This window comes from Brienomyrus brachyistius, chromosome 8, assembly GCF_023856365.1.
Source record: "Brienomyrus brachyistius isolate T26 chromosome 8, BBRACH_0.4, whole genome shotgun sequence".
Classification (NCBI taxonomy): domain Eukaryota; kingdom Metazoa; phylum Chordata; class Actinopteri; order Osteoglossiformes; family Mormyridae; genus Brienomyrus; species Brienomyrus brachyistius.
The window spans coordinates 308,286-452,008 of NC_064540.1; the positions used below are offsets into that span (position 1 = coordinate 308,286).

Genomic DNA, 143,723 nt, shown 5'->3' on the forward strand with positions numbered 1-143,723 from the left:
ACCCCCCGGACTCTCTTCAATGGGCAAAGACCTCAGCCCCCCCAGTGCTCAACACAAAGATATGTCCTTGGCTACACAACACTCTTATAACGCTCTCATAGGCAGTGTGCCATACCGACAAAAATTCTGCATACGGTTCTTGATGATATCGTGAGGATCGGGTGTAGAGCCTCCGCGTTTCAAATTTAAACTTAAAAATGGAAACCTGAAACAGGAATTTTTTGATTGTTTTCTTTTTGTTGAAGGACATTTTGAAAAGCGGCACTTATTGCCGTATGATCAATGGTGCACTGTACATTTCCAAAGGTGAAATTAGGTTTCTGGCAGGAAGAACGGCCACACTCTAATCAATATTTGACTCACACTTACCTGTATTGCAACACACATCTTAAACTGACCCTCACCACTCAATCACAGTTGTTTATAACCAGTAATTTCTTAGTGCTTGTTGAATCTCTAATCTCGTTTTGACATGCAGATATGTGAACATTCAACTTCTGCCTTGTAAAGGTGTACGGTTAGCTTGCTATGCTTGCTGATCGAAGAACACAAAATGATGGGAATGTACGTTTGCCGTTTCATGCAGAGGGAGCGAATTGCTTAAGAAAATGTATATAAACGCAGACTGTATACCTGATTCTGTTCTTATACACTGGAAAGTTTTCTTTAGGATGATTTTAGAGAACAGATACAATGCCTTGCATGGAACACAGGAACTATTTACGTCAAGTATTTCTGCAAGGGAGACTACCGCGAGAAGAGGAAAAGGGTACAAAAATATATTTTACCTCAGTATTTTTACAGATTTGTATTTAGATAAGATACTGAAATCGAGGTTAACTGCTTTATTTCAGCTCTGTGAACCATTTAAAGTGCTTTGCGTTTTTTAAAACATTTCTGCTTTAAGATTAACGCAGTGGTACGACTAGCATAACTGGAAAAAAAAAACCGTGCAGGACGCCACCGATTGCGAGGATTCTATATGTACATCTGTAATTGACATATTGCAATAGTTTGCATTTGCTGTAAAAGCATGCTTTACATGTGCATAACGTGTGCAGCAAAATAAATACTTGCCTCATTTGCCAAAAGTAAATAGGGCCGTAGATTAAACATTTTTTACCGCCACATATTTTGCAAATACAAACAGTGCGAGTGTTTTATACACGTGCATGTATATGCACACTCACATTCTCACACACAAATATATATTATACATATATGCACATATACTGTATAGGTAGTTAAACATAGATTATATAGAACATAGCAGTCATACAGATAAGCTAGCATGGCATGATTCGAAGGCCTAATTATCTGCGTAGAAATGCGTTATTCACAAATGGTCGTCCATCACCCTTCTTTCGAGGTAACCTTAAAATTTCTATACTGTACATTATCGCTGTGTGTTTTTGAGGCGAGCGTTTCTTTGTAATTTCTGCTTTTTAAAGACCTTCAAAATGCAAATGAAGGAAGTCTTAAAAGGCAACGATGTTAATTTATATGATGAAGGCAGCATGCTCTGCTTCAGTAACCAGGGCCAATCGGGGTCCTACTGTTTTATTCTCAAACTTATGGACATTCTTGGCTACGGGGATCGGCGTGGATCTGAAGGCTGACATATAAGGGGAGGTCAGGTCTCCGGTTGAGTCACTCACAGCGCCTCATGTGGAGGTGCTAGAAGGGTGGGGATGATGTCTTGCGCCTCTAGTGGTTGGAAGTTCGGCTCTAGAACTGGGTTCACTTTTTGTTTTGTTTTTTTCTGTGTGTCTGTGATTCTCCTCTCTGGTTTCCTCCATCCAAAGTCACGTTGTTCAGTTTAGTCGGTAATTTGCAATCATGTGATCATGTGTGAGTGCCTGGGAATGAAATAGCACCTCAGCCAAGGTGTGTCCTGCCTTATGTCGTGTTCTTCTTCAGATGAGCTGCGGATCGCTGTAATTCTGACTTGATTTGTTGTCGCAGAACGTGAACAGACATAAAATGAAGAAGCCAATGACACTGAAAATGTGTCTAACTGGTATTTATAATACAGTAGATCGGTTTGCTTTAAAATAAGACAGCCATGTTTGTAAATATATTTAAGAAAAATATTAGTAAATATGAGTCCTATCTGCTTATATACCCTGGTATTTATTTATTTGCCTATTTTAATTTCTTGATTGCCAAAACCAGCTGTACTACATATGAAATCAGGGAAACAATGTCTTAGGTTTTGGACAATATCAGAAATGTCAATATCGCAAGTAAATAACAAGGTCTTTTGTTCTCTTCACTGCTTCCTTGGTTAAGTTTAGCATTTTAATTTTCTCCTAAACATGTATATGGATGGAAATATTAGTAGCCTAGTCTTGTAATCCACTGCGTTTCCAAGCGCTGAGTTGTTTGGCCGAATGTTACCACGAATGTAAAAGCTGGGCTGTCACTGCGCTTGACCTTTTTATCTTTCTTGAGAAATATCAGGCATTTCGCTCCTATATTTGAACCCGGAAGTCAACAGCAAGGGAGTGTGAAAGAATTCCACAGGGAAATCGAAGATCTGTGGTACCTGCTTCAAATCTGCTGACTCTATGCACTTCACCCTTCCTGCAGACCGTATTTCTGTTTATTTATGCCATTATTAATATTATCGTTTTGTTTTGCAACTCATACGCAGGACTTGATCTTTGCAGGAACTCTTCAATAGTCGATGTGTTTGGAATTTTTTAGCTCCCCTTTTATGTACAAAATGGTTGATAATATGTTTCATATTATCGTTCTTTGGTTTCTTTTCAAACAGATGCCTGCCAGCATGTTTAATATGTCTGAATGTTATGAATATAGCTTTTACCTACCATGTAGCACCATTGTGTAATACACCACTGGCCTCCATGGTCAATGGGAAATGTATAATAAACTTTATACAGCCTCATTTTAGACATTTTCGTATATCAGTGAACGCAGACTGTCTCTGGCCCTTCGTATTATTTATTGCTGAACAAGCATTAAACAGTTATAACATTTTGGTATGATGAAAATGTAGCGAATCATTTTTTGTTTATTACTGCTATGTAATTAAATGTTTTTTTTTTTATTTATTTTCTTATATTTTTAAAGTATCTATTTAAAAAAAAAAAGCTATTTAATTTTTTTCCTCGATATGCTCTATTCTTTAAAGGTTTTCGGTCAAAAGTGATGTTAGACTACATCTGATATGAGCCCGGTCTCCCATAAATCTGCTAGCACAAGTGTGTGAGCAAATGTGCTGTTTCTTAGAGTGATTTTCACAGCACTATAGCAAGCTGACAGACAGTGGAGCCACAAAACCTCATATCACCTTACTATGGTTCAGCTAGATCTCCTGCCAGGTCTCAAACACACACACACACACAGACTTGTATTCATATCTTTGTTGGGACCGACGACTCATTTCTATGGGCAAAACTGCAATCAATCCCAAGAATGACAGCCCTAACCTTAACCATAAGTAAATAAACCAAATAAAACTCTATTGGCATTTTTAGTTTTTTGATTGTGGGAATAAAATAGAATTTCCCATTGTGAGGACTGAACAAAGGGTCCCCATAACACCAAAATAACAGGTTTTTATCACATTGCAGGAGCAATTGGCCCTCCAGTGTAATGTACAGTATATCTGACCCACACACACACACACACAAATATCCTCTGTGCACCCAAACACTCATTTCTTCTCAGGATTCTTCTGCTGTTTTCTCCTTTCTGGTCTTTGTACACGTCAGATATCAGAGGACCTTTTGTCCTTGTGTGTGCCCCGAAGGAAGTAAACAAAATGCAATTACAGCTCAGGTAATGAGCAAAAAAGCCTTTTACTTTTTATAATCTGTTGCCTTATTTTCTTTCTTTTTAAATCCTATCGGCGAGCACCATTCCCCGAATCATACTGTTGGCTGAAAAGACAAAATCCAAATCATGACACACAGGAGGTCAGGAAGGAATCCAAAGTCTCCTCGCTTTCTATCGCCGATTTTCCTGCACCTAAGAACTGAATAGGGAACTTTAAATGCATCTCCAACCCTCAGCTGAAGTTTAAGTTTCTAGGCGGTATAAATTATTTCATTAATTTTTCAGCCCAAATGCAATACATGCAAAGTTCTGTTTTGGATGCAAAGCTCAAAGGATTTTTGCGTTTAAAAAATCACACACAAAAGCCAAAGTTCGAGATAGCAAAATAGCAGAACAAGTGAGAGCTTAAATTGTGATTTCTAACAAAAGCTTTGTGACTCTGAGCAACAGCTACAATAATCCATTGGCAATTTCCTTTCTTACGGTCAGCTGATTTACTGACTTAATTTCTATATGTAAAGACAGCTATCAGAAAATGTAACAAAAACCAAGTAAATTTTTAGTTAGACTTGGAGGACTAAGAAATCACAGAACACGACGTACAGGAGAGTCACAGACACAGGAAATTAAAGAAGGACGAAGTGAAATGACCGCAATTTTGTGGATTGTGATTTCTTTTCACCTGCCTTCAGGTAACTTCATACAAATATGTAGTATTTAAATATTAAAGTTATAAAAGATCATATAGATTAATTGTTAATGATCTTTTTATAATTTCAGGGATGATTTTAATGTCATGTATGAATGCAGTATAAAACAACATTTTAAAATATTTCATTCTGGAAAAATCATTATGATAGAATTTTTATTAATTTGTAGCTTAAGAGCTCTTACACCCTGATTTTGCAATCAAGCAGGTATAGAAAATGGATGGATGGACAGACAGATCAGTCTTAGTTGAGGTTGTTTGCCAGTGGTGCTCAGGCGATCCGAATCCACATCAGGAAACATCTTCATGCACCCATCCATCTTCCAGCTGCCTCTTCAGGGCAGGACTGTGGGGAGCCTGGAGCCCATCCCAGGTAGCCTGTTAATCAAGAGGCATCCACTGTGCAAATTTAGTAAACTGGCTGTGCTACACATTTGTATTTTGACAAACTCCCCCCCCCCCCCCCCCCCGAAAAAAAAATCACGAAATCTTCCCTTTGCAAGACATATTAAGTAATAAATTACCAGCAACCGTTATCTTCTGTAGTCAGCATTGATGGATGAATGGAAGAATCAATAATGTCATCCTCAACATCATCATCATTACTGTTCTTATCCAAAAATATGAATAATATAATTAATATTCCTGTGCAGAATCTAATTATGAAACCCGGTAACAATATATAACAGGAAATTTTGCTGTATAATTACCCAACAAAAATGATTATCTTGATATCCCGTATCATAACATCCATTTTCCTTTCTCAGTACCTGGTCATCGAGCACGAGGGCTCGCTGTGAGCAGAGCGCGGATTTATATGACATCATAGTTATAGGGTGAGAAGAATCAGATGATGACTACGAATGTTTGGATGAAACATGTAAGTTGAATTTACAATTAAAGCAACAGTAACGTTTGTTTTAGAAAATGGTGCTCTGGGTGGCATGATAGCGCAGTGTCTGGAAAGCGGCTTTGTGTCTCTGCCCCTCTCTTTATGAAGTTTGCATTTTCTTCCCATGTTGTCGTAGGATTTCCTCTGGCTTCTCTTGTCTATGTGCCATGTGCTGAGGTGGAGCTGCTCGATCATCCATAGGTACTGTATGTGTGTCCGGTCTCAGAAAGCCTGCAGAACTGGCTCACTCAACCTCACAAGTCCGCTCGTCATCTCATGGAAGGCAACCTGGCCAAGAAACACGTGCTGAACAAGTTTCCATCTACCTGGTGTTCTCCCCAATCTACGACCTGGGACGCAGGTTAAAGTGCGTTCCCTCAGCGTGCAGAGCAACCCGCCACACAGCAAAGCCCGCTGTCGCTCCCACAGCCTGCAGGGGGAGCCAAAGCAGAGCGCCTGCCAAAGCATATGTATGCGCCCCGCTGGCCAGCAATACCGCATCGCAAAGGGGACGCCCTGTGAAAAACCGGCCACGTACGAGCTTAAGCTACTAGCAGAGACTGCCCTGTCCTCTGCCAGGAACTACAAGGCATTTATCGCTAAACAGCCCCTCCCAGTGCCCCCATTCTCACTTGTATTGAAGCAAGTTGTTGGGGATGCGCAATACATTGCAGTTCATGACCGCACTGAAGACACTAACCTTTCTGTAGGTTTTTTTTTTTAACAGCTACTTCTTACTACTTTACTGGTGACCTGCTTCCTGCTTGCAGACTACAGGCAATATATTAACAGAGAAATCGAGAAATTCAAACCCTGATTTTTAGATCTACATGTATGCTGTCACACTTTAGTCTAAGATGCTTTTATTCGCTAGATTATTTTCATTATTAAATTTGTGCAGAATTGGCCTGAAACTCTACATACAATAGCAAGAGAAGTGAAAACAGTTTCTCACACACTCTGTCAAGGCTTTAGTTAAACTGAACAATGACGTGAGGGGAAAAAAAGAATGTTTTTTTTTTAATGTCCACTAAAAGATTAATATTTTTTATTTCACATGTTCGAAAGACACATTCGGAATAGTGGGAATGCAAACACACAGCAGGTCAAACAAGAACGGAAGTATGTGGCAATGGTCATAGACGGGATATTCCTGTGGATATTTCTAACAGTTTGCATTCAGGGAGCACTGGGGCTCTTTATCCCACCTTCGGATAAAGGGTATACCTATGCGTATGGGGACTACTCATTCACTTATGTGAGAAAAATGCTAACGCTAACTACGACAACCTTAACACAAACCAGCCCTAACCAGGTAAAACTTACAGGCTAATAGTATATCATTTCAAATACAAGAACCCATGGTCATCCCTTTCAATCAACATCTTAAACTGGATCTGAGAAAGTGCCTCTTTACACAATGTGTAGTTAGAGTATGGAATAGTCTTCCTGTTAGTGTAGTGCAACGAAAACCCTGGGTTCCTTTAAATCAGAGCTGGATAAGATTTTAACAACTCTGAGCTATTAGTTGAATTCTCCCCAAGTGAGCTTGATGGGCTGAATGGCCTCCTCTCATTTTCTTATGTTTTCTACAGACCTCCTTGGGAAATCATGTATTTTTAGTCATGTATTACTACCAATATAATGTCACACAGGGCGGCATGGTGGTGCAGTGGTTAGCACTGTTGCCTCACACCTCTGGGACCCGGGTTTGAGTCTCCACCTGGGTCACATGTGTGTGGAGTTTGCATGTTCTCCCCATGTCCTCGTGGGGTTTCCTCCAGTTCCCCCCCCCCCCCCCCCACTCCAAAGACATGCTGAGGCTAATTGGACTAAATTGCCCGTAGAAATGCATGTGTGAGTAAATGATGTGTGAGTGTGCCCTGCGATGGGCTGGCCCCCCATCCTGCGTAGTTCCCTGCCTTGTGCCCATTGCTTCCGGGATAGGCTCCGGACTCCCCCGTGACCCAGTAGGATAAGCGGTTTGGACAATGGATGGATGGATAATGTCACACTACTTTTAGTTGTTTTCCGCCTTGTCTTTCTGTCCTACACGTTCAATGTTCTCCACACTTTGTGACCTTTGACATGAATTGGCTGGTTGTTTTTCATATGGTGCAAGTAGACTAAGCAACGACAGAATTTTCTGGAAAAACACTGGGATATGTCCTTGGCTTCGGAAACTGTGAACACCTTATCTTTGTGGAGATCCTTCTCCAATAGTGCTCATATTCTCATTTAGTTTTGTTTCTACATTTCTATTGTTCTATTATACATTAAAATGAATCACTAAGTAACTCAACCATCTCCAAAGCCGTTTATTTTCAGCGAAGTCCATCAGTTGGTGTTTCGCTCTGGTTTCCCCAGTTTGGCTGACCGAAGGAAGTCCTCAATGATTTATCTCCAGTTGCCTGATCCACCAATTATGTGTGAATGCAGTGAGCCATCTTCTTTTATACCATAAGAACTAATGCCGTCAACTGTATGCGAAAAATAAGGCAGCACTGAAAAAATTATTTATGTGATTGCAGTCACTAATGTCTACATTTGGTCTACACATTTGAATTTGAATTCTTGGATTCTATGTGCATTTTGACTTCAGAGTAACTAACGTGTGATATCCAGCTGTGGGACCTTGTCAAAGATTATTGCTCCTTTGCCTGGGCTCCCTTTTAACTACAAACTGACATTTGTGATAATAAGTGACATTTGTCTGAGGTGTTTACAGAATCAGTTTGTGTGTAATGGTTGGATGATAACGTCAAAATTGTGCACTTGCGTTTATACGTATATGCCTATGTGTTATTAGTATAAGTGACACTACACAATTTTGTTTTTAATTTTGTGTACTTCCAGAGACAAGTCTGAATGTGAATCTCCATGCAGTTTCAAAATCGCGACTGACATAAACAGTAAAAATAGTGAAGCCAAGCTACTATAACTTCTTCTGTAACCTCCAGAAGTGACAATCACAGAAATGTTCGATAATCTAAACAAAGACCAAAAGCTGGATGTTTGATCGAAAGCCAGAAATCCTCAATTCTAAATAACATAGATTAAAAGTATCCAGTTTAGAATTTCTAGTTCATATATGTTTAAATGAACGTCGTAACTAAGCTTGAGATTTGTCCTCGACTTTAAACTAGTATTGGATTCACCGAAGATCATTAATACGATACTGCAAGAATATCCGGAACAGCTCGAATATTTCCAAGGCCGTGGCATCATACGTACCAATGATGATGACGATGCATAGTGGGAGTTGTAGTTCAATGTTACCCTCTTTATGTAGAAACAAAGGCCTCCAGAAACTGCAATAAACTTCAACTCCCACGATGCATTGTAGGCGGCTGCGTCGCTGTTTTCGATGGGTTTGTATGTTGTGAATTTTAACCTGAGCACTTGAGATAGTCGGATAAGCAGGCTGTGTACAGTATATTTATGTGTTTTTTCTCCTTTTATATTAATTTACTTTATTCGACGGGGTAGTATTTCCTAATCGTGCGGAATGCAATAGCCCTGCTAGCTTCGGTTGTACATGCTGTTTTTAAAGTTGCCTTTTCCAACTGGGAACTTAGCTACTTTCTAGATATAGATGACAGGTTTGTCAAATCTTTTTATGTAGATTTAAATACAGGATCTGTCAGTTTATTTTTGGCTGTTTAAACTTTCGTTCAATTTGGTTAAAAGTTGTCCAGTGCATTTATTTGTTTGCGTTATATTTTCTTTTAGGATGTACACCTTATTATCTGGTCTATACAAGTATGTGTTCCAGAAAGATGAATTCTGCATTTTGATTCTGGGTCTGGACAATGCAGGGAAAACGGTATGCTCAACTCAGTCCGATACCTAACTTAAGGCTTCGTTTTTCGGTTTTTGTAGTTGAATGAACCTCTTACTTGCTCCTTGGCCGAGTTTCTATTTGCATGAAATACATTTAATGTTATGTGGTTAAGCATGCTTCTCTGTTTATACATTCAAATGGTTTTCTGTTGTTGTTGTGCGGCAAAATTTGGATTTTTTTTATGACTCTCTTGCAGACTTTCCTGGAACAAACGAAAACTAAATTTAGTAAGAATTACAAAGGGATGAGCTTGTCCAAGATCACAACCACAGTGGGTTTAAACAGTAGGTACAAGTTAGATTTTTTTCATCGGTTTTTTTAAGGTCCTTGGCCTCTTTATTAGGTACATTTTGCTACTGTTGGGTAAGACCCACTTTTGCTTCCAGAATTGCTTCAAGAGTAGATGCCACTGACTAGAATGTTTCATTTTTTTGCACCATCTATAAACTCTTGGTGCTGTGGTGTGTGACTGTCTCAGGAGGGTGGCTGTTTCTGAGATGCTAGAACCACCACACCAGGCACCAACTTCCATGACACATTCAAAATCACTTAGAACACACTTCATGTTTAGTGAGTGAACCTCTTAGCCTTGTCTCCATGCTGTATGTATTCAGTTGCAGCCACATGATTCATGGTTTTGAGAAGCAGGCTGTCTGCATTGACAAACAGGTTTTCCCATATACAGTTACCACTGAATGAACATTTGCCATGTTAGCTTCTTTTGGTCTCTCCAGTTGGTACCATAGATGTTGGGAAGGCACGTCTGATGTTCTGGGATCTTGGAGGACAGGAGGAACTGCAGTCACTGTGGGATAAAGTATGTGCTTAACCTTTTACTTTGTCTTTTTCATTTCACTTACAAAACAGCAAATGATTGTTTTCCACTCATATTCAGTTTATTTATTGAAAGCTGCATGTTTACTGCATGAACGAAGGACTGTTCCATGTCCACAAGCTAAACTGTGTGTTCTTGCTTGAATGTTCTGTAACTCAGTATTACGCCGAGTCACATGGAGTGATTTACGTCATTGACTCAACGGACGAAGAACGGTTGTCTGAGTCAAAGAACGCCTTCGGTGAGACATCTTCCGAAATCGTTTGTAAAACATCTGCATGTATCATATTTCTGACTTCTGACTTCTCTCCTCCCCAGAGAAAATGATTAGCAGTGAGGTTTTGGAAGGTGTTCCAGTGCTTGTGCTTGCCAACAAGCAAGATGTAGAGGTATCTTCTAGCATTCTAACTTGGGATGATGGTAGCCTGTGTTTCCACAAAGACATTGCATTGTTTTATTTTATATATTTTAAATATTTAAGGTCTAATTATACCTACTGCAGTTGTGCCACATGTGTATGGAACCAAGCAATTTGAATACTGAGTAGGAAGAAAGATGTATTAATCATACAAAACAGGGAAACTGCTTGGACATCTCGTTTGCACAGTGTGGATATGATGTAATGTTAATACTGCCCTGATTCTCTGCAGAATTGTTTATCTGTCCCGGACATCAAAACAGCCTTCAGTGATTGTGCACCGAAGATTGGGAAGCGTGATTGTCTTGTACAGCCATGCACGGCCCTCACAGGGTGAGTAAAATTTTGTGTATGTTCACTTTATCTTGTGATTGAAAATATTTCATAATTTCTGTCTGACGCCACATTAGGGCTGCATCAAATGACTATTCTGATAGTCGAATAATCTATGAATTACTGAAGCGGATAATCGATTAGTTAGATGAATCGTCCAATTACCAAATTACTTATTTGGTATCAGCCATCAGCTTTTAAGTTTAGCTTGTGGTGGTTTCATGCATTTGCTAACAATCAAGACAAAGCTGAATACTTGATTTAAAAATGCACTCTTTTAATGAACGTTCCTGTTAATATAAAAGATACATCAAAAATCCAATATCCATTTGTCCTGTTAAAATTTAAAACCAAGGATAAGCAATGTAGCAGCAACTAAATATACCAAAACTACAAGAGTTTACCCTAAATCAAGTAAACCAAACATTCCATCTAAATTTGAATTTTAACTTTAAGGATAGAAATGTTCATTCTGTGTTTTGTGCATCCTGCTGTCTGTCTACACTCTGTTGCAACTAAATTTTACAATCACAGTTCTGTATTTAAAAGGAGGACAGTCAGCACGAGAAGCGCTTTAGGGAGAAATTACTGAAACGTGCACATATACACGCTCCATTAACAATTCAAGGGAATATGCATTTCAAAATATAAAATGTTACAGCTCAAAACATGAAGTAGAACGGCTTTTAATATTTACATTGTCTAACTAGGTAGCTAGCATACATGAGTTACCAAGATGAGTTGTTTTAATCCAGTGAGCCGATGTGCTGCCCAAATGCTCGAGCATATAGGATTTGCTTCCATGCCAGCTAAGGTCAACTTTGCAAATTGTGTAACTTTTTGTGAGGCTACCATCGCACTTTGGTTAGCTTCTCTTAAGGGAGCGATAATATCAAAACATTTCAAGATGGCGCGAGAAACACGCGATGACGTTGCCAACTAATCGACTGTTAAACTACTTGGCATCTAATTTGGTAATCGATTTATAGTCGACTATGTCGATTAATCGTTGCACCTCTGCACACCGTTATAATTCCATGTCTTTGCTTTTTCGGCTGCCTGCACTTATGAGCTGATTGGTCGTTGTCGGATTTTTGTTCAGTGTTTGAGGAAAGATTTAACTTGAATAATTGTACCTTATGTTTTTGGATTTAGAGAAGATTGTGGAATATTCGTATAGAAATTACTCATTGTTTTTATCATTTAGATATTTGTTTTTTTTTTGTTAAAATGTGAGAGCTAATTCCAAGGTGGTAGTGACTGGTAATTCATAATAATAAATATAAATTATTATTTTTATTATTATTATTAAGCTGCTGCTGATATTGTGCTTTTTAGGCAAGGTGTTAATGAAGGCATTGAGTGGATGGTAAAATGTGTCGTCAGAAACATCCACCGACCCCCACGGCAGAAGGACATCACATAATCCCGGTCGCCTCTCTGAAGGTCTCACAGCTGCTCTCTGACTCCCTGTCCTCGTTTACATGAGACAGTGCCACTCTGTGTTTGTCTGTGCTGCCTGTCTCAATTTTCCTCTCTTGTGAGTAGATGTCCGGCATCCTTTTAATTAAATTTGAGTTGGAAGAGAAATATCGCTGTAATAATCAATTCTGTTTATTGATTTATCAGTTCTAACCCTTTTTTTTGTTGGTATAGCATTCATCAAACCATGCATTAATGTATAGTGGTATAATTGTGTTCATAGCCTCTTATCCCACACTCCAGATTACTGTAACAACCAAGACTATCGGAGTATGTTAAACGTTTTGTGTGGGAATTAGCATGGCAATCAGACATGGAGATTTAATTTGCAGTTAATTGCCGCTCTTGTTTTCTGTGTGTTCTGAGATTTCATCCCTTAAAGTCACAAACATTTCCACCGATGCAATCTGATTATAAAATGCGTTTGAAATTTTGGAGGAATTGAGAGGAAAAAAAATGATGAAAATCCAATGTCTCCGCAGCTCATTCTCTCAAGTGATTTGGTTTCCTTTCCAAATCAGCTTAACTGGTCAGGTAATGTGCACAGTATCTGCAACTGATGGTGTTCAAAGGTGCTTCACTATTTGATAGGCATGTTTTGAAATAAAACACATAAAATAGTATAGTATGCTTGTTTTGTTTTTTTTTTCGGAGTAAATAAAAATTTGAATATACTTTTGTGAGAAATGATGAGAATATTTTTGCTATCTCTTATACCTGGTTAAATCTTTAGACATTTGTTGTAACCAAGTAATGATTAACATTATGAGCACTAATTTATCTCTAGTGATGAGCCCCGACTTGTTGTGTTTTACAGTCTTGCAAGTGTTACTGCGCAAGGAATGTAGCAATGAGAAAATGTATCCAGGTTCCATCATTTACTTGCATGTTGTCATCTAAATCAGTATTTTAGGCATTGATATCAGTAACATCACTGCTTCTGTGTCAAAATCAAAAGTGACCTTTACCAACCCCTCAGCTCTTGCGATCAAGAATTACAATGTTCGGCAGTTCAGGAAAACCAAATTTAAATTCGTACCAAAAGTCTCCGTAGATCTGTTTTAATAATAACTATTTTTTTAATGGTTGGTTTTCCTGCATGTGTATATAACAGTTACTCCTCATCCCATAATCTGTCTCCTTGTTTTCAGTCTTCAGTACAGGGTCCTGGTTTTTTTGGAAAGTAGCCCAAGAAGCCCAGGGCGTGACGGACTCTGCAAGGGCTGTCAGTCCATTAGCGCAGCACAGGAACACTTATGAAAGCAATTTATAGGTAACTTTGCTTTCTGAATGAAAACGTGTCTGTTCAGTCTTACACTCCCACCTGCTGAGAGCCCTTTACACAGAAGCTCTTCTGTAGGCTCATTCAGCACATTTCAAGGAGCTTGAATTCAGTTTCTGGCGCAGGGCTGATGAGATGGAGAATTTTGGATCAATAGTTTGTCATTACGGCGGGTAGCTCAGACCCCAGGCACAAAACTAAAAGCATCCGTTACCATATATCATCTATTCATTTGAGCCCAATTGCGTGGTAATACGATTAGATCAACCTTAATGCTGAATACTGTGATACTTCTGAAATCATTTATGGTCATATATTTTATTCAGGTTTATTCAGTCTCATCCTTGTTCACTTGATACCACACTGAGATTCCCAACCTTGTTCGAGATTAAAATATAAGTAAAGTGGAATGCAGAAAAACATAACATTCATCTTTTTTTTCTGAGAAGGATTAAAGTATGATGCCACTTGAGTGTATGAAAAGACGTACAAAGTATTGATAAGTCGTGTCGTCTGATTATTTTCCATTACCTGCGTTTTTAGCACTTTTTTTTTATGGTTGGTTTTCCTGCATGCGTATATAACAGTTACTCCTCATCCCATAATCCGTCTCCTTGTTTTCAGTCTTCAGTACAGGGTCCTTCAATGAACAGTATCCCCTGGTGGATGTGTTCGGAACTGCAGCTGTCGAGAAGTCTATATTTTTATTTAGTATAATTTCTACCCTCATTTTATTAGTTACTTAGTTGCAGAAGTACGTACAGATGTGAATGTTGGAAAACCTTCCATACAAATAATTTCTCAATTCCGGCCCCCACTTCCCCATGCATGTTTTCACTTTCATCCTGTGTGCAGATTCCCCCCCCCATAGTCTACAAATGTGCAGTTAGCTGAATTGGTGGATGTAAACGGCTGATAGTCTGTGATTATATGTGTGTATGTGCCCACGTGCCCTGGGAGGGACTGTTATCCCATCCAGGATGACCCCGGCTCCAGAGAGACTCATCGTAATCCTGCAGCAGATAAGTGTCTGTAGAAGATGGATAGACGTACTTCCATCTCAAACGGATGATGCGACCTATCCTATCGTCACCTTGACGATAACTGAAGAAAGGATGGTGGACATGACTTTTCATACCCATTCCGGCTCTTGTTACCCTTATAGCACAATTGCCACGGATTTTGAATTTAATAATCACTCTTGATGGGAATGTACAGTTATGTGCAAAATAATAGTAGTGTGTTTAAAACGACAGAGGAAAAGTTCCATGTTCCTAATAGCATTTATTTCCATATATACAAAGGCACTGGGAACCGTGCACATTCAATTACAAATGAAAACATAAACTATTTTAAATTTTTTTTATTGAAAATGATTTTCATTTTCAAATATTAAGTTGTTCAAGAAAATAGCAGTGTCTGCATTTTCATTTACAAGCTGGAATATTTGCAGTATAAACTGAAAATGAAATGAAGATTTAGTTTTTCCTTTAAGCACAACTAACATTTAGTTGTATAACCATTATTTCTGATCACTGCTTTGCATCTGTGTGGCATGGAGTCAACTAACATTTGACACCTGCAAACAGAAACTGCAGCCCAAGCTGACTGGACTACATTCCACAGATTCTTGGGTTTTGCATCAAAAACAGAATTTTTGAGGCCACTCCACAAATTCTCAATTGGATTGAGGTCCGGGGATTGGGCTGGCCACTTCATGACATCAATCTTTTTGGTCTGCAACCAAGATGTTGCCCGCTTGCTGGTGTGTTTGGGGTCATTGTCCTGCTGAAACACCCATTTTAAGGGCATGTCTTCCTCAGCATAAGGCAACATGACCTCTTCCAGTATTTTTAGGTACTGAAACTGTTCCATGGTGCCTGTTATGCGATAAACGGGCCCCACTCCAAACATCCCAAACCATTATGCTTGCACCTCCATGTGTTACGGTCTTCACAGTGTACTGTGGCTGGTATTCAGTGTTTGGGGGTCATCTCACACACTGTCTGCGGCCTTTAGACCCAATAAGAACAATCTTGCTCTCATCTCTCCATAGAATATTGCACCACTTCTCTTTAGGCCAGTCACTGTGTTCTTTGGCAAACTGTAACCTTTTAATTACATGTCTTTTTTTCAGCAGTGGTACTTTACGAGGGTTTCTTGCAAATAGTTTGCCTTCACATAGGCGTCTTCTGATTGTACTCACAGGTAAATGGAGACCCTCCTCGGAGCTGATCATTGGATGCTTCTTTGCCGTTCTTGTTATTCTATGATCTAGGCGGATGATAGTTTTCCTTTTTCTACCACGTGTTTCGGGTTTTCTTTCCCATTTCAAAGCATTTCAGATCTTTTTAGCTGAGCAGCCAATTATTTGCTGCACTTCTTTGCATGTCTTCCCCTCTCCCATCAACTTTTTGATCAAAGTTCTTTCTCCCCCAGTGCAATGTCTGGAAGGACCCATTTTACTCACTGAACAAGGGCTAAAACCAGCAGGTATAACATCTGCTGCCTACCACCCCAATGGTTATTTTTGCTACTGGCTACTTAATTTCTTCCTTAGCACAAACACAGATGTTATATGTTATTGATATAATATCACTTTGTCTCCAGTATTGAGACTAGGATGTTTTATGATGGAGGATTCTGCCTTTACAGCCATTCCTGTGTCTGCTGCAATGTGATTCAGGCCTCAAGCCGGAAGCAACAACTGGTCTGAAAAGAGGTTTGAATTGAACTGGAGATTAAACCTCTGGAGCTGGGTGTATCGCTCTCCCTTGCAGCACATGAAAGCCAACGAGGCAGCGCGTATCGCAGCCAAGATAGATATAAAAAATGTCAGGGTAGCTTTCTGAAAAGTTTGCCAAAAAAAAAAAAACCTTGACAGTTGTGTATCCAACATCGTTTAGCATCTGGTACCTCCATCACTGTTTTTCTAGGTCAGCATGCAGGCAACTTCTCCATCCCTCGTTGTATATGGATACACCAATGCAGGAGAAACCAATACAAACACTGGAAGAAACTTAGCCAGGTGTGAGACTCAAATCACCAGCCCTGGAGATATGAGGGAACAACCCTAACCTCTTAATTTGGTCATTTAAAAGACAGGAAGACGCACATTGGGGCTGAGCAGCCTGTCGCGGCTCTTGGCTGCTTTAATCTCTGCTTGCTTTTCCCAATGAATGAGGCTTTTACATCCACTGCAGTTATGGGTCCTTTAACTGAAAGCATCGCTCTTAGTGCCCTGAGTTATAATTATTTTAATGCAGTGTCTTTCCCGACATGGTTGCGCGAAAACACTCAATGAATCTGATAACTCTGTGGCTCTTGCTGACATGTCACAATATATGGCATTACGAGACATTCTGCAGAAGAGAGCACTATCTAAATCCTCGCTAAGATGGGCGTATTGCCCTGATGGCTATTTTCAGCCAGGTGTAGTTCCATAGGTGAACCCAAATCAGACATGTGGACTTCACAATAACTAAAGTCTCATGGCAAATGTATATAAAACAGCAGTCATCTTGCGCTAAGGAAAAGTTCACTATATGGACAAAAGTAATCGGACACACCTCTCAGTCACTCAATTCAGGTTTTTCATTCGAACCCATCGCCACTGCTGTAATAAAATAGAGCACTTAGCCATACAGTCGGGTTTACAAACGTTTGTGAAAGAATGGATCATAGCTCAGTGAATTCAGTGTGGTGCTGTCATAGGATGCTGCTACTGCAATTTCAGTTCGTAAAATTTCCTCCCTGTTAGATATTCCATGGTCAGCTGTAAGTGGTATTATTGTTAAGTTTAGCATTTAGGGACAACAGAAACTCAGACAAAGTGGCAGAGCATGTAAAGTAACACAGTTAGGGTTGCTGAGTGCTGAGGTGCGTGTTGCGTGAAAATCGCCAACTTCCTGTTGTGTCAAAAACTGCAAATTTCCGAACTTCATAGCAGGGGCTTCATGGAATGGGCGTCCATGGCTGAGCAGCTGCATGCAAGCTTCACATCACCAAGCGCAGTGCCAAACATTGGATGGAGGGGTGTAAAGCACTCTGGAGCACTGGAAACGTGTTCTGTGGAGTGACAAATAATGAAATCGTGCTTCTCTGTCTGTCAGTCTGATGGACGAGTCTGGGTTTGGCAGATGCCAGGAGAACGATACCTGCCTGACTGCACTGTGCCAGCTGTGACGTTTGGTGGAGGGGGGATAATGGTATGGGGCTGTTTATCAAGGGTTAGGTTTGGCCTCTTAGCTCCAGTGAAGGGAACTCTTAATGCTTCAGCATGCCAAGCATATCAAGACATTTTGGACAATTCAGTGCTTCCAACTTTATGGGATCAGTTTGGGGAAGGTCCTTTTCTGTTGCAGCATGACTGCACCTCAGTGCACAAAGCAGGACCCATGAAAACATGGTTGGGTGAGTTTGAGGTGGAAGAACTTGACCTCAACCCCATTGAACACCTTTGGGATGAAACAGAACAGAGATTGCGAGCCGGGCTTTCACATCTAACATCAGTGCCTGACCTCACAAATGCTCTTTTGGATGAATGGGCAAAAATTCCCTCAGACAAACTCCAAAATCTTCTGGAAAGCCTTCTTAGAAGAGTGGCAGCTGTTATAGCTGAAAGGGGGGACCAGCTCCATATCGATGCCTATTTAGAATGGGATGCCATAAACGTTTCTGTGGGTTCAATGGCCAGGTGCCCCAATACTTGTGTCCATATAGTGAACATATCTAACTCTCTTCTAATGTACAGAACCACCTAGTGCTTCACTCCAGAAAATTGCTTATGTTGCTTGAAATATGTGGCTACACAGAATTTGAGGATTCCCTCTTAGAAATATGAAGTCTTGTGTTTGCTTTCCCTCGACCTTTCCAAGCTTATTATTGAGTCATATGATTATTAGCTTATTTTAACTTTATTTAATGCATTTTTTTTATAGAACTTGGCCACATACAGAGGCACAAATGCTACTACTCATTCTGATTCCTTCATCAGCTTTGTCTTATTAGGTTAATATTGCCAATGTACAAGAACGTTTGATGGATACATTGCTTGCTAAAATGTTAATGAAATAATGAACTCTTTTGTTCAAGTGATTAGTTACTGGGCTCAAAGTATTGAGTGGTTAAGTATTGAGCCAAAATGAAATTTAGGGTAATTTGGCCTTTTCCAACCATCCATTACCTATGAAGTTAATGTAATTAACATGATTGATTCAACCCCCCCCCCCACACACACACACACACACAACAACAACATAATATAATTACTCTCTCCTGTTCCAAGTCCCAATTAATCAATAGAGACGGCCAGTGTTGATCAACCCATTAGGCGACACAGACACCTGCCTAGGGCGCCCTCTACTGAGGGGGCAGTGACTTAGCGGGCTGATTTCACTCTGCTTTTGTGAAGCTTTTGGCAATGACAACACTACCGTGCTCGCACTTGTCTTATAAGTAAAACCAGGGCAGGAAATGAAGACGAAAGGTTAATTAACTAAACCGCTGGCTAGTAAAAGAAATTGTGTCAGACTACCCAGGTAGCTACTGTAGTATCACAAATCCTTAAATTCTACCCTGGGGCAATTTTAGGGATTCAGGGGGCCCCCCAATTCAAAGTTAACAAACACATGACCTTTATTTTCACTTTGGTGATAAACAGAATACATAAATAAAGCAGATTTGTCGTTGCGATGTAGTATATAATCGGCCGCCCTCGGGGGCCCCCCTCCCAGCTGGAGGCCCCAGGCCATCGCCTGCCCTGCCAGTCCCTGTGCCTCTGATTCCACCTCTGACTGAGAAAAGTAAATAAATGGAATTCCTAATGTAACTGTTTGACAGTTATTAGATCAATTATTCCATTACAGAGGTTACATTTAAAAGATACAGCTCTTTTGAGCTCTAGTCACACCGTATATCCAGCTGAATTCCCAAAGTAATGAGTGAGCATCTGACAGACTACGATTCGGTGCCTAACAGTGGACACATTTCATCTGTGCGTTCTGATTTGCATATTATACTCTATACGTTATTAGTGAGAAATCAGAGCTTAACAGGAAGCCTGGGGACGATATTAGTGTTCCTAAAAATGAAAAACCATGCATTATTCATAACAGCAATTATTTCATGGAAACCCGAGAGACGCATCCTAGTACCATATCGATCGTGGCAGGAAATGTATCTCCAAAACACGGCCGAATCCTTTTAAATACTTGTTGCCGATTAGATGGCAATTAATTAGTGCTCCACAGTCGGACAAAGGCCAGCAGCCGCATTCGTGTTCCACATGAAAAAAAGGCAGATAATCGATAGCTCTTCGGTCGTGTAGCCGGAACAATAAAGCATTGAGCACATTTATAATTACAGAGGCGCAGACCAAAGAAATACATGAGAATGAAAATGTAATGTGCTTTTCGGAAGCTATGGGTGGAAAACATAAGGAAATTCAATGTGTCACAGGTGTTTGATTTTAACAATATTTATTTCCTGAAAAATATGTGATACGTAAGAAGGAATCAGAATTTCTTGTATCCTACAGACAAGACATACGGCTTCTATTTGATGTTTTATATAGGTTTACAAGTAAACAACTAGTGAAGGTATTTTATAAATCTATTTTTTTAATTACTTGGATATTTGGTTGTTTTTCAAATTTCAAATTTAGCACTGTAGTGCTTATAGATATACTATATAAAATATTTTTGAATTACATTTAATATACTTATATTTTAGATCCTGGAGTTAGGTTTGAAAACCATTGTATTATTAGCTGGGAAATGAAAGGAGACTATGAAAATGAAGTCGCGGTGATTTGATTTGATTGATCAAAAATGTGCATGCCAATTAAAGATCCATTAATTTGTGGAAGATTTTTTGACGCAAAAAAAAAATCAGAAAAGGGTGTGGCTTATTCTCAACGGCACTCCCCACCCCCACTGCCCCCCACCCTACCCACCTTTGCCTTGTTTTTATTTCAGAAGGTAATGGATCTGTTCCTGCATCGTACCCAAAGCCTTCCAAGCAGATCTGTGTTATTTAAGCAAACGAGAGATTAATATTCCATTAGAGAGGTAAGGGAAAGAGAGAGGGAGAGGCTGTGTGTCTGTGTGCGCGACTCCATGCCTTCCCCTCACCCTTCGCTGTGCTTTGCACATTACAGCCCCCTTCTGCTTAACGTGAGCCGGCTCCCCGCTGCTTGCTAGGCAACCAGCAGCACTAGCATTGCATTGCACCACTGAGGAGCGGGCACACAGACCCAGCTTGGCTTTTACACTTTCTCTCTCGTCCATCCGTCAGACACCCTGTTCCGCCCTGAGGCTGAAGCTACCATGGCTAACATTGTAGCAGGTAGGATGCATTAAGCTCTGTTTTCTGCCTGAAACACACCTATGAATGCTTTCAGTTATCTGCATAGCCATTTTCTACAAAGTGGGAGGGATAGAGTGGACAATTGAATCATTGTTTTTTTTTTATTTAATGTAATATTTTGGTTATTTTCGTGACTGCAGAGATTATGTGGGTGGTACTGAGCAGGGTCCATATATCTGTAATATTAATTATAATAGTGATGCTGATCTATTGACATGCAGCTACGGGTCAATTGAATTATAAGGAAATTGAAGGGGAAAAAAACCTTATTTCATTGGTTAAGATGGGAGTAGTTCACAAATCACATCCGTCCAGGAATCCTCATCCACAAAAGAGATATTTTTTATAAAAATATGTATCTGTCAAAGACTGTTTACACTGTGCTAGATTGGCAGCAGATTGTGATCGAAAGGTTAGAACAGTGCATGAGTTCATGGGACCATTAAGAAAAGGCACACGGACTTCTGCTGCAGAGCTTGCGATTTGAGGATTCGCTGCGCCGTTTTTAGATGCGAAGGTTTTCGTTTTGGTGAGCGGATGCTCTGGCAGCAATGCAGGGCGATAAGGCTTGTAATGTGACAAACCACATTTCAGAGCGATGCCATTGCTGTTGTGTTTTATGCGGCATTTCTGTTACAGGGAAGGGTTTTCCTTTTAATAAACTGTTGAGATCGGCAGGATAGGAACTAGAGGCCCTTTTCCCAGTGGGCTGGGCTGAATTCAGGGAGATGGGAAATGGTGATGAATTGGACCTTAATTCTGTTTACACGTGTGAGTGGACTCTGGGACAAAGGAAAAAAAGTCAAGTATTCCATACGGCCAAGTGCTTTTGCTCCAAATAAAGGGCACATAGATTTATGTCCTCAATTCTGGCAGAAAGGCTTCCTTAGCAAGCCACTGAGAAGCTAAAGACGGAAGTGGGGGGGGTGGCTGTCACCTTTCTCACGAGATGTCTGGAAGAATCCACATTTCAGCCAGGCTACAGTGTTTTATGTCACTCGGCAATACGGGTGGCGTAGAAGTCAAAAGGCATCTTTCAAATACGAGACATTTTCCGTGGAGCAGATTTCAATCACACGCTCTGTGAATTAAATATTCATGCAATCTGGTTGTATGTTATGTAAAAGTTTGGTTTGTTTTCATACATATGGCACATGCATTTTAGCCAGAGTGCTTAAATAAGCCCCCTGCAGCTTTACACTGCAAAACAGAGAAGACACTAAATGAATATGCTGTGATTTACTACTATTCCATCTGGGGTTTAATTCCAGTCTTGGGCCCTATGCTGCCTGGGATAGGCTCCAGACCCCCAAGATTCTGACTAGGATTAGTGGTTGAGAGATGGATGGATGGATGGATGGATGGATGGATGAGCTAAATAAAAATTAATTTAAATAAATACTCAGTCATGTATCTGTTGACAGACACAGAGCAGGGGTTTCGGCATATTACGTAACATCTGTTGTAATGAGCTGTGAATTCTTCACGGAAAAACAAGACTCTGTCCTGGTTCGGTCCTGGCAGAGCCTTCCTGAAATACTCTCAATGACATTCTTTCCTCGTGTTTTAGGATATTTCCACTTCCACTGTTTTGTCGCAATCCGAAGCCATGTGACCATTTATACACTGCAAGGGCTTTGGAAGCCATTTCTCCTGCATGTTTAGTTTTAGTAATTCAGAGATTATTAAAGTAACCTCTGAGTAAAGCTTTTTCATACACTGACAGAACATGATGTTATCTAAAGACTTATGGGTCAGACAATCCAGGAATGTAATATTTACAGTAGTTCTCATGCAGGTCCTTAGATAAACAGCAGTAAAGTCGTTTCTTGGGCTGTTATTAGCATGGTAGCTGAACTGATTCCCATGAAACACAGCTTTTCTTCTCCCAACAGGCATGATATAGGGTATATTTTAGTAGTTCTTAGAATAATATTTAATTATTAATCGTTATTAATAATTAGTTAGAGGCACTGGATTGGCAATGAAAAACTGTACTATTACAAGCTGATGTAATTGATAGGGAAGCATGAATCGGGGAAGGCATACAGCAGTGTGGTATTACCATGGTTTATACCAGACAGCACCGGAGCGTGATGGCGTGTCACCGCCACTGGGGGGCACCACCTGAAGCCCAGTGCCTCCCAAAACACACAAAATGCTGTTGATTTTACCCTCCAATTAAACATATAATTATGAAGAAAGTAGAAAAAAAAAAAAAAAAAAAAAAAAAAATATATATATATATATATATATATATATATATTTACAAGAATAAAAGAAAAATAGAGTGAGTAGTAATAAAGATCTGCAAATAATGAATGACGTAGATAATAAACATGCCTGCACATTTATTCATGCTTATATCACACCTTGACTCATGACTATCCTCCATTATTTGAATCCAGTCTGATTCTATTTTAAAACCATATTTATATATCCTGGGTTGTTCCCTGCTTTGTACCTGTAGCCTCTGGGACAGGTTCCAGACCCCCCCGAGACCCTGAATAGGAGAACCAGTTTCAGGAAATGGATGGATGGATGGATGTATACTGTATATGCCAAACAATTCATTGATTTACAATACAGCCACCATACCTCCTCACCTTACTGTAGAGTATCATATCTAGCAATAGCTCCTTACTACAAATTGCTTCTGTCTGTCAGGAACAATCACACAGGCCTAACCAGGCCAGTTCTCAGTGGCGGAGGAACAAGCCATAGACAGTGTGATTCGGGTGACTGTGGCGAGAGGTGACTTTGTGTTCCCATTAGACTGGAGTAAAACTCAGTCATTGATTTAGAAACTAAGAATGATGGCTTTGTCCCATTTCTAAATTTCTAGCTGGCAGAAAGCACAATATGTTCCTGTGCAGTAACGTGCAGGACATCTCATGACTTCTGTAACAGGCCATCCTCGTAACTGTCTTAGCAGTAAAAGATAAGTGCAGTAGGATTCTTCTGCAGGACTTGTGGTAAAAGCCTTGTCGTCAGGATGTGTCTTTCTGTAGTAAATCAGGTCAGCTTCAGATGTCAGGTAGTCCATCTCTGAAATACGCAGGCCAGATTCGTTCGTCTGTTATCGTCTGAACTAAAAAGATTCAATTCTGATTTAACACTGTGTTTCTAAAGAGAGAGTTTTAGTACGTTTTCACATACAGGTCTTGTCTGTGTTAAAATGACCTACAAGGATATTGTACAGGAATCCCGGTGTTAGCAGCAATTATTGTAAGTGGTGCTGGATGAAAATTCATCCATGGTATTATTGCATAGATACTACACAATATTCCAGTCATGGTGGGTGAAATCTGGGAAGTTTTAAGGTCTTGTTACACCAGTAAATGCAGAAGTTCAATGGATTTAATCAACCAATTTAATTTAATTGGGTGATTCAGTCCCTGACTGGAACAAAAAAAAACTCCTGGACCAGCCTTGAAATGTAATATTTTAATTATTTTATCAGTAAAAATGAATTAAAAGATCATCAGACCTAACTCTTAAACCATTCTATGATTAACCCTTCCATAGAAGGTCCAATGCGAGTTGACCAGTCGCGTTATATATTTTATATTGCGAAATTCATTATGATACATTATATAAATTCTATAAATAGTTTTCAAATTCACGCCACGGATTGGTAACAGAGAATAATGGATAATTCAACAGAAGCAACATAATAATAATGTCCACCTTTTATGGTTAATGTCCAGGTTATGTATGACTTAGTGCAGTACAATTATTAATTAGTAAAATATTTAAAGTTTTAAATGCTTTAAACTGTGTACTCTTAGGTAATAGCTTTAACTGACAGACCGACATGGTCTGTTGTTTTCTTTTCTGTGTGTCTTAATGCCAATGAGGCTCTTTTTGTGATTCTTAAGCAACGATCCCCTCTGTCAGAAGATGTTAAGTGGAGTCTGAAGTCAATCTATAGACCAGGGGTGGGGAACCTGATCCATGGAGAGCCGGTGTGGGTGGGGGTTTTTGGGATGGCCTCTCAGTCAGCCAATAACAGTGGATTCCAAGGACTGGAGTTGAAAATCGCTGCTTTATTATTGGCTGACTGAAAGGTCATCCCAAAAACCCGCACCGGCTCTCCATGGATCAGGTTCCCTACCCCTGCTATAGACGCTATATTTACATGATGGTTATGAACAGCATGATGAAGAACCATGAGCGAAATGGATGCTTCAGTATCTTCAAAATTGCTCTAAGCCAGGAGTGATTTCATGACTTTCATGGCAGGTCTCTTTAAATGTGGACCTTGATTCCAAATCCAGGCCTTGTTTTCCATTCTCCCGTGCAGTTAGTTTAATAATGACTGATTCTGATTGGCTGAAGGCTTCACACCTGGTTCCCAGGCAAAGGGGAGCTGGGAAATCAGCAGGACTCGGCCCTTGAGGACCGTGATTTGAACAGCCCTGGCTTATGCTTTTCCAAGCATGTATCATTCCTTATAACCTCTGCTTCTGGGGCTCCATGAAGATTACTTGCAACCAAGCAGCTTTAACGTGGTGTTTTTCATTAAAGAATGATTGCAATTATGATACCAACAAATATGAGTAAACCTCTGTCAATAATAAACCTTTTTCAAAATAAAAATGAACCCTTAACACAGGTTTTATACACGACAGTCATAATGTTTTGTGTCTCCTGATTTTATTGTGACATTTATCTTGCAGCCTACAAAGAGAAAATTCAGGAGATGTCCATGCTGTCTCTGATCTGCTCCTGCTTGTACTCCCAGCCACATCGTAACAGCATTTACCAATATGGAGGTCTGTACAAGTGCATGTGAATTACACCATTCTGAATTATCTCTGGTTGTCTGATATGCTCACACACACACCAAGTATACAGTAAAGCTGAAACAGGAAATACAGTAACTCCAACACATCCGCAGACTCGACATTCACGATTTCGATGATTCGTGATTGTGCCGTGAACGGGGATATTGCTGGAGCTGGATGAAAGATCACAGAACCTCAAACACGAATCATATAAATACATAAATATTAGTAATACATAATATTTGATAGTGCATACTATATATTTAATATTAAAGCCCTTGGCTCCATCCTTTCTCAGCATATTCTCTAGCCTCATGATGAGCTTGTCCTGGAAGAACCGTTATGGACGATGGATAGATGAATGCCGGTCCTGTTTAGATGTAACATGTAACTCATTGTCTCCATCAACAGACATGGAGGTGAAGCCCATTAACAAGTGTGCTTCTGGCCAGTACTTTGAGGTCATACTGAAAGCCCCAACCGACCTGTCCCCAGACTGCCCTCAGCCACTAGCCTCTCCTCCAAAGAAGGACGTCTCCCTCCATGAGCTGCAGAAGAGGCTGGAGGCCGCAGAGGAGAGGAGAAAGGTGGGGACGCTCACATTCTGCATATCGAGGCTATGGTGGCATCGTGTATTGTGAAGTAACGATATAATACTCTCATAAACATGTCCTCCCCCCACAGTCCAAAAACATGCTGAGGCTAATTTAAGTTGGGTCAATTGCTAAATTGCCCATAGCTGTGCATGTGTGAAAGAATAATGTGTGAGTGAATGGTGGGAGAGTGAATGGTGTGTGAGTGTGCCCTGCGATGGGCTGGCCCCCCATCCTGGGTTGTTCCCTGCCTCGTGCCCATTGCTTCCGGGATAGGCTCTGGACCCCCCACGACCCAGTAGGATAAGCGGTCTGGAAAATGGATGGATAAACATGTCCCAAGCAATAGTGTGTGAAAATGATCTATGGATAGAGACTTGTCTTCTCTTTCAAATTTAGCACATTCAAGTTCTGCTTTGTGAAGAGATGAGGGAATATTGAGGCCAGAGATGATGGCTCAAAAGATATTAGACGATGTACGTCGAGGTCGTGCAGCAGCAGCGTAATGCTCACTAAATGCACCCATTTAGCCCGATTGACACCCCACCTTTCCGCTGCAGCCGACGAGACACTCTTTCAGCTGATGGCTGCCTGTAATTGGCATGATCACCCAGCTGTCAGGCCAGAAACAATTGTAAGGTCTATAGTTGTATGTCTAGGAAAATTGTCGTTTCCATGGTGACAGGTATACACATATTTCTAATACATTTCTGTCCACAGTGGGTGTCCATCCTCCTGCCTTGTAATGTGTTGTATGGAAAATGAATGGATGGGTTTTGTCTGCGCTTTCTATATGTAGACCAAAGAATGCAAGTATAATAATACTGAGTAAATACTTTAAAAATAAAAAAATTATGTAAATTGTATCATAATGAATTGCATATGGGTACAAGTGTTACCTACTGTTGCCATAATTGCATTATAATCACACGTTGCACGCCCAGTGATTTGGAAACGAGAAAATGACACACAGGGAACCATCTGTTCCCGCATGACCTCTGCTGATGCTTGCACGTGTAACAGGCTGTGTTTCCAGTCATGCCGTTAGGATGTCAGTACCGGGTGCTGACGTTTCTGCGCCGCGTGTCCTGCGTCTCGCAGTCCCACGAGGTCCACGTGCTGAAGCAGTTGGCGGAGAGGCGCGAGCACGAGAGGGTGGTGCTCCACAAAGCCCTCGAGGACAACTACAACTTCAGCAAGATGGCCGAGGAGAAGCTGAGCTACAAGATGGAGGTTAATAAGGAGAACAGAGAGGCCCGCTTCAACGCCTTAAAGCAGAAACTCCGCGAAAAGGCAAGAAATGGCTCTTATCTTCAGTTATTTCAGTTGGGAAATGCTGTTAACATTTTTGACATTTTGGGGCTGTTGCGAATGTCATGGCAGTGCCTTTACTTTAACAAAGGCAATAAATGTCTCTGTAAATTAGCAGTCTGTGCCCATATCCAGCAGGTCGTGGGTTCAAATCCTTTGGCCAACAGCATAATTATATCACAAATGGACCCTTAACACCAACTGGTCCTTGGATGTTTCTTGGGCTAAAAATGTCTGCTTATTTGATTAAGATGGAAATGGAATAACAAGTCTATCGTTGGGCTTGTAAACATGTAATGTTAAAAACATGGTACTCTGTCTGTCAGGTGACACTTCTGCTACATATCGCTACCTCCCCGCTTGCTACTTAGATTAAAGTGGTAAACACAAGAGAAAAGGTCATAGTAACACTATTCGCATAATAGAAAAATTCACACTCATGGGAGTCATTGGTACCAAAGTTCATTCCCCATGATATTGCTTATTTATTAGGCTCCCTTAATTGCAGGGTGCAAACATCAGCACAGTATAGGTATTAAATAGAAGACCTTGAAATTTGTAGTGACTAATTAGCCAGCAATGAGATGTACATAAGATTAATGGTTAGGGTTAGTAACACTATATATAACACTGTCATTAAAATTCCATGCAAGATCATAAGCATCACACCAAAACATTTGCTTATCAATTAATGTGATTGCTTGCATTTCCTTTCGACATTAATTTAACACTGAATAACAAGACATTTATCATACGGAGGCATGACCCTTTTATGAAATGGGATCACAGTAGAATTGATTTGCTACCATATAAAGAAATTTTATAAACTGAGTGATAAATTGTGGTCATAATGCTCATTAACTGAATTTCATTTCTGTTGTGCTTTTACCTGAAGAGGTTACACAGGAGGGGGCGGTGGTGCAGTGGTTAGCACTGTTGCCTCACACCTCTGGGACCCGGGTTCGAGTCTCTGCCTGGGTCACATGTGTGTGGAGTTTGCATGTCCTCCCCATGTCGTCGTGGTGTTTCCTCCGGGTGCTGCGGTTTCCCCCCCACAGTCCAAAAGCATGCAGAGGCTAATTGGACTTGCTAAATTGCCCACAGGAGTGCATGTGTGAGTGACTGGTGTGTGAGTGTACCCTGTGATGGGCTGGCCCCCCATCCTGGGTTGTTCCCTGCCTCATGCCCATTGCTTCCAGGATAGGCTCCAGACCCCCCATGACCCAGTAGGATAAGCAGTTTGGAAAATGGATGGATGGGTTACACAGGAATTATGTGCTAAGTCATCCACAGTAACCTTGAAATTGTTCATATGGTGCTGAATAATCAGGTATTATTGTAATATCGATCATATGTTATTTATTTAAATGTGTACAGCAAGATGTTAAGAAAGGATGGTTCAGACAGCTACAAGTCCCAAGTCTTCCATTTGCATTATTTTCTCTCTCTTTCCAGGAAAAGCATGCAGCTGACGTTCGCCGAAACAAGGAGCTCCAGGCAGAACTGTCCGGCTGAGCATTCCCTCCAAACGGTTACCGAGAAAGAGTGTTCCGGCTGTCCCAAACTTAGGCAATTCTGCTGTCCGGATTCTTTTTTATTCAAAGCTCATCACCAAACTCCACATGTTAATTTCACAGTCAGGAAAAAGACAGTTCTCAAGAGGTTTGCGGTAATATATTTAATATACATTAATATATTAATATACTTATTTGATTTTAGTTTTTTTTTCATCGAATTGTTCAGTGTTTTTAAGCCAATAAGTGTCCATATACGCTCCTCCACATTACTTGGCTCAACATTCAACATAAATCAAATTCAGTCTCTGACTGTGAAATACACAGCGTCATTTTACAAGATAATAAAGAGTTCGTTGAGGGGTGTGTAGTCCGAGATAAAAAAGAACTGTAGAAATTATCCAGTACTTCATAAACCAATATAACGTATCACAGTACACGCCAAAGCTATTAAGCTTCATTTTATTTTTGCAAAACAAAAAAGAGTTATTAGTGATGTAATCGGAGCGCAAGTGCAACTACAGTTAACTCTAATCTAAGGCTTACGTGTCAGTTTTATCTGAATATATCTGAACTTCATTGCTGTCTATTATATCTAGGGCACATATTGAAGATGGTCGCTTGAATTCTTGACCTAAAGCTTCTTCATCTCCTTGCAATTGCTTTGTTCAGTGCCAAAATTACAGTTTAAAACCTGGTAATTAACACAGGTAATTGTTGCATATCATTTATGCTTTAGACGTGCAATCTGTGCAAATGTCACTTAGCACACAATACACCGTACTGCAGGGAAAAATGTATTTTTTTGACAAAAAATATTCTTTTGTTGGCTTTAGTGGGTACAGGTTTATAAGTCCCTGGTAACCTTTTTTGAAGGTAATAATATTCCAAAGTAATACACACTAGATTACAAATCTCCAAAGTATCCATAGAAATGAATGCTTCTAATGTTACGAAATCATACTCTTAATGCAGTGCGGTTCTTTCCTGTGGCACCAAACGTTTTTTTGGGTTGCCAGCTAACGATAAGTTATATACACAAAATATTAATTATTACCTGATCAATCAACTTCTTCAAAATCATTGCAATTTGACATTAATATAACGTGCTTTAACTAATGAATAATATTACTCTGCTAGGATGTTTTACTGTGTGATGTTATTCATAAGTTTTGGTGTTTAATAGGTAAATGCTATTCATGAAGACTCAGTTTGTATATATCCATCATGACAAGGTAGCATTCTCACTAACAATGGAAGCTGAATGGATCATTCACTAAAATACAAATATTCTTGTAGAGCACAAACCTATATTTTATGTTCAGTGACACCAAGAATGGAAACAACTGAGAGCTGAATTAAAGAGGTGACAGACCTTCTCAGATGTTTCTCAGCTACCATTTTGTATTCAAACACAAAGACATTATACATTTCCTACCATGCCAGTTCGTATGGTCTGGATGTGTTACCATTCACACATAGCTTATCATTCCCCTTTGCTAGATGCTAAACCTCTCTGCACTCAGTGTATTGGCCAATATACTGGATATTATTTTGTTATTCCAAGATCTTGAATAAATGAGGCTATAAACAGTACTGAAGAAAATCAACAAGCATTTAAAATTCCAAGCACCCCTCTACATTTTATGTCTGTATTGTCACGCCTAACTGAAAACCACAGCATGAATGTAGTGGCAAAATGAATTTGTGCTTTTGCCTTTTGGGGGCACCCACCAGACGGTTTATGCAGTGAACTTCCTCTAAGTACCGCACGTACTATGCTGACACACTGTTTTCAGGCCGCAGCTGCACGTGCCAAAATACATGTGTGTGTGTGCGGGGGGGGGGGGGGGGAAATAAAGACACACCTACCATTACTCACATCAGAGGTGGCCAGCAGAGAACTTGGTGGACCAGGTTTTATAAGAGATGAATCCATAAAACTCACCATCTCAATAATGACTCTGGCCAAAGCAATTTAAGACCAAAAGCTAAATGACCATTGAGTGAGACTGGGCACCTCTGACTTATATTTTAAGGTATTTCACCTGTCGCACAGTAATTGTTAAGATCAGTAGATTATCAGGGAATAAAGCACCACGTAATAACCTTGTTTCACTTCCTTATCTAGCTGCTATTGGTCTGGTATTTGTAATTCATTACTGGAATGATCATGAAGATACAGGGAAAACACCTAATTACCACATAATTGTCACGTTTCACTTCCTTACCTAACTGGCATTTATGTATTCTTGCTATATTAGCAAAATGTGATTATGAACTTGTAGGGAAAGCACCTAAATATAATTCAAACCTGACACACCTGAACGTGGGTTCACTGAGTTGACATTACTAATTTGACAGCAACAGGTAATCAGGAAGGTAGATGACAGCTAATTGTTATGGCTCTTCTGTTCTTTGCTTAATACGTGCATAACTTCCGAGGTAAAAACTGACATGCCCGGATCTATGCAAATGACATGGAATACACTGCTTTCTTTGCCACACCCTGGTAAGATGTGAAGGAATTTGGCTAAACGGTACTTTTAAAAGACTTCAAACATATTGCAGAGATTGTTAAAGACACAGCATCCAAAATATTGACAAATAAGTTCCTTAAACAACGTAGTTAAAAAGCATGGATTGAGCTACTCATGTGTAGCTATAATACAGAAGGCTGTAAAACAACGCAGAAGGTCGTTGGATCAAGTCCCATAGCTGATGGAGTGATGTCATAATTGGAACCTTGACAAGAGCTCCAGGGGTGCTGGCTGAATCTGCAATCTTGCAATCAGAAAAGCAGGAAAGAGATGTTCACAGGTTTCTGTGGTATTTTCTCTGTCACAACGTGTTCCAGTCCAGGAAGTTATTTTGATTTATTTATATCTTAAACATCCGGATATGTTGCATCAGATGCTTCTGCATGCAATGTTCCCAGATCAAGATATCTGTCGCAGCAGGTGGCATTGTTGCTTTGCTTACATGAAAATTGCATCATTCTGTTGAGGCAAAACCCCAGAGATTTTAAGTGTTGCTCGTATGCCTAAAGAGCCCAACTTCCTTTATCACACTATGTCAATAAGCAATTAACAAACGTGTAGCAATTCAAATGTTAGAAAACCTGAATAAACATTTAAACATGACATAAACCTTAAGTATTTTTTTTTATTGTGTTTGACAAATTATCTTATTCATTGCAATTAAATGATCCTTAATTTTGTGATTCGGACAAATATGAGCACATGTACATCAGAATGCTTCTCTTCTCATGCCTCATCTGACTCTCCATGAAACACACAGACACTTATGCAGATGAGAGCAAGATTGGGGGTCACCATGCAGAGTGAACCAGCTTGCAGCACCCCAGGAGCTAGGAGGGGGTAAGGGCCTTGCTCAGAGCTAACAGACACGCAACTATTCAGCTGAGGCTGGGCTCAAACCAACGACCTTCCGATCACAGGCACAGAAGCTCACTGATAGCCAACTGATCGTATATTTGCGTTTCTTTCATTCTGCTGCACAAAATTCCTAAACAAATTCTAAATCAAGTAAAGAATCTAGTGACCAATGCAATACAAAGTATGTAAACTAAGGCTAAGGTTTTGATGACAATGACTGAAAATGCACAAGGTTGAACTTTTTCTGTATGGTGTATATCAATTTCAACAGTACATTACATGCCTAATATAACACACAGGTAGCAAACATATATATATATATGTTCCTACCTCTTCCAGTTTTGTCTCCCTCCCCTTCCACTAAGCAGCCTTACTCTTCCTCTTTTAACAGGCTGTTTACCCTGTTTGTTTCATTGTCATTCTTCCATTGCCAAATTGTAACACTGTGTTTTGCTATGTCAATATATACTTGTCAACTGAAGGTTTATTTGACGCACCTGTGAGCTATTTTAATGAACTGCTAGATCTAGTGCTTTAAACATTCCCCTTTATTGGTGAAAGTCAAGATTCAGTTGAGAGCAATTCATCAATCCAGGACACATTAATAAAAACAATTTAGAAGAGATGTATAGAGAATATGCTTGATTTATGACAACTGGTTCAACCATTATACAAGTAATGACTTAAACAGTGAACTAATGCCTAGATGTTTTTTTTTTTTTTTGGGGGGGGGGGGGGGTAAGACTATTCAAGAGTATCAGTATAATACATTCTGACAAATGTGACATAAAACACTGATAACGTAGAACACGACAGATGAAAGGAAATAATCATATGATCAAATAAATGAGACTTTGGCTTTATGATGTGCACAACTGACACGATCACGTGGAGGTTGTAGTAGTAGTAATGGAAATATTATTCCCGATCTGCTTAATGTACCAAAGCGACTACGGGAAAAACTATAAGTTGCATTCATATAATACCCTTTTTGGAGATACAGAAGGTCCACATTGGAAAGCAAGTGTACTTAATAAATACTCTTTACCGTGAGAACGTTTCATAGCAAATTGCAAAAGAATGTGGAGCTGCAAATACTGCATAGTAGAGAACAGGCAACACGTAAGTAGCCAATTTCTTTGTAAACAATATATAAAACGGAGCTAATATTTCTTAACTTTAAAGCAGCAAAAAACCGACATAAAAACGTGCCATCTGTCGTTTATTTTATTATGAAAAAGTAGCAGTCTTGCATATACCTAATTTTCAGCAACATTCCTTGTAATGCACTGTAATTACCGGGATGTCAATCACACCGAAAACTAAACTTTACCTCTTATTTCAGACGTAAGCTCTTTGTTAGGGAACCACATAGCTATGTCTGTGCCGAAATGCACTTCTGTCACCAGTATATCTATCTTCAAAAAACTCAAATATCTCCAAATGCACGACCCTCTCCACACACAGGACTCCATCCTGCCACTGCCGGGGTAACGCGAGACACGTTAGCTCCGCCCTGCGCGCTCTCCTGTTTTTATAATGCGTCATCACTTCGGTTTATGGCCTGCGCACCGCCAACTTATTCACCCTCCCTCAGTCTTCCGTTTAAAGTTAGAAAGTCTCCCGATTCCATTCGCAGACAAAAGAAGGTAAGAGGGGAAAAGCCGGTTCTTCCGTGCGTTGGGAGCTTGACTGAGAAAAGAGGGAGGGGTGGGGGCTGGTTTCGGCGGCGGCCCAACGTGAGGACGCACGGCCCGAAGCCGCCGTACGGATGATGCGGCCCGCCGTGCCGTCGTCGCGCCGCCGCCGATTGCCGCGCGTCGACGTGGCAGCCCGCGCGCTAGCTGGCGTCAAACCGTGCGCATTGTGGGTGGCGACAAAAAGAACGACTCCGGTTGCCAATGCGGAACGTCGTTGCTGCCCCAGCCGGCATGAACGGCGTGCTAAACGTGCGCAGTGAACGTAGTATGGGCTGCTGGGGAGGGACGGAGGGAGGGGGGCGCGTACGTGCAGATACGTTCAAACGCTCACGAGACTCACTGAGCTGAATTAGCCAGCCCATTCTCGCGCCTGCACTTATGTACCAGGAAGTATTTCGTGCCAGTCGTGCGCGGCTGCCGCGCGTAGCCACATGTGGGTGCGGAAAGCAGCTGGTGCTTGTGGCGGTCGACAGTGTGGCGAGCCAAGCATTACGCAAACCTCCACCGAACATGCACACAAGCAGAGACAGCGAGACTTATGCTGCTATCACTCAGTGACATCAGTTTCTATGGAAGGAATGCCCTTTATTCTCAATACACGTGTGTCTGAATGTCCGTCTGCATGGCTGTACCTGTGTATCATAAAATCATTGGCTACTGTAAATGATGGCTGAAACGGAGAGAGCTCGAAACTAAGCTCACTTTCAGTCGTATATTTTCTTCTGTATTTCTGAAGATCGTGTATCAATGATACTGACTTTGTACTTTGATAATGAACTTTCTTGCTTTCCTCCTGCCTGTAAAATACATTCATCCTTTACAGTTTCCATGACACTGTCAGTATAGGCTATTGGTTACTGGCTCTGAGCTGATTCCTGGAGACAACAAAATATGTTTGTGGTTATATCATTTAATTACCATGGGATGAATTAAGTAAGCAGAGAAGAAACTTTGCTCTCCTGTTGTAGATATTAGTGAGTCACGCTGACGTGTAACATTTACCATTAAGGTGGCTTGTATCACAAATCCAGATCTGTTGGTTAGCTAGGTATCTTGTCAAATTTACTTTAGAATGGGCTAAATGAAAAGATTGTTTCTGATTCTTTTATAATAAAACCAGCAGGCATACAACATACAGATAAGCAGTGCATGAATTACAAAAAAAGGAAAACCCAGGTCAGTTTATCATTACTATAGTATTTGATATTCTGTTATGTTCTCCTGAAGTGTTGTTTTTTTAATTATGAAATATTTAAAGCACATATTGGATTCATTTTGATTGTTTCTTACAGTGGGTGTTGTAGGAAATATTTCAGTGAAAAGTATGAATTATAAGCATAATTATAGTCATTTAAGCCTTTGTTAACATTACTGTCACTGTTTATCATCATTACTGAAAATTCCTGAAGACGGCCTGTAGTCATTGCACCTAAAAAGTCAAAACGCAGCATATTTGTAACTGTAGCCTTTCAGTTTATCCATCTACCCATTTTCCACCTTCTTGTCCTGGTCAAATTTTTCACATATTAAATATGAGACATCTTCTCTTTCTGCCTCCCTCCTCCCACAATATCATGCTGCAGTGTTGGCAGTCAGGCCAACCACCCCTATGGCATCGTCAGAAGTCAGCATGCACGTAGAGGAAGTCGTCGTCGTGACAACACCAGACACAACCGTGGATGGAGCAGTTGTGGAGGAGGTGAAGACAATGCTTGTCACAACAGATATCTCCCACCCAGGGTTAGTATTCAAAACCATCTCATAGCCAAGATAAGCCTGAAAAATGGATGTTTGAAGATTTCAGAGCACTTTGCCGTCATTCATAACATGCAGACTTGTCGAGGCAGATGTTTTGGATCTTAGAGTTCAATGATATTTCTTAATAATTGTTCATTGTTCAAAAGTTCATTGTTAGCATTCAGAAATTCCTCTATCATGGTTGTATTGTTTGACGTGTGTGAAACATTTTACTTGCACAGTTTGCTTCAGTCTAAAGTCATAACAGCCTACCTGTTCTATGAGATGATGCTACCGTGACATTTTCTAATGCTTGTTTTTAGGCCTTTTTTTTCATAAACAATACAGTTTTACATATTGTACAAATGCAGACACTGTAGCCTCATTCTTATGGAAAGTTGGCTGAGAGCTGAGCCTCCTGAATCTGTAATGGTACTAGATGGCTTTCATATGTGCAAGTTGAAACTGGAAAGAAGAAAGGAGGGGGACTTGCTATCTGTGTCACGTGGTGTAATCCAAGATGCACTGCTTAAGTTTCAGGTATGTGGTTAAGGCATCGACATGGGGGTTTTCACACACTGGCGTTCCTGTTGTGTACGCGCGCCCCTCAGCCAGTGTCATGACTGCAGTGGAGAATACGCTCTATCATCCGCTGGTGAAGCAGCCAAACATCTTCATGAAAATCTCTGGGATTTTAATCATATCGCTGTAATGTCCACTCTGACTAACTTCTTCCAGTCTGTTAACTGCTCAGCAAGAGAGTGGACTTGGGTGACTCAGATATCAGGAATGCTTGCAGATCTGTTGTCTTGCCATCCCTGGGCAGATATGGCCAGAACATGGATCAGTGATTCACCATTACCTAGCAACCTCTTTTTCACAACAGAAACTGAGTGAGTGAGCAAAAGAAGGTGCGAATCTTCAGAAAAGGCTTAGAGGACGCGAACTAAGTTGGGTACATTTTGTGAGACGTATCCACAAGGACATCCATCCATCCATCCATCCATCCATCCATCCATTTTCCAGACCGCTTATCCTACTGGGTCACAGGAGGTACTGAGTCTATCCCGGAAGCAATAGGCACGAGGCAGGGAACAACCCAGGATGGGGGGCCAGCCCATCGCAGGGCACACTCACACACCATTCACTCTCACAGATGCACACCTACGGACAATTTAGTTACTCCAATTAGCCTCAGCATGTCTTTGGACTGTGGGGGGAAACCGGAGAACCTGGAGGAAACCCCACGACGACATGGGGAGAACATGCAAACTCCGCACACATGTGGCCCAGGCGGAGACTCGAACCCGGGACCCAGCAGTACTAACCACAGCACCGCCATGACACCCCATCCACAAGGACATTTGCAGTTATATCAGTTGTGCTGGTTCCCCAAGAAAACATGCCGGATAATGAAAAATCTGAAGGGCCTTTCAGATGAAAAAAGGACATATAGGTATTGAGCAAAGTGAGGAGATTCAGGATAGCTTAAAAAGAAGGTCAGCTAAGAGAGAAGTCAGCCCAGGGATAAGCAGGACCATAAGCTTCAGCAGAACATCCCATAGAAAATGTGGAATGGAATGAAGAAACGTACTGGCTTGCAGACCAGTGATCAGGTGGTGGAGGGGAACTCGGATAATGTTGCTGAGTTATTAAACAAATTAGACATCTATGTGCCCTTCCAGAACATACCCAGGTTCAGGCTTCACTCCCCCACTGCCTTATTCCCCTCCTGGTTCCTCACCCTTTCCTCACACCCCTTCCCCATCTCGCTCTCTCCTGCTATCATTCCTCCTCTCCACTATACAGACATCGGCTAAACCACCAAATAATGACTGCATATGGAAATTGTTGCACGTAGTCATGTAATTATGATCAGTCCGTGTGTAGATGCTAATGCAGATTTCCCACACCTTTTCTCTGTAGGTTGTCAGCATTGTGGTCAAGCTAACATTGCTTTTAATTTACTGCTCAGAGAGGAGGTGACGGAGGACAGCATGGAAGCTGAGACTGAAGCCGCTGCCTTTACCGCAACGCCCATTCTGGAGAAGGAAGCAGTAATAGGTAATGTTAGCCAGGGCTGGGTTCATGGTGCCCATGCCAGGCGATGATGTCACAAAAACATCCTACGCCAGGGGTCACCAACCTTTTTGAAACTGAGAGCTACTTCCCTGGTATTGAGCCATACGAAGGGCTGCCAGTTTGAAACACCCTCCTAAACTTCATATATGATAAACATATTTTAAACGTGTTTTTTTTTTTAGATATTGTCATTTTCAAATCTATATAAATGCAAATGTGATTAAAGAGGAGTTGCAGCAGGATAAAATTACATTTTAGACGCTGCTGACTGGTGAGTTGTGCTATTTTTAGAACAGGTCCGCGGGCGACTCGTGTGGTGCTTGGGGGCATCCTGGTGCCCGTGGGCACCATGTTGATGACCCCCGTCCTTCACTAAACTGATCATGAGGAACTATTTATGATCGAATGTCTCCCATGAGAATTCCGAGCCTCCCATGGTGTAAGTTTGTATGTTTTATCGCTGATAAGGGATGACATAGTGGCTCTGTGAGTTGACTCACACCTCCATGCTTGGGGGGGTTCGAATCCCACGTGTGTTCGTGGAGCTCGCATGTGCCTCTGTGTCATCCTGCTTTTCTCCGGTTGCTTCTGATTGCAGTTCAAAGACTTGCAGTTAGGCTGACTGACATCACTAAATTGCCCACAGTGTATGTTTATGTGTGTGTGGATAAGAGGTTATAAGATGGATGGATTGTCCCTGAAAGTGAAGAGTGGGAGGAGGAGACTGATTCAAGGACGTGTTTAATTAAATTGTAGTACAACCCACCCCTGCATATTCTGTTGGAGCCACTTGTGGGTGAAAGTTAGTTAGCATAGCTAGTGTAGACACCCTAATGTAATTCTGTTGCTGTAAGCTAGAGGTATCTGAGCTACAGTCTGCTCTCTTTACACTAGGGTGTCTTTGCTGGCTTTCATTAGAAGAATTTCTGTTAGCATCAGTACCAGGATGTGCAGCTCATGATATGTAACCCAATTTGTGCACTTGGATGAAACCCACCTTTGTTCCGCGATTCCTACTCAGCCTTGAACATAGTAAGATAAAGAGCACCAGTTACTCTCGCACCTTTCAGTATTTTCCTGAGTGAAGGCGATGTGACTGAGGGGTTAAGAAGCCTGTTTTCTGGATTTCTTTGTAAGGTGCAGTCACACGCCTCGTTACTTGTGGTGCAGGGTTGGTAGTTCTCTGTTTGGGATCCTTTATAACTGCTTATCCACTCCCGAATCAGACGATTACACGGATATTTATTAAATGTAGCACTTACAATTTGACTTTAATAGATGTAGAATGACTATATCAAGATATCTGTGATGTATTATATTAACTCCGTGGGATGCACTATAGATTAATAATGAAAAGAAAATATTAACGCTACTTACATAACAAGGATTGAATGTGAATGTGAAACTTCGTCTCCAAAAGTACTGTCCCCTCCTTATTCCTTTCATTGCATGAATGATTTAGGTATGTCCATTAACATATTGCTGACATACTTGAGTTCACATCTTTGAAATGTTACTATAGTAAATGTTTCTGCTGATTAATTTGAGTAAAACCTTTAAGCTTTAGCTGGTTCTAAATTACCCTTGTTTTCTGTGTTTCTTAAATATCTCCTGAATGACTAAACTCAGAAGAAAATGCTTTTGAAAAGGGGAAATATTATATCTATACTGCTTATCCATCCATTTTAAGAGCTGTGGTTAAAAAAAATCAGTAAATAAAAAAATCCTTGGCAGCTGTTTGGCATCAGCGTATTTGTCATACAAATATGTATGTATACATTATGTACAAAGAAACTAAATGTGCATTCCATAATTTTTTAAGAGCCACTAATGTCATGAGACCTATCGTGCGTATATAGGTGTGAATGCATATCAGTAGACATACCTTAATCATTCATACAATGACAGGAATGTAGGAGGGGACAGTCCTCTTGAAGACGAAGTCTCACATTCAAATTCATTCCTTGTTATGTAAGTAGTTTTAATATTTTCTTTTTCGACCCTGTTCTCTGTAAATCTGCGCAAACCACAATTATTGCTATATGTCCTGATTCTGAGTCCCCCCCCCCCATTCAATTCAGCTTTTATTGTTAATTTTTATAACGGCTGCCTTTTTGCTTCTCTGTCACCTGGCGGTTTGTTGGCCTCATTGCCGTAACCCTAGAATGGAGACGCACATCCTCAGTAGGACGCCCATTGGTCCTGGCGACCCTTCTTTGCATTGTTCAGTCAATCATCCTTAATTTCAGTTTGAGCTATTTGCCAGTCAAAACTCTAAACGCAGTGAATCGAAACTAAGCTGAACATAAACACTGCCAGAGGCTTCTTAGTGACAACAGAGACAGGGAAAGTCTTCGTTCTTTGTCTTTTCTGTCCTACTTCCTAAACTATTCTCTATGTAGATGGGGTCCAAAGTCATGATTTGATTCTGTATTAGGGTTTTGAGTGTACTTTGATACTGAATAGTTATTACAATTTTAAATTGTATTTTTGATGGACAATTGTTACAAGAAAAAGTGGTTAAGGCATACGCATCGTAGGAAATGTTATTAGCTTAATCCATCTCAGTATGGTTTTGGTGGTTTATTGTAGCAGTATGCTTAATAAATGGGGATTTATATTGTTTCTAAGTATTCTCTAACTTTAGGCTTTAGAGTATTTTTTGGTAAAAACAGCGCACTATGAGTTTCTTTGCGCCTGATTCTTGCGGAATGGCCTGGCTTATGCGCAGAGCAAAGTTAACATCGTACTTCTTTGGCATTTCTCAGCCATGAAGCTTTCCGAGGAAGCAGAGAATATGGAGCCTGAGATCATCTACCCCATTACATGTGGGGACAGTAAGGGTGTACTCATTTGGAAGAAGTTTGTTTGTCCCGGGATCAACATCAAATGTGTCCAAGTGAGTTTGACAGATGATCTGTAGAACAAAATGACACTTTTTATTACTCTGGTATGAGCATATGTGTGTGTGTTCATTTCTGCACGTTCACTCTTATCATTTCTTCAGTACAATGAACACCTCATTAGCCCAAAGGAGTTTGTCCATCTGTCTGGGAAGTCCACGCTGAAGGACTGGAAACGAGCGATCCGCCTGAACGGAATCATGTTAAGGTGTGTTTTTCTAAGCTCTGCCTTTCTGCACCTGTAACTTTCTTTTTATTACAGGCATGGAGATAGGTCGGCCTTATCTGAATATATTTTGACTTTTACTGCAGTCGCACAACAGTCAGATGCTGGGAGACCTTTGCTCTCCTGGTTTTTGTTGTTGTTTGAATTGTGGCATGTTGCTATTTTAAGACCTACCTACACTTTCATTTCCTGGGAGTGCGGCACATACTCTGGTATTTTCACGAAACAGAAAATGTACTGTTACTTGAGAACACTATTACTCCCCAGAAAAGCCGTCAATACGAATAAATGTTTGTTTGGTCAGCTTTCACGGCTGTCTCTAAGCACCCTTCCAGCCATCGCGTTGTGTGTTCAGCAGTTTGCTAGCACTTTTGGGGTTATTCTTTTTAAGGGTCAGTGATGAACCTTAAAAGCTGTACATTTTAAATTTGTTTTGCTCTCGTAGGAAAATAATGGATTCAGGGGAGCTGGACTTCTATCAGCACTCCAAGGTGTGCTCCAACACGTGTCGTAGCACCAAGATCGACCTGGTGGGGAACAGGGTGTCATTTAGCACTCAGCAGTCAACAGAATTTCTACCAGTCACCCCCTCATCAGCTGACGGTAATCCTTTATCTATAATCGTCATGGTTTCCTTTGCAATGTAGTTGGGGTCTGTGGATGTTGTTGTACAGAGAACCGTGCCCTGATTATTTTAACTATTTTATTATTAATTATTTACTCGAATTTTTATTGTAACCCTGTCAATCAGCCGCCTTCACCTTCAGGTGTGATGAATTCATGTGAAATACGTGAAAGAGTCTTTATAGCAAGCTGCCTTGGGCAAAGAGTGTTCCGATACTGGGTGAGACCGAGGAATCACAAACTGAAATGTACCTGGACGGGAAATAAAGGCCTTCCTGTGTACAAACGATGATGCCCCCTTCTGCATCTTCTGGCCAAAAACATTTTTTATTTGCCTATGTGTAGACAACATCATTGTTTAGCACAAGGATACACTTTGAGTAACTAAACTTTATGGCTTTGTCCCTATGGCCATTTTTGTGGCAGACTTGCTCATCCTGTTTCGTTTTGTCAATAAAGCAGTTTTTTTTATCATGTTATGCTATGCTGGAGGTTTTTGTTAGTGTTTATAGAAAGTAATTGCTTCATGTTAATCTGACTTTTCGATGTGCATATAGTTCACTTTCTCTGCTGAAAGGTACTTCAAAGACCAGTTCTTTATGTAGTGTGTAAACAGATCGCAGACAAACATCGTTTGCAGCCTGTGTTCTTTTATTGGCACGTTAGCTTCCTGTGCTCATTCCTGTGCTGTCGTCGTTTCCAGTGAATGGGTCACCAACAGCGTTCACAGTAGAAGCCTCCGAGGACAGCACAGAGTGGGTGACAACGATAGGAGGTGTGTCTCATGTCTCGTGTTGAGATTTCCCCATATACCAAGGTACTGATGCTGTATCTTGGGTATAGGTTTGTGTTGCCCGTGTTCACCTGGTTTTATGGGTTGTGCTTGTAGAGGATACCGTTGCTTTTTGGCAAGGACTGAAGGAGGCAGGTCTTTTGGAGGAGGTCATTGAGGAGTTTCAGAAAGAGGTGAAAGAAACCTTGAAGGGCCTACAAGACCGAATTCAGCAGCCCCCATTACAGGTCAATGGTCAGTGTCACCTGGTTCTCATTGCATGTGTTGAATGTCAAGTTGGGTGTTTCGTTGTGGAGAAGCCGCAGACCCTTTACCGAGATATAACGTTAAAAGATTTAAAGGTACATAAGGAGTACTTGCGCAGAAGTTTGAATTTGCCTCTACTTGTCTGAAATCACTTGCTGTTTTCCTCAGATGCAGTGCTGCTGAATAACATAGTGCAGAATTTTGGCATGCTGGACCTTGTGAAGAAGGTGCTGACGAGTCACAAAAGCCAAATGGATCGGTACCGGGAGCAGTACACACGCAGCTTAGTCGGTGAGCAGAAATGCAGGCCCGAGCTCGACACGCTTGCAGTGCTTGCCAGCTGTCTAAGGTTCTTCTTCCTCCCTGTCGCTGTTCCTCCGCAGCCCTAGAACAGCAGTGCGACGAGCACCGGAAACACGCAAAAGAACTGAAGAGCAAATCCCAGCATCTGAACAACGTGCTCATGACCCTCTCGCCGGCGCCCTCTCCTCCGACTCCCAAACGACCCCGGCTCACGCGGGCCGTCTCTGGCCCAACACCCGTCTCCACGCATCTCCCCAGCCAGCCTACGCAGATCACTTTGGCCTCAGGGCTCCCGCTGACTCAGCTGACCAACTTTCCCCTGGACAAGGTCATGACAGCCATTCAGGGCTCCACCATTGGCAACTCGCAACAAACGGCCACCTTTACGGCCACAGCCTCACCCCTTCTTGGGGGTTACACAGTCCTAGCCACGCCGGCTACCGCCCTTCCCAGCACGATGGAGATCCAACCTGATGCGTCAAACCTGACCGTTCTCAGTACGGCCGCCATCCAGGATGGAAGTACCATCGTCAAAGTGGTCAGCCCTTTCCAGCTGCTGACCCTGCCTGGTCTGGGCACCACGCTACAAAACGTGATGGGGGCTGGCAGCACTATTGTCGCCGTGCCAACCAGCAGCATCGAGACGGTCGTCACACAAGCCGAGGAGACGGCAATCATCGAAGTTAAGGACATGGATCCGGCCCTGGAAAAGCAGTAGCGAATGGGGCGGGCCGGGGTCTTTGGAAAAAGAAAACTGCTTTTCTGCATTGCTGCAAAAACCCCAACCATTTTCAGTATAAACACTAAGTTTTAGGGACTATTCATTGTAGAATGTGCGTGACACGTTCATGAATGGTGGTCACTTTACTCTAAAGAATGTGGTCATTTGCTCTTGAAACTTATTCGGCCAAAGTGAAGCTCTATCCTATATGATAATCTAATCTGTACAGTACCAATGTGTACAGTGCATCGCTGGCCTTTAAGTGACTGAAATTCATTTCTGTCTGTTAGATTCGGGTCAGTAACCAAGAGATGCATTAGTTTTCCATCATTTTTAGTGATGCGTGAGTGTAGTTGACGAATACAGGGTACTTTCCAGCATGGAGTAGCAGAGTGGTACATTATCTGCAGTCATACTTTGAAATATTTGACATCTTTATTTTGTAGTTTCCTCTGGTTATTGTTGATATACATTTATGGACAACTGTATAGAAAATGAATGAATGAATCATTCATGTATATTCGACACTATTTTGTTCGTTTGTCTTTATATACATGCTGTTACAAATAATCCAGAATAGTGATGTGTCTTCCCATAAGCCTGCTGGTCTTAAATCAGACCATTTCAGTAAAGATACTGGAGTAATTTTGTTTGTATGTAAATATGTGATATGATTGACATGTAAATAAAGTACATTTAATGTAAAATTGGTCGGTTAGGTTCACAGTAATTAAAATACTGTATATTGAAAGTGTAGTAATAAATTATTTACTTTTTTACCTTGCTTCTGTAGATTTTTTTTTATTCAACATATCAATACCTTTTTTTCTTCCTAGGGACAAATGTTTTGTATTCACTGGCTACATTCTTGGCTGTTTTTGTGAAATTTTTGAATTCACACCTTGGTAAAAAGCATTTCATATTAAAGATCGATGCACTGTATTTTAAAGTTGTTCATATGCTTTTGTTTTGAATTCATCTTAGTGTTCTAGGTTTTGTTTGTCTCGTTTTCGACATCCCGGTATGTTTCATTTACTTGAAAATGAAACCACATGTTGAGTCACGAGTGCTGATGCAGGAAGTGGAGTTTGCAGCGGGTGTGGTGTGTGTACATGGTATAAATACAGACAGTGTTTGACAGTTCTCTGCCCATCTGCTCATTTTGCTGTGCTTGAATTATGAAGCCTGTTCTTTTTGTTAACAAAGGTGTGTAATGAACTTTTTAAGCAAATCACAAATGACAATTTCGGAAGATAACTGAAGGTAAGGTGTTTTTCTTTTTTCTCTGTTAAGTTTGTCCTTCTATTTCAACAAATTTCATTGACGAAATAGTTCATCATAATTTAAACCTCTATAGCAACACATCAGCTACAGTGATTTGGTCATGGATGAGTGGGCAGTTCTGGCTACATTCTTAGCTTCTGTAACTTTGTCCCAAGGTTCTTGATGTAGCTGCATTCAGCACTTTATGTGTTGCTCGGCAACAGACGTCCTAAGCCAAACAAGTTGGCTTTCTGCCAACATTTTGGTGATACTGACTAGCTGGAAGCTAGAGTGTTGCGTCAGAGATTGTGCTGCTGTTCTCTGCTCAGTTGGGTGGTGCATTTTTGGTGTCAGCAAGAATATCATCCCATTAAATCTACTTTATAAAATGCTTGTAGTATGTGTGGTTGTCAGATTTTTTTGCCTGTCAAAGTGTTTGCTATTTCCTCAAATCATTTCCTCAAATTCCTCAAAAAGTAATGTACTGACTGCATTTTGCCATGATCGCAGTTAGACTGTGTGCATAGTTTTATAATTTCCTATTCAGTAGTTAACTATTTAAGGTGAACTTGAATACTGCAGTAAGTAAGGTTACCAGAGAAATGTTTTTGAAAATTATTAAAATGTTTTATTAAAAAAAAATGTTTCCCCCCCCCCCAGAAAATAGGCTTGGACTGATGAGATGAAAAAGCAGCTGATTTGGGGCCAATTCAGGACATAAATCGAGAAAATCTATGCTGCATATAATTACTCACAATGGCAAGACAAGGCCCAATCCAGGCTACTGTATCCAGAACAGTTAACCTTCATGTGGCGTGCTTCTGCTGCTGCAAAGCAGAAAATGAAATAACGTTTTCTGTAATCTGGCAAGACCACCCTCAGTGTGCTGGAAATATTCTCTTGGCCAGGTGGGAAGGATCCCATGAGAAACTGAGGCCTGTAAAATGTCCACCGGCATTTCCAAAGCCACAGAAGTATTTTCCTTGTTGGTATTTCGTGGAGGGGTGTGGCTGCACACTCCATGGAATACGCTGCACCTATGCAAGAAGTTCTGAGGAGGCCGCGGTGTGGAATTTTCTGAAGGAGCAACATCTCGACTACAGTCAGCTTATTGGCTTGGTTAAAAGAGTCCAGAACAAGTCACCTGGGCATCCTCCGAATCAGCCAGTGCAGCCTCTGGTCAGCTCTCCCCAGTTTCATTGTCAAGTATGTAAGAAGTGGTTCTCCTCAGGGGAGAGATTCATGGAACACTGCTCTACTCCTGAACATGAGAGGATGATCTTCACTGATGCAACCGTAGAATGGAAGCATCGCGACCCACCTGAAAATGTGAACCAACCCTACAAGATATGTGAAAGGTAGCGTAACATACAAAATGTAGCGAGTCGCTGTTGAATTTTTAGATCTGATTGGTCAGAAGGCTGTTCATTAATGTTCTTTAACTTCAGCCGCAGTGCCAGCCAGACAAATCACAGAGCTATTATAATTAGACAATCATGATCTAACAACTGACTTTTAGTCATAGCAATGAACAATTTTTAATGAATGATGGCGGCTTGGGTAATATCTCCGAAAAATGTTTGGTCATTGACCAAAGCAGTTCTACTAATAGATGTGTTTTCAGCTCGTAAACGTAAAATCGGCATCTTTATGTACACACATGTAAGCCAAATGTGCAGTAACTGTGGTATATAGCTGGTTAATGCACTGCAAGACATGAAACATTCACTTTTACATTTACTCCACTGCACATCACAGTTCTCAGCAATTAATACATGGCTTGGTGTGCATTATTCCTTAATTAACATAGTTTTCAAAGTATTTAGATGAAGAATTGGTTTTATACAGAGTAGCAGCAGAACTTGAACTGTTTCAGTGATGACAGTTAGACATGAATCTGCCTGAAACTTCTTTCCACAGACCTTCTACTTGTGTGTATGGGGATAATTGTACCTCGGCTCACTCTTTAGAGGAGCTGATGGAATGGCATATGCGGGACAAGAATGCACGAAAGAGGAAAATGAAAGCAGCTGAAGAGGGTTTGCTGTCCTACCAGGAGAGATTACTCCAGGAGTACAGGGAAAGCCTCAGTGAAGTTCTCATTGTAAGATCTCAACTCTTAATCCTGGCCATCCAGGGCACCTGTATTTCCCCCAAATCACTCAGAACTCATACTTTAACCTCAGATCTTCTTCTTTGCAGATGTCTGAGTCTGTGCCTGGTGTCACTGTGCACTGCGACAGGGATCTATCTGCCGCTGGTCACTTGAAGGACTTGCCTTTAAAGTGGACTTTCAAAATAATATCAGAGGTCAGTTATTCTTAACCAGTCCTGGTCAGGATTCAGAATGCATTAACAGAAAAATAAAAATAATTAAGAAAAAAAGTTTCATTTGATCATTTAACTCTCAAAAAATTTGTTTAATGGTTCACTTATATGAACTGTCGCCTCTGTACAATCAGACACTGCATAACTCCCATGGTTGACTGCCTAATGCTTCATGCATTACTTATTTCAGATGCCTCTGGCTCATGTTGCACTGATGAAAAAGGAATCTGGAGCTACATTTAGTTTCACATGCAACAGCCCTGAAGGCCCTTGTACTTATGCAACAGGAGGGAGGTTTTGGACATGGGACAAGTCCTTTGAAATTCCTGTGTACTTTACTTTGAGTTCAACCAGCACGTTCAGCCCAGGTGTGTATGACCAGTGGCTGGTGTTTGACTTTGATCAGAGGCCAGTGCTCTTACAGAAGCTTCAGGTGAGGGTGGGAGATCAGATGCTCCCTTTACCAGAGGAGATGCCCACGGGTGTGAGGCCCCTCCCCCAGGATTTGGAGAGATGGCACCGGGGAAACAGATTCATCATTCCCTGCATAGTAAAAACAGAGGAGGAAGAAGAGGAGCTCCTGAGGGAATACAAGCCTCCTCACATGAACTTGCAGTTCAACCCCAAAGCGGAAGACCGTAGTTCCTTAACCCGCCAGAACTACAGAGAGCGAATGCACAACTTCCTCTACAGAGAGGAGCTGGCACTAGAAGAGGTGGTGTCCAGGTACCAAAGCCTTCTGTAATCCTTTTATGGAATTAATCGGGTGGTTATTGTTATTGTTATTGTTATTGTGTGGTGGCTCAGTGGTTAGCAGTGCAGCATTGTACCCCCAATGCAAAACCAGGCTTTAATAAAGCTGGATTGGTGTCTCTGAACTCCCCATTGTGTGTGTGAGTGTGTGCCCTGTGATGCTCTGGGGCAGGCCTCTGGCTCACCACTACCTTATCCGGACAAGTGGTTATAGAAGATGAAAGGATATTCCTGTTAACTAGTCTCAGAGATGTAGCCACAGGACAGGCAAGACAGGAGATGGGCAGGGGCCCGAGCTGGGAGGGGGGCCCCCAAGGGTGGCTGATTACATGGTGCATTGCAAGGACAGATATGCTTATTTGTGTGTTCTCTTTTTCACAAAAGGACTTGTTTTTATAAAATTCTCTTTATTGATATTATTAAATTAGACTTCATGCTAGAAGAATGGTAATAAATTTTACCATGTCGGTGAGTAGAAGGACCCCATGGAGTATTTTTTAGCCTAGGCTCCCCCAGAGTCCAAAGAATCAACTCTGACTAGTCTTTAATTCTTGCTTAATTTTCTTTACAATAATGACATTTGTACATTTGAATTATATGCAATTTGAAGTTCACATTGATTCAAAGGTTTTCTGTTATCTAATTAAAATTCCAGACTCAGTCTGCAAAAAAACATCTCCTTGACTAAAGGGATCTCCGGGCCTGCATTTGGGATGAAATTTGCTCCAGATATGGAGCTTTTCGCTAAAGTGCCGGTTCATTTCTCACTGACGCCTGACACCCCGGAGGGCTACGTGCTAAGGAGATCGGTCTGTTCAGCCCTGGTGGCCCCCGCATCAGCAGCCAATCAGAACAATCAGGTCTACGAGGCGGACATCGTTCGAGATGCCAGCAGTGAGAACATGATGTGTCTGCAGCTCTCCAAAAGATGCTGCCATGACATGGGGCTCCAGAACAACATGACCTGTGACATGGAGGTTCAGTTTCAGATCAGTCGTCTTCCTCTCTGCGAGATGCACGAAGCTGTCGACCTCCTTCCAGAAGTTGAGATGGTTTTGCCAGACATGAGCCAGTGCTGTGTTCCAGTGCACGCAGTGGAGTACCCAAGGCTTAATGCAAAGCAGCAAGCAGCCATGTCCTTCATCCTTGGCGAATCGGATGGAAAAAGAAGCGTCGCACCTCTCCTCATATACGGACCCTTTGGAACAGGGAAAACTTACACTCTGGCCACAGTAGCGAAGGAGTTGGTACGTCAGCCTGGAACCAGAGTCCTAATTTGCACTCACACAAATAGGTAAGATTTCAGGCACTCGACAGTTTCATTATATTATATCAAATATATATAAAAAAATGTCAATTGTGGTGCAACATACATTATAAAACCAATACATTCATTACCTTTTGCAAAAATACATTGGTAACACTTTACTTGAAGGGGCACAAGTCTTATATAACTTATATAACTAAGTCTTAGTTATATACTAATCTCATGTTAATTGATAATGAATCATGATGCACGTTTTGTCTGTTACTATATTTACAATATCTGTTAATTCTGTAAACCTTTGTGAACATATAAAGGAACTACTGCAGGAACAAGTCATGAATAACATAAGTGAAATACTGATCTCGTGTTTGTTCATCATTAATGAATTGTGATGCATCTTAAGTAGCAACTATATTTGTTCATGATTTGTACTTCAGTAGTAACTGGGTTATTAGTATTTGTGCTCTATCAAGTAAAGTGTTACCAATATATTTATGCTGCTAAATGACGCATGGATTTTACAGGGATTTTCTGTTTCTAAGGAAATATCTTCCCTCTTTTCCAGTTCTGCAGATTTGTACGTGAAAGATCATTTCCACCTCTATGTTAATGCTGGAAATCCTCAGGCTCGACCTCTCAGGGTAAAAACCAACAAGAAAGGGGTGGGTACCAGTGCAACAGATGCCATTACGGTACAATACTGTCACCTTTCCACGGATGGTCAGTTTCAGTTTCCTGACAAGGCTACAGTAGACAAATTCAAAATAGTCATAACCACAGCTGCAATGGCCAGATTGTTCCATGGTCTGAAGCTGCCATTAGGTTACTTCAGTCACATCCTGATCGATGAAGCTTCTCAGATGTTGGAGTGTGAAGCTTTGATGCCCCTGAGCCTGGCGGGAAAAGGAACACGGGTGGTTCTGGCTGGAGACCACATGCAGATGGGTCCGAGGCTCTTCTCTCTGGAGGAAGGTCAACACCACAGTCATATTTTGCTGAATCGCCTCTTCCATCATTATAAAGCACTAAAAGAACACAATGTGGCTTTGAGCAGCCGAATCATCTTCAACGAAAACTACCGCTCCACTAAGGAAATAGTGGACTTTGTGTCCACTCACTTCTACGTTGGTAAGAGCGATGTCATCAAGGCCAGTGGGGCAGTGCCTCCGCACCCCTGGCACCATCCTTTGAGGTTCCAGCATGTTCACGGCCAGTGCCACTTGGACTCGACGACCATGTCCTGGCTTAATCCACAGGAGGCTGAGATTGTTGTGCAGGTTGTGAAACAACTGGTTGAGGAATGGCCACCACAGTGGGGAAATCGGGAAAGAAGAGCAATATGTGTTCTTTCTGAAGGATGTCAGGTAATTCAAGTGCTACTGTCCAAGGACATGCAATTACTGTAAAAAGTGAGTAACGCTGGGTGGGAGTCTCTGCCCTGGATGTTCCTCCTGTGTTGTCATGGCGTTTCCTCGGGTTTTTCTCACACAGCCCAAAAACACGTAAAGGTGACTTGGAGTAGGTGTGCGCATAGGTGTGAAATTGAACCAGACAGAATTGGAATTGTACTGTGTGGGCGCAAAACCATTGTTTTACAAAACATCTGATTTTTATTTTACAGATTACATTTATCCGGCAAGAACTGCGGAAGAGACAGTTAGGAGATGTAACAGTGGAACGTTTTGAAAATGTTCAAGGTATTCCACTAAAGCGCAACTTATAATATTACTGCTCTTTTGTAATGTTGTATTTTATGTAATTCAACAAAATATATGTTTACAACATAAAATTTGATATTTCTGCATATTCAACATGACAACTATTCAATATGTAGTACTGTATAAGTACATTATAATATGTGCATGTGCGTATGTGCATGTGTGTATGTATGCATACTTGTACATACATCATATATGTGTGTGTATATATATAACTTTTTTTTTTTAATAGGCAAACAGTTCCGGGTAGTAGTGATGACCACCGTTCACACACGAGACAGCCTGCTCTCATCTGACTCTGCTTACCTGGATTTCTTCAATGATGCCCGAGTGCTGAATACGGCCATGACCAGAGCTCAGTCTCAGGTCATTGTGGTCGGAGATGCTGTGGCCCTGTGCATGTTTGGGAGGTGCTCGAAGATCTGGAAAAGCTACATTGGCCAATGTATTGGGAAGGAAAGCATGCAGCCACCACATCTAACTGTAGATGATATCGAAAATGATGTGAAGGTAAATGTTAAATTCTTCAAAGAAACAGAAGAAGACACCAGGGACACCGACTCAATCACATCTGAGATAAGTGACACTGAAGACCCTATACTGAAGGAGCTCTTGGAAAGCAAAGATGTCAGGATCACTGTCACAGCGGATGGCATCCTGGACATTTGTCCAAGTCAGAAACTCGGAGAATCCAGTGAATCCCCAGAATGTGACCAACAACCAATTCTGAGTTCAGCAGCTCCAGAATCGATGTGCCATTTGCTGACGAACCCACATCGGTTCAAACGCTGTGTATTGATTATGGAGAGGTTTCATCTAAGCTATGCTAGACCTTTGGATGATCCCACTCTCTGTATTCAAATCAAAGGCAGGAAGAATATTGGCCACTCTTTTCACAGAGATCATGTTGTAGTAGAGCTACTAAATGATGACCGCTGCTTTCCAGAAGGGAGAGTGCTTGATGTTCTGCAGACAGAAGAGACATCGAGATTGCATGTCTGCACCATGGACAGATATGATCATCAGCTGATGGTTCCTATTAACAACGCTGTCTCAAAAATTTTCACTCCATTGTACAAGGACAAACCCAACTATGTTGCTGTGAGGACACCAGATAATGATTACAGAAAGCCAGTGGAGTTTGTGAAAATAAATGAAGTCCTAAGGAGAGAAAGCCTTTTTGTTGTCAAGGTCTTGAAGTGGCAAAGAACATTTAAATATCCCTTAGGTGTTGTGGTGAAGGTCCTTCCAAAGGTGACCTCATTAGAGGCTGGTCTGGAAGTATTAGATACTGAATACCAACTCAATAGAACTCTTTCTCTATCTGTTCAAGAAGAAATTAATTGCATGGATATAAATGAAGGGGGTGAGAACAGGAAGGATTTTCGTAAATACACAACCTTTACCATTGATCCAGAAGATTCACAAGACATGGATGATGCAATAAGTGTAAGAGATTTAGGCCAAAGATATGAAATAGGAGTTCATATTGCTGATGTTGCTAGTTTTGTTACCATGGGCAGTGCTACTGACAAATATGCTCAGAAACTTGGAGTTACTTTTTATTGTCCTGGAAAAGAACCTGAACACATGTTCCCAAAATGTCTCAGCACAAAGAATTTCAGTTTGCTGCCTAATTGTGAGCGACGTGCCATTTCTCTGATGACAGAGGTGGAGAAGAACACAGACCGGATTGTAAGCAGCCAGTTCCACCTCTCTGTGATATGCTCAGACAGAAAACTGTCTTATGAAGATGCTGAGACTATAATCCAGAGCAACTCTAACAAGAACCTGTCATGTGACACTTTGGAAGGCTGTGTTGCAAAAGCTTGCCACTTTTCAGAAGTACTCAGAAAGGAGAGGAAACTGGCTGACTGGTGCTATAAATCACCTGATGAAGAGATCCACATGGGGAACATATCTCACAGGATGGTTGAAGAGCTCATGGTCCTGTTTAACAGTTCTGTGGCTGACTGGCTACTCAGTATTGAAAAGACAAAGAGCTTAACTCCTCTGAGATGTCAGGACAAACCCAACCCAGTGGAAGTTTCTCATTTTAAAGAAAAGCAGAGGTCATTGATACCTATGTCCCTTCACCTTTCATACCATACAAATGAGAGTGGAAGAGCGGACAACAGCCAGAATACAGTTGACACTAAAATCATGTCTCATCACACACTCATAACTCAAGAAGATAAAGCATCCATGGAACCAACAACTGCTCAACATTCTCCCTTGCAGGCTTCCAGCAATTTCTGCATACTTAGTTCCTGGTTGGAAGACCTTGAATCTGCAGCTCACGAAGGGGATATTCATAGAGTAATTGATATAATTACAACAGACAACATTCATCCACAGTTGCTGCCTGTTGTAACTGAGTTCATTCATCTTCTAAGTAAGGCTCAAGTACTTCGCTCCAACTCATCAGCCCAATCCAGAGTGGGACACTATGACATGCAGCTTGACTCGTACACCTGGGCCTCATCGCCCATTCGCCGCTACGTAGATGTGATTGTACAGAGGCTCCTGCATGCAGCCGTTGAGGACACAAACATCAAATACACACCTACACAGATTGACTGGCTTTCTACAGACTTTTCTCAGAAACACGTGGAACAGCGGGATTATGAAAAGAAAGCGCAGCTTCTGAATACTGCATCACAGCTGAGCACGCAAAGTCTGAGAAAGATATGTTTTGTTGTTCAAGTGCCACAGAACAGCAAAATGTTTTATTTACGCTTTCCTTTGAACAATACTTCACTGCCAAAACAAATTACCATAATGTACAAGGACATACAGCTGATAGCTCAGCCGGAATTCGATGAAGAAAGTGAATGCATGGTCCTGAACTGGATGCGAAGGATTTATTCCTTCAATAACAATCAGTCACCTTTTTGTTCAGGACACCACACAGCCACTGAAACGACATCCATTCTTGCAGACACGTGGAAAGAGATTCTTTCATCAATAAAAGCAGAAGAATGGGAGAATGTGCTTCAACTGACCAAGGAAATCCGCTCAAGTATTGTTAAAGATGACAGCATGCAGCCTGAAAGGCTAACAAGTGATGATCACTACACTGATGTGTCCCTGAAACTGAAGGCTGGTAAGACAATGGAAGTACAACTTGGATCAGATACAGAAAGAGGGTTGCTGGTCCCTGTGGTACAACTGTTGGTTGTTCATCCTGGGTTTGAAATTTGCCTGGAACATGCAAAGAATGCAGTGCAATGCTTTTCCCAGTATGCACTGCAATCTACAAAGAAGCACTATAACACCTACATGGACTATCAGAAAATCTGGAAACCACTTTGTGAAATGGAGTCAGCATCCAGTGCTGTGGCAGAAAATGACAGCATTATCTTTGACGATATAGTCATTACTTTTAAAAAGGACAGTAAATGTAAGAATCTAGTTGGATTTTTTCGACTTTCCCTGGAGACCATCAAGCAGTGGTCCATTGAATGTGATCTGAAGCATTGCTTTTTGTGTATTCGACTGAGAAACCAAATACAAAACAAAAACAGACCAGAGAAGCTATCAGACCATGTAGATCCCATGTCCTACACATGGATCGCTCATGGAATAACCACTAAAATCACCGATGAGGATGAATCCAAGAGACTCTCCTATGTGCAAGTAAACTTCTGCGTCAATCACCTGCCTTTCAAAAATAACCCAGAAGGTATCTTCAGGAAGGATACCAGATTCACTCTGGAGTTAATTCCTAAGCTGTTGCCTGATGTGTAAGTTCTATGCTATATATTCATTAAAAATACTTATGCAGAACTGATGTGAATAATAAAACATGCCCATTTTACTGGTTCTTGGGCAGATAGTGACCAAGGGCAATGAGGACAGCTTTCAAATAGCTTAAAACCATCCAATGCAACTGTATGTCCAAACATTCAGTTAAATATTCTTAAACATTTTTTTTGTAATATACAATGAGGACGCCTAAAATGTGTAGTTTATCTTCAACTTTGAATGTTGATGATTGTTATTGAAAGTGTTTAATTTTCTCCATATTCAGGCGCAAAGAGGTAGCCATTTACCAACTTGCCCAGGCCAACCTGCTTGTGCAGAACATTGCAGTTGGCAGGGAGACATGCTTCCAAAGTGAGTGAATCATAAGGGAGTGATACAGTAAAGTGACCTGACGGACCAGTGGGCAGCACTGCAGCCTCACACCTCCAGTGTTGTGGATTTCATTAATTGATCGATTGATTGATTATGCATCCAACTTCCAAGCAGGTATCCAATAGAACAGTGTTTTATAACCTGATTCTCATACCAGAAGCTGGATGGGAGTAAAAACATGAACTGCCTGGGGCTCCTCAAGGCCCAGGTTTGGAAACACCACAGTAGAAGATCTTGGACGGCAGGCCATGTTATTGGCATCATAGGGCACGAAGCATGGGACACCCTGGATGGGATACCAGTCCATCACAGGGCACACACACTCACTCGCATACTATGAGTAGTTTATAGACACCAGTTTATGTAATGGGTTGTCTTCAGACTCTGGGAGGAAACCGACATAACGTGGAAAAACAGGAAACCCCACACTTACAGTGGGAGTATGACATGAATCGCTAACACTCAAGGTGTGAGGCAATAGTACACTCACTGGCCCACTGGCCCTATTATTTTTGTTGTCCATAAATTTATAAGCATGTTCTTATTTGTACAGGTGTAAGTAAAAGATGGAAATCACAAATGACAAAAAAAAGGCTAGAGGACTTTCCTGCACTTAATAACAGCCAGAATAAAGCCATACAAGAAGCTCTGGAAAACCAATTCACTCTCATCCAGGGCCCCCCAGGTAGTACACTCTATGACTGTTTCTGTTGTGTCCAATAAACAGTATAAATTAAGGAGTTTTATTTGCAAATCTACAGCTGAGATGTCTCAAAAGTTATTGTTCAAATAGATATGATATCACACCTTTGTTGGCCCATTACACACTCATCACCTTGGGTTGTGTGGTTTCTTTCAGGAACCGGAAAAACTGTGGTTGGAGTCTATCTTGTTTATTGGTTCTTCATGTCAAACGAAAAGAAAACAGAAGAGGAGTCAGCATACAGACTAGAAGACATGAAGAAATCCTGCATCTTATACTGTGGGCCTTCCAATAAATCAGTGGATGTTGTTGCTAGTAAGCTACACCCGGTCCCAGCGATTCACAGTCAGGATTTGTATGAAATGAAAAACATAAATAAATTATATGGTGTAATAACTGCAGGTAACTCTTTGAGAGGATATGAATAATGTAGGAGTACACGCTTAATTAATGTATTAATTAACCGGTAAGTGTTGTTGGTGGCACTGGCACCGTTCCATCTGGACTGGTGTGGTGCTGAGGTATCTCCCGCCACACGGCTGCATTCAGACTCTCATCAGGTCCACAATGCATCATGCTCCTTACCTCCAAGTACTGATCCTATGTTCATTCATCATTAATCAATCATGACAGTTCATGCATTTCACAGGGAAACCTGTTTTAGTTCATGATTTGTTCTTGAGTAGTAAATGAGTTAAGTAATTTTGTCCCCTCAACTTTAGTCTTGCCATTATTAACTAATTAGTTAACTATTAATTAATATAGTGGAATACATGAAGGGGGCGGCATGGTGGTGCAGTGGTTAGCACTGTTGCCTCACACCTCTGGGACCCGGGTTCGAGTCTCCGCCTGGGTTACATGTGTGTGGAGTTTGCATGTTCTCCCCATGTCGTCGTGGGGTTTCCTCCGGGTACTCCGGTTTCCCCCCACAGTCCAAAAACATGCTGAGACTAATTGGAGTTGCTAAAATTGCCCGTAGGTGTGCATGTGTGAGTGAATGGTGTGTGAGTGTGCCCTGCGATGGGCTGGCCCCCCATCCTGGGTTGTTCCCTGCCTCATGCCCATTGATTCCGGGATAGGCTCCGGACCCCCCACGACCCAGTAGGATAAGTAGTTTGGAAAATGGATGGATGGATGGAATACATGAATGTCACGATTGGTTAATGATATGCAAGCGCAGGATCAGTACGTAACTAACACCTAGTTACTGGTTAATTAGCGCATTAAGTACTACATCATTCAAGTAAAGTGTGACCATAACTGGAAATGCTGCTAGCTACATTCAAAATCGATTCCATTATCGCTCAAAAATATGACAAACCTTTAATTGGAATATTGCTCTTTTCTATTACAGAGCAGCTCCTGAAGATACAGCGTGTTCTGAGACCACTAAGAGTATACAGTGAGCAGATGGAAATGCTGGAGTTCCCTTACCCAGGAAGCAACCTCAAACTCTCACGCAAGGCTCAGAGGGAAGGAAGGCCCAGCAATGACCTCACGTATGTTCAACCTTTTCTCTTCATTCTTATTTTTAATGGAAGTGTAGCTTTTTACTTAGTTGCGCAACAGTTATCTAAAATACATTACACTGAGACTTTCTTCATTTGCGCGTTAATCACTTAACATTTACAAAAAATCCCCTCAATATTATTTGCTAACAAAATTAATTTACAGTATGTTCATCATCTGAGTACTGTACCTTTATTAGCAAGAAAATGTCATATCTTACATTCATCAAAGTAACCGCCTCTAGAAGTTATAACACCATAGAAAACTTCAGGCATTCTTTCTACAGGGGACATTTAATACTGCTCTGTTTTATGGGACGAAACAGTTAACCAGTACAAGTTAAAGGACTAGAATTTGACTATGCCATCACCACACAACCAGATAATAGGACGTCAGACATGCACTGTTACATACTCTTTCCACAAAGGAAACTTGTTTTTTCGATATATTTTCATTTATAGCTGTTCACTCAACTTTCCAATATTTAACACAAACAAACCACAATTTTGACAGGTTGTGTATGTGTATAAAGTAATTTATTGATATGTATCTGCATAAGAGGCTCAGTGAGCAGCACCAGACCAGGCTTGTGGCTCCAGTTCTCAGTCCCATTGCAGTTTACATGCGTCCCTGAGACTGTAGATGATGTTAAGATTAACAGTCTCTGCTCTGGAACCGAGTGAGATCTAAATTGCATGCAAATGATTGCTAGATCGATCACACTGCATCATAAGATACGGAGATCCGGAAACCCATTCTCAGCTCAAATCCGGGAGTTTGATGACAGGATTAAAAGGAAGGAGGAAATCACTGACGTCGAAGTCGAAAGGTAAATTGAAGGAGGCACCTCGGTACCCCCACAAGACAAGAAATACCATAAAAATTTAAAATCTGTTACAGAACCTAGATGAAAATGACCAAGACTGTACCTATTAACCAAAATTTCGATTGGTCAGATTTACACCTACACAGTTTTACAAATTGAGATAAGAAACACTCTCAAAAGGCACACAGTGTTAATTTATCTATTCGTAATTATTAGCGGATCCTCTCCTGTTGTACCATACATTATTTTTACTAACATTTTTTTCAGGTACAAAGAACTTCTGAACAAAGCTCGCCAATTTGAGCTGGAAAATCATGATGTCATTTTGTGTACCTGTACTGCTGCCTCAAACCCAAACTTCACCAAGAAATTGGCCGTGCATCAGATTATAATTGATGAGTGCGCTATGGCAACTGAGCCAGAGGCTCTCATACCGCTGACCGTCCATAAACCCAAACAGGTCTGTTCTTCAGAATATGTTAAAGTAGTACACACTCCCTATTGCATCCATCTTTTCTATCTGGTACCATCTCTTCTTCAGGTGTTGGGTTTATACCAATCTTTCTTTAGCGTATTCTCCCGTCATCTATTCTTAAGGTGTTGGGTTTATACCGATCTTTCTTTAGCATATTCTCTCGTCATCTATTCTAAAAGTGTTGGGTTCATACCGATCTTTCTTTAGCGTATTCTCCCGTCATCTCTTCTTAAGGTGTTGGGTTTATACCGATCTTTCCTTAGCGTATTCTCCCGTCATCTCTTCTTAAGGTGTTGGGTTTATATCGATCTTTCTTTAGCGTATTCTCCCGTCATCTCTTCTTAAAGTGTTGGGTTTATATCGATCTTTCTTTAGCGTATTCTCCCGTCATCTCTTCTTAAAGTGTTGGGTTTATACCGATCTTTCTTTAGCATATTCTCCCGTCATCTCTTCTTTGGCACTTCCTTCTGCTGTTTTTGTGATTGTTATATTTCATTTATATATTTTATTTTCTCAGAGTACCAACCATAACTCTCAGAATGTTCTCCTTTTCTCACAGTTATGGCCCTTTCCGGATTTTAAATTGAAGCGCCAAACGGAAAATATTCATTTCTGTTAATGCATGTAATATTTTCATGATTTCAGATTGTTTTGCTTGGGGACCACAAGCAATTACGGCCCATTTTGCAGAATGATCTTACGAAGAAGTTAGGAATGGAGAAGTCTTTGTTTGAACGTTATGTGGACAATGCCCTCATGCTGGATACACAGTACAGAATGGTAAGCTGGTACTCATCCATCCATCAAGATGCTCAATGTCGTGTTTACTGTATCTGTAAATTTCACAATGTGAAGTCGAGTCTCATTTCAAATCCAGCTGAACAGTCTAGAATGGTCGGATACTCCATGACCTGTGATACATCAATAAATGTTTTAAATTATCCGTAGTATAGATGGACAATGTTACAATATTCTAACAAATTAATTGAAATGAATTGTTCGAAAGCTGTCTAGCTAGGGTCTGAGATGACCTTCAAGATATAGCATCTTCTGTACTTTTTTGTTTTGTTTTTTTGTTAGCAAAGAAGCATTTGTGAATTCCCCTCAAATGAGTTCTACAATGGTCAACTGGTGACTGGAATTGACCGTAAACCCAGCATGCTGATGATTAAATCTCGACCCACCGCTATCCTATTTGGACACGTTGAAGGGAAGGAGGAGAGACTAATTGTCTCCACAGAGCAAGGGAATGAAAACTCAAAGGCAAATTCCGAGGAGGCCGATCATTCGGTAAGCAAATGTTCACTGTACATACAGCACTGTACAGATATCTTAGGCAGTCAAAGAAAATGTTTCCAGCTTCTTATCTGGGTAGTAATTATATATTTGCTCTGAAAAAAAAATAGGAAATCACAAATTAACATGCACAGATTCATAGTAACACAACGTATTTATTAGCCAAACAAGGGGGCAGTGGTCAAAACTACAGGCATGTATTGGATGGTTACTGCGAATTCTGGGGTGACGATAGGAGAGCTTATGAAATGGCTAAGCTGACACATTTTGACAAATAATATCTAATAATATATATTATAAAAACATAAAGGTCATTTAGACATCTTAAGCTTTGCCTACCTGAGACTTTTGCACAGTACTGTACATATGCATGAATACCCATGTATGGATATGCATCGTGCTTGCAGTTTTCATTTTTTATTAACTTTTGTTTTCCTGTGTCTTTAAGGTTCGTATAGCTTCACTTCTAATAAAGCATTCTGGGATACAACCCGAGAACATTGCCATTCTGACACCATACAATGCCCAGGTGGCAAAAATTAATGAAGCCCTGTGCAGGAGAAACATTACAAATGTCACTGTAACCACCATTGTGAAAAGCCAAGGTATTATTATTATTATTATTATTAATATTATTGTTATTATCACAATACACCATATCCTTGGTTAGCACTGTAGCCTGTGGAGGAAAAATCAGATCTCAGTTGTGCAGCTAGACCTTCCTTCTTGTAGAGTTTATTCTCTTTGCGTAAAGGGAGTCACACCTATGATTTTTCTCAGAGTGGCTCGACTCCACTGCAAATTGGTTGAAAGTAATATTGATTACACTGATTACAGGTAATGTACATTTTAGTGACACATGTCTTCCGCACATTTCATGACATCCATACAGTTTGATTGGTCAAAACTGGGGGGGGGGGGAGGCACAGCTCTGTCACCTCACACCTCTGGGGGCTTTAGGTCTGTGTCCTGGCTCCTTGTGTGTGGAGTCTGTGTGTGGAGCTCCTGTCTCCCTGTGTTGTCATGGGGGTCCTCTCTGGTATCCCTGTACAGTGTGTGGAGCTCTCCCTGTGTTATCATGGGGTTTCTCTCTGGTATCCCTGTACAGTGTGTGGAGCTCTCCCTGTGTTGTCATGGGGTTTCTCTGGTATCCCTGTACAGTTTGCGGAGCTCTCCCTGTGTTGTCATGGGGTTTCTCTCTGGTATCCCTGTACAGTGTGTGGAGCTCTCCCTGTGTTGTCATGGGGTTTCTCTCTGGTATCCCTGTACAGTTTGCGGAGCTCTCCCTGTGTTGTCATGGGGTTTCTCTCTGGTATCCCTGTACAGTGTGTGGAGCTCTCCCTGTGTTGTCATGGGGTTTCTCTCTGGTATCCCTGTACAGTGTGTGGAGCTCTCCCTGTGTTGTCATGGGGTTTCTCTCTGGTATCCCTGTACAGTGTGTGGAGCTCTCCCTGTGTTGTCATGGGGTTTCTCTCTGGTATCTCTGTACAGTGTGTGGAGCTCTCCCTGTGTTGTCATGGGGTTCCCTCTGGGTTCTCTGGTATCCCTGTACAGTTCAAAAATACACTGAAGCTAATTGGAGTTAGCAAATCGCCTGTAGGTGTGCATGTGTGAGTGAATGGTGTGTACATGTGCCCTGCGGTGGCCTTGTGGCCATAAGTTGCAGACCCTTTGTAACCCTGAATAGGACAAATGGTTACAGAAATTGGATGGATGGTTAAAAATGATTTCGCTTTCATGCCAGGGAATAGTTCCTCTTATCAACTAAATCACTTACTTTAGCTAAGATGCTATTGGCTCCCTAACTATATTGGTACCTTCCCAAGGTCAACATGCACCCCAGATCACCTTTTGACGTTTAACTTCTCATTGCAGTGCTTCCCAATTTCTCAAATTTGCCAAATCTTTTGTTGAACTTTCTGTCTCCTCACCCGGAATGTTTTCAAAAGACTGAACTTCTCCTTCTGTTGACCTTACTTTCTTTTCTTTTTTTCTACTCTGAGACTTGGTAAGATAATTAACAATCTCAGTGCTTTCATTCCTGCATTGTAATCCTTGCATAAGCACCTTCGTATGTTTTTACTGTAATCTGCTTTATCTCTTACTACCTGGCAAATCAATGAAATCAGCTTGCTGGTCAATAACATGGCTATATCATTTTCTTGGAATCAAATCAAACTTTTATTCCACAAGGCTCACACCTCCAGGGCTGTCAATTTTGATTCCTAATCCCGTGCTCTGCTAGTGGGGTTTGCTTTCCCCTTGATCATGTAACAATTTTCTACAGTCCAAAAACATGCTGAGTTATTGCCTCTGTGTCCTGTGATGGACTGACATTCTGTCAACTGTGTCATCTGTTTTCTGCCCTATCCTTTGTGGGAGGCTCTAGGCACAGCAAAATCCGGTACAGTTGCAGTGGCCATGGAAGATAGACATGTGGATGTAGTACACTGATGATGTCATAAGAGGCATCTGTTCAGAGTACAATATCACCCGGAAATGTAATGTAATTTGACCTCTGAATTAGCTATAGCTGTTGGTCAGTCCTTACGGGTTTTCTTCCTTGTCACAGGAAGTGAATGGCGCTACGTCATCATGTCTACCGTGTGCTCCTGTCCACAATCCGAGATTGAAACTGAACCCACCCGATCGTGGATAGTGCAAAAGCTGGGCTTCGTGATGGATCCCAACCAACTCAATGTCGGCATCACCAGAGCGCAGGAAGGACTCTGTATTTTAGGTAAAATAACATTGCTGAGCATCAGCAGGTGTCTTACTTGTCTTTTTGTTTTAATGATGATGTCAAACATATTTTCCATTTAAAAATCTTAAAATGATCCATGGGGGCGGCATGGTGGTGCAGTGGTTAGGGTGGGGGGCGGCATGGTGGTGCAGTGGTTAGGGTGGGGGGCGGCATGGTGGTGCAGTGGTTAGGGTGGGGGGCGGCATGGTGGTGCAGTGGTTAGGGTGGGGGGGCGGCATGGTGGTGCAGTGGTTAGGGTGGGGGGCGGCATGGTGGTGCAGTGGTTAGGGTGGGGGCGGCATGGTGGTGCAGTGGTTAGGGTGGGGGGCGGCATGGTGGTGCAGTGGTTAGCACTGTTGCCTCACACCTCTGGGACCCGGGTTTGAATCTCCGCCTGGGTCACATGTGTGTGGAGTTTGCATGTTCTCCCCATGTCATCGTGGGGTTTCCTCCGGGTACTCCGGTTTCCCCCCACAGTCCAAAAACATGCTGAGGCTAACTGGAGTTGCTAAATTGCCCGTAGGTGTGCATGTGTGAGTGAATGGTGTGTGAGTGTGCCCTGCGATGGGCTGGCCCCCCCATCCTGGGTTGTTCCCTGCCTCGTGTCCATTGCTTCCGGGATAGGCTCCGGACCCCCCGCGACCCAGTAGGAAAAAGCGGTTTGGAAAATGGATGGATGGATGTAAAAATGATCCATTTTCTTCATATTGATTCATACAAGAGACTCTTTCAAAGTCCATTTGAAGGAGTGAAAGAGATCCCAATGTAACAGTGGTCTTAGAGATTAAACTTGTATGTTAATACATTGTGACAAGTGCTTCATACATTCTTTGTAGGCAACAAGAACTTGCTACGGTGCAGCTCCCTTTGGAGGAGACTGCTGGATCATTACGACAGGCATCACTGTGTGGAGGACAACGCAAAGGACATTCATGTCCAAAGCAAAACTGTGAAAGCAAAGAAGAAATCCTACAAGTTCAGCCGTCAGATGAAGTAAAACATTCTTCAAAATCTCTGGAGTTTATCACCAAGATGAAACGCCTTTATTACCTTCAGAAGCTGCTCTTGGTTTTTAATGAATGGTTCTCAGACCCCCCCCCCCCCCCCCGTGGGGAGTCCCCCAGTCACCCATACGTGTTCTTTTCCACCATTAATCAATTAACGGAATAGAGAGCAGTTCATCAATTCCATTAGATGGTCTGGTAGTAGAATATAAAGTGTACCAAGACAATATGTACAATGGGACTCGTCAGAAGTTTTAAAAACCCCTCGTTTGGAATAAGGTCTGAGTAGTTGATGCGTAGGTGAACACTGGGTGTAAACAATGGAACACCAGTCCGTAGTTTGGAACATCTGTGTGTGTTTAATAGTCCTCTCATTAGGATAAGTTGTAAACAGGAGATGAGGGGGCCCTCAATAATGAACTGAAAGACAAGTAATTGTGAAGTATTTACTATATATATAAGTATAAACCAGTGTGGTGTGATTTGCTTGGTTAATCAGGGATTATATGAAAACCATCTTCGTTAATTTATACAGGGAATTTGGAGGTCTGATAAACATCATTATGTAATGACTGTGTATATTGTAATAACTGCACATAATGTAATAAAAATAGTGAGTGTATAATGTAATAAGATATTGCACGTAATGTAGTAAGTCATTACATTATTTGGAAGTTATTACATTATGAACTTAGTGTAAATGTTTTTGTTAAAAATGTAATATATTGACACATATTGTAATTACTAAATAAAATTGCTTGCTTTAAGGTCCAGTATGTGCAGTTGATAGGTAGCATCATTTCCATCCAGCCCAACCCTCGTATCATAGCCTGCATTAGCCACATTTCAATTCTCCTCATGTTTACGAGCATCAAGTCATCACTGATGTATAAACCATGTACAACTGTAGATTGTTTCCTTTGTGGATTTTAGGTGTTTGTGTACTGAAATGTAGTACCTTTTCCCAGAATCCACCTCAGAAATGGGAACAGGAATGTAGTTTTGAACCATTTTTGAAAAGCAATACTAACTCAATGGGCCTTATTTTCCACCGGCGCAAAGTATGACGCAAAGTAATTTTGTTCGTTCCGTACCTGCGTATTGCTCATTTTCACGCCATGTGCGCATGTCGTCAAAATAGCCTGGTAAGGAATCTAAACTGTGAGATAAAACATAACAGCCCTATTGTCTTTTATTTGAACATTTAAAAACACTTATACAGTTAAAATTATCCATTTTGGTCATACTGATTCATATAAGAGACTCTTTCAACAGTTGCACTTTAGCTTATATTCTGCGAACTGCAGACCCACACAAGCATAATTAAGTCCCCGTTCCCAGCCGCTGCGCTCATTCAGCAGCGTGCTTCCGTTTTCCCCGTCTTCTTACATCATTATACCGCTTCCAGCCCGTCGCAGATGATCTGGTGACACCAGAAAAGGAGTACGTACTCGCCACATCCTCATCCCACACCCACTTCACCTCAAAAGGCTTCCGTAGAAGTGCTGATGACATGCTCACGCCTTGTCACCTCGCACGTGAGCGATCTGGCTTACCCGGCAAATGCACCATTATAACAGCAATCTGCCGCTGCCTTTTAACGGCAATAGCGATGCACCGCTCCCTCTTAAAGGTGAGGTTACATGCCATTCTGATTGATTTATTGCTTTTTACGCCCAAAACATGCCTTTGAATAATTAAAAGACTTAGGACAACCTTTTTCGCCTTGCATTAGTGCAAAGTCTGTTTTTTTTTTGTGGTCAAAGTAACAAAATGGATTTGGACATGTACATAAATGTTATTTTTTTTGTGTTAGATCGTCAAAAGAAAGCCCAGTGACGAAGATAGAAACTTGCAATTAAACACCAGCATGAGGGACCACACTTCTGGAACTGTGTACTCTGGGCAGATGAGTCAAAGGTGGAGTCGTGCACAATTCCAGATGACATTTGGTGGAGAAAAAAAACAATTTGAGAAATACAATTTCCCAATTGTGAAGCTTGGTGCTGGAAGTGTTTTGCTACCATAATGGAGCCTATAACGAATTCAACATCATAGCAGAGAGTGCTTGAGGAGAATGAAAGGCAACCTCTCAGAAAGTTGAAGCTGCCGTTCTGCCTTGATGTGAGACAGATCTGATGTTTTTAGGGCTGTGTGGACACAGAAATCAGATCTTTTCAAGTAATATTTGAGCCACTTTCAGCTGTGGCTGAGACAACAGTTGGTGGAAGTGTCACACCCTTTTCCTTCCTTTAACGAGCCACGTCCCTTTCATATTAGTCTGACCTCATGCGCTTCTGTTATACACTCCAGCTGTTTCTTGCTTTGTTCCCCTGTTAGTCTTTGTAAAGAAGTGCTTCCTGATCCTGTGCTCCCTAGTCCTGTCATTAGCATTGTAACTTCTTAACGTCTCTCCATTTGTTTGCCTGTATCCTTCCCCAGTTTAACCCTCCTGTTCGAACCCCTCGCAGTTCTGATTGGTTTCTGGCTCAGTTCCTTTCTGTGTCCGCTTCTGATTTAAATAAAACCCCTGTCAATTTTGCCCCAGTGCCTGCTTCCGTGTTCCTCGTCCTGCCTGACATGACAGGAAGGATGGGGAAGTTGGCAATTTACTAGGTATTTGGGGAAATGAATCAGGCTGCACACAAAGCAACATAATTAGACAGTGTAATATTTTCTACTGCAATGCAAGATAATTACGAAAGCCCAACGTTTACCCTTCGCATATGTGATCATGTGTATTAGGACGAACATGCGGACGATTACGTCGCCCCCATACCATAGACTGTCCTCCTGTTACCGTAACATTCTGAGAAGCTGTGATTGTTCACCTCCACCTAGCAGACATATATATGAGGTGATTGAGGTATTTATTGATTCTGATGGTGTATGGACTAATAATCCCGAGATTCAAATACGTCGTCCATGATTCACCCATAATATTATTGTGCCAAGGTCGAACTGTAGAAATATGTTTTTCACTGATTACTTATATAACTGTTTTTTTTTTTTTTTTTTTTTTACCAATAATTGGTTTTGCGGAACGCTTATCTCATCCTGGGACACTTATCTTGGTTTTGGGGAAGAACAAAGAGGGTCACCCAGGCAGGGACGGATTATGGGTTGTGTGGGCCCCTGGGCTAAACGCCCTCCCTATAGGGTCAGGGGCCCTTGTAGGCAGAGGATCAAAGAATGTAGGCCCTCTAAAATAGACAAACGAAAATATATTGTTGATAAGCGTTGCAAATTGTTTTGGGCTAGGGGCCCCACGGGCCCCCTGCACCCCAAGGGCCCATGGGCAGCAGCCCCGCTGGCCCGGTCCGTAATCCATCCCTGCGCCCAGGGACACTTGCCTTGTTAAGAAGGGAAAGGGTTGCCCAAGGACACGGTCCTTGTTGCTCTGGAAATTAAAAGAGAAAATGTTACTTAGGTTTGCTCTGTAGCTGCAGGCTGGCCCACTCCACTTAGATGGGAATTGGAGAACTGAGAGCGCATTGCCTGAGGGGAGGGGTGAGCCTGGCCAGCCCATTCCCCGCCCACACGCACACAGTCGCTTTCTTAAATTAGTTTAAAGGAAGCGGGAAAACTCAGCACCGACCGGAGTTCAGCCGTGGGATAGAGCGCGCATCGCCCGGCACTTATCAGGACTCACGTGTTGGTCTCCGGCCAGGACCTGCTCCCCGGTCCGTGTGTGAAGGTGGGTGATGATATACGTCTGAGTGAGAATAACTTTGCTGCTGCTGAAGCATTTTAATCATTAAAGGGACTTACTTACGAAGGCTTATGACAATTCATGATTTTGCTTTATTATAGTCCATGATTTTGTAATCATTAAAGGGACTTACTTACGAAGGCTTATGACAATTCATGATTTTGCCTTATTATAGTCCATGATTTTGTAATCATTAAAGGGACTACTCACTATCACTTATTATATTTCATGATTTCGTCTCATTATATATTTCATAATTTGTATCGCTTTTGGTTAAATATTTCTGAATGGGCCAAAGCGTGCCTGTTTGTTCCTTCAAGAGCCCTATATCCCCCTATTGTATTAAAACATTGAGCAAATATTATAAAGCTATTAGTTAAAAGTAACACAACCCCCCCCCCCCCAAAAAAAATAAATAAATAACAGAAACCACTTTACTTGAATAACGAGAGGCTAGTTCGTTAGTTCTAGGAAGCCTTGTCTTTAAAGTATTAAAGTGATATTTTGTGGGATGAACTTAAAGAGGGCCGTACAAGAAACCCCTTCAACATCACATAGTTAAAGTAATACATGGAAAAATGGGCAACAGTTCGTCCAGGTCAATATATTAAGCTGATAGTTATAAGAAAGACATTGTATCTGCCAAAGGGGGCAATACCAGCCAGTAATGTAAGCTTTATTCTTACTTAGACTTTAGCCGTTTTTTTTTCTAAAATTAATTGTACGATATTGTCTGGGTCAGCATCCATCTCACCCTGCCTTTCATGTGTCCTCCCCGTTTGGCCGGCAGCTGTTACTTACCATCCTCTCTTCCTCCATCTCACTCGCCCTTCAGCCCCTTTGCCCTTTCCTTGGCCCCCAGACCACTGCACAGCTCAGTGGGCTGAGCATGTTGCTCAGATTGAGTAGTTTGTTTTTGTCTTTTGCTCCTTGTCCTCGTTTACTCTGTGGGACTGTGGCTACTCTTCCAAGAAGTTGGAGCCCAGTGAAAATGACCCCAAGGGTACAACGGAGACTCATCAGTCAGGTAAAGGAACAACCCCAAGTGACAACTAAAGATTTGAAGGCGTCATTGGAACTGGCCAACATCTGCATTCATTAGTCTACAGTACGTAACACAGTGAACAAGACGGGTACCTATGGCAGGACACCACGAAGGAAGCCACCGCTTACACAAGAACATTGCTGCACGCCTGAAGCTTGCGAGAAAGCACATTGGGTCAACCAGGCATTAATTTCAAGGGTTCACTTACTTCTTCCACTCGCACTATGAATTGTTTTTTTATGGCTGTTCTCAATAAAGACATGAAAGATCAGAATTTTTGCGTGTTACTATATTATACCCACATTATATTTGTCAATACCTTTGACTTAGATGGAGATCAGATCACATTTTATAACAAATTAATGCAGAAAACCATGACATTGCAAAAGATTCACATACTTCTTCTTGCCACTGTAAGTTGCTACACAACGGTTATTTTCGACTAAGCAAAGGGTGTGTTGCTTAACAGTTTCCTTGTAATTTCTTAAACACAATAGACTTTACTTAATTACAGCTGAGAAATACAGTAGGGGTTCTGACAGAAAACGAATAATACATCGGTATGACTTTTCCTGCCACTGATGGAAATTACTAAACAAAATATGTATTCATTTGCATTCACTTGTAGGGCATTCACGCTGGATGGCACCTGCAATTGTTAAGCTTATAACTACCTTAGTTTCATATCGGAAAGAAGCTTCAACCACCTTCTACACCCGCTTGTCCCATGCAGGGTCATCGAGATCTGAAGCCTATCCTGGAAGCTACCAGTGCAAGGTGGGGAATTACTGTGTGTGTGTGTGTGTGTGTGAGTGTGTGTGGTCCAGGTATACCTTAGCTTGTGGGGACCAAATGTCCCCACAACGTCATGAATACCCTTCTTTTTTTTTTTTTACCTTATGGGGACCAGTTTCCTGTTCCAGTTCCAGTTTCCTGGTCCCCATATTTGAAAAGTCTATTTTATAAAAATCCGTGACTGCAATGACAAAAACTAAAAATGCAAAAATTCATGTATTTTGTTTGGTTACTTATGGTTATGGTTAGGGTTAGGCAAGGGTTAAGGTTGTCACAGGTAGCATTAACATTTTCCCCATAGACATGAATGAGCGGGGTGTGTGTGTGTGTGTGTGTGTGTGTGTGTGTGTGTGTGTGTGTGTGTTTCTAGGTCAAAATTAAAAGTGTCTGTACTAAGTCAAAACTGGCTATCTGTAATGTGAAAAGCAAAAATTACCAATATTATAAATATGCGTAGCCTACACATTACAAGTAGGCCTATGAGCTGATGAGAAGACGTATGTGTATTCGCATAATTTATTTTAAAATCCAACATTGTATTATGTTGCAGGAGGGCAAAGTTCACCGGAGTTATGATTGTGCAGCGGTAGGAGTGTTTATTTTGTGGAAGGTAAAAACGCAGAAACCGAAACTATCACGACACGGAGAAGCGATACCTAACAAACTACAGGAAACGCGACGGCTTCCTACTCCTTATAAGACAAGGTGCCCATGGGCGATGTCAATGTAAACTGCTATTTTAAATTAACAGAACGGTATTCCATGAAACGAGTTTTTAGGTATTTCTTTTCGCCGACTTGATAATCATCACAAGCTTTATACGTAAGTTAATTCGCATTTCTTTATACAAGTAATATAAAGAATTTTGTTCTTGAGGCGTTTACAGCAAAAAGACTGATGTAGCGTTTCCAGTTTTACGATATTATAGGACATGTTGAAATCGTATGTATCATCGTATCGTTGCAAAACAGCGTTCATTAGTTCGTATAAGTGCATTTCAGTCATATTTATCTGACCTTAAAATCTGTATTGGATGTAAGAAAATGTTATTTTTAACATTTCCTATAATAAATATTATTAATGTGAATACGCTGTTATTAATGAGAATGGGGGGTGCTTATTATGTATCAGGATTGTGAATGTCAGTGGCACGAGCCAATTATACATTTTTTGTTTCGAAAGTAGATTGAATTGTGTTATAATTTTATTCAACAGTTCTGGCTGATGCCGGATTGTCAACTATGCAATACTTTTCCTGTGCGAATGAAATATCTTGGAATACTAGCAAAATGTTAAGATCTTAAATGTAAAAATATGGAAATCACATTCCTTCGTTTTCTTTTCTTTCACTAAATTACAAATACATGGCCGTCAGTTCAGTTTGTTGTTGTTTCACCGTTTTGATTTAAGTGGATGTTGTCAGTATAACCTAGTCACTGGCTCTCAAGGCGATAATTTCTACAAGTCTTTCATTCGCACCGGCCGAGGTGCAATGACTTCTGGGCCACCGATCATAAGAAATAAGCATGAAAATACCGGGGAGGCGGTTTTGAATTATATTGCCGAAGACTTTAAACATACCACGGGTTGCGAACAGCTTAACATATCAATTGAAAGCGGTCATGTGAGTTTATTTCTACCTTTACAACATTACAAAATGACGTCAAACAAAGGTAATACTGCAAAATGGAAAACCGGATATGGGAACTTAGAAAATACGCGTATGTTTAATTGTATTTAACTTGGATATAAATACGTTTGATATGAATATGCTTCTTTAATTGAGTAACATCACGTGTAGCTGCCTACGTTTTGTCTGAAGGTTCTGATCTGCTATAGAACAAATCGTATATGAAGTGTTGCTGGATTGTGCTGGAAATGACCAACTTCAGAGATGGTTGAGTTCTGTAGTGTTTAATATTAAAATCAATAGAAATATGTAACGAAAGGAAATAGATAGGTGACTGCTCTTAAATCATTGAAACGTTTTAAAGTGCGTTTCAGTGTCTGCCCCTATCTTGGACCCTCCCCAAAGATACGCTGTTCCTAGCTTCTAAAGCCAAGGACACATTGCAGTGTTTTTCCAGAACACTGTGTCTCTGCTTAGACTGAACAAACCCGATGGTCCCATATGAAAAACAACCAGTTGTTGAAGGTTACAGAGTGTGGAGAACACGGAACACGAGTAAAGGAGAACGGCAAGGTTCCAAATATGTAAGCATATTGTGAGGAATACATGATTAAAGTACATGGGTTCCCGCAGTGCTGTATGCTGCCGGTGTTTGCGGATGTTTGATGGTTCCTAAGTGTCGAAGAGACGGCCTCTTTCCCTCCTTTTCTGTTTCTTTTTGTAGGCTCACAGGGAAGCAGCAGTGATCTTTGTGCATCTTTGTCAATAAAATAGGTTATATGCGTGTATTTAATGTATGAATCGTGAAAAGAAGGTTAGCTGTGTATGAAGAGTAATGAGATTGTGAATGTCAGTGGCACGAGCCAATTATAATTTTTTTATTTCGAAAGTAGATTGAATTGTGTCATAGTTTTATTCAACAGTTCTGGCTCACGCCGGATTGTCAACCATGCAATACTTTTCCTGTCCGAATGAAATATCTTGGTATACTAGCAAAATGTTAAGATCTTAAATGTAAAAATATGGAAATCACATTACTTCGTTCACTAAATTACAAATACATGGACATCAGTTCCCCCCCGCAGCCCAATAGGATAAGTGGTTTGGAAAATGGATGGATGGATGGACGCCAGTTCAGTTTGTTGTTGTTTCACCGTTTTGATTTGAGAGGATGTTGTCAGTATAACCTAGTCACTGGCTCTCAAGGCGATAATTTCTACAAGTCTTTCATTCGCACCGGCCGAGGTGCAATGACTTCTGGGCCACCGATCATAAGCAATAAGCATGAAAATGCCGGGGGGGGGGGTACCCTTTTGATCTAGATAAAATTTAACGAATTTGTGTTTGCATTACGCTAAAACACTGAAATGGAAACGATGATGATAACGCAGAAAAATTATACTTAACAAGCTACACGGTTTCGTTTCGATATACAAAATAACACCCCCTTGCCGCGTGATTTTTTTTGGTGTTTAGCTTTACATGTCAGGAGTCTTCTGTCATGTCTCATACCAACAAGGGGAACATTTCTTCCAAATTGGTGCTTAACGGGGAAAGAACGTGAAACCTCACTTTGTGCTCCTAGTTCTTGCTCTACTATTCATTTGACCTGGCTGGGTCCTCAGGTAATCCAGTCAGTTTAATGCCACTGTCCTTCGTTAGTTTAAATGCATATTAAGTCAGTAGATGGGCAAAGAGGGTGAGGAGGAATGTTGTGGTAACAGTGTTCCACTAGTCTACCTCAGAGGGCCGATTGCTCCACTAGTCTGTTTGTTCTGGCACATGTTCATCTACGATGTTCACTTTAATCCCCCTCTGTGGCCCTGTGCTGATCTCTGTCAGTCTTCTGACCTGTCGTCTGTCGCCCTGTTCAAAAAAAGTGAGACTTCAACAGCTGAAATAACTGAAATAATGTGGTCACAAGTTTAAAAGACTCCATATTTAAATTTGTGCAATGATAGTGTTCTCCCATTGTTCCTAAATGTCAAATGTGTGGTATTAACGTAACAGAAATGTGACCCATCCCCACGGAATGAGTCTTAAGTCGCACTGGTAGAAATACACCAATAAGACTCATTTCGTATTGATGGGTTACAAATGTATCTATGTCATATATCAAAGAGAGAGAGAATCCACGGAGTTGTCTTGCATTGTAGCTTTGTCTATGCTGGAATTCACCATAATTCAAATCTGCTGTCATGGTTACATCCTGTCTGCAAGAGAAAACCAGATACGGCTGGTTGCTTGAGAGTTTTTTTGTTTTTTTTTAATAAAGGTATGCGTGCAGTATTATACACGTCATTTACATTCAATAAATAGATATGCAATGTAATGCAAATTCACAGCAATAGCAGCAAAACCGATGCTGCATAATGAACAAATAAAATAAAATACATATACAAAAATACAACTATCTAAATTTAATGGGCATCTTTGTTTCCCAAGCAAACCATCAGATATTATTTTTCTTTCTCTCTCTGATGACATGTACCCTAGGTGACGTCTTTTAGAAGACTAAAGTTTGAGAATTTCACTTTTTAGTAAATGTACAAAAATATATGCAATGTATATAATGGGAACGTAACAAGTCATACCATGACATGCGGAAACTGCTGGTCTTGAGCAACAAATCGCGAGAAGCATCAGTGAGCATTGTGTTTTAAAACCTGGAAAAGGAAACCAGAAATGCTGGTTTCAGAACAAGAAAAGTGGGAAAATTGTCAGGTAAAGGGGACAATCAGCGATAACAAAGGCTGTCAAAATGAAAAAGATAATAGCATGTTTTCTACACCATGATGAAGAATGTAAACGTGCATGTCTTCTGGCATGAACCCATTCATTCATGAATCATGTCATGACTTGGATTCTCATTTAAAATCATATGCAGCTGCTTGTATGTAATAGATGATTGATGTAAGAAGAGAACTTTCATTACACAAAGGTCAGGTGTTTCGAATAAGATTCTTAGATGTGTAATGAAGATATGCCTTCAAACCACCAGAGTCATGCATTCTGTCCTTTTCCTTGCCTGTGGATGTATAAGCAAGCATTTTAAGAGTTTGCTGATAGCAGAATTGTGAATTCAAAGTCAAACCTCAGGGGATATAATGTAATGCTAAAATCCATTTTTTTTGTATGAGCCAGAGTTCTGTAAACACAAAATCGTCATACAGTTTATCAAAATATCCACGACTAAAACAAAGCTTTCGTTCATTTATTTTTCTTCTTGTTTTTAATATTTGTTTCCTTCAAATGTAACTCCTGTCCGTTTGTGCTCGCTTAAAGAATGTTCATTTTCATTACTAAAACACATATTTTGCCTTTGTCTTTAAGTATGTCTTGTCTTTTTTCTGTAGATAAGACCGATTTGAAACTGGAATCTTCAGCCCTTTTGCGCCTCCCACCTTGGGATCGTCTCCAAGTTCGGCAGGAACCTCCTCTGAATGCCTGGTTACGATAAATGGATGCAGCTCAAAGAAGGCAGCGGGTGTCTTATTCAAAATGAATTTTTTTATTTCTTCCGAGCATTGATTACAATGTAATGTGCTGATGCCGACCGACACAACAAACATGACAGCTGCAGAAGACACATCCATTCTAAAGACACTTCTGGAAAAATGTGACTTGAAAATCGCTTGCTCCACATGTGCCAGTAAAGAGAATGAAATAACATATTTGCTGAGAAGCATTGAGCATCAGTGTCATGGCAATATACTCTTAGCCAAGGCTGACAGCGGCAAAAAATGGAGATGTATCTCCCGTCGGCCTCAGTTTCCAAACCCCAGCAAATACTTTGTGTGCTATTTTTTTGTGGAAGGCCTTGGATGCACCAGACACCAGAATCGGTGTACCTTCGCCACAAGTAATGAAGAGGTCATGGTGTGGAACTTTCAAAAGCGCAACAAATTGGACCACAGCACTCTGATAAGACTTTTGGCCTGTCGTGAAGGTGACACCCAAAAGCGGGCCGACGCGGCCAGGGAAATCCTGGCCGAGTTTGGCGGGGACTTCCGGGAGCTCTGCGAGGCTTGTTTTCGCGGCTGCCCCCAGAGGATTGCGGGCAAAAGGTGGAACAACACGTGCACTGGGGAGGCAGCGCACAGCTGGAGTCCCATTTTAATCCACTGCCTGGAAGAGCAGAGCAAGAAGGTTTATAATGAGATCCGCCGCAGGTCCCTCTACGGATTTCAGATCTGTGCCCATGTTGCTCGTGGGTCTCCTTGTTGGCACAGGTTCAGCAGCTGCCCGTTCGCACACAGTGAAGTGGAGATGGCTGTTTGGAAGGAAGAGGTCACAGGCGAGTTGCACCGGGAGGACCTCATCTTGCTGTCCCAAAGGAATCAGCTGTCAGACACAAGCTCAGCAGCTAAGCCCAGTCCTGGCTTGCAATACTACTGCAAAGCCTGCCTTCTGACTGTCTCCTCCCAGGAGAGCTTCGTTAAGCATTGTGCCTCCCTTGAGCACACCAGGATGATCACTGAGGACTTCACCACAGAATGGAAGCACCGACCTCCCCCTCAGAATTGCAAACCGGAACTTTGCGACAGGTAACTGAGCTCAAAGTCTGATGTATCTTACCGAAATACCTTGCATGCTAAGAAAATTATTAAAACACAATAGAACCCGGGGTCTCAACGTACTAGCCTGCGGCCCACTCCACCGGCCCCCACTATTTGGCAGAATTCCCTGACAGCACCCCCCCCCCTCCAAGTTTGACCATAGTTACCATTTTCTCTTGTTTTTCTTAAGGTAAAAAAAAAAAAAAAAGTGGCTAAAGACCACCTACCCAGTGGCCCCCAGTATCCCTATAGTAGCCCCTTAAAATGATTTGTTTTTCTGATTAATATTTAGGCCTAAGACGTGCGACTATGGCCATAACTGCACACGGGCGCATTCCACGGAGGAACTGAGTGAATGGATCATGCGGCATAAGGAGGCAGAGGAGATCAGGAGCAGTGCAGGAGCACAGGGGCTGATGTCTTACAGTGAGCTTCTCCTGCAGGAGTACAGGAACAGCAGTAATGAAGTGCACATTGTGAGTAAGGATCTACGTGCTGCGGCAAAGAATATTCATATTATACATATTATTATAACAGGCCTGCATGCTGCAAATGAATAAGGTAACATGTATAAGCATAACAGTAACATGAATCCATAACCAAAAGTTTGATGGAAGCAGTTGTGGAAGAAATTTCTTAGAGTCGAATGTTCAAGAGTTTGACAACCTTTACTCTGTCAATGAGCTTAAGGGAACATGCACTCAGTAGTCATGCGTCCCGTGATCTGCTTCCAGAACTGCAAGTACACGCATCTTTTATAGCCAAAAACGCGCCAGTCTTCAGACAGTTCAAGGAGTGGTCGGATATCTGTAAATGCCAGTTACTTCTGTTTATTGAGGCTCGCTTATCAGCTCAGAACAGGATTACCAAATGGTGCTCATTCTTTTTGCGGTTTCATTCCCCTTTTTGGAATTAACTTTATCCAATTACGTCATTTCACTTCCCTCACGTGCCCCTCGTTATCCTTTATCCAATAACATACATGCATTTACAATATCTTCTGCAACAGCGTACTTCTCAGGTCACCCCTTTGCCTGAACAAACTTCATTATGGCAAACATGTTAGTTCCTTAATAGAAAATAGAAATCCCTTACTTAAGCAAACTTGCATAAGTACATTGTGCTTGATTTGACATTTGACTGATTCGAGTGAGGTTATATTGTTTCAATCATTATAGGTAAATCAACAGCACCATTATAAGTTTCATTATTAATTAATGATTAATATGATATATATATATATATATATATATATATATATATATATATATATAGGGGCGGCATGGTGGTGCAGTGGTTAGCACTGTTGCCTCACACCTCTGGGACCCGGGTTCGAATCTCCGCCTGGGTCGCATGTGTGTGGAGTTTGCATGTTCTCCCCATGTCGTCGTGGGGTTTCCTCCGGGTACTCCGGTTTCCCCCCACAGTCCAAAAACATGCTGAGGCTAATTGGACTTTCTAAATTGCCCATAGGAGTGCATGCGTGAGTGAGTGGTGTGTGAGTGTGCCCTGCGATGGGCTGGCCCCCCATCCTGGGTTGTTCCCTGCCTCGTGCCCATTGCTTCCGGGATAGGCTCCGGACCTCCCGCGACCCAGTAGGATAGGCGGTTTGGAAATTGGATGGATGGATATATATATATATATATATATAACCATGATTATTTTGTATCACACAGTTCAGATTAAAAGTCAATGAGATTGCAGTCGTCTGTCAGTATTGCAAAGCAGAATTTAAATATCACCACAGCACAGCGACAATGCAAATACATTGTAAAAGAGGACATTCAGGTTTGATGGACGCACCCAGTAATGCAGGGATTATGGGGCTCCATTTGTGCCAAAAATATTTCAATATACAATGTAACGAAACATTTGCATGTGTGTATTCAACTTTGAGCTGTACTTCAAGCTTGACGATACTATTTTGACAAACATGTCTATGTCTTTGTTAAGATTAAGAGATAATGATTTCCTCTGTTGTCAATTTATCGTGCACTTACGGGTACGATTAAGAATGAAACACTGTTCCTCCTTGACCAACAGTGTAAATAGATAAATTAAAAATAAAAACTAAGGGAGAATTCCAAAACAACATACACATTACACAAAACACACATAACTGATTGTGCACCTGACAAAACATTTGTGTGTCAGTTAAGCTTTAAACTGTAGGCCTATTTTTAATGTTTTAGCACAAGACGTACTGCATCATCCGCCTAGTCACCATCCGCCTTGTTATTTGACTGCGTCATTATTTGTGTGGTTACATTTTTGTGGTAACATTTTCAAACACACAAAAAAAAATTCTCCAGTGCGCTTTTGTTTTTTTCTTAGGCATTCAACAAGCCGCAAAGGCGCCGTCTGTCAAAGTCAAGTTTTTAAGTATTGCTTTACTGGCACGTCTCATTTATTTATGTATTCGAATGATCTTCTATATGAAAACAAGGTACCTGATTAAACTTTGACTTGAATTAGTCTATTTGGGATGTCAGTGGCAGAGAGAATAATAAGGCAGGACGAGAAGCAAAACGACACAGACAAACAGCAAGGAGAACAACAGATCAAGATGTCACGTCATGTCAACGTGTCGAAATATTTGGTCAACATGCAATACATCAGTCAAATGACTGGGCGTGTCAAGATAACAGAAGTACAGTTTAAATTTGAACTTTTCCAGGGGAGCAATCGACGTAGACAGTCTCATTATCGAAATAGATTTGTCACAGCTGAAGTACAGTTCGACATTGAATAGACACAGATAGATGTTTTGCTACATGCTCAGTCGACATGAACTCACTGTTGCTATATTTTTGGCACAAATGGAACCACATAGCGAGTGTTTGCAGAGCTCATGCAAAAGCACTGCCGGTAGCCGAGGGGGGGGGTATGGCTGTCACCTCACACCGGCACTTTGTGTGTGTGGAGTTTGCATGTTCGCCCTGTGCGTGCCTGGATTTTCGGCAGATCCTCCGGGTTCCTTTCACTGTCCAAAAACATACAGCTCAGCTAAACTGAAATGTCTAAACTGATCACTTGTGTGACTAAGTGTGACCCAGCAGCGGTTGGTTCCTACCTCACACCAATTGCAATATAGGTATATGTTACAGTTTCCTGCTTTTTAAAAATCTATTTTTGGCATTTATTTCTTGTTGCATAATAAGTCCAAGTGTGTGTGTGTGTGTGATATATGAATAGTTGAATGTGGTTCAGATTTGTGTTCACATATCTCAGGTCATGTCAATTAGGTCATTCACACAGTTTTTTGTGTTGAGTATGACCCATATTTGCATTGAGATGAAATCTCTTTCAGATTTGTGTTTGCCTTCTTTTGCAGATCTCAGATTACGTTGATGATGTCATTGTTACACATGATAAGGATTTGAGTTTGGAGTGTGAGAAGACTGGAACTCAGTTAAAGTGGATTTTTCAGATAAAAACCGAGGTACCAGACATAGACTTAATAATTAAATTAATATATATTATTTTAGGTAATGAATCTGTAAAAATACCACATGACCCTGAATATGTGGCTAGAACATGAAAACTTGAGAGAAGTTTGGTTGTTTGTTTATTTACTTACTTATTTATTTACTTACTTACAGCGATTACTTCGGCATATTGCGCTTCTGAAACAGGAACCGGGATCTACATTTTCTCTGGGTGAAATCAGTCCAGAGGGTCCTCACATTTATGCGACAGGAGAGAAATTTTGTACTTCAGATATGTCCTTTGAGGTTCCAGTGTACTTTACCTCCATTAACCCAGGTCTGTATGAACAGTGGCTGGTGTTCGACTTCAATATGAGGCCAGTGCTCTTACAGAAGCTTCAGGTGAGGGTGGGAGAGCAGATGCTCCCTTTACCAGAGGAGATGCCCACAAGTGTAAGGCCCCTCCCCCAGGATTTGGAGAGATGGCACCGGGGAAACAGATTCATCATTCCCAGTACAGAAAAAAAGGAGGAAGAAGAGGAGCTCCTGAAGGAGTACAAGCCTCCTCACATGAACTTGCAGTTCAACCCCAAAGCTGAAGACCGTAGTTCCTTAACCCACCAGAACTACAGAGAGCGAATGCACAACTTCCTCTACAGAGAGGAGCTGGCACTAGAAGAAGTGGTGTCCAGGTACCAATACTGCTTTACACTTAGATCTCAGACAACATTTTAGACTTTCTGACCTGTAGTTTGCATCTGGTTAGGGATTTTGTAAACATCTCAGACAAATAATGGATTGTGGATTTCTTTAATAGTTACTAATGTTTTCTTCAGCCTAAAGGCTTCCTTGCAAAATTATAATATTTTTTCTTTTGTTGTATGTTTGTATTCCAGGTTAAGCCTGCGAACAACCATCTCCCTGGCTGACAAGATCTATGGAGATGGATTTGGGATGAAATTTGCTCCAGCTGGGGAGCTTTTCACTGAAGTGCCTGTTCATTTCTCACTGACGCCTGACACCCCGGAGGGCTACGTGCTAAGGAGATCGGTCTCTTCAGCCCTGGTGGCCCCCGCATCAGCAGCCAATCAGAACAATCAGGTCTACGAGGCGGACATCGTTCGAGATGCCAGCAGTGAGAACATGATGTGTCTGCGGCTCTCCAAAAGATGCTGCCATGACATGGGGCTCGAGAACAACATGACCTGTGACATGGAGGTTCAGTTTCAGATCAGTCGTCTTCCTCTCTGCGAGATGCACGAAGCCGTCGACCTCCTTCCAGAAGTTGAGATGGTTCTGCCAGACATGAGCCAGTGCTGTGTTCCAGTGCACGCAGTGGAGTACCCAAGGCTTAATGCAAAGCAGCAAGCAGCCATGTCCTTCATCCTTGGCGAATCGGATGGAAGAAGAAGCGTCGCACCTCTCCTCATATACGGACCCTTTGGAACAGGGAAAACTTACACTCTGGCCACAGCAGCGAAGGAGTTGGTACGTCAGCCTGGAACCAGAGTCCTAATTTGCACTCACACAAATAGGTAAGATTTCAGAAATTTTGCAAATTAACTATTCTTTAACTCAAAAAAAATGCAAACAATGGAATGTGCTCATATTAAGATATGTTATATGTAGTCTTATATTTTTCCTCTTATATGTATATATCCTGTTCTCCTTCAGAGTATTTCAATTGTTTTTTAATTTTTTTTCCAAGTATCTTTTTGAAAACTAGCTCAGACCAAAGGTACATTTTTCTTAAAATAAATTTTCTATGTTTGATCTGAGGGACTCATTTTCCCTCTTTTCCAGTTCTGCAGATTTGTACGTGAAAGATCATTTCCACCTCTATGTCAATGCTGGAAATCCTCAGGCTCGACCTCTCAGGGTAAAAGCCAACAAGAAAGGGGTGGTTACCGGTGCAACAGATGACATTACGGTACAATACTGTCACCTTTCCACGGATGGTCAGTTTCAGTTTCCTGACAAGGCTACAGTAGACAAATTCAAAATAGTCATAACCACAGCTGCAATGGCCAGATTTTTCCATGGTCTGAAGCTGCCATCAGGTTACTTCAGTCACATCCTGATCGATGAAGCTTCTCAGATGTTGGAATGTGAAGCTTTGATGCCCCTGAGCCTGGCGGGAAAAGGAACACGGGTGGTTCTGGCTGGAGACCACATGCAGATGGGTCCGAGGCTCTTCTCCGTGCCAGATGGCCGATGCTGTGCTCAGACACTCCTTAATCACCTGTTCCGTTACTACCAGGAAGAAAAGAATTTAACAGCTTCGAGAAGCAGAATCATCTTCAACGAAAACTACCGCTCCACTAAGGAAATAGTGGACTTTGTGTCCACTTACTTCTACGTTGGTAAGAGCGATGTCATCAAGGCCAGTGGGGCAGTGCCTCCGCACCCCCAGCACCATCCTCTGAGGTTCCAGCACATTCGTGGCCAGTGCCACTTGGACTCGACGACCATGTCCTGGTTTAATCCAGATGAGATCACAAGTGTTGTGCAAGTTGTCAAATCCGTACTGGAAGAATGGCCCCTGGAGTGGGGAAATCGGGATCAAAGATCAATATGCGTCCTTTCTGAAGGATGTCAGGTATTCAGCTACTGTTTACTGATATCATGCACCAGTCTTCCAAGCACTTCTCCAGTGCCTTAAAGCGTCTCAGCAAGGGTCACAAGACAGGGGAACACCATCATAGCACACACACACACACACACACAGACATTCACTAACTGGAGGCAATTCAGAGACGCCAGTTCAGCTAACACTGTCTTCAGACTGCTGGAGGAACCTGGAGTGCCTGGAGGAATCCACACAAACACGCAAACTGCCAACCATACTGGGCTCACGTATCTTGTCACCCCTGATGTTCACTGAGTTCCTTTCATTCGCAGGTTCCTCTGATCAGGAAAGCACTGCGAAGGACGAACCTCTCCAGGGTAACTGTGGAGAATTTGGAAAATGTTCAAGGTAGAATATTAAAATCACATACTTAACATACTGCATGTTGACTTAAAGCCTGGTAGGATTAAACGTTTACATCGTACAATGACCAGAATCATTCATCCAAAGTAAAACAAAGTGCACAAGTGCATGCAGTGTATAAACAGATTCAAAGTTTACCGTGTTCTTGAGATCGAGAAAAATACTCCATTATTATTAGAAAACTGTAAAAAAAAACAGTATATTTCATTACCTTTCTGAGTTTCCATAATAGAGTATGAACAGTATACAGCATAAAATACCCCTTTCTCGTTCACATTTGCATGCAGATATCTGGGTTCTGTCCTATCAAGCCCTAAGGAGAACTCAGTTGTTTTCCCCCCAAAATTTCATCAGCTACTAATAGTCAAGGTCTGGGTGTGCGGGGCGGGGGGGGGGGGGGGGGGGTGTTGAATTGACTAGTTAGCCTTAATATGTTGTTAACATATTCATGATGATAAGCAAGGCACTGTTAAAAGGTACAACACAACAGAGGATTACTGCAAAGTATGCAGAAGAAAAATTAAAATAGCAGAGGTGGCAATTTCAGGTGCAGAAAATACAAATCCAGACCAGGATTTTGTTTCAACCAGCCAGTTGAGGACTCTGTGACTGTGACTCTTTATGCTCAACTGGTTGGTTGAAGCAAAATCCTGGTTTTGATTTTTACTTTCTGGACCTGAAATTGCCACCTCTGGAAAATAGTGCCATGCATCTTTAATGGCTGTTGTTTATTTTATTCCCTGAACAGGCAAACAGTTCCGGGTAGTAGTGATGACCTCCGTTCACACACGAGACAGCCTGCTCTCATCTGACTCTGCTTACCTGGATTTCTTCAATGATGCCCGAGTGCTGAATACGGCCATGACCAGAGCTCAGTCTCAGGTCATTGTGGTCGGAGATGCTGTGGCCCTTTGCATGTTTGGGAGGTGCTCGAAGATCTGGAAAAGCTACATTGGCCAATGTATTGGGAAGGGAAGCGTGCAGCCACCACATCTAACTGTAAACGTCATTGAACAAGAAGTCTGGGAAATCTCAAGATTTCAAAGGGTTGTGAATGAGTGTGACGCCGATGTTGAATATTCAGCAGAAGAGCCAAATGTGGATGAGATACTTCAAGAGCTAACAGAAGATCACAGCATTACACAGGCTGGAGCACTAGTTGGGGATCATCCTGATGGAGAGGAACAGGAGAATTTCAGTGTTCGACATAAGACATTTTACTATGAAACTGAGAAAAACACATTATTGGAAATGGTGGCACAACAGCCTGCACTCTACAAGCGTGGTGAATTGGTGCTGGAATATTTTGACAGAGGGTATGTCATACCATTTGTCAACCCTTCCACCCACATCATCATTAAAGGCAAAAAGAACATAGGAAAGTCCTTTTCTGGAGATGAGGTGGTTGTGGAAACATACATAGAAAACGGTCACCATTTTGGGAAAGTGCTGGGCGTCACCAAGAGAACTGAAGCTTCTCGGGTATTCGTGTGTACCTTAGAGGATAGCCACAACAAGAAGAACCCTATGACTGACAAGGTCACCAAGGTATTGGTGCCAATAAATCACGATTCAACCAAAATTCGAATTCTGGTCAGCAAAAAGAACCCAAACTCGATACCTATATGGAGTTCAGACAATGGCAACTGGAACATAATGAAGTGGGAATACTTCAATGAAAAGACAAAGCATGATCATGTCTTTGTTGTGGAAGTGATAGACTGGAAGGAAAATAATATATTTCCCTTGGGCCGTGTCACTGATATTCAACCCATTGGAAAGTCTTTGCATGCAGCACTGAACATTCTTGACAAAGAATTTAGACTGGTCTCTCAATCCCATAATATTCTGACTGCAGCCCAGGTCTGTGCCGACACTGAAAAGGAAGAAATACCTAGAAAGAACCTTCAGGACATAGTAACTTTTACAGTTGACCCAGAACGTGCCAAGGTACTGGATGATGCAATTAGTGTGCAGGTTTTAAATAACTGCTATGAACTAGGAGTGCATATCACAGATGTAGCAAGCCTTGTGAGCCCAGGTAGTCCCTTAGATCTGGAAGCACAAAAGATGGGAGCTACATTTTATGCATCCAATGAAGAGCGACGATTCATGCTCCCCGAACCCTTCAGCATTCACAAATGCAGCTTTCTTCCAGGGCAGGATCGTCGAGCAATTTCTTTAATTATCAAAGTTGAAAAAGAAACATATAGGATTGTTGAGCATAAATTTGTGTTATCTCGAATAAGGTCAAATCGTCAGCTGTCTTATGAAGAAGCTGAGGACATCATTGAAGGAACTGAGGATCCGTTGAAGGATTATGTTGCCATAGCTTATCACTTTTCCAAGGCCCACAGAAAAGCCCGACTTCAGGAAGACTGGTGCTGTGCCCAAACTGATGACTGCCGGCCAATAGGAAGAAGAAAATCACATCAGATGATTGAAGAACTCATGATAATGTTCAATAGCTGTGTGTCTGAATTTTTGATTGATTTAAGTGAAACACATATGTGTACACCCCTGAGATGCCAGGAGAAGCTAACAGTGGAAAATGTAAGAGCACTTCAAGAGAAGTATCAAGATCTCATACCATTATCTACCCATCTGAGATACCACATTGGATCCCATTGTAACCAGTCAGAGAATGAAAGCTTCTGCATATTAACTTCATTATGGATGGAGCTTCAGTCTGCTGCTGAGATGGAAAAATCTGACAAAGTAGTTGACCTGATTGCCACGGACAGCATCCACCCACATCTTCACCCTGCAATATCAGAGCTGAGGAATTTGCTTGGTAAATCATATGTCGTCCGTTCTAACACAGCCCTCAAATCGAAAGTTGGCCACTACACTCTGCAGCTCAACTCCTATACATGGGCATCATCACCTCTTCGTCGCTACTTGGATATAATTATCCAAAGACTTCTCCATGGGGCACTCACTAAAACTCCAATCCAATACTCCACACAAGAGATTGACATCTTGTGTCAGCAGTTTGAGAACAAAAACAGAAAGGCAAATGCCTACAAAAAGAAAGCTAAAGAACTCTCGTTTGCCATCAACCTAAGGCAGCAGAATTCTCAGAAGCTGGCATTTGTCAGTACTGTAGACCCAGACGGAGACAGTTTCCGGTTATCATTTCCATTTAATAATGACTTACCAGACTCTCTGCCTGTTCTGTACAGAGATTTGCAACTTGAAGACCAACCAGTGTTTGACAAAGAAAAAAGACATATGACACTGGCATGGAAAAAGCGCATCTACTCCATTTCCACCACCAGCAACATCTTGGAACTTAAAAGTTTCCAGCGGTGCAATCCATGCACTAGTGTCCCACAGAAGGCTTGGCTGAACCTTGTTGAAGCTGTGAGAATGGAGGACTGGAATATGGTGACTGATATTTTAATGAACACAATTACAGAACCCATGAAGGAGAGTTCTGAAGCAGGGAATAAAGAGAAGCACTTTGTTAGTCTTGCTTTCAACTTGAAGCCTGGAGATATCATTGAAGTACAAATGACAAGCGAACAAAAGCAAGGCTTTTTGATACCTACTGTTCAGATGCTCAACGTTAACGCAGATTTTGAGGTGTGTCTTGAACACACTCACGACCCAGTCTTGTGTTTCTCTACATGTGCAGAGGATGCAACCAAATCCACGTATGACACTGTGGAGGAATATGTGAAGATCTGGAAACCGCTTTGTGAAATGGAGTCTGCAGCTAACGCCGTGGATGAAAGTGATAGTATAATCATTGAAGATGTGGAACTAACATGGAAGCAGGGAGCCAGATTTGAAGGAAGCTTCTTCTTGCCCATGGACTGTATAAAAGATTGGGCTATTGAATGCAGTCTGGCAAGGTGCTACTTGTGTATTCGAAAAAGAAACATAGGACATGACAGTAGTGTTAACTGCTCAGAAATCAATGTAGAAGTAGACCCCAAAAAATTTACTTGGGTAGCCCATGGAGTTACGGAGAGAGAGTGGGAAATCAAGAAGAATCAAGTTAAGGAAGTGGAATTCTTCATCAATCATATGTCAATGAATACCAAACCACAATGTGTGTTTCAAGAGAACACAAAGTTCACAGTTGAGCTGATACCAAAGCCTCTCCCTAACATGTAAGTTTAATAACTTTTTATATCAATTAATGAATGACTAATACTGGATTTTGCCTGTAAGTCACTATATCCTAATGTGGTCCAGCTGTTTACATTGCTGTTGCTGGGATCTTATTTAGGGAATTTCACTGACTGTCGTGATACGAAGCATTATTATTTTAATTTCCAATTTCTTAGACGCCAAGAGAGTGCCATCAACAACCTTTGGAGAGCAAATGAACTTGTTCAGAAAATAGCACTGGGGAAAAACATACCAAGACCAGGTAGGATTATTACAAACATTGCACTATTTAACCTCTGAAATGTAATAATATGCATTGTATAGTTCTGGAAACAAGAAAATTTGATTTTTTTATGCAAACACAGATCTTGATATGCCATGTGTTTTTTGATGTATTGATATGTTTCATAGAAAAATAGGTTTATAATAATAGATGTATGTTTGAAAATAACTGAACCACTAGTTTGCCAAGTTGACTAAGCATGTCTTGGTGGGTCTGGTGTTATTTTCATCAGTTAAGAATATTCCAGCCATGGACATCGTTTATCTGATCACTCGGGGCTGTATTATAGTCCTGAGTATTATAGCCCTGAGTATTATAGCCCTGAGTATTATAGTCCTGAGTATTATAGTCCTGAGTATTAGCCCCGATGCCATTCTTCCTTCAAAAAAAATATAACCCCAGATAAATTTGTCTCAGACCCTGATCTTTTGAAAAGCAAGAAACTCCCCTGATTCCAGCTTTACAATCTAGGAGATTATTCATCTAAAGTTTCAAGCATCGACGGTTTGCGTCATTGCTCCATAATAGTACTTTTTTGAAGGACATTTGTATTGTTTTTGCTTTGAACTGAGCAGATTCACAATCCAGTCTCCAAAGATGGGAAATGATCCGATTGCAGCCTTCAGGACTCCCACAACTGAATGAGAGCCAACGCAATGCAATAGAAAAAGCCTTGACAAATAGCTTTACACTGATACAAGGGCCTCCAGGTAAAAACGTGTAGTTATGGGTGGCGTAGTGGCACAGTGATTAGCACTGGTGTTTTGTATGTATGGGGTTTAAAGAGGTCTGATCCAGGGGGTTGAAAATGCTGTCCAGGGGTCTCCCCTGGGTGGTGCTCTGTGCTCTATGCTATCTGGTGTAGGATTCATGTGCTGGATAAGTTATTAGAAGATGGACAGTTGGATGTATAACTGCATCCCAGTTTGATCCTTGACAAAATAAATGTATTATAAGATGATTCTTGTTATTTATTTATTTTTTTGCAGGCACAGGGAAAACAGTGGTGGGAGCCTACATTGTGTACTGGTTTCTTGAGCTGAACTCCAGAATGCCAAGACATTTTCAGGACCCTGTGGAAGGAGCCAAGACAGAGGTCATTCTCTACTGTGGGCCATCCAATAAGTCCGTTGATGTGGTTGCTGGTAAGTTATTGAGTTTTTTCTTTTTTACTCGCGCACCGGACGGCAGCGTGGTGACAAATGCTCTGCAGGTGTGACACTTTGACTGAACCAAAAACAGAATGAAAATGAGACTTATAGTTAGAACCTTAGTAGAGAGACGTGGGACAAACAGAAGTCAGTCACAGACAAATGTATCAGACTTACACACCGTGAGGAAGATTAACTATAACTTGAGTTGTTCTTGTAAGTTGCCACTATCTGTGTAAACGCCACTAAAACATCCCAGCTGGGCCTATTGACTAAAGTATATCGGTTATCAATCTCATTTTCTGATGCAGAAATATTGAGAAGCGAGCAAAATCGCTTTCATTAAGGCAATGTAACTGAGATGCAAAAATAACTCCATTTTCTCAATTTTTGCTGCACTACTTTTATCACTTTTCCCTGCAGGGGTGCAGGTCTGCGGGGTAGACGTCCGTACCCAGCTACACATAGAACATTAACTGTTATTAGCATTTGTAAGGTCAAGCCATCAGCTAACAACTATGGTCAGGCAGTTTCCTGAAAACCTCGGTTTACAAATGCATTTGGACAGCTGTGGGTTAACCTCCACCGCAACTGAAGGTTTTGCAGGTGTTTTGCTTTGTCCAGATACTCCTGGATATACCACTTTTTATGCAGTGCTGTGCATACTGTGATCAGCTAGAAAGTGTTATTAGACAGCAGGACAAAGTGATACAAATCCCACACACACTTCCAGGCTTAATGTGTTCATGTATACGTGCCTCTGAGTCCCCATGTCCATGCATAGATAAATATGTGTAAGCATGCTTGTTAAGGTGTGTCGTATGGTTATGAACATAACCCCCATATCCCTGGATAAATAAAAAAAAAGTGCAAGAATGCTTATTAGGGTGTGTCACATGGTTGTGAATATACTCCCCATGTCCCTGAATAGAATAAAAAAGTGTGAAAATGCTTATTACTGTCATGAACACGGGGGTTTCTGGTAGGGGGGCGAGGCACAGTGGAGACAGGAAGGTAGACGACCCACTGGCGGGTCAGAGGATGAACGGGGTTTATTAACAAGACTGAAAACACAGGAAACACTTACAAAATAAAAATGGACCACCAGGGGTGAAAAATAAAGGGATAAAGAGAGACTAATTACAAAAAGGTCAGGGCAGCAAGAGGCAGGTAGGGTGCAAAAGTTTAACTGACAGGAAACAACATACAACGAACCACTGGGGAACTGAACTGAGGCAGGGACTTAAATACTGAAGGGTGACAAGACTAACACAGGGCAGGTGAGACTAATTAACGAGGGTTGGAAAAACAGGCCACAGATGAAACTAATAATTAAATCAAGGGACTGGGAGGGGAAAACTATGAAACTGTCAGAAACAAGGAAACACAATCTAACACTGGGAATAACAGGCCGGTAAAAAACACAATCAAGGGCATAAAGGCAAAAAAGAAAAACAAAACCGAATACAAATCAAAACACAGGGACTAGAAAACTGATGCAATTGAAACACAAGGGAACAAAAACAGGAGGCGGGAGTTAAAAACACGACAAAGGGATTTGCGGATGCTCAATTTGGCAGGGCAAAACACAAAGGCTGACGACAGGAGGGACAGGATGGCCAGCGACACCTGCTGGCCAAATGGGGAAGGGACACGAAAGACTGGGACAGCAGGAGCTGACCCTGACAATTACGGTGTGCTGCATGGTTGTGAACATGTTATCCCTGCATAGATAAATATATGTACATACACTTATTGCAGTGTGTTGTGTGGTTGTGTATTTGTCCACAGAGTACTTGATGAAGTTTGAGAAGAAGCTGAAGGTGCTGAGGGTGTACAGCCGGCAGATAGAGATGCTGGAGTACCCCTACCCAGGAAGCACCATTCAGTTGTCCCGGAGGTCTCTGCGGCAGGAGCACTCCAAGCCGGAGCTCAGGTAACAGTGTGGAAATCTGCTTTTGTCTTGAAACTTAAACTTCTTAGATTCGTCTATATTTTTTAATCAGTATGATTTTTAGTTGGTACTCTGACTCTGAAAGTTACTGAAAGTTAGAGGTACTTCAGCAACCCCAGCCTCAGAATTCAAAATGGCTGCGCCCTTCAACAACAGAAACAAAAACTGTAGTTATAGTTATATACTTTTTATTCGCTCTTATGTCTCATTCAGGGCTTTCATGTTTCATCAAAAGTTGAGAGTGACTGTGAGGGGTGAAGTGTGTGTCTCACACTCAATGCATGAAACTTGAGAGCCCTGTCTATCACATTCTTCGGATCTTGCTCTTCTACTTCCACCTTGTCTGCACTGCATCAGTGCGCGGCACTCATGTAATAACGTGCTTGCAGCGGGATCACATGTAACCTATTTTGGCATTTACCCGGAAAAAACAAATGCTATTTTCTGATCGGCTGGTAGGTGGCTATTAATTCCGTAGAACTCAGGACAGCTGTGAACTTGCTTGCACTTCATCTATTAATTCTATGTACCAGGATATCTTGGTGGACGTTACTCCTTACTTCTCAGCATGATTTGAATTGTCAACTGTTTGAAATGTCTGTGTCTCACAGTCAGTGAGTGAGACTTGGGGACCCTGGTCATATTTGTGTTTCACTAAATTGGTTGTACACACAGTACTGTCCATCCGCTACCTGTGGACGTGTTGCTACAATGTTTGTATGCACATAATACCGTATAATGTGTTGTTATCAACTGATATTGGTAACAATGTCTAACAATGAACCTGGCTAGAACTGGGGCCTGTTTAAGAAATATTTCTTGCTTAGCTGGATAACTTGTTGGATTAATCTGGGCTAAATATAAGTGAACGAAGACAAGGACCATTTAATTTGAGGTACCTTAAATCCAGCAATTTGTCCGGCTAACCAAGAAATCCTGCTTTTTGAAAGAGGTCCCTGGTATTGCGCAATGGGATTTTAACTGGTTGAACTGGAATGCAGTTAACTCGGCTGAACCATCATTTCCAGCTCTCACTTGCAACCTCCGAGGTAAATGGAACACAGCAATAATCTGTCCCTTTATTGACATGAGTACGTAGTACAGTTCCCAAAATGATTCAGAAGTTTTAAATTGTGTGCCATTCTGAATAGCACGAAGAAGTCTCCTGCCTTCCCAACCAGGATGAATCATCCCTTTGTCCAGCATATCCACAGCATTCCATGCTGTATAGCGCATACACTACATGCCCGTTAGTCACACGGTAGCCATTTTGTTACCAGATTAACTGTCGCAGTGTTGCAGTGCTTGTGTACAAGTAACCCTTTTTATTTTTTATTTAATTTTCTTTTTTATTACAGTATAATACAATATATTGTTATAAAATTCTGTTTCATTATTAAATATTGTTGTTAAACTCTGATTGTGCCTAATTAAAAAAAATATATGTTTGTACAGGAATCAACATGCTATACATGGAGTATCTGTGGTTTTAGGCATCTGCCGAGGATCGTGGGACAATAGCTCCTGCAGATTAGGGGCTACAATGAAATTCCTACTTCTGTTCCATCTACATACCATAGTGCTGAATAAACAGAATACAGTAAATTTAAAACGATAAATTCCACGCATATGTCGTACATCTTAGCATTAAGTCACATAACTCGTGTTTTTCAGACTTATTTCTTTGCATCACCGGATAAGGGGGACAGAGAACCCATTTTCAAGTCAAATACGAGACTTTGATGAGAGAATACGATTAAAGAAACAGCTGACGGATGACGAGGTTGAAGAGTAAGTACGGCTGATGGTTATAACTTCTGAACTAGGGCTGCCATAATGCGTCGACATCCATCCATTTACCGCTGCTTCTCCGGGGTTGGGTCTTGGGGCAGCAGTCTGAGCAGGGATGCCCAGACCTGCCTCTCTCCAGCCACCTCCTCCAGCTCCACTGGGGGAATAACAAGGAATTCCCAGGACAGCTGAGAGATATAATCTCTGCAGCATGTCCTGGGTCTGCCCCAGGGCCATCTCCTGGTTGGACATGCCCGAAACACCTCCCTAGGGAGCTGTCCAGGAGGTATCATAGACAGATGCCTGAACTACGTCAACTGTCTCCTTTCAATGCAGAGGAACAGTGGCTCAACTTTGAGCCCCTCTTGAATGTCTGAGCTCCTCTGCCTATCTCTAAGGTTGAGCCCAGCTACCCTGCGAAGGAAGCTCATTTCAGCTGCTTATATCTGCAGTCTCATTCCCCCGGTCACTATCCAGACCTCATGACCATAGGTGAGGGTAGGAATGTAGATCGATTGGTAAATTGAGAGCTTTGCCTTCTGGCTTAGCTCCCTCTTCACCAGAACAGAAGAGTACAGCGTCCACATTACTGCCGATGCTTCACCGATCCATCTGACGGTCTCCCGCTCTCTTCTTCCCTGACTGTCCCTGACGTCCATGCAGTGTAGACGCGGCATGTCACCCAAGACAGCCCAACAACATGAAGAGCTTTCAAGAACTCAGGGCGAATCTTATCCTCCCCTGAAGCCCTACTGCTGAGTAGCTATTTGAGGACTTCAGTGCCCTCAGCCCCAGAGATGGGCCAAGTCCCCCTCTGGGTTTTCCAGCTCTACTTCCTCCGAGGAAGGCGTGTCAGTGGCATTCAGGAGATCCTTCAAATATTTCTTCCCCCGCCCGACTAAATCCCCAGTTGAGGTCAACAGTCCTCCATTCCTGCTATGAATTGCATTGGTGAAGCCCTGCTAACTCTCTTGGGAGAAACGAGAAGTTCTGACGGAGATGCGAGTTGAAGATCTCCCTGTCCTCCGGCAGACACTCCCAGTACACCTTCATTATGCGTTTGAGTCTACTGAGTCTATTATTTACTGGCCGTAAATAATGTCCATATTGTGCCAAAAAGCCGGTGTCCATTATCTAAGGCCCTGCGATAACATACAGTTTGTTGCTGTCAAAATAAAATAAAAAAAACAATGATTTGATTTTCTGGAGGAAAATTGATTGTTTAGACTAATTGACCAGTAAGTGAAATAGTCGATTGATTAATTAATTGAGAAATAGTCGTTAGTGGCAGCCCTATTCTGAACATATACATACAAATAAACATGACAGCAACTAATTATTGTTAAATACAGTAAAGAATACCCAATGTGCGCTTTTTAGTAGTTTATTTTACATGACGCCGACCAAAGGAGACTGCAGTGAACAGTGAGGGCAGCGGAAAAAATCACCAGTGGCCCCCTGCCCTCCATCCAGGACTTATACTACTCAAGGACTAGGAAACGGGCAGAGAAAATCATTGCAGATCCGTCACACGCTGGACAGTCTTTTCCAGCTCCTCCCCTTTGGCAGCCGCTACAGAACTCTGTACGCAAAACCACCAGACATAGCAGCAGTTTCTTCCCTCAGGCCATCACCCTCATAAACAGCTAAGCTGTGTCACCTGCCTTCTGTCAATTTCCCCCCATATACTCTATTTGCACTCAACCTCTCACCTTATACTTGTACAGCGTTACCCATGTGTGTGTATGTCAAATTTTATTTCTTGTAAAGTGTAATTTATTGTTTGTATAGTGTCATTTATTGCCTGTGTATTCAGGAGTCTCACTCAGCCAGAAGCAAGTTCCTTGTGTTCCCCAGCACACTTGGCAATTAAAGCTGATTCTAATTCTGATTAAAATCGAGTTATTAGAGTAAACAAGTTAAAAGACTAACAAAAATATAAGAATGCAGCTGCTGTAAAACACTGAGCTTGATTTATACTGACTACAGGTCAGTTCTTTTATGCCACCATGCTGGTTGTAAATCAACATAACATCCAGGAAAGCAGGGGGGCATAATGTGATGTTCAGAGTAAAGTTTTTGGGGAGAAGAACAAACATTGATCGACGGATTGCTTCCCCATACTTTAAACTGCAAACGGTTTAAACTTTAAACTGAGCCTTATTGGCTATGAAAATGCAATGTTCGAAGAGCCGAGGAAAGATTTATAATTTTATGCCGTAGGGTGTTTTTTTTAAGCCGGATCGATTTTGTTTTGAATGGTCCCCCTTCGCAGATACAAGAAGCTTCTAAATGAAGCACGACTTCACGAGCTGCAGAAACACAAGGTCATCCTGTGCACCTGCACGGCTGCCTCCACGCCAAACATCACCAAATCCGTCAGCGTGCGGCAGATCCTTATTGACGAAAGCGCCATGGCAACCGAGCCCCAGACCCTCGTCCCGCTGGTTAGCCACAAACCCGAAAAGGTGAGTTTACACTTTTAAGACGTAGTGAAGAGAGAGCAGATAGAAGAAGAGTCAGATACCTAATCAGTCATTTAGTGTATCTCCTAATATATACGTCCACAAGATTCTGTTACCATCAAAGGGTATTATACAGCCATGGAATGTGAAACAAGGTATAAAAGTACTTTTTTATGGGAATCCTGCTTATATAGGTTATTTTTCTCATTATGCCTTAATATTTTAGATTCCTCAACTTTTGATTTCAGTGCAAATGTATTCCCTCAACACAAGGAAATTCAGTTGAAACACAGCACAACAGTGGGCTGAAAAATCAGGCTAGCATGAAAAACACGACTGGCGTTAAAACAATGGCATGATTTTCAGAATGATGTTAGATGCGTAGAGAGTAGCTGTGGGGAAGGCTGATGTTGTCATTTATCTGTTGGTGTTGAGGTACCGAACTGGTACATGTTACAGAAACCTCACAACAATAGCACCATCAACTTAAGTAGTAAGTTTTTCTGCGATTTTGAGAATTTTTTTTCACTCACGTATCTAACCTGGAAACTAAATATTGTTGAAACTAGTCATAGTATTTGCATCAAAGCTATCAACTACATGAGTTTGCACGTTTTGGCATGAAGGGACTGGTAGTCACAGCAGTGTTATTTTGTGAAACTTAACCATCAAATTATGAGTAATCTTCTAATTATAGCAAATGAACAAATAAACTAAATCCTTCTGTCTGGCCTTTCAACACTGTCTCAGTGAAACTGGGTGTCAGCTAACGTACGCAAAGGACAGCATGCGGCTGAGTGCTTGTGTTTTAATTAAAAACAGTGATTAGGTCTTCTGACTTGCTCTTCTCCGTCTGTCACTGTTTTTCAGATTGTGTTAATTGGTGACCACAAACAGCTCCGCCCCATTGTCAAGAATTTACAAGTGCGAAATCGGGGCATGGCAAAATCCTTGTTTGAGCGATATTTTAAGCAAACAAACAGAACAGTAATGCTGAACACGCAGTACAGAATGGTAAGGTCTTTATTTTGCTTTTTATGAAGTAGATTACTAGCAGTGTGTAAACCACCTTTTATGTTGTAGGCTATATACTGTAATAAACCTGCGTGTAAAATCAGTCATTTACCGACTTCTTCAGTTTAGCGACGCCATTAATTGATTTTCCAACCGAGGCACGCATTTACGAACGCGGCCAAATTTCATATGACAGACAACAACGTGCCCCGGGGTGAGAGTAATGGAGGAGTAATGTTGTTAAAAGTGCCCACTTCGTGAAAGATAATAGAAAATGAGTATTGAAGGCTTAAGTATAGTTGTAAGCACAGTCGTGTTCATGCCGTGATTTTCACTTAACGATCATTTTGCTTAAGGACCTGGTCAAGGAGTGGAGGATCTTCTAAAATAGTACAACTTGTAACATCCCTCCATTCCATCATCCCTCCATTCTGTCCGTTTCCTTGCTTGTCTAGTACGAGGTCACAGTGACCCTGAGACCTATCCCAGAATGCACATGGAATGAGGCAGGGGGCACCCTGGACTGGATGCTAGTTCATCAAGGGGCCACACACGTGATCACACACTTTGTGCAATAGACACCAATTCACTTTTGTGTCTTTTGGATTATGGGAGGAAACTGGCACAAACATATCTAAGAATGAGCATTTATTTGACTTTTTTTTATTAAATACATCTGTTTTAGCATGAGGATATTTGTAAATTTCCATCTACGGAATCCTACGATGGACAACTGAAGACCGAAGTGAACTGTCCACCCAGCGTCCTGCAAAGCAGAAACTGTAGAAGGACCCATATACTATTTGGAGACATATCTGGACAAGAAATCAGCCTGATAGTGACCACAGAAAAGGGAAATGAAAACTCCAAAGCCAACAGGGGGGAGCGTGACAAAGCTGTAAGTATATTTGAAGTTAACAGCACTTGTTTTATTATAATAAATTTTTTGTTTATATTTTGACAACCTTACTGTCCAGACTCCAAGGTGTGTTTTTTAGGGTTTGTTTTGTTGGATAACTTTACCTTTCTTGCTCCTGACAGGTGCACATTGCAGAGTCACTGGTAAACAGGTGTAAAATCCGTCAGGAGGACATTGCCGTCCTGTCGCCGTACAATGCCCAAGTGGCTGAGATCAAAAAACAACTTACTAGGATGAATTTGGATCAGATTACCGTGTGTACCATCACAAAAAGCCAAGGTCATTTCTCCCGTTTCTCAAAATCTGCTTTCTTTTCCTTCACTTAAAATAGAAAATGGTAATGGGTTAGCATGTATACTAAGTGAATAAAATGCACATATAAACATGCTTTTATTTTATGTATGCATTTTAATGATACATCTCATACATTTGTCAAGTACATAGGAATTCTTTAGTTTCCACGTATCTCATGTTGCTCTCCAATTAGACATACACATCTAAGGAGTTTGGCATCAGGTCATTCGGAGCACCTGGAACATTGTTCAAGGGCCAAAGAGTGATATGACTACAAGCACAGAATCCTAACCTACAGAGCCATACAGCACCTTTTGCGTTTGCATTGTGACATTTCTTTCCCTTGAAAAATGACCTCACTGTTCTCAACTTACCTTATTACATATCTGCTTCGTCTCCTGTAGGAAGTGAATGGCGTTATGTCATCCTTTCCACCGTGCGTTCCTGCCCTAGTGCCAAGATCGAGAAAGACCCAAGCAGGGCATGGCTTTCAAAAAACGTGGGCTTCGTCGGGGACCCCAACCAGGTTAACGTGGGCATCACCAGAGCTCGGGAGGGCCTCTGCATCATTGGTGAGGGGATCTCCTCACATTCCGCCAGATATGAGGCTAAGGAAAATGCTGTTGGTTTTTATGAAGCTCTGTCTGTCTCTCTGTCCATTGAAGGTAACCAGAAGCTGCTGCGGTGCTCTCAGATCTGGAAACGACTGCTGGACCATTACACGGCTAACAACTGTGTGGTCAGGGCCACGGAGATCACAGTCCACACAGCTGCCTAGAGCCAAGGTTGTGGAACTTGCTGTGAGCCTGCCTTTGCAGAGATTTTCCAGCTTAGGTATCTGGAAGGCAGGGATTAAAGTGGGTTAGATCATGGCACGGCATGGTGGTGCAGTGGTTAACACTGTTGCCTCACACCTCTGGGACCCGGGTTCGAGTCTCCGCCTGGGTCACATGTGTGCGGAGTTTGCATGTTCTCCCCATGTCGTTGTGGGGTTTCCTCCGGGTACTCCGGTTTCCCCCCACAGTCCAAAGACATGCTGCAGCTAATTGGAGTTACTAAATTGCCCGTAGGTGTGTGTGTGAGTGACTGGTGTGTGAGTGTGCCCTGCGATGGGCTGGCCCCCCATCCTGGGTTGTTCCCTGCCTCGTGCCCATTGCTTCCAGGATAGGCTCCGGACCCCCCGCGACCCAGTAGGATAAGCGGTTTAAAAAATGCATGGATGGATGGATCACCACGTGATCCATGCTCTCCAATCTCGATCTTGGCATTAAACAAGTGGCACTTTTGTTTAATGAATAAATAAATCTGATTGGCAGTTTCATACATAATACTTTCAAGCAAGTTTGTTTTTCTCGTGCTGCAGTCTGGCCTCCCAGCTGATGCCACCTGGATACTCGGCAACAAATCAGAAAGTAAAATCTCCCAACAGCCCCGCGCCCTCACTTAACAAACATCCTTTGTGTTGCGTTCTCATCCATTCCCTTCAATATGTTCATGGTAAACTTGTGATAGCAGTACTTGCTACACAAGGGGATCCAGGATAGAAATTAACGTAACATTTCAACAGAGCTCAACAAATTTCACCAAACAAACAAGGTATTTTATGTGCGACTTGACTATCGCCTTGCTAGGTACCAGAATGATAGCTGGCACTCTGGTTAGCACTTTGGCTAGCTTAGCTAGACTGACATTGAGTCCTGAGACCCTCAAGGAGGCGGAGCTAGCACGAGGGGTGGGAGTGGCAGTTGGGGATCCCCTACGCAGGCCCCTCCTCCTCTGCTTTGTCTGCGACAGCCACGAAAATAGCCAGTTTCTGCCGTACCAAGACATTGGTTCAGTATTTGAAGTTAATAGCATCTGTCGCACACCCCTGGCATTTCCAGACTTCTTTACTAGCAGATTTTTATTTATTTTTGAGTCTTTGCATGTTCTGTGTGTCCATTCATAACACAAATGGTGTATAACTGTTCCAATAACTCTAAAGCAACATGAGACAGAGAAATGTAGTAAAGTGTACTTTGAACAGTTGGCTGTGGGTGACTATGCACGCCGCTTGGATTTTAAGATTACTGACGATGTTTTTCCGATTTTAAGATTTCCATACGTTGGAATAAATCAATAAGCAAACGTCTCCCCCCACTCAAATACCAGTCCTGCTGGTAGACTTAAACCAGCAAATTAACATTGTCACGTTCCTCCGTCCAGTCCTCTCATGTGCCACGCCCACCTCGTTACCCTCGTATGTACTCCCAACGTACCAGCTGTCCTGCGTGCATTCTGATGTCATGTCCTTATTTAAGTCCGCGTTCAGTCTGTCTTGTTAGATCTGTCATTAATGTTTGTACCGTGTGGTTACCTGTCTGTCCCAATGAACCCCGTCCTGTGGATTGCCGTCTCCCCGATCCTGCTTCCCCGCACCCTGCTCGCTCGCTCGCTCGCCCGTGAGACGCATCATCACAGGCATCGCCTGCTAAATAGGCTCCCTCAGACCGGAAGCCCAGCCAGAGTTCTGAATGCTGGTTTCCTGACAAGCTGTTTCCTGCTCGCTGTCATGAAATGTGTCAGTTAAGACACATTTTTTCTCTGGAAAATTTCAAGAAAAAAAAATATTTTACTAATGTGAAGTTTTCATAATATTACAAACAAATATAACAAAATTTCATAATAAGTTTTATTTTTAAACTAATGCTTTAAGCTTGATGTACTGAAAAGTCACCTCATAATGTGATTATATATATAAATGTGTATATATATATATATATATATATATATATATATATATATATTGTATTACAAGCTCCAACACAATTTCAGTTTTTAACATGTTGTTCACATGGAAAATAATTTTTTAAATATCCATTTCTTATGAGTTAAGCCTTACAAATACATATATATATACAGAGCGATATTTTTTTATTTTAATGTCACATATCAACAATTAAAGTGATTTTTGTAAGTCTATTCTAGCCTTAATATTTAATTACAAATTACTTAAATGAAAGAATGAAGATTTTAAATATTACTTTTTAAATTGTATTTTTATCACTCAAGGTGTGTTTTTGTGTAGTTTTAGGTTTTATACAATATTCAATGTTTTTAAATTTTATTGAAATATTGTACACGATGGAATATGACCAAATAGCAATTTATATGAGTAAAATGTGTTTAGAATACAATTTGGGTAATATATACGGTTTTTGTCTTTTGTGAGTTTATGTATTTTTACAAATATTAAAGTAAATATTACGTGCTATGCTTTCTCCAGAAACTGATTTCATCTTTTACACTCTATCTCTTTGATCTATTGGAGACCTCCAATTTTTGCAAAATCTGTTGCATTGCTGACTTATTTCAAAATGGATTGAAATCGATCAATTCTTCTTCCATCAAATACATAACACCCCATAATAAAAAAGTTAAAACGTGTTTTATGAATTTGTGCAAATTTATTTACAAAAATAGAGCTTTTCTGAATTACATGTACGAATTACATGTGCATGTACATATCCGCGGGCTGAATTACAAGCTTATTCTTGCAGCCCAAAGACATGTGGCTTGATAACTTGATATCTATGGATTGCGTATAACATGTGGCCGCGTTGTGGATGGTTCTAGGTGCTTCCAGACTCACTGTGACCCCTATATTCGTTATGTGGTCATGGATGGTTGGATTTTCACTAGCGATTCAGTAGAACTTCAGCTAGTGAGAGTTCACTGTGTATTAACTTAATTTTACACTAGAGGGCGCTAACATGTTACGCTTCATGGGAAAAACCACATGCACAGTGCTATGAAGATATGTTTTTGTGTATAAAGTAGACCTAATCGGGGCAGTTTCTAGCTGTCGTAAAGATCAGGGGCTAATCTAAATTTAAGTTTTGGACTTGTTATACTCTCATGTTTGTGAGTTCAATCCTGTGAAAAGCAATTTGTGTATTGTTTGTCATGTTCTTCCTTCTAACGTGTGTTTTTTTCTGGGTACAAAGTCTATATACACATAGTTCTAATAAAATCCACAGTGTACTTCTTGCTTCCTGGTAAATGTTCTGGATAAAAGGAAGGTTAGATTTAGAAAGTCATATAGTTCTTCGGACATTTAAATTGTTTCTCTTATGCAAGTATTTTAAGAACTTATTTTAAAACATTTAATTCTTGGTTTAATGGATTTATATTTGGGCATCAGAGGGTGATATGTGTAATGTTTTGTAACTTACTCTGAAAGTGGATGTATACATTTTAAAATAAGCATTGTATAACAAATTATTTACTAAGGTTAACATTTTTTTGCGACCAAGGCAAGTCAGAAGAATCATGTTTGGCACTTGGTTTGTCTGTTACTGCAGGAATATCAACCAAAGCCGTATTATACTGCATACTGCACTGTCAAACACATTCAGATACTTGCAAAATGTACACTTGCTTAATTTCTATTTTCATATTAGCAACATTTTCAACAAAATTACTTGAAAACGGAAGTAAAAGCACGTCAGTTTATTGTGATTAAACAAGCATAATTAATTTTAACATACATGTGCAAGAAAGAAATTTTCCATTTACATGTAACATTTAAATATTTAACCTTAATCTTAAAGAATGTACTGAAACACAGATACAAGCTAATGTCATTGCGACCCCCCACAGCCATAAAGTGCTTTTTCAAGTAAGAGATTAGGGTTAATAAGGAACACTGAGAATTTTGGTACATTTGCAATAATCGCTGACAGTTATAGTCCCAACAATGACCTACGGATCAAAGTTATTATAGGAGTTTGGCTCCTCTTCCGATCGAGGGGAAACTTTGAAATGGCGCCTGAAAAGGCCGCCGTACCTCTTCTGATTGACAAACTTCAGCTTAGGTCGGATCCTTCGCAGGAAACCCCCGTAACGCTTCTGCAGCACCCCTCGGCCGTCCTCCTCCCCGCTCCTTCTTCCGCCAAATTTCCGTACGAAGCCCCCGTATCTTTTCATCTTGCCCGATGCATCGCGGTCCAGCTCCGCTCCGTCCAGCCGCTGCGGTACCAACTGTCCGATATCAGGCACATCACCTTCTCCGGCTTTTCTGAAAATCCTGCTGTATTTCTTTGCTTTGCGATAGTCATTTTTCTTCGAGACGAGGTTGAATATTTTATTTTTGTCTAGTTTTTTAAGAAATCCCCCGTATCGCTTTACTATCGGACCCACCAATGTGCCTCGCAGGTCTAACGATTCCGATTCAATCGTATCTTCATTATCTTCATTCATTTCGTTTAACCCTGTTGAACTGGTAAAGAATTCCAAGACTCTCTGGCATTTGTCTAACTCAGAAGTAGGTGGCAAGATGCCTTCACACTCCAAAGTGCAAGCCTAAAGCATACAGGGAACGTCATCAGTATTACTCTCAACTCAACACACAATATAAAATATTCTCAGAAATACTGCGAACTTGAAGTGTATACGCAACAGATGACGAGAAACAATGCCATTAGGAGAACAAATGTATATTATGAATGAAAGTTACCGATTAGTTCTGATAAATCTCTGTCGAACTTCATTAGCCTTTTTTGTTGTTAATAAAATAGCCTTTGGTTTTCATTAATTCTAATGACTAAATACACCAAAGTTTCTACTGACAAAGTAGGCCTGCTGTTATTCTAGGGATTTTAAATGAAAAAAAATTGCAACAGCATTTTTGTTGAAGTTTAGCTGCAATAATAAATACCGTAACTGGAACTGGTAGCAAAACTCTTACCAGTCTATCAAAGGAAAAGTCCACCTCGGAGATTAGCTGTGCGCAGGTTAAACATTGAGAAGAGCAGTTTTTCTGGGCGGCAGACGGTAATCCCAATGAGAGCACCATCACTAGAAGGTACCAGTCCATCCTCAGCAGATCTTTATCTTCTGCGTACTGAAACAAACAAATAAATAAGTAGCTACATACAGAATTGATAATTATAATGATGATGATGATGATAATAACAACAACGGACAAATGTACAGTCCCTGGTGGCGACGGTAAATTCTACTCTAATTATAGATCAATGTATCTTCTATCGTGTAAAACAAGGTTCCCCTTCACTATGCACAGAATTATTACATTTTCTAGCTTTTTGAGGCTTTTATGGTTGTTACACATAACGACAGAAAATTTCGAATTTGTTAAACTCAACACATATTAAGCTGATTGTAATATCAGTAACAATGATGACTGCCTTTCTTTTCAAAACTGCCGTTTATGCAACTGCTTTCTATATAACTATATAACTATATCTATATAACTTCAAATGCAGTTTTAACGTTAGCCACCATTCTCTATGTGTATTGAATAAAATCAAACACGTCAAACAAAACTGTTACACTTTGCTACATTATAAAAACTACGGTATGATTTCTAAAAATAAAAGGAAACAACTGTTACCTGAATGTTCATAAAATGTATGTATCCTGTTCAAATGACAACTCACTTGCTATAAATGAGAACTTCCTTCTTCCCTGTCAAGATGAGTTTCTCAATGCATTTTACCCACTAAGTTGAGATTGCGTCCTACCTTCCTCCTGTCTTGCAATAATACACGCTGTCCTTGTACTTTTATTGAAAAAGAATGAGTTATGTCATCAAGGTACATCAGAATAGCTCATTTCAGAAAGCCAATAGGAAAGGTCGTTTGTGCAGCTCACGTCCGCGGGCGATCGCACACGCCCACACACACGTCTATTCTTTTTCAGCCTTGGCAAGACAATGGCGTATTTGCACTGTCCCAAATTATTATTGCCCATGAATCAGTAATATGTTTGAGTTAACTTTTCGCTCCGGAGCACCAAGATCATGAATTGTACCTTTAAAATACTGGGGTCTAAACTGTTACCCTTTCCTAATTGTGCCCCGTAATGGACCGTAGTTACTGGAGTTGGTAGAATAAATCCTGCAGACTTAATATCGGTGTTTTCAGTGGTAGGTACGGACATGATACTACTGTTTTATGGAGCCATTTAAATGTATATCATATCCGTTTTTAAGAATCAAGTCTAGGCTTACTTTAGGCTTACTGTAATTTTGAGTGTTTTGCCTTTTCAGTCGAAATTCAGAATAAAAGCGATAAGTAGAACTTTTAAATAAGTAAATAAGTAAAATAAAGGTGCAGTTGTTCTTCCAATTATTATTAAAAACAGCAAAGAGGCAAGCCTAAAACATTATTTAAAATATGTGTATAATACATACAGTATTCAAACATGAACAGCTTATAGATGTGAACCAGCTCCACTTTAACAACACCTTTGTCGAATCGGCAGCCAACAGGAAATATGAGAAACTTAAACTTCACTCTTCACTGTTTTTCAGCTCATCATCTCTCTCTCTCTCTTTTACTTTATGCAAATCTGATACTACCTGCTCTGAGAGCAGTTTTATAGAACTCCCAATTAGGACTCCTTACCCATGACTGGACGATTCCTGGTTTGAATCCTGAGACTGGAAGAGGTCCTTGTGCAATGTCTTTAAGTCCCAGTCCCAGGGGTGCTGCACACTGTGACCCCCAATCTTGCCGTCAGCTGTACATGTGTTTCCCAGATAGGACAGGAAAAGGCCACAATTCCATTCTATAACTGCATGGAGTCTACATGGGTTGGGTATTGTGAGGCTCAGTACTCTCTGTGCTTGTGGTTTGAGCCCAGTCTCAGCAGAGCAGTCACATATCCGTGGGCCCTTGAGCAAGGCCCCCAGGTCTCCATGCATCGCGAGGTGGAAGCCCCTTTGCTGTGACCCCCCCCCCCCCATGTGTTTCTCATGGAGATCACAGTGGGGTGAAGTAAAAAGAGAATTTTACTCAAGGGATAAGTGATCACTATTCTCTTCTATTCTCACCTGTGACAAAGTAAAAGGCTGTCAGTAATTTCTGATTAAACCGCGCTGTCTTATTTAAAAACGCACTTGCTTGAGAGCGCAATATACCTACAAATCCCCAGCTGAGCATCACTTGCGAAATCCTTTAGCTAAACCTCTGTCTAGTTAAGTTTATAGGTTCTGTTGAATGTCGATGCACTTGATTAGCAAGTGGGTGCTTGCTGTTGGACTGTCTTACTCGGACTGTAAGTTCACCTCTTTCTTGTGATGCTGTTCATTTCTCCACATATTAGCATGTGAACTGGGAATCTGAGCGGCGATGAGTTGAGCATGAGCTGCCAGCATGACTTCATAAAGGATTTTAAAACACTATATTAGATTTGGATGATCGCTTAGTAATGTCTAGAATCAGAACTCCGAGTAACTGATTCAAGAATAGCTTCTTTCCCCAAGCCATTCATATTAACAACATAAGAAATTTACAAACATCCATCCATCCATCCATTTTCCAACCGCTTATCCTACTGGGTTGCAGGGAAATTTAGAAACGAGAGGAGGCCATTCGGCCCATCAAGCTCATTTGCGGAGAACTCAACTAACAGCTCAGAGCTGTTAAAATCTTATCTAGCTCTGATTTAAAGGAACTCAGGGTTTTAGCTTGCGCTACATTAGCAGGAAGACTATTCCATACTCTAACTACACGCTGTGTAAAGAAGTGCTTCCTCAGATTCATTTTAAAATGTTCTCCCGCTAATTTCCACTTATGGCCAGTATTTCTAGTATTCAGGTTCTAGTATTTAAACTAATATTGAAATAGCCATTTGGCTGCAGGACCAGCCAATTTTGAAATAGCCATTTGCCTGCAGGACACCAGACCTGTTAGAATGTTATACACCTGGATCATGTCCCCCCTTAGTCTCCTTTGCTCGAGGCTGAACAGATTCAGCTCAGCTAACCTCGCCTCATAAAACATTCCTCTAAGACCAGGAATCATTCTTGTAGTCCTACTGTATGTTGCACCCTTTCCAAGGCAGCAATGTCCTTCTTAAGGTATGGTGACCAAACCTGCACACAATATTCTAGGTAGGGTCTTACCAAGGAATTATATAATCGTAGTATCACATCCATTGACTTAAACTCCACACACCTAGAGATGTAACCCAACATCCTACTGGCCTTGTTAATTGCTTCCCCACACTGGCGAAAGTGGGACATGGAAGCATCAACATACACACCGAGATCTTTCTCATAATCAGCTACCTTTATCTCCAGGGAACCCATAAAATATCTGTACTTTATATTTCTGTTCCCTGCATAGATTACCTTACCTTACATTCATCTATGTTAAATTTCATCAACATGCATCCACATTTCCCAGGACAGTGACCCCCAGGGTATCGGCACTATATTCCACTGTTACTCACTTTATCAGCCACTTCATCAGCATATTGTCTAGTTTTTGAACCATTTTGGACTGTAACGTTTTCATGGTCTTGCATTGTTCTGTCTTGAGTATTTATTTTGACGTGTGGCCGAACGAGTAAGTATTCCAGAGGCCTGCATTACAAAGCGGGAATTCTTGTTTAGCCAGATAACTTGTCAGATTTAAGTACCCCAGTTTTAATGGCCTTTATTTTTGTTCACGTACATTTAGCCCAGATTACCTTGAATCCTACAAGTTATCCAGCTAAGCAAGAAATCCTGCTTTGTAATACAGACTCCTTTTGCGCACGACCAATAAATCTTGAATGCTGTGTTATTTGTACTGTATGTTTTAATTAACAATAGCTTATTTTCTACAGTAAAATAAACGAAGTAATCTCCAGAATCCTCGCTGTTTTATCTGGAAGATAATGGCATTTAAAAAGTCTCAGCTTTCTTAAATGTATAGTCCTACTTCACGTCTCCATGAGCTGCTAGAACCGCATATTATAGCAAATAAATGAGTTAAGTCAGTAAGATTTCCTGGCATTCGCATTACTGACGGTCTGTCCTGGCCCATGAACACCTCAGCAGTTATCAGCCAGCAGCGCATGCATTTTCTTGAGGAAACTCAGGATGCATAATCTGAGCGAATGGCTGCTTGTGTCCTTTTACAGAACCACCATCGAGAGCGTCCTAACTCACGGCATTGCAGCGTGGTACACTGGGTACTCAGCAGCAGACCAAAAGGACCTCCAGAGGACCAGAAAACATTACTGGCTGTCCGCACCCCTCCCTCACCAATACTGCGAACAGTCACATTCTCTCCAGTGCCAACAACATCATCACACACTGTTTCCACCCGCTACCAAACAAACAGAGATAAAGTCCTTTTTTTTCTAAATAGCACTTTATTTCAGCACTTCATCCCGCATTTTGTGGCTCATAGCCATTTTTATAGCATGAGTTGTTAGTGTACTTTTAAGGATGTATTTATTTGTTTATGTTTCATTATGCACTATTTTGGAGTTCTTAATTTTCCTGTACTACCAAATATAATGACGATAAAGGCATTCTATTCTATTCTATTCTGTTCTATTCTATTCTATTCTATTCTATTCTATTCTAAACAATAATAAACAATCAGCTTGGAGAAGTAGCTCCAGTGGTGCAATTGGTTAGTGCCCGGTACTTATATGGCAGTATCCAGCTGAGGTCGTGCATCTTTTTGTATAACGTAACGGCTTCAAGAGCGCAGCCCTATTGTATACAAGTCTGGTATCACCAGACACCTGCAGGCAAGTCCAGTTGGTCCTAGAGCCAGTTACAGTGGCTGCCTAGGACACCAAGTTCTGATGGGTCTCCGATTCATTGGTACCGGCGCCGATGCTCAGTTAGGGTGTTAAATCAGCTAGGACTGGTACTGCCTTCAAGACAGCAGAGGGTAGGTTCTCCACTTTTACACCTTAAGTCAAGGAAAGGTCAAAGGTGATACTAATAACATATTATTATTATGTGCCATCAAGTCAGTTTTGTATACATGTCATTCCTCCAGAACATTTTGTCTCCCACTTAAATTGCATTCTCCATATCTCATTATTTTCAAAGACCAAAAACTGTGCGAAAATTATAATTTTGTACTGATTTATTATACAGTATACGTACAGACACTCCTGGACACAAAAAAAAAAAGATTAAATAACCTGTTTTTGAACTGGAGCTAATTGATGGTTTCTGTTAATTTAATTATAGAAGGAAAGCCATGCAATCCTGCTCCATCTTCCCCAGGATCACGACCCTTGTCAGAAAAGAAAATGGAACTAAACTGTAAACTGATTACTGATTAATAATCACCCATCACAGCCGATAAAGAAACAAGATCAGAATACTTTTTATTATCGTGAAGGAAATTGCTTTTAATTACAGACCGTATAATACACACTTACACAAAAAGACGAGAGTAGACAGTACACTGTACCACATACAGCGATTTCTAACTATAAGTAATAATAAAATATGGAGATGGTTTTAAGTGTGTAAATGTAAACACAAGTACAGTATTGTGGTGAAACATGTACACATTTCACAATAATGGTGCCATTAACTTTCTTAATGCAAGTATTTAAATAAGTTTATTATGATTATGATTATTTGGGTTTAAATGTCTGTATACTGGGAGCGGCATGGTGGTGCAGTGGTTAGCACTGTTGCCTCACACCTCTGGGACCCGGGTTCGAGTCTCCGCCTGGGTTACATGTGTGTGGAGTTTGCATGTTCTCCCCATGTTGTCATGGGGTTTCCTCCGGGTACTCCGGTTTCCCCCCACAGTCCAAAAACATGCTGAGGCTAATTGGAGTTGCTAAATTACATGTGTGAGTGAAAGGTGTGTAAGTGTGCCCTGCGATGGGCTGGCCCCCCATCCTGGGTTGTTCCCTGCCTCGTGCCCATTGCTTCCGGGATAGGCTCCGGACCCCCCCCACGACCCAATAGGATAAGCGGTTTGGAAAATGGATGGATGGATGGATGTCTGTATGCTGAGGACTACAGTAGTTACTGTAACACAGCACATTTTCCAACCACACCTTCATGCACAATTACATTTAGCCTTGTCCTCTATTTTTGTCTAATTTGGCATCTTTTTTACAACAATCTTAATCTTGTTTATTCGTATCTTTTTATGTTTTGTTTCTCTATGATTACATATTTCCCTTTACAGTGAGTACAATCCTGTTAGCAGGTGGTAAAGGCAGTTTATGCATGTCACACATAAAACTTTAAACTTGAAGTCTAATCAATATCGGTGTGGGCAAAACGTATTCTCACTAATAATGTGAGAATTGTGAAATTGTGAATCTTTTCAGAGGCAACCAAGTGAACTTTGCGTTTTATGGAATTCCCAAAATGTATATTTTGCTGTGAATGACTTTGATCTGGGTTGCTTGTTCAAAACATTCTGTATGTTAAAATACTTCAGAAACAAAAAAAAACCCTATTCACTGAGACATGCTCATTAAAATGTTAGACATGCATTTAGGATGATTAATTGTGTTTACATCAAGCATTTCACGCTCAGAGCTCCGGTTCACTGTTCATTCAAGAGTACTATTATAACAACATCTGAGAAAAGCTTCAAAATCACATGTAGATAACTGCAGTTTCCTGATCCAGCTTTGGTAAATTATCTCTGACGGTCAATTTGATCTCTTCTTACTGTGGGTGGTTACTAATGAGGCTAATTGGAATTAGGTCTGGACTGAGGCATAGATCAGGTGGTTTGTGACATTGCTGACTCATTTAATTCCTACTTAACTTAATTATTAGGTTCCAAATGGAACACAAAGAGACATCAGGTAGGCATATATAAAGTTATGGTTTTTCTATCAATAATATTTAATGTAGTTAATATGTATTTTTATTATTTCTCTTTATTTGGGGGTTGAATTCAACATCACAATACCCATCTTACCTTCTACATTTATATTTTATATAGGAGATGCTTTTATCCAAAGAGACATACATTTTTAGAGAACACTGAGACTTAGAGATTCCTTGAAATAACTTGGGATTGCCAGCCTTGCTCAAGAACCCACTGGTCAAGTCATTTTGCCAGTCGTGGGATATGAACCAGAAGCCTTCCGCTTCCCCTCGTAAGCACAGCAGCCTAACCAACTGAGCCAAAGACCCCCCTCAGGAGTAAGAAAGCATGCAGTCAGGCAAATCTGTGACCCTAAAATGCATGTAGCTTGTGATCGTGTTACCTGAAGTAGATTAACGTCAAGATCAGGATCTTAATTGCCACTCGACCAAAGCCAAAGTGTTACAGACGGGGACGCCATGACAATAGACAAATACGAGGTACGCAACAAAGAATGCAAGCGGTGGCTGCACACTGTGTGTGTGTGTGTGTGTGTGTGTGTGTGCCCCTGCAAAAAGAACCCCACCCCCCATGACAATTTGAGGCTTGGCTGTCAGATATGTTAAGATTAGTTTGTAGCTTGTGGAAATTTAAGTATCAAAATTAATCACAATAAAAGTTAATATAGGAACAATATAGGCAACATACATCTATACAAGGTGGCTGCACTGAACGTATTTAACTCCAGACTTTCTGCACATTGGATAATGCATTATGGAAAATGGATGGATGGTAAAAATTTTAAGGAAAGCAATTATAAATGCCAGCAGCCCTGGCTAACTTATTGACCTGCCCAAATGAAGCATTAAATGTATATAATAGTGCTCAAAAGATCTATTTTGAATTTTCGACTCATGATTCAAGGACAGGAAAGACTGATTTCTGATGGGATCATCAATTTAGCTCAGACTGTCAGTCTATTGCAGTATTACTAACTATCCCGAGTGTCATCCATGTGCGTTTAATAACCTTGTACTGAACCCCCAGACCTCTTCCATCCTCCATCTGCTTGTCCTGGCCATGGATCTGGGGGCATGAGTGGAGGGGCGGTGATGTTGGAACTTATTCCAGCCAGCACAAGGTATCGAGCTGCCAGAGTAGCACATCTTCATATTGTTATCGAAGAAAAGACTGGGCTTTCTATACACTGTGTGTGTGTGTGTGTGTGTGTGTGTGTGTGTGTGCAGGTTTGTAATTATATCTTTGTGGGGACTCTCCATTCATTTCTATTGGGAAAACTCTAATCCCAACATGACGACCTTAACCCCCACCCAGCCCTAACCGTAACCATAAGTCACCAAATAAAATATAAGACTTTTGGGATTTTTAGTTTTCTGATTGCATTCACAGATCTTTGTGGGGACCTGAAAAATTGACCCCACGATGTCAAAATAACTGTTTTATACATTGTGGGGGACATTTGGTTCCCACATCGTAATATCAAGCTAATTCACCCACCCACCCATACACACACACAAACACACACACACACACACACATGCATTATATTGAGCAAAAACCTATGATGCTGCTTTTTCCAGAAAGCAAGAGAATCCTTAAAACACACAGGACACTGGATAAAGAATTTTATTTTTTAAAAATGGGCTTTGGCTCTTTTTGCCACTTTTTCAAAAGGACAGCTATTCCTTAAATGTTCGATTCAAATGTGTTAACAACATGTCACAAATATGGGAAATTTATTTACTTATTGTCCTATAATATTCATTTAAGAAGTGAGTCAAAACCTTTATAAAGAGCAGGAATGACTCATAATCTGAATCATAAGCACTGGGGCAAGGTGATGTCGCTCTCATTCTCTGTTTGAAAAAATCATTAAAATGCCCTCTAACGGATTTTAGTCAGAATTACATCAACAGGAAGAACCAATATAAACACTTCTACTAATTGGTGATGGCATTTAAAACAATATAAAATAATATTTTGTATGGTTTAGCATAAAAATCCAGAATTATAACTTTCATAGAAACAGCACTTCCCTCATTGATTAAATGCAACTAAAATATTTCTTATTTCAAAAGTTTCAGAGTAAAAACTAATAGACAAACAAGACAACCAGATAAAATTTTAAAGGCCCAACCTCAAGCCCCCAGTATTGTACTGATAAACAGTTTATTTTAAATTGTTGCATAGCCTGAAATTGCAAAGAAATGTCCCCTGTATTATAATAGAAAATGGCCCTCAATCAATGAAACTCAGTTATCTCTGATTGCTGTAGTCACGTATTAAAGATATATAGGGTCAGCTGGGAAGTGTAGAGGTAATTCTAAGAAAGCTGAATCAATTTGACCCAGACAGTCAAATGCCATTATGATCTGTTGCAATATCGCGTAGCTTTCATATTGCCTTTTTGTCCAGTGTTCACTAAGATAAACTGCAGCAGGGGTGGCCAATCTTTCCACAAAGGGCCGGAGTGGATGCAGGTTGTTGGGATAACCTGTAGGTCAGCTGTTCAATCCCAGGTGTGAGGACTCATCAGCCAATCAGTCCTCTAATTAGTAATCAGTTAGGGAGTTGCAGCGAAAACCCACATACACAGCGGCCCTTTCTGGATAAGATTGGCCACCTTTGAACTACAGGTTCACCGTCATCCTTAACTGGAAATGTGAAGAGTGTGAATGGATCATGTCAGCCTCTCTCAGACTTCATCCCCCTCCCTAAGAATATTCCATTTTGCAGATGGTACTCTTCAATACAAGAAGTACATACGCCTTTAGCATTGCAAGTCTTTGTGAGACTTTGATTACTGTCACAGTAGAACAGAGAAACAAAACTGAAGTTTAATTTGATCATGAGTACATACATTGTCTCAGCGTTGAGTTCACACCTCAAATCAGTCATTTTCTGTATGAATCATACCGTTTACAGTGCATCCACAATTTGTTTGTACAACATCAGATCCCTTATTACAGTATATGACGTTAAAAGCTTACAAGAAAATATATGCGTACGCTTTAAGCATTTCATACAAAACATTTCTATCACATTTAAAAAGAAGCCATCATTCAGGGCTGAAGGTGCTGTGAAAATGATGTCAGCTCATTATATTATTCCAGTGCATTTTCTTAACATGGTCTCTATTTAACGTTGTCATAGAAACATAAAATTCATGCAAAGAAAATGCCGGAATGTGTCTCTGAACCTTGGGATTTTTTCCACAAGCAGAAAGGTCACACAGCAACATGCTGAGCCTAGGAGAAGGAATCTGTTTAGCAGATAAATTATTACAGTGTTATCGAAATAAATGCAATTTCAAGGCTGTTTTTTTAAAGTGATATTTTAATCTAATTAACTGCAAATGTAGTGGCATAAAGGCAGTAATTCAACATGATTCATTTCACAAAGTAGTCAGAATGCACTTCAGAAAAATCAAAAGAAACGAAGAACATTAGCAGAATATCAGGATTAACAAAATAATTAGTTGCAGTGAAAGAGGGATGTTCTTTAGGATCCAGATGTTTACCTGTGATTTTGCCTTTGGTGTGTGGAAAGAGGGGCAGAACAGTAGGCCCTTGTTGTCCCATACACCTAACTGACCACCTTCCCCATGTACAACATCTCCACCAAGCAGCTTTTGCAGATATCAGTACCAGTGTCGGTCAAAAAACATAAACATTTTCCAGTCGGATATTACAGCAACAAATTATGGGATGTGCTTATAGACTTGGTCTATTTATATTGGAGATGCACACATGTCCACTTCTACTTGATTTTCTCTTTTGACCTTGAGAATGATCACAAAGGAAGGCCTCAGTCCTCCTCCGCAGCATGACCAGCATGGATGTCATACCCTGAGTTATGATCTTTCTTTTCTTGCCGTGGTGTACGAAGCCCCGGCCTGAAGGTCCACACTGGAAAGTGTTGAGATTCTTGTCAAATTCTGGGCCACAACCGTCCTGGAGAAATGCCACAAAATTTTAAACAAAGCACCAGTTTCTTTAGTAGGTAATTTCCATCAAAGTCATGAAGGTCATTTATACCAAAAGAGGTCTTTATCTCGATTAGGGACATTTAGTGATGTTTATGCAAAACCAGTACAGCAGTATTCTTGAAGCAAGGCGCTACATCTGAGCAGTTGTGCCATGCAAAACCAACCACATATATTCAGCAACAGTGATAAAGGATTGTGTTGGCAGCGGGTGATCAATGGATAAAATGTGGAAGAAGGCATTGGTACCTTACGAAGAAAACCTATGGGCGGAAAAATAAGATAAAAAAACAAATAAAGATGATGCACGTTATAAAGAGACAAAATCATCTAGAGTACAGAGATACACATTATTATGAACTCCTATTAAAGCAAGCTGGCAAGTGGAACTGGAACAGAGACTGTGTCAAAAGCGACCTGTTCTGGAATCAGACAGAAATCTTTGGTGCTATACCTGATTTTTCTTATTAAATCATCCCTTAAAATGACTGAAAAACAAAGTCTTCTTAATATAATTCTGTATACAAAAGCATTCTTCAAATAAGCCATTACATTTTTTTGTCCTTGATTCCAGGCCACAGTTGTAAATAAGAAACATGTTCTTAATCTGTCTTGCCTGGTTAAATAAAGGTAAATAATAAAATAATAATAAAAAGCTAAACATATTTGTTCATTTCATCTTGGACTATTATGGTAAATGTCAATTTGAACTTGCTGCTTTTGAATGAGCTTTTTAATTTTTATTTGCTACAAGATTAGGCTTGAGTCAAAACCCGTGAGCATGACACATCAATATCTGTGCACAATATCTAGACCAGTTAACGCTAGTTTCTAGAAAGATCTATTTTCCTTAGTTTTCTTGTATTTGTTAGTTTTCCCGTTGGTGTTGCTGGCGGTGTAATCCTCACCGGTGGTGAAATGTGATTATGGGGCCTCTTGTCGACACTGAGGGATCCTGCTGAGCCCTAACATTTTGTGATTCGTCTGCTCCGGCGGCATTTGCTGCTTTCAGGGGAACCAGGTTCATATCAGGTCTCTTTATCCAAATCCACTGGGCTCCATGAAGTGCAAGAAGCGGTGAAGGATTGCTGCCCCGCATGCCTGATCAGAATATAAGCCCTCTCCGGTGATGGTCGAGGAAGCGGTCTCTCAATGGATTTTATGCTTTTATGATTTTGTTTTTTATTTATAGTCACAAAACAAAATGTATGACATGGTTGATGTGTTTTTGGTACCTTTTTCTTTACTTTCAATTTGCTTTAGGTGCCAGGTTTTCGTCTGTTTTTACATACTGAATGTGCTAACCTACTTTTCCCCAACCCGGTCCTCAGGGACCCACAGATGGTCCATGTTTCCGCTCCCTCCCAGAGTCCTACAAGAAGCTTGGAGGGATCAAAAACATGGACTGTCCGTGGGTCCTTGAGGGCCGTGTGGCGAAATACTGCCCTAAAATACTGCAATTGCTTCTCCATCATCTCCTATTTCCTGGAGGAAAATTTCAGCGAATGGTACCACCTGCATGTGAGCAGGAATCGGAGCTAGAGGATTGCGACCTTTGGATCTTGGCGTTAAACCAATCGTTCCACCTCTCAGAGAAATCATCAAGTGGTAGTCCCTGTCAGAACCAGCAGCAGGAACAACATGATCAGTGACCTCCACCCAACAAACAGCTAGGAGACTTGCAAGTTGCAAGTAAATGCCTGTCTTCTTCTTTTTATCTGAAATTAAATCTCAATCCCGCATTAATACTAGTAGATGCCAAAAATATTGTACTGCATCCTTGCTTTAATACATGATTTAGAAGGTGTGTCTTCCCTTAATGAAGCTTTTTTTTTTTTTTAAAGCATTTGTTGCTTTGGACTTAATCACAGGCGAGAGAGCAATTGTACCCCCTACTGGTCAGATGGAAATGCTCCTCGATAGTGTCATTTGTATGTTGCGTAGTACTGCACAGTTTGACAGCCTGTAATGAATAACTGGATCGGCTGCTTCACCTTGCACCTACTGGGAGAAAATCCTGGAGTCACCTACAAAGTAAATGCTTGGTTTTATAATTGCTGTCTAATGCCAGTTGTCGTAATTATGTCTCTTGTTTGGTTGAGCCAAAGATATTTGCTAGTGTGATACCAGGGGTGTTAATCTGTTTATTCTAAAATGTTTTTTACCCCCCCCCCCCCCCACATAAAGGTACACTAATTAGTTTAAATAACGTAGGTCATGGGGGCGGCATGGTGGTGCAGTGGCTAGCACTGTTGCCTCATACCTCTGGGATCCGGGTTCGAGTCTCCACCTGGGTTACATGTGTGTGGAGTTTGCATGTTCTCCCCATGTCGTCGTGGGGTTTCCTCCGGGTACTCTGGTTTCCCCCCACAGTCCAAAAACATGCTGAGGCTAATTGGAGTTCCTAAATTGCCCCTAGGTGTACATGTGTGACTGCATGGTGTGTGAGTGTGCCCTGCGATGGGCTGGCCTCCCATCCTGGGTTGTTCCCTGCCTCGTGCCCATTGCTTCCGGGATGGACTCCGGACCCCCCGTGACCCAGTAGGATAAGCGCTTTAGAAAATGGATGGATGGATGGATGGATGAATGTGGGCCATTTCCATCAAACCTATTACAAGGGACTTAGTCCCCCCTTTCATAAATCTTTTGTGATGCTCCTGCATAAAAGAATATAGACTGACGTTTAAATATAACGTATAACTGCGTCCAGTGGTCGGCAGATTAGTCACATGACCTTTGGGCCCATTGGACCCTTAAGTCCGCCCCCTACAGGGCCGGTATATGTGTGCATGTCTTAAAGGGGAGCAAGATCTGATATGCAAACAGTAAAAAATGTCTATGATGAAAAGCATCAAATACTTAGTGTAACCTTTTGCACAATTCTAACTCTTCTGAAAAAAATGTTTGTTATAGTTTCTTATACTTTTAACATATAGGTAATTGATTTTTGGTTCTTGAAAGGCTTTAAAGGGTATCGTAATCTGTGGAGTATCTTGACGTGTGTCCCCTGCATATATATATATATATACGTATATGAAGTTTCCATGGAAACGGCACTTTTCCACTAACTTCCATGCATGACTTGAGGGTGATATACAGTTAGGAGGAACCTGCTTTAAAACATGAATGCAAATTATTGAAGTACAATTTCAGTTTTCCTTAAGTAGAAGGACTTATTTATTAATCTATTTGCATTTAGATTTTATGATATTTGTTGATGACCGTACACCAATTCGGCCATCAAACTGCTGGTGATGTAACCCTGATGTGTATCCTTGGCTTCGTGCAAATCGGAAACATGTTTAAATCATTTGCATAAAAACAAAAATATGCCACCAAAGAGTGGTTTCTGAATAAAAAATCTGCACAAAAATAACCAGTAGATCTTGTATTCCTTATGGATCTATGTTTACCAGTGTGATCTATGTTTACCAGTAGATCTTGTTTTTCTTACGAATCTATGTTTCTTTAAGACGGTAAAGCCATTATTATGAGGGAACCGTGGTGGCTTGACTAATTAAAAGTTCACTACTAAAAAGTGATGATTCTTATATGATATTACATATAAAGCAGTTCTTAATTCAGGATTTAAACCAAACCCTTGTTGTGTTGTTTGCAATTCCATTAAATTCATTTTTATTTACTTTTTTTAACATATAGGTGGGCTTTATAGAATTCTGATGTCAGTCTAATCCATGATGTTAGTTTACGAGTGAAGACTTGCCTTTTTATGAATTAGTAAAGACTCTCTCTTTACGATTATCAATATGCCTTTGTGGAACCCTTGTTAGTTTCCCATATGCTAATATTGTGTTCAATGTTATTATTTTGCACTGTTATTTGCATTGTTCATCTCTATGTAATAGTGTTATGTTTCAGATAGGATTGTAATGTATGGGTTTAGGGCAGAGACAACTGTGATGCGATTCGGGCAGGCAGGGTGGCAGGGGTGGAGCACACACAGGCACTTTGGGCAGCTCGCGGGGGGTCCACTGAGTGGAGTGCGAGGAGCGCATGCGTCATGCGGAGCACTCGACAAGGATCGCCGCATGCAGTCCCGGTTAACAAGCGGTTTTTTGTGCTTGTGTTTCAGTGTTTTCGGTGAAGTAAAAACCATCACGTTATTGGAAAAGAACCCTATACATGCCTGGAATTTATTAATCTTGACCAAGTGTGTAACACCTTGTTCGTACATTTTTCTCTGGATAGCCTCCCACCAGCTTACACTCCAAAGATTTATCATCCTTCATACACTAATACAAGTTAAAACCACACTTTCCTTCGGGGAAACATACAACTGCCTTGTTTATACTGCAGAACTTTGAAGAAACAAAGATCTCAACATTCTATGTTGCTTTCTGCTTATTATTAAAATAAGTAGCTCGGTTTAGTTTTTTCTTGTTAAAATGGTTGCGATTTACAATTGTGATATTTCCTCCAGGTCTGCATATCCCTCTTGCTACCTCCACCAGTAATGTTCCTCTAGTTACTATCTTCACCCGAGTAGCTTTTATTATGACTTACAGACGGCTCCTCTGACGATGTTTCCATGACTGAGCTTTTATTTATTTCTCCCCGATATGGCGACATCTCCAAGGGGAATAATCGATCTTTTATATTGCACCAAGGTTTGGTTTCTTAATAGGTCTCATCTCTCGGGTGACATTTGTCCATACTGTAGAATTTCTGGTACAGGGTTTCTAAGTGGTCTTCCTGCAGCTCCTTTTCTCCATCTTTTGCACTTGTTCCTGGTCTTTCACTGGAAGCTAATCGCTGCAGCATAGTTGGATCTAGCAAAGAAATAAATCTAAAGCTGAAGGCTTTATGTTTGCTTTTTGTTATTTTGCAGAATATTGCTGTTAGGAGCCTGCAGAAACAGCTTATGAACATTTAAACTGCGACTGTTTTGGCTACTTTTATTTTTAATTAGTCAGCTATATTCTCAACTTAGTGATTTTTTTTATTGTTTCTGTAACGTCAAGTTAAAGCGTCAAAATTTTCCTTTATTATCTTTTGAAGCAGTAACATAATGACCCAAAAGAAATGAATGATTTTATTTATCAACCCAAGGTGTGTAAATAGATCTCTTCATTGTCCTGACCTTGTCCTTCATTGTTCTTGCATATGAGATGTGATTTATCCACATAATGTCTGACACAAAGTAGGACTGATAGCGCAGATCTTTTTTCACTTGGATTCACCATCTTACAGACTTTAAACCTGCTGTGTCGTTGAGCACACGTGAGAAATGACGTATCTATGACTCTAGACATAGGGGTCATCTGATGCTTGATCAGATGCAGATCAGAAAAAATAAAATGTTTGCACCAATTACCATACAAGAACATATTAGAGGAAGCCAAAAGTATAGCTCATTTTAATGTAACCAATGATGTGATAAACATTAAGTGTAGTCTTTTTTGTTTGTCAGACATTTTATCTGATTGCATTATCAGATAATTCAGCTTCTGTCTATCTATGCGCTACAATAACACCAGTTAATTCAATATGACAACAAAGAAATAGCCTAATTCCTGATAAACTGTCAAAGCTGACAAGGCCCCTCTGTAATCTGATAGACACACAATGCGATTCATTCTTCTGTGATCTTCTATGTTTCTCAAGTATGGTAAAATTACATTCGACAAAGTTCTATTGTGTTTCGAGTGTCTGGTACAAAAAAATTAATTACAATAAAGGAGGGAAAATGACGTTCCAAGGTAAGACATCCTTTACCTGCCGCTGCCGTACAACTCAGCTTTTTATGCAGTTTACTTTAACTGAAAGTTCTTTATGTTCTTTTTAACATCATATATTGATTATATAGATGGATGGACATTGAGCGTAATCATAATTCAGATTTATTCTTCAGTAATAGATTAATCAGTTTCATTTTCATTGGATGAAGGCAATCAGGCACCAAGCTGCTGAGGGGACACTTATGACAAATTACAAAACAATTAAGTCTCTGTTTCAAATATATAATCTGATTTTACTGAAATTCATTGATTATTATAGATTATATTTATCTATAATAAATATAGATGATTTAATAATATCAGTTGGTCATGTGGTGAACACTCCCTTGTATATTGTGTTCTGTAGATCAAAATTGGTCCAATGAGCCATTTTCCCCTCATTCCTGCCATCCTTTGAAGTCTCTTTAGCACTTACAATTTTTTTGCCGAGGGGGTTCAGTGGTTAACACTGTTGTCTCACACCTCTGAGACAGACGTTCAAGTCTCTAGCTTTAATCCATGTATGCAGAGTTTGCATGTAATCTGATAGACACACAATGCGATTCATTCTTCTGTGTCATCATGGGGTTTCCTCAGGGTTCTCCACAGTCCAAGAACATGCGGAGATGAATGGGCGTAACCAAATGGCCCATAAGTGTGAATGGTGTGCCCTGCTTTGTTCCCTGCCTTGTGCCCGTAGAACCCTGAACAGGCTCGGGAGCCCCTGCATTCCTGAAAAAGACAAACAGAATTTGGATGGATGGAAATTCATTTTAATGGGTAAATTACAGACACCAGTTCACCTACCTGCATGTTTTAGGACTAAAGGAGGGAGCCGTTGGAGGGCCTGCAAACTCCTCACTCACAGAACCAGGAGCAGAACCCGAGTACGTCTGACACCTTAATTCTAACGACTGAGCCACCATGCTGCATATTTTGTTTTGGTTTTAACGAGCACAACTAAGAGGGCGGCCATTTTGGAGGGGTCACATCGATAGCAGCCTGGCAAGTATGTTTAACAATGGCTGGCGCCTTTGTCTCCTGAAGAAGCGCAGAGCTTCCTCCGCGAAGCACTAAGTGAGCGAGTGAGCAGGGAAGCGTGGGCTTGAACCTGCCGGGGCCCCTGGCGTGGCCGTGTCCCGGGGACGCTGAGGCGGTGCTCTCATTCCGCCCACCCGTGTAGCTCACGCTTACTCTCGCTGCACCGGACCACGGCTTACAGCCTGACCAGTGGCCAATGGGATGCGTCACTGCCGTTCCCTCGTCTCCCATCCTCACGACTTCGGCATCTGGGAGGAGAAGATTCCAATGCTGATGATTTACGAGCAGAATAATCGCTATTTATTTCTTCACAAAGACGTTGGATTTATGCGCAAAATAGGTTTAATTTCTGTATGATCTCATCATACACATATGCCAACATCCCAAACCTAATCAATCCCTATACTGTCTGGCTCTCTGCCCGACGATCCCTGAATCCAGGACATCGCAGGGAGCAAGTCAAAACCGTGGCTAGTGCCTGGATAGGAGGTTCCAGCAAAAGGCGTGCAGGAAAGCAGCCCAGGTATTGATAGTATGGATAGTCGGTAGATCCAAAACACCAAATTGGACAGATCAAGCAAAGGCACTTTTATTAGCATAGAATTTACCAAAGTAGTTTAAAATAAAATTATGAATAAACACAAAATAATATAATAAAATATAAAAGATTTTAAAGCCCTTAAAAACATGCTAAGAAACAGCAAACACTGGTGAGTAAAAATCAGCCTTTTCCTACAACACTCTAGATTAGAGAACTAATGTGTATTGGGATTGTTCCACAGCTTGGGGCCCAGCTACAGAAATGGATCAGTCACCCGTCATTTGTGTTTCAGCCTTGGAACAACTAGAAGCAATTTTTCAGAGGATCTCAGTGACCTATGGGGGGAAGGGGGGGGACATAAACAGTAAGGAGGTCTGACACATACAGTATGATGCAGCAGGACCATTCAGTGCCTTAAAGGCCAGTTCTATATTTGATCGCTTTTGGACGCCGTTTAAAGGCAGGCTGCGGCAGTTTGGACTGCATGGAGTCTGGATAACAAGGCCTGGCTAACTAACCTGGAATAAAGTGCGTTACTATAATCTGAGGATGGGAAGTTCTGAAACTGAAAAGCAAAAAACGCAGGTCGCAAAATCAGACGATGAACATGCCCTTATGCACAGACCAGATTAAACACCCAAAACATGAGTGTTCAACAGGTCAGAGCCCCAAGAAACTCAATCTGCCTATTAAATGTTGAGCTTGGGACCAACTTCTTAATTAAGTACCAGGATGCACAGATGTAAGAATAACCTGCTTCTCGACATAGCCCAGTATAATAATGGTCCTTGGTTACCTCCTCACAGCAAAGGAGTATGAAATCGTTGGGATAGAATGCTTGACAGAAAAGTTCACATCTTGTGTGCAGTGTGGATAAACATATCCACAAATGAGCTGACTGAGATCCGCCCCCGATGAATGGCAGAATTAAATCTATAAGCCTCTGTAGTTTATTAAATCAAACGGCAGAATGAAAAACACTTCTTTACTAAAGAAACTGTGAGAAGGAGTCGGTGTTTATCAGTGAATTGCTACCACATATGCTGAGAATATTCAGAATAATTAAACTTTTCCCTTTTTCCCTCATAGCTGCAATTATAAAGTATCTCGCAGACTTGAATGATGTTTAGTCTATGCCTTTGACAGGCATACCTCCTGAAGATGTGTGTTACGATGTATAACTTTCAAGGTAAGATTGATGATCATAACCACAACAACTACATAAAACCTGTATCAATGGGTGTCGTAAAGGCATGGAATGTTAGGATGATTTAAAATTGGAAACATAATTGGATTGGTTTGGGTTGGGGGCCCAGTATGACATGCTTTCATGGGGCCCAAATTCTCTACTGGTGGCCCTGACTGTATCTGGGCATTATTTACAGTTCATGTATGAGGCTTGTAGGTTACAGAATAAGACCCTGAATGGCTTGACATGTCAGGGGTAGTTCTACCCAAACACCACCAGGTTATAGGTTTGATTCCCATCCCTGGGTTTTGTTTAGATTTTGTACGTTCTTCAAATGAGAATTAAATAATGCTTTATTTGCCATTTGTACAAATATGAGTACAGGTACATTGGAATGCTTGTTTTATATGTCATATCTTATTGTCCTTTGAGACATACATATATATACGGAGTGAGAGCAAACCTTGGGGTGTGAGCTTAGGGTGAGCCAGTGCACAGCCCCCCTGCAGCAAGCGGGGGTTATGTTTGTTAAACTTTAAAGTTAACGTTTAAATTCATGGAGTTAGGAAAATTGGTTTTTCTAAGGTGCTTATAGTGCATAGTTAGTGGGTGCCCTGCTTGGGATTGGTTACAGTGTGTCCCCCCGGGGCTCGATAAGCAACTTGGGAAGATGGACAAATAAAAGACCCAAGCATATAGTAAGCTTTGGAAGTTTTACCGCAACTCGAGTTTTTAAAAAGCACTGTGGCCTGTCATTCCCTTGGAATTAAGGTCCATGTCCCTAAACACCACAATTACACGTGCATAGTGGATCCATATGGTATAAGCAACCAGTATTATCCAGGAACAAAACCAGTTACCTGATAATATTACCAGAACCAGGGGGGTCGATGAAAAATAAAGTGAATTGCTAGGCAGGGTCAATACCAGCACAATTTAACCCATCCATCCATTTTCCAAACCGCTTATCCTACTGGGTCGCGGGGGGTCCGGAGCCTATCCCGGCAGGGAACAACCCAGGATGGGGGGCCAGCCCATTGCAGGGCACACTCACACACCATTCACGCACACATACACACCTATGGGCAATTTAACAAGTCCAATAAGCCTCAATATATTTTTGGACTGTGGGGGGAAACCGGAGTACCCGGAGGAAACCCCACGACGACATACAGTAGGGAGAACATGCAAACTCCACACACATGTAACCCAGACGGAGCCTCGAACGCAGATCCCAGAGGTGTGAGGCAACAGTGCTAACCACTGCACCACCATGCCACCCCCGAAATTTAACCCATTTATACCAATATAATATATTCAAGGTTTCATTTCACAATATAAACAAGTCATAATAGACAGACCTAACTCAGTTCTCCAATACATGTAATCATGAGCTTGATAAAAAATAAAGCTTGTCTGATTCTTATCTTTTATTTATGTATCAGGATGAAACCATGATCAAACTAATTATAAAAATGTAAGCCAGCATCTCAGAAAAAATAATTTTCATTACATACTGGTGAGCTTAGTTTTATGACATTTTATTGTTTTATGGAAATGATGTACAGGTTCAGAATAGTGTGAGAAAAGCTGACAAGTTGAGGTATATCTGACTTCCGGTTCCATCTTATGAAAAAAGAGGGAAATGTATCTGTAGTTTGGGAGGAACGGAAGTTGTGCATGATTCACCTGGAAGGACACTTACTGAACTGTTATAAAAGGCCGGCGTTGCTTTGAATGGGCCATTCTCTGCAATAACTTTATAATAAAAAAGCCACCTTGCACAAAAATGCTTCATTTCCTCTTGTATATATTCAGTGGGGGTCAGTGGTTAGATGGAGTTTCCACCCCACCGTCATAATCGAAGAGTGAACAATAGGAACGCGACTCTCATTCTGTCAAGAATGTCAGCCTTTTAAGTTTAATGTCAATTTATTCCATGAGTCCTGATAACCGCGGAAAAACAATAGGAGAGAAGCACTGACTAGAATCACCTTGACACCGCAAAGTCCAATTACGTCACCGCTTCCTCCCCCTGTGTTTTGCAAATAATCGTGACGTGTAGCTCGTTAGAGCCATCTTATCAATAAGCCCTCCACTGTTAAGAGGCAGTGTTCGTAATTAGTACCAATTGCAGTGGTTCGGGTGCTGTTTGTAATTAGCATATGTATAATAGAATGCTATGAACACTTGCTTGTCACGCTCAGCTGAAGCTTGGAAGCAGGTGCTTGTGCTTTACCCAATGCCATCTGAAAAACAGTGCCACCTACACTGCAGGAGTTGTCATTGTGTTCTGATGCTTGGTCTCGGCTTTCATTACATATTTCTTTGGCCTTGGAAATCACAAGGGAAAATGTGATCTATTCAGGGTGGAAAAAAAGCTGTTTTTTTGTAGGCCGGGACCGGATGGAAATTAACAACATTGACATAAAACAGCTCTGTAGGAGATAATACCGGTTTCAGCTGGAGCAGAAGAGGTCGAAGTTCAGCCCCTTAAGTTCAGTTCCTCCTCCAATAACATCATTCATTCATCAGGTTAAAATGAACGCAATCGTGGGAGCAGTGGAGATATGCCAGTGAATGTGTTATTAGATGCCATTAATCTAATGACCAATGTGAACTTCCCATCTTTGTATGTGAAATGTATGTGAATTTCACATGGAAACCACTTTGTTTTTTTTTTTACAAACACTCAGTTTTCCAGACATCTGTTTTACTACATGACTTGAGCATGCTGACCAGACCAGGTATGAAATATAAATAGCTTTTTCTGTTTTTTTTACTTTCCTTTTAGTGTGTTATATAGCGCTATGTGCATGAAAATGATCTGTATAGTCTTAAGGCCTACAGTACACTCAAAAGGCAATAATTATGACCACAGAAACCATTCTTCTCTAATCTACCTGAAACCCCTCCCTGAAATTCTAGCCCTTACTTCCGTGACATGGTGAGGTCACCTCGTAACACGATCATTATTGGCCACCTCCCTGCAAGCTTGGCGTGCCTTCACATATCCCACAGCCGATGCAGCGACATTTTCTGACAGGGGCAGAATGTGTAAAGCAAGCTGACCAATCAGGCAAGTTGACCAATCAAGCATGCTGACCAATCAGGCGAGCTTAAAGCTACTGTATAACAGAGTGCTTCAGACAGAGTTATCGACAGAGTGAATAGAGATGTACAGTAAGAGAAAATGTCTTCTTGGAACACTGAAGCATGTAAATCTATTCTAGTTGACCCCAAAAATAAAATTATGAAAATGTGCATAATAGTACCTCCTCTAATTATCGTGTTATTAAAGTCAACATTAAAATGTAAGTGTGCTGTCAGTAGCTATATAGCTGCAATCCACATGTGCTTTGTTCCGGGGTCAACACCATGGTGAATTCTGATGGTTATTTTGAATAAAATGCAATTTTTACCTCGAAAATGGTATTTTAAAACATAACCCACGTATTTTTTTCCCTCTTAGTCAAAACATCCTGCCACAGGCACGTTTTCCCTATATGGGCAGGTTGACGATGCCTGGCCTTGTCCGGTTGTAGCTGTGATATTGGTGGCATCTCTGCCTTGTGAAGCTCGAAAAAAATGTAAGGCCATATTCTTGGAGGACTAATTAATCACTTTGTTCAGCAGAGAACTGCAGACAAACAACAAAAGCTATGTCATTCACATTTTCCATCCCAAACTGTCGAAGCAACAGTGTGTCATGTGGACTTGGATATAAGAAAAGCAATATTTATATAGCCAATCCACAGAAGACGTGAACTGAGCCATGAGGGCCATAAATCAGCAAGCATCTGCTGGACGTGAGCAGCTAAGCAACACCCACACACTGGGTTCAACCATGGATTCTTAAGGAAAATTATTAAGGAAGACATTTACAATTGAATATTGTGAACCAGAATTAGTGTGACATACACCGTCATTACCGTCATATGCCTGGGGAGGAGTGAATCACTCATAATTTATGCCTACATTCGTTTCATTAATTTAGTTCTATTCCAGTTCGACTGATTTTTCCAATAGTCAACATCAAAGTTCAGATGGTAAATATCAATGATTGTAGTCGACATTAACAAATAAATAAAGGAATTTTATACCATGAATTAGTGGGGGCTGCAAGGAACAGGTGAAATAGTAAGGTGTACAATGCATTATTATTATTATTATGTTTATAATGCATATCAATATTATGCAGTAACTTTTCACAGACAAAGCATTTTGGGGTATTTTATTAAGATAGTCAAGGTTTTGTACAAGCATGTCTGATTTCAGTGTATCCATCCATCCATCCATCCATCCACCTTCTGTACCTGCTTGTCCTTTTCAGGGTTGCTGAGGTCCTGAGGCTATGTCAACCAAGCAGGGATCATCCCAGGATGTAGTGTCAGCCCATCGCGGGGCACAGAACACCATTCACACTTCACACCTACAGACAATTTAGTAACTACAATTCACCACAGCATGGTTTTGACTGTGGGAGGTGGAAAGGTGGACCAGAGTACCTGGATGAAACGCCACCACAACGCGGGGACAACACGCACACACCAAACATCGAGCCACGGCAGAGAATAGAAGCCAGGTCCCAGAGATCACATCCCGTATTGATTACTGTAACTCCATTTTGTCTGGACTCTCTCTCAAGCTCCTCCATAAGCTTCAGTTGGTTCAGAATACTGCTACTCACATTCTCACTAGGACTCCCTCTGCTGTACACATAACTCCTGTTCTTTAACAACTTAGTTGTCAGATATTGCATTAATTTCAAGATACTGCTGTTAACCTTTAAAGTCCTTTATAATATGGCCTCCTTCTTACCTCTCCGAGCTTTTGCATATACACACTCCTTCTCACACTCGATCCTCTCAATTCACCTCCCTTCTTGAGCTCGCCTGACCTCCTTTAGTCAGGCTGCCCCCCCCCCCCCCGTCTTTGGAACTCACTCCCACCTGATATTCGTAGTTTTGACTGTTTCTCTACATTCAAATCTCAGCTCAAAACCCATATTTTTAAATGTGCTAATTCACTCTAATTTTTTTGTAATTTATTTACATAGCTTTTCATTTATTTGATTACAGTAATTTTGAATGTATTTATATACATACAAAAGTATGTTTCCATATTTAGTGGATTTTTTTCCTAATGTGTCCTTGAGTGGCTTGAAAGTCATAAAATGCATAATCCATCCATCCATCCATCCATCCATTTTCCAAACCGCTTTTTCCTACAGGGTTGCGGGGGGTCCGGAGCCTATCCCGGCAGGGAACAACCCAGGATGGGGGGCCAGCCCATTGCCTACGGGCAATTTAGCAAGTCCAATTAGCCTCAGCATGTATTTGGACTGTAGGGGGAAACCGGAGCTAACCACTGCACCACCATGCCGCCCCCATTTACAGAACATGTGTGACCAATAGTCTTTGTTTTTATTCTGGTCCGGTCCATTGGGCTTCATTTGTTAAGTCGGGCGGATTTTACTTCCCAATCGATCTTTGTAATGGAATCACACGTTCTCTTCCCTAATAATCCAAAAACACATCTGCACTGATGTGTATTACGGTATTTTTTCAAGAAAAGCATTTGGGGTGAAAAAGAAACTATGTTGATGATGGGTAGGAAAATCTTAGCAAAAACCTTAAAAACTAACTTCAACTGAAGTCAGTAAACATTTTATTTATGCTCTAAAAACCAGATACATTTTTCTTACACATGAAAATGTTTTTTTAGTACACCTAATTGCCCCATGGTGGCAGTATTTCACTAAATGACTCAGTATTACACTGACGCTTGGATTTAAAAATGTACTTTAAAAAATCCTCATATACTTGCCAGTAAAAATCCCTCTTAATGCCTTCCAGAAAATGATTCAGTTAATTAAACCTGATGACTGATAGTTCGCGGCTGTAGCTTCGGGGAGAGGCTTTTTTTAAAAAAAAACATTTGCAGTTAAATTGCACAATAACAAAGTGCCATAAAGATTCCCAAATCTGCTCTTTTCGGCAGCACCTGTGTCGGCCTTTTATTATCTAGAAGCGCTTGAACTTTATCTTAACCCTTCGGTGCAAATAGCTGCGTGAAATACATCTTACGATTCTGTAAAATACTGAACAACACTTTAGCGCCTCTTGGTGGCATCACCATTAAATTTCCATTGCATATCGTGCAGATATTATTTTTCAATCGTCGTGTTTATTTCCTGGCGTCTGAATGACGGCACTCAACATAATTTATCACTTAAAGTTTCAAACAATACCCTTTTTTCTGTGATTTCCCTTCCTTCTAATTTTGGACTACGAGGCTCGTTTCGAGATTAATGGAGAAGCGCTTTATACGATAACGATAAAAAATAACGATGCTGTGGCGCCTACTTTCCATTGTCGCTAAATTTAAAAACAAACAAGTTTAAAAAACAAAAATAAAGCAAAAGCTGGGATGTTTTAAGATAAATGACGAGATATAGCGGGTAAGTCGAAATGATAGCTCTTTACTTCTCATGCCTGTGCGTATGTACAATATAATTAACTGAATTGTGCGGATTAACACGATTACTGAAACACTGTACCAATAGCAGAAGAAATAAATAAAATGTACGATATATCCTACAGACATACTGCACTTCGCACGTTTCAACATTGTACGTTTAAATCCGATTTCTTAATCCCATTCACTGCCTTGTCCATTTCCCGTTGACATTATCCGGGGGGAATCAGTTAGCTCCTAAAATCCATTTAGACTGGAGAGTAACGAGATAAAGCGGCTGTACTGGAGACCTGCCGATGAGCAGAAGTCAGTAATTCCTGAAAGCTGTGACACAATCACGGCTTCATATCAGTTTCAAATTTCTGATCTTTCTAATTACTGTCATTAGATTGGTCTGTAGAAACACACATGCTATAGTATTGCATAGTAAATAAATGCAGTATTAATACTCTGCCGTATGCAGGGCTTGGTGTGGAATTAAAACTTAAGTAAAGACTTTAAAAGATACTTAATTATCCATATGAATGAATGTGTATACAGAATGGTGAACATTAAGTTTTACACATTAAGTGAACATCAGACTTAGTGTCACTGAAGTGACCTTTGGTTTGTTTAATATTCCGCTCCCAGCCTATGATAGTCAAAACAAGTGCTTGTTTAAGTGTTGCTGCTTGTGTTTATCGAGTTCGTTCTGGTTGTTAATCATTAACAACGTAATATAAAGGACAGCAAAACTAGACTGAGCCTTTAGCCCAAAGGAACAGAGCTGTTCTTTCTTGAAGGACGTCATGACTGTAGTACTGCTGGACGGCTTCTCAAGTATTCAAAATGTATAGTACCGTGGGAAGGCCTTATGTAATATAATAAAAGACAGTTAAATGAGGCTATAGCATCAGTTTGAACATCAGGTTTTTTTTTCTCTGAATTTTCTATGCAAGTACATGGATCGAACTCTGATTTCCCGACACGACGACGTTACCCAGTAAAGATGGCATCCAAGTCACATGGAGCAGAGGGCTGTGAAGACAAAGACACGCGGGAAATATACAACCACTTGAGGTATCAGATGACAGAACTGCTTTCAGGGAAGCTGAGCAACGACAGTGTGACGGGGTACAGAGAGACCGTAGAAATCCGGAGTAGATGCTCTTACTATATCAACATCGTCCTTCAAGACCAGCACAGCGGACAGCATGGCAATCTTTCTGAATTCACCCTTCACAGCATGGTTGATCCCAGTAAGTTTCTGTTGATGAAAGAAAAAGCCAACTGCCAGATCAGGATCCAGCTTCGCTTGCTGGAAATGCTCTGTGAAGAGATCAGGAGAGGAAAGGAGATTCTGGAGCAAATAATGAACACGTATGAGCCCATGACAGTTGTGCGAGAAAGTGCTTCCATCCAGCAGAAGCTGGACCAGGTTAACCGGGCCCTTCTGGACATGGAGTCCGTGCTTCCCCTGGGTCACTTATACGTGCAGCACAAACTCATATCAGTGACAAGTGCCGAACATGTGCCTGATGTCCGGATGGTTTTCAGCATCAAGATGCCCGTCTTCTTCGAAAGGGACGCGTGCACAGCCCAGGCCACGTCGGTCCAGCTGTGCTGGCACGTGCCAGAGCAGGAGGGGGACAGCGCTGGCGAGCAGTTCGAGGTGCGCTACACGCTCCTGAACCCGAACACCGCGGAGGAACAGCAGCACACTGGGGTCATCACAGCTTCCACTTTCAGCATACAGATCTGCGACCTGCTCCCGGAAAGGAGCTACCAGTTTTCCCTCAAGAGAGCCCAAGCCTCCGATTTAGTCTATGATTTGTGGAACGACACGCTTATGCTCACAACCGTGTCTCAATCTGCAGGGTCTGCTGGGAGCAAAACTTAAAGGATCAGGGTGGAAGACTGGAAATGAATAATCTGTCATATTTCAAAAGACAAAGATGAAAAGATAAAGAAGCACTATTCAGTATCATACCTACTTGCATCGTTTCTTCCAAAAACAAACATATTCCTTGTGAAAAAAAATCATTTTTTTTTTCTCTGATATTATCAAATACATGCAGAGCATATGTAAGTTGCATGTTATTTATTTAGTAGATGCTTTTGTCCTAAGTGATGTATAATTGAGAATTACACTGAGTAGAGTTATTGGGGCTGACAGCATCGCTCAAGGGATCAATGATGAAGTCAGTCAGTCAAACCAGGACCTTCCGATCACAGACAGTGTTTTAACCCACTGAACCAGGCACCACTGCCTCAGACGCTAAAAGAAATTATAAAACTGAGAATGGAGTGACCATTATGGCCTTCCTGTGGTGTTAGGGTTGGCACCAACCCGCTTGTAAGCTTAAAATCCATAAAAGCACCACATAAATGTATGTACTGAATCAGGGCTTTTTGACTTTATCAGGAACCTCTATTTAAACAAAGAAAAAAAATCATTAACTTATAAATGCTCTGGTCAACATTATAACAGCTCTGGTATTGGGGTCGGCACGACCCCCTTTTTTAGTTTAAAACGCATAAAAGCACCACATAAATTTGAGTGCTGCATCAGGAAAATCTATAAAAAAAAAATTTTATACATAAATAAAACAATTCACTAGCTACGGCATGCACAGGCATGTAAGACAAGATAAGACCAATTCATTTCATTTATTTAATTCACTTGAGGCTTATTTTACCATTATTTTTTATTGAAAAATGAGAGGTATGCTATCAGATTAAGGTCCAGAAAGCCTCACGAAAAATATTAAAACCAATCTTTTCATGGATTAGGAAGCCTAACAAGGTAACCAAGAGGTAAGAAACAAATTGGATGATAAATAATTGTTTTGAGGGTATTTTGTGCCTGATTTAAGATTTATGATTTAATCTAACATAAGATTTAAGAGAAGTCTAACATAAGAGACGCGTACAGAAAGCTAACACAGGATGAAGGGTAAGCAGTGAGCACAGACGGTGGTTTGGACTGAAAAACTAGATACTGCTGCAGTGAAACCAGCACATGCAAGCAGTGAAACCAGCACATGCAAGCAGTGAAACCAGCACAAGTGAAACCAACCAAGCTCAAACACAATTCTCAAATTCTATTGGTTCACCTTGGCAACAAGGTAAAATCCACCCATTCTGCTCAGTTTACCAGAACATGTCTCGACTGCTAGGCTCCTACTGGAGATATGAATATAGATATTGATTACATGACATTGACTCACTGTAAATACTTGGTTGTCCTTTGATTAATGATTAACGTATTGACATATTGTCATTGAATCACTGCAAATACATGGTTAACATATGATTAATATGATTAACATGATTACTTATACATTTGCACTACCGCATAGCTTGCTATATATTGTCTGCCACAACTATTTTATAAAGCTATAACTCGCTGTGCACCAGTTGGGGCAGCTTCGAATCTCTTCCTGCAAGTGGTTTCTCCCCCCCCTTTTGTTCCGCTGTCTGCTTCTCCAAGGCCCGAGCTTTCCTCAGGGTCTGCGGAACTTACTGCAGACAGCTATCGCGAAGCGAGGTCACACAGTACTCAAAACAATCTCTTCTTGCCTAAGGCCTAAGACACAACAGACCCAATATGCCAACCTCCCGGGCCTACCAATGTCCAATTTTGCTTCCACATTGCAAGCAGTGAAACCAGCACATTACTGGCCAAGAAGTTCCATCTGCAAATGATTCTCTCTGAAATCATACCCTTTTTACTGTTTGAAGATTAGTGGGTCATATAGGAGATCTACTCAGGAGACCTACCGTAAAGTCCAGAACACACACACTGTATGTGTATGCATGTATATATATATATATATACACACACACGTCATACCTATAGTACTTTGTACAGTAGCTCTGCAGTTGTAATTGCAATTTTGATTATTAGAAACAGATACTATTTTACTTTACAAGTCCCTTTACTTTCTCCATGTTAGTCGTCCGCCACCTGTAGCGCTGGGGGTTAAAACAGGCTGCAAACAGGCTGTGTCTGGGTTTGAACCAATGACCTGCTGATGACAGGCACACAGGCTTAGCCCACTGCGCCACACACTGCCGCCCACGCTTTAAGTTACATATATTAAATATATGTATAATAATCGAAATTGCAACTGCAGTGCTACCATGTAAAGTGCTATGGAGAATTAGCACAGGCAAAAGTCAATCAAGAGGTTAAGGCTTTAAATTGAATTTACCAATTAATAAAGCATTTTTCACTTCGGGGTGTATTCTCCCATGCACTTTTATTGGCGTTTAAGTGTACCTGCCTACACTCTTTGGGTGGAGAAACACCGAAATGGGTGCATCGCATCCTTTAAGTGCATTTTACGTCTTAGGTGCACTTAAGTGCATTTTTCACTATTTCGGCTTTGATTGAATGGACTGATACCTAGACCAGATATCAGAAGCCCAGAAATGATCTCAGCTCTTTCTCATTGCTATGGATGGTTCAATCTTTTACAGTTGCTACCTTGTTAGAACATAAGAACATAAAATGTACGTGACCACAGAAAGCATGCTGTCAGAAATGAAGGTCAGAGGGTGAAAAGTTGAAGTTTGGAAAAGCTGTGAGAAAAATATTAAAATCTCTGATCTATATATCGCTACATCGTTAGTAAATGATTATACCTCTCCTTAACCTATGTGAAAAAATGCTGTCCTTCTTGGCCGGCCTTCATGTTAAGTCATGTTGTGTCTTATGCCTGTTTACAGAGATGATGGTCGTGTAAATGTGAAACTGAGAGGGAATGTTTGGAATGGTGAGCAGTTACGGAAAATGGTCCTACAGATTCCGGCCTTACTCCTCCAAAAATGCAGAGGAAGCTTTCGCACGACATCGGGGGTGCATAACGTTCCAGATGAGAGATGAATAGATATTTCCCCTATTTATTAAATCATCACTTCACAATAGTACTATTACTGAGATGTTTTCTCTGCTGTAAGAGAACCAAACAAGGTTGTGATGGTTAGATACAGCCTGAGAGAAGCATACGGACTAAAGCATATGTGGTCAAGGTAAACAGCACCCCAGCACAGACATGTAAATAATTTGTGGTTCTTTATTTGCCAACTGCCCGGAATAATAAAATACAGGCAGCAGGATTTTATTTCCTGTTCCTTTTTTATTTCAATTAAAAAAAAAACGAAAGAGAAAGAAAGAGAGTAGAAGCACTTCAAATACAAACCGTCTCAGAGCATACGTCCCAAGTAAAACAAAAACTTCCTTTTATATCTGATCATTGTGGCATCCAAAATACGGCAGTGGGCATCAACTGTACGGAAATTACAGGAATTAATAAAAACACTGTTAGCAACAGTATCAGAAAACCCACCCACTTTCAAGACTTTGTATATTTAAAACAAAAAAAAAACAATAAAACATTTTGAAAACCCATGTCCCAGTTCCTTTAGAGACTCCGCTCCATTTCAGCACGGCACGTGTACAAAGCACAGCGTACACACCACGTGTACACAGCACAGCGTACACACCACAGCATACACACCACGTGTACACAGCACAGCGTACACACCACAGCATACACACCACGTGTACACAGCACAGCGTACACACCACAGCATACACACCACGTGTACACAGCACAGCATACACACCACGTGTACACAGCACAGCGTACACACCACAGCATATACACCACGTGTACACAGCAAGTGTACAAAGCACAGCGTACACACCATGTGTACACAGCACAGCGTACACACCGCAGCATACACACCACGTGTACACAGCACAGCGTACACACCACGTGTACACAGCACAGCGTACACACCACGTGTACACAGCATAACGTACACACCACAGCATACACACCACGTGTACACAGCACAGCGTACACACCACAGCATACATACCACGTGTACAAAGCACAGCGTACACAGCAAGTGTACAAAGCACAGCGTACACAGCACAATACTAAGACAACATGAAGCGTACATGGACTTAACAGCAAGCATTGAAAACAAAACTATTAATAAACACTTTAGAAATTTAAAAAAAAATGAAGCATGTCCTGTTTACATTGGAGATATTTTATGTATATATTTACACACACACATATTATATATTTGCACGTAGAAACATATTCACATTCCAAACTGAAATCCCATCATACAGCCAAAATCAAACCACATTCGACAGCAGAAGATCATCAATCTCTACAGAGGTCCTATGCTTTAATATTTTAACCCTATTAGTCGATATTATGATAAAATGAGTATTCAGAAGTGGACTGATGATTCAGTTCTTGAGTATCCTCACATGTGGTCCACCTGCGTTACCACATGGACAAAAAAACAAGCAATTCTCCACAAGCAGCCATTAAACTCCTAAAACTCCTTCCTCAAAGTGACATTACACTCTTAACTCTGATGGAAAATAGCCCAGTTGAATTTCCCATGAATAATATAAGTACCAGAACATTGACTATTTTCCTACAGCAATGACGTTTTCCCACCCGGTTACATTCTCCCCTGCTAACAATCGACATCCTCGATGACTTGCTTAATTGGTCTGGGAAGCTTCCTGTAAGCAGTACCTATGTATCAACACTGAAACCACCTCCATACAGAAACTGCATTGCAAGCTGACCTAGGGAAGTGGAAGGGGTTTGTATGCATCCCAGCATTAACTCGCTTGCTCCCCCATAAAGGATAACTTTGCCCTGAGGTTTGCAATCAAGAATTACCACTGTTAGGTGCTACTTCCGGCACATTATTTCTCTCTGTATCCAGTAACTCCTCTACTGTATGTCATGGGTTACAGCTCCAACATCCTCACTTACTGGCTGAACAGGGTCATTCTCAAACTCCTCTTCTATGATAAATCATAATTAAATCAACATCGGACCCTACACTTGTGGATCATGGATTTGTGCTATGGCTGGGGAATTTCCCTCTTTAATTCTGGGCCTTGTGTTTCACATTGACGCAGTTCTGACCTATGAACCCTTTTCAATGGCCTTTCTTCCAGCAGCACAACAGAATAAGTCGTCCCTTGGATTTCTACTACCTGAAGGACAGTATGTCGCTAAGCAACCTAAATTCTATTTCTGCCCAAAGAACAATGATGTAAGTAAACATGCTGTCCTACAGCTACCGGTGGGCAGAACACCTTCTAATTTTGCCAGAGAATTCTCTCAGCTGCTTTTTGTTCAGGATACTCTTTAGCTCACTCATGTGCCTCCCTTAGCCTTTCCTTCCGTGCACAGACAACCAGTCTCGTTTCCTGTCCAGATCCTGTCCCAAACCTAGTATAACATCCACAGGGACATGGCATGTACATCAAAAAGCAGATAATACGAAGAGTACCCAGTGGTGGAATGCCGAACGACGTTATATGCATAAACCACCTCAGCTCAGAATTTACACCACTGCCTACAGGTGTAGTAAGTCATGGAGAGTTTGATACCTCTCACACTTTGCTATTCCCTCTGGTCTATATGGAATTGTTCACGTTTTTTTAGCCCTGTATTATTTGCAAAATTCAGCAATGAATTTGAAAATTGTGACCCTGGTCCGATTGTAACTCCCATTTGCAAATTTCTCATGTTCTTATGTAACCTCTCAAGAATGCCATACCTGAGGAACCTCACCCTGAACAGGACTTTTGCAGTTGTATCAGCCTTCTGGTCTTTTGTAGGAAACAATGAATCAATTGTGTGAAAACATCAGTCACAACGAAGACATTTTCATGACCATCAGAAGCAGGGTCTACCACCATGAAGTCAACCGCTACAACCTCAACTGGTCTAGAGGCTAAAAACGCTTTAACAGGGGCATGTACCTTGGGTTGAGGCATCTAAGTCAGTATGCAACACTGGAATCTTTTCACCCACATATGAACATTGTAATACATACCCACCCAAAAACACTTTTGTTTCAACAGGTTTACTGTTTGTTCTACGCCCTGGTGCTCCATGCTGTCATGCACACTCCCTAAGAATTGATCTTTAAGGCAAGTCTGTAAGAGAAGTTGCCATCACTCACCAAACCAAGAGTCATCGATCACATACTATATATTCCTTTTACATGATTCCAGTGCTTGAGAGGATATTTTACTGGTTTTGACAGTGTCAACCTTTCGTGGCTACTAGGCCTTTCCTATGGTTGTTAAAATCTTGTCTAGCTCTGATTGAAAGGAACCCGGGGATTTCACTTGCACTACACTAACAGGAAGACTATTCCATACTCTAACTACACAATGTGTAAAGAAGTGCTTCCTCAAGTTCATTTTAAAATATAAGAACTCATAAGGAGCCTTAGTCGTTAGTGTCAGTTCCAGTCCCTTCAGCAGATGTATGACGTCCCAGAAAGTTGACTTCCTGTTGAAGAAAATCACATTTTTGCAACTTGACTTTGAGATACAGTCTCTTCAACATAATCTCCAACCATTCAAGGTGCTCTCCAAAGCTACGGGAATTACATAAAATATCCTCAAGACAGACTAGCATAATTTGGAATATGAGATCGCTCATGGTAGGTTTGCTGGCCCACTGCATACTCCAAAAGGCATCCATAAGTATTTGAATAATCCAAAACGTGTAACACATGCTGTTTTTGGTCGACCCTTTTGATGAATACCAACCTGGTGGTAGCCACTGGCTAGATCAATAGATATGAGAATAATGTGGATCCCCTCAGCATGCATTACAACAGGTCATGAATAAGCACTAGAATCATCCTGAATAACACCCTTTCTCATCAACTGGGAGATGTGCTCCTTCCCTTTCTTGTATTACGTAGGGGATATATGCTTATAGGGCTGAGTGATTGATGTCATCCGTTAAATGGATTTTGTGTTGGACTCTGTCAGTATAGCCCAAATCCTGATCCTTCATGGCAAAAATATGCAAGTATTTCTGAAGGAGGACAGCTAATTGGGCCTGCTGTTCTTCTGTGCCCCCAACTCATACTGCATTAAGACTCGACTGTTTATCAGATGGCTGAGAGACTTGTATCAATTGTGACCTGCTCAATACAAGCAGAGACCCTGTGGAATTTTACAAGACTTCTGCTTCCACTAGCGTGACCCTGACGCAACATGTTTACTGCTAACGTGCGGCAGCTAAGCGAGATCTCTATTATTCTCTACAAACTTGTACAAAATATCATTTTAACAGCTTTAACAAAATAAATAGCTCAATAGCTGAAACATAATCCACGTATAACAGGTTGTTAGAGCACCGTCAACTTTCAAGGACTTTATCTTCCAAGCCTGGGGTTTTCCCGCCAACTCCTGCTTCACGCGAGTAACACCATTTTACATTTACATTTACATTTACAGGATTTGGCAGACGCCCTTAGCCAGAGCGACTTACATAAGTGCTTCGAGACTCTGCAATGAATTTCCGATGCTAGCTCAATAAGGACCCAAGCTATGAATACTATCTCTGAGAACTCCATTGAGTAGTGCAGAATTTTTTTTTTTTTTTTTTTTTTTTTTTTTTTTTTTTAAAAACACACCAGAATAAGAGTCGAGAAAGAATATAGAAGTTCTACGTCAAGTATTTCTGAAAAAGAAATGTTTTGAGTCGTCGCTTGAAGACAGTCAAGGATTCAGCTGTTCGGACATCTAGGGGGAGTTCATTCCACCAATTAGGTGCCAGGACAGAGAAGAGCCGAGATGCGTGTCTTCCTTGTGCCTTGAGGGGAGGAGGGACCAGTCGAGCAGTGCTGGAGGATCGGAGAGATCGTGGTGCAGAGCGTGGTGTGATGAGGTCCTTTAGGTAGGATGGTGCCAGAGAATTTTTGGCTTTGTATGCCAGCATCAGTGTTTTGAATCTGATGCGTGCAGCTACAGGAAGCCAGTGGAGGGAGCGCAGCAAAGGAGTGGTGTGGGAGAACTTGGGAAGGTTGAAAACAAGACGAGCAGCTGCATTCTGAATCAGTTGGAGGGGACGGATGGCGCTCAGTGGTAAACCCGCTAGAAGCGAGTTACAGTAGTCAAGGCGTGAGATGACGAGGGACTGGACGAGTATCTGGGTAGCCTGAGTGGAAAGAAATGGACGTATCCTCCTGATGTTAAAGAGGAGAAACCGACAAGAGCGAGAAAGACTGGCGATATGTGAGGAAAATGACAACCGATCATCTATGGTAACTCCAAGGTTTCTAGCAGAAACCGAAGGACGGATCAGGGAGTTGTCGAAAGAGATCGCAAGGTCCTGGAGGGGGGATGAGTCAGCCGGGATGTAAAGCAGCTCAGTTTTACTAGTGTTGAGTTTTAGCTGGTGAGTGGTCATCCAAGATGAGATGTCTGCCAAGCATGTAGAGATCTTAGTGGAGACATGAGTGTCTGAGGGAGGGAAGGAGAGGATGAGTTGAGTGTCATCGGCATAGCAGTGGTAGGAGATGCCATGTGAGGATATAACTTCGCCAAGAGATTTAGTGTAGAGGGAGAATAGGAGAGGGCCAAGAACCGAGCCCTGAGGGACACCGGTGGAAAGACAACGTGGAGTAGATGTGGATCCATTCCATGTCACTTGGTATGTTCGGCCTTCTAGGTAGGAAGCCAGCCAGCGCCAGGCCAGGCCACCAATGCCAAGACTCCTAAGGATGGATAGGAGAGTTTTGTGGTTGACCGTGTCAAATGCTGCTGATAGGTCAAGAAGGATGAGGACAGATGACAGTTTGGCTGATCTGGCACCATGGCTCCTCTTCCTTGTTTTGAGTGCAGTATGTTTAGCTATTCTTCATCCATCGTTAGCGAAATGTTTATCAGTGAGGAGTGTCAGTTAGTTGTTAGGCTGATGGAGAAGATTGTAGTGTATATGTCCGCGACAGTCATTCTCTCCCCTCACTCCAGCAGCAGAGCCTTTGCAGCGAGGCGAGTGGGTGACGACTGGGTGGCATAGTTGTAAATCCAAACCTAATTCACACCGGCACCATTCGCCTGTGACTAGACCCCGATTTCGGATTCCCCTCCTGGTTTTGTTTGTACCCGGCTCTTCCAATAAACCTGCTTGCCTCCAAATCTAGGGGTCCGTCTCCTCCATCCTCATCGGGTACCACATCTACTGCCTTGAGCTATAGATGTTTCAGCAAAAGCATCCAGAGGTTTTGGTGCACATACTAAACAAGCAGTGCAAAATTCACAAGTACAAAATCCATCCATGCATCCATTTTCCAAACCACTTTCTTACTGGGTCGCGGGGGGTCTGGAGCCTATCCCGGAAGCAAAGGGCACGAGGCAGGGAACAACCCAGGATGGGGGGCCAGCCCATCGCAGGGCACATTCACACACCATTCACTCACACATGCACTCCTACGGGCAATTTAGTAACTCCAATTAGCCTCAGCATATTTTTGGACTGTGGGGGGAAACCGGAGTACCCGGAGGAAACCCCACGACGACATGGGGAGAACATGCAAACTCCGCACACATGTAACCCAGGCAGAAACTCGAACCCGGGTCCCAGCGGTGTGAGGCAACAGTGCTAACCACTGCACCACCATGTACAACATAATTTATTTTTTAAAAGGCAATCTCAGTTGCTTTCCAGTTCCTTGGAATTCTATCCCCAGCTGTCAGATAAGTAGACCAGACAGCACACATATCAATTCTTGATAATAAATATAAATAAATATCAATTTTGAATAATACAACTTTGAGGAAGATGGAAAAAAATAAACAGATTCAAAGTTACATTAGTGAAATTTCACAAAAGCCAGGTGCTTGTGTTCCAGCCCTGGGCTGAGAAAAAAACTGTAGAGAAAGAGTAACGAGTTTAATCCATTCTAGCCTGCAAACTCAGGAAATGGGTCCTGGCAGATGGACAATTCATGAGCTCATGAAGACTGCATCTGTTCTTGTAAAGGGAACAATGGCTGCTAATGTGTTTCCTGTGTGATGTCAGTAGTTCAGTCAGTCATTCTTCGGAAAGCGAAAGTGATGTGTGTTGACAGTACATAGGAAATTGGCAGCGCCAGTCTCCCGCCACAGGTGAGACACACGAGACATCTGCTGCAAGTTTGCCACATTGTTACCAGTTAGTGTGAATCCTTTAATGTGGTTTGCAAGAGCATTCATCCTATGATGTCATCACTCACAACTTCACATGCAGTAAGTAAAGGGCTTCAATCTGCGTCAGGTTACACTGCCGTAACCTTGAATATGGTAGTTAACCAGAATCACCCCAGAACAAATGCCAAGCTCTCTAACTGGGCAAAGATTGCAGCTGGCTTCAGACCACACTGTCAGCACCAAGTACATAACACCATGAAATGTAAATCTCAAATGTTCCTAACAAGGGCAGCAGTCCTCAAGCTGTTTCATTATAACAATAATATTTACTCTTGGAAGCTGGCCAAGACAATGTTTCTTAAAGTAACCCAGACACAGTGGGTGAACGGCTAGTTTAAATACATTATTAACTATTACGATAGATGCATAGACTGGTTTAAGCTCCATCGCTTGTAGTTCATGCTAAAGGTCACACTATGGTCTCACTGCTGAACTTATTTTACCCCCTATGACTTTAGTTTCCACTTATCATGACTCACAGGTTGTATATTACTGAATTGTCCCTGGACCATGAAATGGAAAACAATGCATTATCCAAATCAAGACACAAACCAGAAGAGAGACGCAAAAATGAGATTACGGTAAATACTTTCAAAACATTTCCCACCTTTAATGTGACCTATGACCTGTACAATTCAACTGGAAAAACAAACTAATCTGTTAGTGGGAAAAATATATAAAAACAAAAAGAAACGTACAATAAGCTGGTTGCATAAGTATGTACACTAGGGTGGGGTGAAATACTGTATATACATAAAACATTCATGGTGTGCAAGTTTGCAAGCGATGTGTTCTTATGCTGAAGCCGGGATATTCTGTACACTTCTTATCGCTGCTCCAAATATACAGATCATAAAAAATGGAGTGAATATATACAACTGTGCAGGTAGTGACCGAAGCATCTGAAAAAGTGTGTGACTTCAACAACAGAGATGGTTTCAGCAGAGCAAAACTGAAGTCACGAAAGAAAATGCCTGTTTTTGAGACGAAAGCTGACTACAACATGTAGACTGTAGAGTGTAGACTGTGATTGTAAGTACTCGCAATGTTTAGTTGCTTACTGTTTTTGCTTACTGTTTTTGCTTACTGTTGTTGCTTACTGTTGTTCAGTGTTCACTGATCATCATGTTCATTGTTCAATGTTCATGTGTTAATAATACAGGTTTGAGACAAAGTTGAATTATACACAAAGAGCGCACAGGTTGCAGCGTACAGAGAATTTTATTAGAAACTTTAGCCGCGATGTGGAACCTTTAAATATTAACCAATATGAATAAAATTTTGTAGGCTAACTATGCTGTTTAAGTAGAATCCTTTCTGCTGTACCGGAATAATTAACTCCCGAAAAAAAATTCTTTCGAACATTGGAGTTATGCGGGGAAAATCAACTTTTTTGGGAAATTATGAAATTTCGATCTCGTTGCGGAACCTGAAAATATGAACCTATTTCAAAGATATTTTGCATGTTTAATAAGGAGGTACAGTGACAACTTTTCCGCACGACTGGAAATTCCTTTTAGAAATTTAGATTTTTTCACCCCACCCTAATGCACACCCTTAAAGTATTGCTTTGCTGAAGCACCTTTTGATTTAATTACAGCCTTCGATCTTTTTGTGTTCATGCCTGCCATCAGTTAATGTAACTCTGATTAACCACAAATAAAGCTCACCTGTCCTAGTGGGACTTTCCTGGAATTTACTCAATGAAGTCACGTTTGAGATTTGGTTGTGTACACTTTTTATATTCACTTTAAATAAAACATACAAGGCAAACTATCAGGCCTCATTCCCAACCTATCTGTAGTGGCGTTAGACTTATAATTATTATTATTGTTATTATTATTATTATTGTAATTATTATTATTATTGTTGTTTATTAGTAGGAGTAGTAGTAATTATTTTATTATTTAATATTTAACATCAAAGAGGCGGCATGGTGGTGCAGTGGTTAGCACCGTTGCCTCACACCTCTGAGACCCGGGTTCGAGTCTCCACCTGGATTACATGTGTGTGGAGTTTGCATGTTCTCCCCATGTCGTCGTGGGGTTTCCTCCGGGTACTCCGGTCCCCCCCCCCCGTCCAAAAACACACTGAGGCTAATTGGAGTTGCTAAATTTCCTGTAGGTGTGTGTGTGACAGTGAATGGTGTGTGAGTGTGCCCTGTGATGGGCTGGCCCCCCATCCTGGATTGTTCCCTGCCTCATGCCCATTGCTTCCAGGATAGGCTCCGGACCCCCCGTGACCCAGTAGGATGGAAAGTGGTTTGGAAAATGGATGGATGGATTTAACACCAATGTTGATATTAGCCTTGGATGCCAGATGGCCTTTGTGGGTGGGGGGGACTGTCATGCCCGGCTCGTACGCTCCTCGTTTGTGCCACGCCCCCTGATTACCCACGTGTGCTTCCCTGATCGTCCTCAGCTGTGTCCGATTATTTTGATCAGTCTCGTCCATTTAAGTCCTGGTCTTGCTTGTATCCATTGTTCCGCGAAAATCGTGACAGGGACCAGCACAGGATTTTAATTCCAGGCATTTTTCTTTAGTTTGTATTCCCTAAGCCATGGACCGTGGAAGTGGGAGCAACTAAGATCATCACAACGCAATGATGAAAAAAATGCCAACAAATGATTTAATGCAAAGTGATAAAGCTTCATTAATAACAGTCTGAATTATATCTATGTTTTTTTTTGAGTTTTTCAAATTGCACGTTGTTTTACATTTAGGCTGGAGTCGGCAATCAGTGGCCCAGATATAACGATGATTAAAAACTAGCTTGTGGGTCAGTGCTTTCGAGAGCCCTGACTTACATGCAGCTTATTAAATAATAGTGCTTTTTGACAATGACGCCGGTCCAGACTTCAAGTTGGATTTGTGATATCAGATGGTAGCAAGGCCAAGATTAACTTTATGTCTGCTTGCATGTGCTTACAGTCATTTCTACCAAATATCCCCTTAGCAAAACCAATCATAAATGTCAAGCATTATGTTTACATGATCGCTAAATTCCTGGCTCTTACCCACAGGTGGTCGCTGTGCCCCCCCCCCCCCCCCCACCTGCACAGACAGGTGAATGCTGGGATGGGATGAGGCTGGTTGGTCTCCAGGATTCTGAGTTTCAGCTGAAGGGCATTTGTGCTATTTTCTGCTGTTTTATGATGCCAGCAGTAACTCCTACACTTTGCCATGCAGAGACAACTGGGAGCTGCTACTTTATAACATTTGACTTTGGACAAACTGTGTCAGCCCACTGGGAGAAGGACAGGAATAAATCTGTAGCAGTATATTCACTGGATGTCGAAAATATGTAATATACAGTATATGATCGTCCATGGAACTGGTGTGTTTTTTTTTAGCTAAAGAGTTAAACAAGCATATAATTGTGTCCATCATGCCATATGTGAGTAGCCCAGCCACTGGTCAGTTCCGTCTCATACTGTTAGAGATTTTAAGAAAAACATTTTTTAAATGTGGGTGTTTTAGCTGTATAGGGATGATTGATGTGTTTTGCACTTTATGAAGGAGAAAAACTGAATCAGCACATGTAGGAATTAGGAGGTTATCCCTGTCTGCAGCCAGGCCAGGAGGAAGTGACAGGCAACAACAGTCACAGGAGACAGGCCGTCCGGTCCAGCCCACAACACGTAATATGATACAGATTCACGCTAACACAGTAAAGTAATGTGTTTGTCTAAACCTACACCAGGCTGCAAGATATTGCCCCATAAATTGGTACATGCTTGGGCAATGTGCAAAAAAAATGCAACCGGTTGAGCAACAGTGTTCTTTGGAAATACCAGTAGTTTTTATTTGTGTGATGTATTCAATATTTCGTTTAATGCATTAAAATGATGAGAGGCTTTGGCCACCAACACTTTTGTTCCCAGTGCCACCAGTGTTTGCTTTGCTCACTTTCGGTTCCCACAGCTGCTAAATGTCTCAGCCTGTACAGTGCATACACGTTAACATTTCTCTGTGTATCCTGCCCTCACAAGAGTAAAACCGCACAGAAAC

At 41.2% G+C, this 143,723-nt stretch overlaps 7 protein-coding genes across 15 annotated transcripts; 6 read left to right on the forward strand and 1 right to left on the reverse strand.

Annotated features, from left to right (window-relative positions):
• Positions 1-8,731: 8,731 nt before the first annotated feature.
• Positions 8,732-12,940, forward strand: arfrp1 (ADP-ribosylation factor related protein 1). Of its 2 annotated transcripts, none has more exons than XM_049021929.1 (8): positions 8,732-8,776; positions 9,138-9,231; positions 9,446-9,533; positions 9,984-10,066; positions 10,244-10,325; positions 10,403-10,473; positions 10,735-10,835; positions 12,174-12,940. In XM_049021929.1, exons 2-8 carry the CDS (start codon positions 9,139-9,141, stop codon positions 12,259-12,261), a joined length of 606 nt encoding a protein of 201 aa, XP_048877886.1. In that variant the 5' UTR covers positions 8,732-8,776; position 9,138; the 3' UTR covers positions 12,262-12,940. The 2 variants fall into 2 exon arrangements, with proteins under 2 accessions (XP_048877886.1, XP_048877885.1); XM_049021928.1 differs by lacking the exon at positions 8,732-8,776 and adding an exon at positions 8,783-9,007.
• Positions 12,941-20,558: 7,618 nt separating this feature from the next.
• On the forward strand, positions 20,559-30,771 carry stmn3 (stathmin-like 3). The gene is made up of 6 exons (XM_049021930.1): positions 20,559-20,669; positions 20,896-20,946; positions 25,650-25,745; positions 26,169-26,344; positions 27,452-27,643; positions 29,117-30,771. The coding sequence occupies exons 2-6, from the start codon at positions 20,928-20,930 to the stop codon at positions 29,174-29,176; spliced, it is 543 nt and encodes a 180-aa protein (XP_048877887.1). The 5' UTR covers positions 20,559-20,669; positions 20,896-20,927; the 3' UTR covers positions 29,177-30,771.
• A 3,312-nt stretch (positions 30,772-34,083) lies between these two features.
• Positions 34,084-44,687, forward strand: gmeb2 (glucocorticoid modulatory element binding protein 2). 3 transcript variants are annotated; one of them, XM_049021918.1, is made up of 10 exons: positions 34,084-34,222; positions 35,857-36,013; positions 37,986-38,074; positions 40,861-40,991; positions 41,100-41,203; positions 41,667-41,824; positions 42,549-42,620; positions 42,735-42,872; positions 43,053-43,175; positions 43,268-44,687. In XM_049021918.1, the coding sequence occupies exons 2-10, from the start codon at positions 35,883-35,885 to the stop codon at positions 43,903-43,905; spliced, it is 1,584 nt and encodes a 527-aa protein (XP_048877875.1). In that variant the 5' UTR covers positions 34,084-34,222; positions 35,857-35,882; the 3' UTR covers positions 43,906-44,687. The 3 variants fall into 3 exon arrangements, with proteins under 3 accessions (XP_048877875.1, XP_048877876.1, XP_048877874.1); XM_049021919.1 differs by lacking the exon at positions 34,084-34,222 and adding an exon at positions 34,595-35,449; XM_049021917.1 differs by lacking the exon at positions 34,084-34,222 and having other exon boundaries at positions 35,862-38,074.
• Positions 44,688-44,808: 121 nt separating this feature from the next.
• On the forward strand, positions 44,809-64,706 carry helz2a (helicase with zinc finger 2a). The gene is made up of 20 exons (XM_049021894.1): positions 44,809-45,171; positions 45,832-46,529; positions 47,092-47,275; positions 47,374-47,481; positions 47,690-48,225; positions 48,908-49,546; positions 50,085-50,883; positions 51,141-51,216; positions 51,470-54,983; positions 55,271-55,356; positions 55,931-56,062; positions 56,237-56,395; positions 57,435-57,579; positions 58,302-58,418; positions 58,683-58,875; positions 59,536-59,670; positions 59,971-60,180; positions 60,635-60,791; positions 62,759-62,926; positions 63,766-64,706. Exons 2-20 carry the CDS (start codon positions 45,928-45,930, stop codon positions 63,924-63,926), a joined length of 8,121 nt encoding a protein of 2,706 aa, XP_048877851.1. The 5' UTR covers positions 44,809-45,171; positions 45,832-45,927; the 3' UTR covers positions 63,927-64,706.
• Positions 64,707-69,220: 4,514 nt separating this feature from the next.
• LOC125747116 (helicase with zinc finger domain 2-like) lies at positions 69,221-99,338 on the forward strand. 5 transcript variants are annotated; one of them, XM_049021891.1, is made up of 20 exons: positions 69,221-69,467; positions 74,472-75,662; positions 75,967-76,150; positions 79,009-79,116; positions 79,277-79,794; positions 79,999-80,637; positions 80,906-81,701; positions 82,004-82,079; positions 82,843-86,215; positions 86,393-86,478; positions 87,075-87,209; positions 87,489-87,644; positions 89,442-89,586; positions 91,279-91,395; positions 93,671-93,863; positions 94,731-94,874; positions 95,560-95,772; positions 95,916-96,072; positions 96,492-96,659; positions 96,753-99,338. In XM_049021891.1, the coding sequence occupies exons 2-20, from the start codon at positions 74,665-74,667 to the stop codon at positions 96,863-96,865; spliced, it is 8,319 nt and encodes a 2,772-aa protein (XP_048877848.1). In that variant the 5' UTR covers positions 69,221-69,467; positions 74,472-74,664; the 3' UTR covers positions 96,866-99,338. The 5 variants fall into 5 exon arrangements, with proteins under 5 accessions (XP_048877848.1, XP_048877850.1, XP_048877846.1 ...); XM_049021889.1 differs by lacking the exon at positions 69,221-69,467 and adding an exon at positions 70,068-70,307; XM_049021892.1 differs by lacking the exon at positions 69,221-69,467 and adding an exon at positions 70,821-71,158.
• Positions 99,339-100,563: 1,225 nt separating this feature from the next.
• On the reverse strand, positions 100,564-102,621 carry LOC125747127 (proenkephalin-B-like). 2 transcript variants are annotated; one of them, XM_049021924.1, is made up of 3 exons: positions 102,482-102,621; positions 101,816-101,971; positions 100,564-101,430 (listed from the first exon to the last, which is right to left on the reverse strand). In XM_049021924.1, exons 1-3 carry the CDS (start codon positions 102,491-102,493, stop codon positions 100,831-100,833), a joined length of 768 nt encoding a protein of 255 aa, XP_048877881.1. In that variant the 5' UTR covers positions 102,494-102,621; the 3' UTR covers positions 100,564-100,830. The 2 variants fall into 2 exon arrangements, with proteins under 2 accessions (XP_048877881.1, XP_048877882.1); XM_049021925.1 differs by having other exon boundaries at positions 102,528-102,618.
• Positions 102,622-128,417: 25,796 nt separating this feature from the next.
• Positions 128,418-130,970, forward strand: LOC125747125 (fibronectin type III domain-containing protein 11-like). The gene has a single exon (XM_049021922.1). It carries the CDS (start codon positions 128,607-128,609, stop codon positions 129,552-129,554), a length of 948 nt encoding a protein of 315 aa, XP_048877879.1. The 5' UTR covers positions 128,418-128,606; the 3' UTR covers positions 129,555-130,970.
• The last annotated feature ends 12,753 nt before the right edge of the window (positions 130,971-143,723 follow it).

Coding starts and splice junctions, on each gene's coding strand:
- arfrp1 (XM_049021929.1), top strand. CDS start 9,139: ATGTACACCTTATTATCTGGTCTATACAAGTATGTGTTCCAGAAAGAT. Junction 9,534..9,983: donor AACCACAGTGGGTTTAAACA/GTAGGTACAAGT, acceptor TGGTCTCTCCAG/TTGGTACCATAGATGTTGGG. Junction 10,067..10,243: donor TGCAGTCACTGTGGGATAAA/GTATGTGCTTAA, acceptor TCTGTAACTCAG/TATTACGCCGAGTCACATGG.
- stmn3 (XM_049021930.1), top strand. Junction 25,746..26,168: donor CAGCATTTACCAATATGGAG/GTCTGTACAAGT, acceptor CTCCATCAACAG/ACATGGAGGTGAAGCCCATT. Junction 27,644..29,116: donor AGCAGAAACTCCGCGAAAAG/GCAAGAAATGGC, acceptor CTCTCTTTCCAG/GAAAAGCATGCAGCTGACGT.
- gmeb2 (XM_049021917.1), top strand. CDS start 37,852: ATGGAAATTGTTGCACGTAGTCATGTAATTATGATCAGTCCGTGTGTA. Junction 38,075..40,860: donor GGAGAAGGAAGCAGTAATAG/GTAATGTTAGCC, acceptor GGCATTTCTCAG/CCATGAAGCTTTCCGAGGAA. Junction 41,204..41,666: donor CTGAACGGAATCATGTTAAG/GTGTGTTTTTCT, acceptor TTGCTCTCGTAG/GAAAATAATGGATTCAGGGG.
- helz2a (XM_049021894.1), top strand. CDS start 45,928: ATGGCAAGACAAGGCCCAATCCAGGCTACTGTATCCAGAACAGTTAAC. Junction 58,419..58,682: donor ACTGACGTCGAAGTCGAAAG/GTAAATTGAAGG, acceptor CATTTTTTTCAG/GTACAAAGAACTTCTGAACA. Junction 60,792..62,758: donor CACCATTGTGAAAAGCCAAG/GTATTATTATTA, acceptor TCCTTGTCACAG/GAAGTGAATGGCGCTACGTC.
- LOC125747116 (XM_049021891.1), top strand. CDS start 74,665: ATGCCGACCGACACAACAAACATGACAGCTGCAGAAGACACATCCATT. Junction 91,396..93,670: donor ACGGATGACGAGGTTGAAGA/GTAAGTACGGCT, acceptor CCCCCTTCGCAG/ATACAAGAAGCTTCTAAATG. Junction 93,864..94,730: donor TTAGCCACAAACCCGAAAAG/GTGAGTTTACAC, acceptor ACTGTTTTTCAG/ATTGTGTTAATTGGTGACCA.
- LOC125747127 (XM_049021924.1), bottom strand. Junction 101,431..101,815: donor ACTTTTCCTTTGATAGACTG/GTAAGAGTTTTG, acceptor TGTATGCTTTAG/GCTTGCACTTTGGAGTGTGA.
- LOC125747125 (XM_049021922.1), top strand. CDS start 128,607: ATGCAAGTACATGGATCGAACTCTGATTTCCCGACACGACGACGTTAC.